Source organism: Elephas maximus, chromosome 11 (genome assembly GCF_024166365.1).
Source record: "Elephas maximus indicus isolate mEleMax1 chromosome 11, mEleMax1 primary haplotype, whole genome shotgun sequence".
NCBI lineage: Eukaryota > Metazoa > Chordata > Mammalia > Proboscidea > Elephantidae > Elephas > Elephas maximus.
This window is the reverse complement of record NC_064829.1, coordinates 116,057,200-116,166,316: the sequence shown is the minus strand read 5'-3', so window position 1 is coordinate 116,166,316 and position 109,117 is coordinate 116,057,200. Positions and strand designations below refer to the sequence as shown.

General features: G+C 40.3%; 1 protein-coding gene across 1 annotated transcript; it reads left to right on the top strand.

Annotated features, from left to right (window-relative positions):
• The first annotated feature begins 12,452 nt into the window (after nt 1–12,452).
• ZNF569 (zinc finger protein 569) lies at nt 12,453–90,380 on the top strand. Its single transcript, XM_049902173.1, has 6 exons — nt 12,453–12,810; nt 13,951–14,112; nt 40,972–41,029; nt 78,133–78,259; nt 78,562–78,657; nt 81,845–90,380. Exons 3-6 carry the CDS (start codon nt 41,015–41,017, stop codon nt 83,668–83,670), a joined length of 2,064 nt encoding a protein of 687 aa, XP_049758130.1. The 5' UTR covers nt 12,453–12,810; nt 13,951–14,112; nt 40,972–41,014; the 3' UTR covers nt 83,671–90,380.
• Nucleotides 90,381–109,117: the final 18,737 nt, after the last annotated feature.

The window sequence follows — 109,117 nt, the reverse complement described above, 5'->3', positions numbered from 1 at the left end:
ATTATACTGTCACAGTAGTTTAAGCAGCCTGGTACTGGTACAACAACAGATACATAAACCAATGGAACAGAATTGAGAATCTAGAGATAAATCCATCCACATATGAACAGCTGACATTTGACAAAGGCCCAAAGTCTGTTAAATGGGACGGTCTCTTTAACAAAAGGTCTGGCATAACTGGATATCCATCTGCAAAAAAAATGAAACAAGACCCGTTACCTCACACCATGCACAAAAACTAACTCAAAATGGATCAAAGAACTAAATATAAAATCTAAAACAATACAGGTCATAGAAAAAAAAATGATACTGGTGAGGAGCGAGCTTCTTGGAACAAGTAGACACATGAGACTATGTGGGCAGCTCCTGTCTGGAGGGGAGATGAGAAGGCAGAGGGGGTCAGAAGCTGGCTGAATGGACATTGGGAATATGGGGTGGAGAGAGGGAGTGTGCTGTCTCATTGCGGGGAGAGCAACCAGGAGTACATAGGAAGGTGTATATAAATTTTTGTATGAGAGACTGACTCGATTTGTAAACTGTCACTTAAAGCACAATAAAAAAAGTTTTTAAAGATGCTAAGAGGAAATTATGAAGTTTACATCAATAAATTTGACAAATTGAATAAAATGTACAAATTCCTGGAAAAATACAACTTACAAAACCTATAGAAGAATATAATATCTGAAAAATCTGATATAGAATGGAGTAATTGAATCTGTTATTAAAAAAAAAAAACTCTTGACAAAGAAATGCTGACGATCAGCAGGGTTTAAACGTAAACTACAACAAACCAGTGAGGAAGCAATAAGGCAATGTGCATAAATTCTTTCAAAGAATAGAAAACACTGTTAAAATAAAACACAAAGATATTGAAACATAAGGTTTACTCGGGGCAGTTATTATATATGCATATAGGGAGACCATTTTGATTCCAGGAAAACCAAATGATTTAAAGATTGTTAGTTACAATGAAGCTTAGAAAGGGAGGAGGAGGGAGAGGAATAGAAGATCAACCATAAAAAGGTCATCAATCATAACACAATTGATTGAACACTGCCCTCCCCCTTTTTTGAGATCAACTGATAACAAGGTAGTCTCTGGCCCTCCACTGCCTCAGCCACACTTTTTGAAATTCAAATTTAGTAAGTCTGGCTTTGAACAGTAAATAAAAGATTAGCCACTTTGGGTAAAAAAAAAGTCACTGGCAGAATTAATTTTGGTCAGGAATTTCTTTACAGTGAATATTTGTTTTCGTGGGTAAAAAAATCTTAAAATCAAAGTAAGATGTCTGTTATTAATTTTTCTCTTTGACATTATGAACCCATTTTATAAGACCACCATAATCTTGAATTCAAAACCTGGGAAGGATGGTACAAACAGATATATATGGGACCATTCTGACTCGTGAACACAAAGATCCTTAAAAAAAATATTAGCAAGATGAACCCAGTGATAGATACAAAGGGTAACGTTACTGAGCACAATGAGTCCGTTGCTTGTACTCTCGTTAAGAATAACTAAGATTCAAGTGGATTTAAAGCAGGCATAGTTTAATACTTGCAGGGAATAGGACACAGGGAGATTACTCTCAAAGCACTGTCTCCCTGAACAAAGGGACTGCTGTAGGTTTTATTATGTGGAAAAGGGGAGGTCATACATATTCTTTGGATTTCTGGGAAATAGCATGCATATTCATAAAAGGGGGTGGATCCAGCTTTTGGCAGGAACTGGCTAGTGGACCTCTCACTCCTGAAATAGGTCAGAGTACTATAGAGGACATAAATCTTGTGATTTTTAGTTCCCTGACACTAGTTTCTTGGTTCCTAGGCAGGACTCATTTGGGTTTAGGCAGGACTCATTATGGGATGGGGACATCCAGTGGCCAACCAAATCGTTTCTGAGCCTGTGCAGGATTCTGCTTTTAGTTGGTTTGCCTAAAAAACAGTCTTAAGAGAAAGCATTAAGGGAAATCTTGTTGCTTATCTTTTAAAATTAAGCCTCAGGTTGAGATACTGGTTTCCTCATGTCTGGCCTATGCTTTATCTTGTTTCCTTTGGAATTTTTTTAGAGCCTCTGTTCACAAAAGGGTTAATTTTACCTCAGGACCACAGACTTGTATCAGTAATACATCATGATCAAGTATGATTGGTTCGAGGTATGGAAGTGTGATATAATATTTGAAAATCAATCAACTTAACTCATTTCACAAACAGAAAAAAAAATATGGAAATATGACAATCATTTTGACAGATGAAGAAAAAGCACTTGACAAAATCCAACATTCTTTTATGATTATTAGAAAAAAATTCACATAAAACTTGTAAATTATACTACTAAAAAATAGAAAAAATGTCAAATATCTAGGGTATATCTGATAAAACATATGCAATACCTACACATTAAAAACCACAGAGTAGTATTAAGAGAAATCAGTAATAATAAGTGGAGGACTATATTGTGTTCATGAATTGGAAGACTCATTATTGTAAAAAGATCAAGTATTCTCAAATAAACTATAGATTCAATGTAACGACAGAATTGTATAGGGCCAGGAATGATCAAGGTAATTCTGAAGAATAAATAACAAAGCCAGAGGACTTACACTACCAGATAAGACTGATTATAAACAAATAATAATTAAGATTGTGCAGTACTGGTGAAAATACAGATTAACTAGCCACTGAAACAGGACAGACAGTCCAGAAGCAAATGGTACTTATATGGTATATTAATTTTCTGTTGCTTATCACAAACTTCCCCCACACATCTCAGTTTGTTGTACTGTCAGTTTGTTGCTTTGATGCTGGACGCTATGCCACCAGTATTGAAATATCAGCAGGGTTACTCATGGCGGACAGATTTCAGCTGAGCTTTCAGACTAAGACAGACTATGAAGAAGGACCTGGCAGTCTACATCTGAAAAAAACTAGCAAGTGAAAACCTTATGAATAGCAGTGGAACACTGTCTGATATAGTGCCAGGAGATGAGCCCCTCAGGTTGGAAGGCACTCAAAATATGACTGGGGAAGAGATACCTCCTCAAAGTAGAGTAAACCTTGATGACGTGGATGGAGTCAAGCTTTTGGGACCTTCACTTCCTAATGTGGCACGACTCAAAATGAGAAGAAACAGTTACAAACAGCCATTAATAAACAGAACACGGAATGTATGAAGTATGAACCTAGGAAAACTGGAAATCGTCAGAACTGAAATGGAACACATAAACATCAATATCCTAAGCATTCGTGAGCTGAAATGGACTGGTATTAGCCATTTTGAATCAGAAAACATGGTATACTATGCCTGGAATGAAAACTTGAAGAGGAATGGTGTTGCATTCATCCTCAAAAAGAACATTTCAAGATCTATCCTGAAGTACAATGCTGTCGGTGATAGGATAATATCCACACACCTACAAGGAAAGCCAGTTAATACGACTATTATTCAAATTTACACACCAACCACGAAGGCCAAAGATGAAGAAATTGAAGATTTTTACCAGCTTCTGCAGTCTGAAATTGATCAAACATGCAATCAGAATTCATTGATAAATACTGGTGTTTGGAATGTGAAAGCTGGAAACAAAGAAGGATCAGTAGTTGGAAAATATAGCCCTGGTGATAGAAATGATGCCAGAGACCGCATGATAGAATTTTGCAAGACCAATGACTTCTTCATCGTAAGTACCTTTTTCAACAACATAAATGGCAACCAGACACATGTACCTCGCCAGATGGAATACACAAGAATCAAATTGACTGCATCTGTGGAAAGAGACGATGGAAAAGTTCAATATCCTCAGTCAGAACAAGGCCAGGGGCTGACTGTGGAACCAAAAGGGAAGAACACTCTAGGCATTTCTCAAGCTGAAAAAAACTGAAGAAAACATTCAAGCTCAAGTTGCAATATTGAAGGATTCTATGGAAAAATCCCCCACGTGTCTGTCAGTTTGTCGTACTGTGGGGGCTTGCACATAGCTGTGATGCTGGAAGCTATACCACCGGTATTCAGATACCCACAGGGTCACCCATGGAGGACAGGTTTCAGCTGAGCTTCCAGACTAAGACAGATTAGGAAGAAGGAACCAGCAGTCTACTTCTGAAAAGCATTAACCAGTGAAAACCTTATGAATAGCAGCGGAACATTGTCTGATATAGTGCAGGAAAATGACTCTCCCCCAGGTTGGAAGGCACTCAAAAGTTGACTAGGGAAGAGCTGCCTCCTCAAAGTAGAGTTGGCCTTGATGACATGCATGGAGTAAAGCTTTCCAGACCTTCATTTGCTGATATGGCAAGACTCAAAATAGGAATAAACAGCTGCAAACATCCATTAATCATCAGAACCTGGAATGTATGAAGTATGAATCTAGGAAAATTGGAAATTATCAAAAATGAAATGGAACGCAAAAACATCTATATCCTAGGCATTAGTGAGCTGAAATGAAATGGACTGGTATTGGCCATTTTGAATCAGACAATCATATAGTCTACTATGCTGGGAATGACAACTTGAAGAGGAATGGTGTTGCATTCATCGTCAAAAAGAACATTTCAAGATCTATCCTAAAATACAATGCTGTCAGTGATAGGATAATATCCACATGCCTACAAGGAAGACCAGTTAACACGACTATTATTCAAATTTACACACCAACCACGAAGGCCAAAGATGAAGAAATTGAAGATTTTTGTCAGCTTCTGCAGCCTGAAGCTGATCAAACACGCAATCAGAATGCACTGATAATTATTGGTGATTGAAATGCGAAAGTTGGAAACAAAGAAAAGGGGCTGGTAGTGGGAAAATATGTCCTTGGTTATAAAAACAATGCCAGAGATCGAATGATAGAATTTTTCAAGATCAACAAGTTCTTCATTGCAAATACCCTTTTTTACCAACATAAACGGTAACTATACACATGGACCTTGCCAGACAGAACACACAAGAATCACATCGACTACATCCGTGGACAGAGATGATGGAAAAACTCAATATCATCAGTCAGAACAAGGCCAGGGGCTGACTGTGGAACAGACCATCGATTGCTCATATGCAAGTTCAAGCTAAAACTGAAGAAAATCAAAGTAAGTCCACGAGAGCCAAAATACGACCTTGAGTATATCCCACCTGAATTTAGAGACCCTCTCAAGAATAGATTTGACACATTGAACACTAGTGACCGAAGACCAGATGAGTTGTGGTATGACATCAAGGACATCGTACATGAAGAAGGCAAGAGGTCATCGAAAAGACAGGAAAGAAAGAAAAGACCAAGATGATGTCAGAACAGAATCTGAAACTTGCTCTTGAACGTTGAGCAGCTAAAACAAAATGAAGAAATGATGAAGTAAAAGAGTTGAACAGAAGATTTCAAAGGGCGTCTCGAGAAGACAAAGTAAAGTATTATAACTACATGTGCAAAGACCTGCAGATAGAAACCAAAAGAGAAGAACACGCTTGCTTTTTCTCAAGGTGAAAGAACTGAAGAAAAAATTCAAGCCTCGACTTGCAATAGGGAAGGGTTCTATGGGGAAAACACTAAATGACACAGGAAGCACAAAAGAAGATGGAAGGAATACACAGAGTCATTATACCAAAAAGAATTAGTCGAAGTTCAACTGTTTCAAGAGGTAGCATATGATCAGGAACCGATGGTACTAAGGAAGAAGTCCAAGCTGCACTGAAGGCATTGGCGAAAAACAAGCCTCCAGAAATTGATGGACTATCAACTGAGATGTTTCAACAAATGGCTGCAGCGCTAGAAGTGCTCACTCATCTATGCCAAGAAATATTGAAGACGGTTTCCTAGCCAACTGACTGGAAGAGACCCATATTTATGCCTATTTCCAAGAAAGGTGATCCAACCAAATGCAGAAGTAATTGAACAATATCATTAGTATCACACACAAGCAAAATTTTGCTGTAGACCATCCAAAAGTGGCTACAGCAGTATATCGACAGGGAACTGCCAGAAATTCAGGCTGGATTCCATCTGCTGATGTCAGATGGATCCTGGATGAAAGCAGAGAATACCAGAAAGATGTTTACCTGTATTTCATTGACTATGCAAAGGCATTTGACTATGTGGATCATAACAAATTATGGATAACATTGCGAAGAATGGGATTCCAGAACATTTATTTGTGCTCCTGTGGAACCTGTACATAGACCAAGAAGTGATCATTCAAACAGTACAAGTGGATATTGTGTGGTTTAAAATCAGTAAAGGTGTGTCAGGGTTGTATCCTTTCACCATACTTATTGAATCTGTATGCTGAACAAATAATCCAAGAAGCTGGAGTATATGAAGAAGAACAGGGCATCAGGATTGGAGGAAAACTCATCAACAACCTGAGATATACAGATGACATAACCTTGCTTGCTGAGAGTGAAGAAGACTTGAAGCACTTGCTGATGAAGATAAAATACTACAGCCTTCAATATTGATTACACTTCAACATAAAGAATACAAAATTCCTCACAACTGGACCAATAAGCAACATCATGATCAATGGAGAAAAGATTGAAGTTGTCAAGGATTTCATTTTACTTGATCCACAATCAACACCCATGGAAGCAGCAGTCAAGGAATCAAAAAACACATTGCATTCGACAAATCTGCTGCAAAAGACCTCTTTAAAGTACTGAAAAGCAAAATGTGGTACATACATACAGTAGACTACTACGCAACCGTAAAGAACAATGATGAGTCCACAGGACATATTATAATATGGATGGACTTGGAGGATGTAATGCTAAGTGGAATAAGTCAATCACATAAGGACAAATATTGTATAATTCACTTTTATAAGAAGACAAAAATGGATATATAGAGACCAATGTTCATTGATGGTTACCAGGGAGGGTTGGGAGGAGAGAGAAATCACTATATCACAGATACTTGTCACTTTTGGTGAAGGGAAAAGTAGCACCAAATGTGGGTGTAGTGAACACAGCTTAACAAAAGTTAAGGATGTCATTTGTGTTATGCAGATGACACAACCTTGCTTGCTGAAAATGAAAAGGACTTCAAGCACTTACTAATGAAGATCAAAGACCACAGCCTTCAATAAGGATTGCGCCTCAGCATAAAGAAAACAAAAATCCTCACAACTGGACCAATGAGCAACATCATGATAAATGGAGAAAAGACTGAAGTTGTCCAGGATTTCATTTTACTTGGATCCATAATCAGCACCCATGGAAGCAGCAGCAGTCAAGAAATCAAATGATGCATTGCATTGGGTAAATCTGCTGCAAAGGACCTCTTTAAAGTGTTGAAAAGCAAAGATGTCACCTTGAGGACTAGAGTGCACCTGACCCAAGCCAAGCTATTTTCAATCGCATCATATACATGTGAAAGCTGGACAATGAATAAGGAAGACTGAATAAGAATTGATGCCTTTGAATTATGGTGTTGGCGAGAAACACTGAATATACCATGGACTGTCGAAAGAACACACAAATCTGTCTTGGAAGAAGTACAACCAGAATGCTCCTTAGAAGCAAGGACGGCAGGTGAGACTATGTCTCACATACTTTGGTCATGTTGTCAGGAGGGATCAGTCCCTGGAGAAGGACATCATGCTTGGCAAAGTACAGGGTCAGCGGAAAAGAGGAAGACTCTCAACGAGGTGGACTGAAACAGTGGCTGCAACAGTGAGCTCAAGCATAACAATGAATCGTAAGGATGACACAGGACCAGGCAGTGTTTTGTTCTGTTTTGCACAGGGTCACTATGAGTCAGAACCGACTCGACGGCACCTAACATTAACAACACAACACTAAAGAATTTGACATATTTAATTTAGCAACACCAACAATGACCAAAAAACAAGTGTATGGTCATATATGCATATGTGTAGACATATACCTATGTGGGCAGGTATAGGTTTATACATACGTGTGCACAGAGAGAAGTATCTATAAGTATAGTTATGCGTATGCAGGCACATGTATTCATTGTTCTTGTTTTTGTTAGGTGCTGTCAAGTTAGTTCCTACTTACTTTAGATATAATATTATACTAAAATCTGTGAGGAAAAGAGTTCTGTTGTTGGTTCTTCACAAAATTCACTCGCCTTCACTGAGTTGCTGTTGCTTTGAAAAAAAAAAAAATGTGACTTGACATGTCAGTGGTTCCTGCAATAAAAATGATGCCTTCGTTTTCTGAATTCCGACGTATGTCACTTGTATTTCCCAGGATACCATTATCACACTCTACTTTGGTAATATCTACCTACCTACCTACATCTATCATATCTATATCTATATGTACATATGCTTTTACTTATTAGGTTACAAAAAACTTCAGAATAGGAAATGTTTCTACTTTATCATTGGGAACCATCAAAAATAGCTACACAAAGCCCTGAGAATCTTATTAAATTTCTCATGTTTGCCTTAGCAGGTCCAATTCTAGAAGCTAGGCTAGGGAAATAATGAAGCATACGCTGAAACATTAGTGTACAGGGAAGTTCCTCAAAGCGTGACTTATAATAGAAAAAAATTTAAAGGAAACCTAAACCATCAATCCTATTGAGGTACATAAATTATGGTATACCATAAGAAGGAACACTACTAACCTTAAAAAAGAATGATGTTGGATTCTGAAAAGATGGCAGCACAAATAGGCCATTGTTCTGAACCTCCCCCACATATACAACAAGAAATAAAACAAGGGAACAGTGCTCGGCTTTGAGGGACTCTGAATCAGGGAGCAGAGAAAAGCAGTGGGGAACTGCAGACAGGCAAGAATCAGTGAGTTGCATATGGTAGATAAATCGCTTCTCCACTGCCCTTGCCAAGTGGGCCACTGGCTGCTGTAAACTGGGGTAGTGGCCCCAGAAAAAGCCTGCTTCCCTAACCACCCCAGCCCATGCATGCACAAAGACACAGGACCCCAAGCTTTGCCCTAAAATGAAGGCAGGCAGGCCTCCCTGAGGATCCATTTGGAGTGTGTGAGCACCTCTCCCACCTGGACATTGTCAGTTGTGAGCCTACTATTGTTACAGAAGGCCCATGCAGTTGAGTCTGCTCTCACAGTCAATACTCTACCTGCCTCCCAGTACACATCATAGCTTAGGCCTCTGAAATCAACAGGACAGACTTTTCAGGGAGTCAGTTCAGGTTTGTCTGCTCCCACTTTCTGTCAGTGCTGAAGACTGCTGACTTAGGCTGCTGTGTGCTAAGAGGTAGATATCTTTAGCGGAGGGTACACCCACAGCCAACATACTACAATGAGGGCTGTGGTAGCAACAAGGCAGGCATTCCTGGAGGTCTGTTTGAAGCATGACAGCATCCCCCCCAACCAGGACACTGTCACCTACAAGCCTGCTGAGAATTGCTACAGGAGGCCTGTGCAGTGGAGTTTGCTCCCTTAGTCAGCACTCTATCTGCCTCCCTGCACACCCCATAGCTCTGACCTCTGAAACCAACAGGACAAACCTCCGCAGGGGTCAGTTAGGGTTTGTCTGCTCCCACTTCCAGTTGGTGCTGAGGACTGCTGACTGAGGCTGCTGTGTGTTAGGAAGCAGGAGTTTTGAGTGGAGCCTGCACTCACAGCCAACAACCTACCAGGCAGACCTCCATGGGGATCTTAACAGAGCGTAATACCCCCTACCCCACCTGTAATTGTTGGTTGCCAGATTGTTCCAAATTGCTTCAGGTGGCCCCTGCAGCACACCCCATAGCCCAGCCCTCTGAATACAATAGGACAGACCTTTCTGAGGATCGGTTTGCATCTACTCCCCTTACAGTCAGGGGACTGTTGACTGAGTCTGCTGTGCGCTAGGAAGCAGGCATCTTGAGTGGAGGCTACGTCCACAGTCAACATAGTATGAGGTGGGCTCTGATATCAAAAAGGCAGACCTCCCTGGTGGTCTGTTTGGAGTGTGACCCCCCCTTCCCCAACTGGTAACTGCTGGCTGCTGGGCTGATACAAACTCCTAAAGAAGGTTCCCTACAGTGAAGTCAGAAGTTGGGTCACCTAGGTGAAGACTACTCCCCCAACCACCACAGGGGCACTGAGGCTATGAAACCAAAAAGGCAAATCTGTTAGAGGTCTTTCGGGGAAACGTGAGCCCCTCCTCCTCCTGAAATGGAGAAAAGTCTTCCTGTGCTTCCTCTGAATGTCAGCTCAGATATAAGCAGTCACCACAAAGCAAGGAAGGAAGTCTCAGGCAAAACTGGAAAGCAACACCCAGTCCCAAAGGGGGCTAGCTGGGTGAGGGTTTTCCAACTAAAAACACGATTCCAGAAACAGAAAAGGGAAGGGAGTAATAACCAGAAAGAGAGAACTGCACCCCCTGCTGCGAGGATCCATTAGTAGATGATATCTTGCCTGAGTGGAGGTGCCCATTGGTGGATAGACTGACTACAGAACGTTCTCTGGTGTGTTTGGGAGTGATTGAAAGTTGAAAACCAAGATCTGGAACTTTTGAATCCTAATTAAACTAGGAAGGGAGAAGGCGCTATCACAGAGAGGGAGAGGAAACAGTATGCAAAGGTCGAAGGCTGTGCCTGCCTAAGTTTCTTGGAGAAACTAGTGTGGTCAAAAACATCAAATACTGGCGAAAACTGAGAAACAACCTCAAAACTTCCAATGCCCCAACAAAAATTCACAAGTCACGCAAAGAACAGAGAAACAATGTCCCACTCAAATGAACATGTCAAAGGGAGAGAAAGTGTGTCTAGGGATAACCAAACAGTGAAAAAAAAAAAAAAGAATAGAATACAACAACATGAAACATAGTTAAAGAACTAAGGAAAATAAAGACCTAAAAGAAGTAAGGAAATTAATGCAAGAACAAAATGAGGATCTAAAAAAGGGATATTACAACCGAAAGGAACAATAACTGAGATGAGAAACATCATAGAAGACTTTCCAGCATATTTAATCAGGCAGAAGAAAGAAACAGCAAATTAAAGGATAAGATAGTTAAAATTACAGACACTTAAGTAATACCCAGAGAGAGGCAACTGTGCCCCCTGCTAGACAGATTAACTAGTACATGATACCTCGCCTAAGGGGTGGTGCCGCTGGTGGACAGACTGACCACTTTGTGTTCTCCCGTGTGTTTGGGAGAGATTGAAAGTTAAAAACCAAGACCTGGAACTTTCAAATCCTAATTAAGCCAGGAAAGGAAAGGGAGCTATCATAGAGAGAGAGAGGAAACAGTAAGCAAAGGCCAAAGGTTATTATCTCTGTGAATATTAGTAACAAGAACAGAGGCTCAAGAAGGCTGAGCACAGTTCAGGGGAATTAAGGAACATCAGCAGGAGACCTAATATAAACATCATGGGAATTCCAGAAGAAGATGAGGGAGAGAAAGGAACAGAAAGACTATTTAAGGCATAATGACAGAAAATTTTCCCCATCTCACAAATGACATGAATCTATGAATGCAAGAAACTCAAAGAACCCCAAGCAGGATAAACTCAAAGACATCTACACCAAGACAGATCATAGTTAGAGTCTCAAAAATTAAAGATAAGGAGAGAATCATGAAATCAGTTAGAGGAAAGCCAAGAGTCACATACAAACGATCCCCAATAGGATTAAATGTTGATTTGACAGTTATATGCATGCGAAAGCTGGCCAATGAATAAGAAGACCAAAGAACTGACACCTTTGAATTGCGTTGGCGTAGAATACTGAATATATCAACCAAAACCCAAACCCAGTGCCGTCGCGTCGATTCCGACTCAGAGGGACCCTATAGGACAGAGTAGAACTGCCCCATAGAGTTTCCAAGGAGTGCCTGGCGGATTTGAACTGCCGACCCTTCAGTTAGCAGCTGTAGCACTTAACCACTACACCACCAGGGTTTCTCTGAATATACCAAGGACTGCCAAAACAACGAACAAATCTGTCTTGGTAGAAGCGCGACCAGAGTGCTCCTTAGAAGCAAGCATGGCGAGACTAAGCATCACATATTTTGGACAGGAGGAATCAGTCCCTGGAGGACATCATGTTTGGTAGAGGGTCAATGGAAAAGATGAAGACCTTCAAGGGGATTGATTGACACAGTGCCTACCACAATGGTCTCAAGCACAACAAGGATTGTGAAGATGGCCCAGGACCGGACAGTGTTTCGTTCTGTTGTGAATAGTGTCGCTATGAGTCGGAACCAACTCCATGGCACCTAAGAACAACAACAGTAACAACACCCTGCTGGAGTAGTGGTGAAGAGCTCGTCTGCTAACCAAAAGGTCTGCAATTCGAATCCACCAGCCGCTCTTTGGAAACCCTATGGGGCAGTTCTACTCCGTTCTATAGGGTCGCTATGAATCGGAATCAACTCGTGGGCAACGGGTTTGGTTTGGTTTGGCTTGGCTTGGTCACCGGCTTTATGCCGTCCTGGGCGGGGCCGGGCCCAGACGAAGTAAACCGACTAGGCGGTGCTTTCTCCACAGACCAGGCATCCCAGCCCCGGCGGCCACGAGGAGGACGCGCCCGTTTGCTGGCGACAGCCTGGGACCGGGAAGGCCTCTGGGAAATGTAGTCCGGGCAGGAGAGCAGCGGCCTGTTCAGGCTCCCCTCAGCACGCAGCTGTACTCCCGGGCAGTGAGCGCGCGGCTCGAGCGAGGCTGCCCCGCGGACCCGCGTCCCGCAGCGCCTCAGCGCGGCCCCCGCGCGCACCCTCAGGCCCCCCGCCGACCGCGGGGCCCTCTGGGAAGCCGTCCCGCGTCTAACGGACCGAGGCGCCGCTCTCCTCGAGCGCCGGCGGCCGTGGCGCCCCCACCTCAGCCGGCGGCCGCGCTCTCGGGCGGCGTTGGGGTGCGAGTCGGCCCGGTGGCCGCGGGCTCGGTGGTGAGTTCTCGGGCGCCGGGGCTCCGTGGGCGGCGGGCGGGGGCCTGCGGCTGCGGCGCGTCGTAGGCGGCGGGAGCCGGGAGGGCGGCGAGCGGGGCTCTAGCCGCCGACGTGTGTGTGTGACGGAGCCGGCCGGGGACGCGGCGCCCGGGGGACGGTGGACGCGCCTTTGCCGTCACGTTTGCCCGTGGACGCGGGCGCGTGCGGACGTGACGGCGGGGTCGTGCGTGCACTGGAAGCTCCGCGGCCGGCGGGCAGAGTGCGCGTGTGGGAGGCTTTGTACCGGTGCTGCGGCTGCGGGTACGATCGCTGCTACGTGTTTGTGTGAGGCGTCGGCAGCGCCAAGACTTCATTTGTTTAAAACTTTATCTGGTTTTGGGGGGGATTAGCTCCGTTGCTTTGTGTACGTTGCTAAAGCAGTGGATGCTCCCTTGCCCCTCACTCTGCTCAAGATCGCAGAATGCAGAAGAGCTCCGAGAAAACAAAGGTCGTTCACGATGCCACAGCCACGCGACCACTGTCAATTCTTGTCTTCCCGTCTCGCCTCCCCTCTCCTGTGAATACACACATACTGGCTTTAAAAATTGCAGCTCTCAGCCTGCCTTTCTCACTTAACAATTCAGGATTAGTGTCTTTCCGCTTAAGCAGTCACAGTCCTGGGCATCGTTTTAAAGTTGTTCATGTAATTCGTTTTAAAGAGTTTACTCCGTTGTTGGTTAATTTGGTTCTTTTCAACTACTTGCCATTACTGTGAACAATGTATTTGTCAACAGACAATTTGACACGTTATAATATACTTCGTGATTTCGGAGGGGTGCAGGCTCCTAGAAATAGAACTGATAGGTCACAATGTGTGCTCTTTAAGATAAACAGCTCCCTGAATCTGCCCAACTATTTTGTAAGCTTTCGTTGCTCTATAGCTTTATTGGCATAGTATAAGACTGCCTGTATCCATATACTCTTGATAAGATTGGATATCAAATATTAGTCTTTGTTAACCTCATAGCTGTAAAATAATAGTTTCTTTATTTTAATTTGGACTTGTTGGTAACTGCCAAAGTCAACATTTTTATGTGTCTTTTATGAATTATTTGTTGGTATAATTTTCCCACTTTTCTAAAGTACTGTTCTATTTTCCAGAGTTATTCATGTATTAAGGACATATTCATCCGTTTACGATTTATTGAATGCTGTCTGTGTGATGGACACAATTCGAGGTGCTTGGGACATACCAGTGAACAAACGAGACATACCCCCTGTTACCATGGTACCTACAGTGTTGTGGGCCATGTAATAAACAAGGTAAGTAAGTAAAATATACATTAAATAGTGGAAAATACTAGGGAGAAAAAGGAAATCAGAAGCATGTGTAGAACTGGGGATGGGAGCTGGAATTTTAGATGAGGGAGCCAGGGAAGGCATCCTGAAATGGTAATCGTAGAGATATGAAGGAAGTAAAGGTGCTAGATACACTAATAAGGGGAGAGTCAGGAGATAAGACAGGTAAGGTATGGGGGGAGCCCAGATCAGGTTGGGCCTTACGGGCTACAATCATGGTTTTGGCATTTACTCTGATTTTTTTTTTTTCTGAATGAGATGGGAAGCTCTTGGGGAGTTCTGAGCATGGGAGTGATATTACTAGCTGCTTAAAATTTAAGAGGATCACCTTGGCTGCCCTAATGAGAATGAACTAGGGGAAAGGGAGTAGGGGTTGGGGAGGGGCAGGCAAGGGCCAGAACAGAGAAATCAATTAGGAAGCTATTGCAGTAACATAGGGAAAAGATGTGTGTGTGTGCGCGGCCATGTGTATTCACACCACCCCTCTTGAAAAAATGGTACAATAATATCTATGTTCTTTTTCCATCTCACTTTTTTCAGCTCTTTCATCTTAAATGAATATGAGGATCAGCTTGACAAGTTGAATTAAAAGCTTTTTGTCAGTTTTGATTGTAATTAAGGATAACATTGGGGAAATTGCCGTCTTTACCATTATCGACTTTTTCTGTCTGTGCATGGTATCTATTTAGGGCCGCTTCTATGAACTTTGGTAAATTGGATAAATTTTCTTGATTTAGCTGTTACACAGCTTCTGATTGGATTATTCCTAGTATCTCAGTTTTTGTGAACAGTATGTTTTAAAGGTTATATTTTCTATTTGGTTATATTAAGTGAATAATAGTGCATTTGGCTTTTCCACATTAATCTTGTATTTACCAACCTTGTTCAGCTCATACTGGCTTCATTCTTTAGACTTTGTCTTGGATTTTTTTAAAAAGACAATCACAGTGTCCATGAATAATGTTAATTGTATATCCATATATATATAAATATATATAGTTTTTTTTTTCCTTCTTATTATCTCATTACATCAGCCACAAGTGCCAGTAGAAGGGGTCATAGCTGATACCTTTGTCCTATGGCTGACATTAAAGGAATGTTTTTAATAGCTGAACACTTAGTGTGATGTTTGCTATGGGATTTCTGGTAAGTGTGTTAAGTTGAAAGGGCAGATTTTCTTTCCTGAAGATAAATGTGGCATACGTATTATACTAGTCTCCTTTTTCCCAGGTATGATCAAAGTGAAAGCAGAGAGGACGCTGTTGCCTTGGATCTGGCTTGATTTTTGTGCTGTGAAAAGCCTTACTTTAAGCTAAAAAGGAAAGGAAATCCAACCAAAAAGCTTTGTTTTTCTGGGTTCTAACATAAGGAATTATCTGAATTCCCAAGGGACGATTAGAACCAGGACCAGAAAAAGCTAGTTCTTAGGAGGGAGAGGTCTGATACACCTTTGCTCTCCAGTTTTTCAGTATCCTAACACAGCCGTTCCATCCCTTCCCCCGGCCCCCCACAGCACTCTGCTTCTCTGCTGGGTTTGATAATACATTGCAGTGGCCACACAGAACTTGCAGACACACTCATGGTTATGTGACTTATTAAGGAGGTTAATATGTTACAACTCAGGATCTGGATCAACTTGCAGGTAACAGGCTACAACTTGGGATCAGGCTCAGGGAGCACACAGGCAAGGTCCGCAAGGCTTCTTTGAGGTGGAGAGCTCATCCCTTCCTTCAGTGCAGGACAGCTTCCACCCAGACAGCTCTCTCAGGCCCTTCTAGGCTGTGCTGGCAGGCAAGCCCTCCTCTGTTGGGCATGCTTCCTCGCAGCGGTGCAAGCCTCTCTGCTTTCGGCGTCTCCACTGCTAACTGGCCCAGCTGATAGCCAGTGAAGCAGCTTGCTCAGCTCTCTTACCTGCTTTCCCAGCAACAGCTTTGTGCTGTCACTTCAGACCCTGCTGCAGAGCCTCTTCCAGGCCTGTCCCACCAACTCTGCCACAGGGCCCCTTCCACATGGGTCGCCACCTTCAGTGTTAGCCCTTGACCCATTTTACAGCTGTTCTAGGAGGTTCCTTGCCTTCTGTTTCTCAGCTTCTTCTCTTTTCTTGCTTCTCTAAAACCTCTGTGAGGTTGGCTGCTTATATAAGCAAACTCCTTGTCAATTTTAATGCATGGCCCTCCCAGCAGGACTGTGAAGTAACGAACTGCTCAGTGGACTGCAAATCCCTCAATTTTCATAATAAACTAATCAGTCCCCACAAGGTGTATAAAATAGACCAGTCACAGGGCAGACTGCAGCCCAGGGCTAGACAAAAAGTGTCAGTGTGTCTAGTTGTTTACAGCTTGCCCAGGAAATGTCAATCAACCTGGACTAAAGTAAGTAACAGACCCTCTGGAGTAGAAAATGGGGTGGGGTGGGGAGGGCAAAGATATCTCCTCAGAGTTTATGGGGAAAAAAAAGTCTCGAGCTGTTTTTCCAAAGAACCAAAACAAAAGGCCATATAAAGGCAACTCATTTCACCATATTTGCTAAATAATAAAGATGAAACTAGTTCCAGTAAATCTAAATTTTATTTGTCCTGCTTTATATCCCAAGACGTAGACTTCCTCCTCTGAGTTCCTCCGTATCAGAATAGAGAAATACAGGCTTTATTCTTGTTTTACTTAGGATATCTTTAAGGATTAGCAGTATAACTTTTCACCCCTATGCTTGATAGAATTCCGCAGTGGGAATTGTATTAACTTGGAAAATATATTCTATTTATTCTTCCCTTAAATCGTGAAATGTTTCTTCAGCTTTTTTTCTTTTCCTTGTTCTTCCAATATAGATTCTCCCTCTGTTTTCTCCCAGTAATTGTTGTTAGTTAAAACAAAAAGCGGTTTTGTTTTTATCCAGTTCACATGGCGTGTAACTTGCCTCTTAGGCTTAGATTACAGAAGTTCCCTTCTATTCCTGTTTTACTCTGGGTCTTTTCCCCCCGGAATGTATTGCGTCTTACAAATGACTTTTCTATGTCCATTGAGTTTATAGTATTTTATTAGTTTCTTCATGTCATGAATAATATTAATAGATTTTTGAAATAACCTTTTTATTTTAGAATAGTTTTTAAGTTGCAAGGATGGAGCGGAGTTTTCATGTACCTACATGTGGTTTCTTCTGTTGTTAACGTTTTACATTACATGGTACATTTGTCACAACTGATGAACCAATATCGATATGTAGTTATTAACTAAAATCCATAGTTTATTCAGATTTTCTCAGTTTTTACCTTATATCCTTTTTCTGTTTCAGACAAGGCTTCAAGCCACTTTGTTTCAGTTCAACCCCCGCTGAAAATTTCCATTTCTACCCCAGATACTTTTTTTACCCCAGATACATACAATCAGAATCTACATTTTAACAAGTTCCAAAATCACCTGGAATCTTGTTAAAATGTAGATTCTGATTCTGTATATCTTCGATGGAAATGCAAATTCTCAGCAGGGGGTCAAACTGAAACAAACCAGTTCGCAGCTGTTGTCTCAGGACCCCATCCAGGACAGCACTTTGCATTTAGTTGTCAGGCCTCCTTAGGCTCCTCTTGGCTGTGAGTTTCTCAGACCTTCCTTGTTTTTTGATGACCTGAACAGCTTGGAGGAGTACTGGTAAGATATTTTGTAGAATGTCCCTCGATTGGGGTTCGTCTGATGATTTTCTCATGATTGTACTGAGATGATATGTTTTTGGGAGGAAGACCCAGAGGTAAAGTGCCATTCTCATCAGTCATATCAAAGGCACATGGTGTCAACGTGACTTATCACTGCCGATGTCAACCGTGTTCATTTGACTGAGAGAGCATTTGTCAGATTTCTCTTCTGTGAAATTACTCTTTTACCCCTCTCTTTCCATTACTGTGCTCTTTGGAAGGAAGTCAGTGTGAACAGTCCAAGCTTAAGGGGTAGGGAGTTATGCATACCTCCTTGAGGGCAGAGTGTCTACTAAATTATTAGGAATTCTGCTGCACAGGAGACTTGTCTCTTCTCCTTTACTTATTTAATTATGCATTTATATCAGTATATATATTTAAAAAAAAAGCCAAACCCGTTGCCATCAACTTAATTCTGACTCATAGCGACCCCGTAGGACAGAGTAGACTGCCCTATAGGGTTTCCAAGGAGTTCATGGTGGATTCGAAATGCCAGCCTTTTGGTTAGCAGCTGTAGCTCTTAACTACTGTGCCACTAGGGCTCCTGTATCAGTATGGAGTCAAGAATGTTTGTTTTATACCTTTGGTTATAATTAAATACTGCATTATTTTGCTCCTTAAATTGTTCCGGCTTTGGTCATTGGGAGCTCTTTCAGTTAGCTCCTGTGTCCCTTTGACATACGCCCATCATTGTAGTTTTTTTGTTTTGTTTTGTTTTTGAGCACTTCTTTACTTTCTGGCACTACCAGATGCTCCAGTCTCATCTTGTATATTCCTGTCCCAGTCCTAGAATTACCCATTTCTCTAAAGAACCATGGTTAGTTTCTTTGGAGAATGATATTAGAAACCAGATCTGGGCTCTGGGTGTGGTCACTGCTACGGGGGTGTCATTATTTTTAGGCCTTCTCGGCTGACAGAGCAAGGAAATACATGTGTATACACTAACCAGTGTATATTCACATACCTGTAGATACTTCTGTGTGTATCCGCCTTGAAGTGAGGATGGCGAGGCTTTGTCTCACTTACTTTGGACATTGTGAGGATGCCACAGGACCAGGCAGTGTTTTGTCTGTTGTACAGAGGGTCGCTATGAGTTGGAACTGACTTGACAGCACCTAACACCACCACCACATTGGACGTGTTATCAGGAGGGACCTATGCCTGGAGAAGGACATCATGCGTGGTAGAGGGTTAGCGAAAAAAAAAGGAACGCTCTCAATGAGATGGATTGACACAGTGGCTGCAGAAGTGGGCTCAAACATACCGACTATCGTAAGGACTGGGCAACATTTTGTTTCGTTATCCATAGGGTTGCTGTGAGTTGGAGCTGACTCGACAGCACCTAACAACATTTCTGTGTTAAACCAAACATGAGTTTATGCTAATGTCTCTAACTCTAATCCAGTCCCACATGGTTAATTCTAGCCTCCCCGCTTTGTTATCTCTACCGTCCTACTCCAATGATGAGAAACCTGGCTCCGACCACCCTTCATCCACCTACCTCATTGTTTAGTTCTGCCATACCTGTGCAGTGGTTCCGAATTGTTAACCCGTACCCGTGTGAGAAACAGTTTCACTGACTAGAGTATGGTGTTTACATACGTACAGCTCCTTTTACTTGTAGGCTGAGTCTCCACTCATTTCCAAAGTTACTTAGGTTAGCGCCTTCCGCCACCCACACCTGTGCGGTTCAGAGAGATTATTTCATACATTTGTAATACAGTTAGATTTTTGTGTGTGTGACAGTCTGCATTTCATTCTGGGATCTCCTGATCTAAATGGTTTTTTAAAAAAGTTTGCAGGCATTAAGGCCCATTCTTTGAACAGTAAAATTCCATGGTTTTTGAGAAATGCATACTATGTAGCCAGCTTTGCACTATGATACAGAATGGCTTCAGTGTCCTTAAAAATTGTGCTTCACTTATTCAACCTTCCCCTGTCCCCAGCCTCCTGGCATCTACTGATCTGTTTACCATCTCTACGGTTTTGCCTTTTGTAAGATGTCGTGTAAATGGAGTCATAAAGTATGCAGCCTTTTCAGACTGGCTTCTCAGCAACGTGCGTTTAGGATTCGTCCGTGCTTTTGCACGGCCTGGTAGCTCGTTCTGTTTTGTCACTGGATAGTATTCCATCTTAGGAACACACTGCCGTTGGTTTAACCCGTCACTGCTGCTTTGACTTTTTGGCCAACATGAATAAAGCTGCTAGAAGCACACATGTGCAGGGTTTTCTGTGGACATTAGTTTTCCAATTAGTTGGGTAAATCCCTAGGAATGAGGTTGCTAGATTGTATCCTAAGCTTTGTAAGAAGCTGCCAGATTGTCGTCTAGAGTGGCTGTTCCATTTAGCATTCACACCAGCAGTGATTTACCCCAGCAGTGATTTACACGAACAGTGACTTACCCCGGCAGTGATTTACACGAACAGTGATTTACCCCGGCAGTGATTTACACGAACAGTGATTTACCCCGGCAGTGATTTACACGAACAGTGATTTACCCCGGCAGTGATTTACACTGACAATGATGTACACAAAAAATGATTTACCCCAGCAGTGATTTACCGCGACAATGACGTACACAAAAAATGATTTACCCCAGCAGTGATTTACCCCGACAATGACGTACACAAAAAATGATTTACCGCAGCAGTGATTTACCCCGGCACCGATTTACACTAGCAATGAATGAGACTTCCAGTTGCTCTGTATGCTTGCCAGGAGTTGGTTCGTCAGTTTTTTGGATCTAATTTGGATTCTAATTGGCATGTAGTAGTATTTTGTTGCAAACCCTGGTTGCACAGTGGTTAAGAGCTTCGGCTGCTAACCAAAAGGGCAGCAGTTTGACTCCCCCAGTCGCATCTTGGAAACTTAATGGGGCAGCTCTACTCTGTCCAATAGGGTCGCAATGAGTCAGAATTGACTCAACAGAGATGGGATTGGTTTTGGTTTGGTAGTATCTCATTGTTGTTTCAATTAATTAAGTAAAATGATGCTGAGCATCTTTTCATATGCTTAATAATGGATTTGTCTATGTAACTTTAGTTCTATCAGTTTTTGCCTCATGTGTTTTGATGATTGGTTGTTAGATACACATACCTGTAGCGTTGTTGTACCCCTTGGAAAATTGGTGCCTTTATCGTTATGTAATGCCTTCCTTTATCCATGATAATCTTCTTCCTCCTGAAGTCAGCTTTGTCTGAAGTCACTATAGCTTCTCCACTTCCTTTTGATGAGTGTTAGCATGGTATATCTTTTTTCATCCCTTTGCTTTTGTATTTGAATGTATTTGGTCATTTGCCTTCTTCATAATTTATTTACTTGGGCTAAAATTCACATAACATGAAAGTAATCATTAACCATGTTAAACCATACAGTTCAGTGGCTTTTCGTGCACTCAGTGTTGTGCAACAATGTCCTCTGTCTAGTCCCAAGACATTTTCATCACACCCAAAGCTAACTTTATATCTCTGGGGAGTAACTCCTACAGCCTCTAGCAAATGATCATCTCCTTTCTGTCTGTGGGCTTACTTATTCTGGATGTTTCATATAAATGGTTTTATACAGTAGGCTACCATTTGTGTCTAGCTTCATTAACTTAGTATAGTGTTTTCAAGGCTTATCCACGTTGTAGCTTGTATTGGTACGTCATTCCTTTGATGGCTGAGTAAGGTTCCATTTTATGGATGTACCACATTTTGTTTATCCGTTCATCTGCTGACAGACATTGGGGTTGTTTCCACTTCCTGGCTGCTATGAAATATACTGTTCTGAACATTTGTGTAGAAGTTTTTGTTTGCATACTTGTTTTCATTTTTTTTGAGTATATACCTAGGAATGGAATTGTTGGGTCATATGTTAATTCTGTGTTTAATTTTTGAGGATCTGCCAAACTTTCTCACAAGGTTACATCATTTTACATTCTTACCACCAAAGCATGAAGATTCTGGTATTTCTATAGCCTCACCAATACTTGTTATTTTCTGTGTTTTGTTTTGTATTATGGCCAACCTACTGGATATGAATTAGATTTACATTTCCCTAATGTCTAATCACGTGGAACATCTTTTCATGTGCTTATCGGCCATTTTTACATCTTCTTAGAGAAGTGTTTATTCAAGCTCTTTGCTCATTTTAAAAATTGTGTTTTTGTCTTTTTGCTGTTCAGTTGGAGTTTTTTTTTTTTTTTTTAAATATATTCTGGATGCTAGACCCTTATCAGACATATGATTTGCAGACATTCTTTCCCATTCTGTAGGTTCTCTTTTCACTTTCTTGATGATGTCCTTTGAAGGTAAAAAGTTCTTGATTTCGATGGAGTCAAATTTATTTTTTCTTTTGTTGCTTATTATTTTGGTGTCATCACTTGCTAAAATATAAGAAATCATTGCCAAATTCAGATTTACCCTGTGTTTTCTTTTAAGAGTTTTATAATTTTAGCTCTTAAATTTAGGTATTTGATGCATTTTGAATTAATTCTTATATGTGGTATGAGGTAAGGATCCAACTTCATTCTTTTGCATGTATATGTACAGTTATCCCAGCACAATTTGTTAAAGAGACTGTTCTTTCCCTGTTGTATGATCTTGGCACCCTTGTTGAAAATCAGTCGACATAGAGGTATGGGTTTGTTTCTGGACTCACAGTTCTATTCCACTGGTCTGTATGTACCACACTGTTTTGATAAATGTGGCTTTGTAGCAAGTTTTGAAGTCAAGAAGTGTGAGTCCTCCAACTTTATTGTCTTTTAATATTGTCTTGCCTATTTGGGTCCCTTGAAATTCCCTATAAATTTTAGGATCAGCTCTTTCATTTCTCTGAAAAAGGCCACTGGGATTTTGATAAGAAAAAAAAAAAAAAGATTGCACTAAATCTGTAAATTGCCTTGGAGAATATTGCCGTCTTTATAACGTTAAGTCTTCCAGTCTGTGAACGTGAAATGTCTTTCCTCTTACTTAGATCTTTAATTTCTCTCAGCAGTGTTTAGTAGTTTTCAGTGCAGAAGTCTTACACTTCCTTGGTAAATTTATTCTTAAGGATTTTTTTCTTTTTGATGCTATTATAAGTGGAATTATTTTCTTAATTTCCTTTTTGGATTGTTTGCAGCTAGTATATAGAAATCATCCCAGTTGCTGTTGAGTTATCTCCAACTTAAGGTGACCCCATGTGTTTCAAAGTAGAGCTGAGCTCCGCAAGGTTTTCAGTGGCTGATTTTTCAGAAGTAGATCATCAGGCCTTTCTTTCCATGTGCCCCTGGGTAGACTTGAACCTTCAGTTTTTCAGTTAGTAGCTGAGTGCGTTAGCTGTTTGCACCCCAGGGACTCCAGTGTCTAGAAATACAACTGATTTTTGGGCACTGATCTTGTATCCTGCAACTTTGATGAGTTTGTTCATTAGCGCTAAGATTTTTTGTGAGTTCTTTAGGATTTTCCATATATAAGATCACATCGTCAGCAAATATATGGATAGTTTTACTTCTTCCTTTCCTATTTAGGTGTCTTTTTTTTTTTTTTTTTTTTCCTTGCCTGTTCGTTCTGGCTATAACCTTTATTACAGTGTTGAATAGAAGTGGGCATTCTTGCCCAGGTCCTGATCCAAAGCGGAAAAGTTTCAGACTTTCATTACTGAGTATGATGTTAGCTGTGGGCTTTTCATTTATGCCTGTTATGTTGAGGAACTGTTTTATCGTGAAAGGCTGTTGAATTTCATCAGGTACTTTTTTCTTCATCTGTTGAGAGGATCATGTGGCTTTTTCCCCCTTTGTCCTATTGATGTGATGTAATACATTGATTTTCATATATTGAACTGTTCTTTGTGGCACAGTGAGTTCCTTTATATGGCCTTTTGCCTTGGTTCTTTGGAAAATAGCTCGGTAGATTTTTTTCCCCTAAGCCCTGAATTGTAACCTTTGCCCTAGTTCTTTGGAGACTCAACTTGGTGTACTTTTTTTTTCCCCCTCAGGGGATTCCCTGAGTTGATTGACATTTCTTGGAGTAAGCTGTAAACAACTCGATGGTTTGATACTTTCGTCTGGTAATTAGCAAGACTTGGGTTGATTGATGCCTCATGGGTAATTGAAGATTGGTTGAACTCTGGTCTGTAACTGATGAGGATTGAGATATATAAATGGCTGAAATGCAGAGATTTTGGAGGCCACCTGGTTGAGAGAGAGATGCTGGGTGAAAGCAGGCTGGCGGAGGAGTAGAGCCATATGAGAGGCTAGTGGTCCCAAAGCTGCTACACTGGCAATGAGCTGGACCAGTTAATGGTGGAGAGGCCAACCACAGAGAAGCCTGATGGCAGAGAGGCCTGAGAGCAGGGAGCAGCTAAGAGAGCTGAGCAAGCTGCTACATGGGCTGTGAGCTGGCCCAGTTAGTTGTAGAGAGGCCGACCCTGGATAGCCTGATGGCAGAACACCCAACAGCAGAGAGGCCAACACTGGAGAGCAGCAGCTGAGAGAGCAGACTAAACTGCTACGCTGATACGAGCTGGGCCCGTTAGCTGCAGAGAGGTGGATGGTGGATAGCCTGACAGCAGAATGCCCAGTGGCTGAGTGCCCAGTGGTAGAGAGGCCTGATGGCAGAGCAGCAGCTGAGAGCACAGAGTAAGCTGCTGCACTGGCTATGGGCTGGGTCAGTTAGTAGGAAACAGGCTGATGGCAGGGAGGCTGACAGTGGGTAGCTTAATGGCAGAATACCTGACAGGATAGAGGCCTGACGGCATAGCAGCCTGATAGTGGAGAGCTGTCGCTAGGAGAGCAGCAGCTGAAAGAACTGAGCAGCTGCTACACTGGCTACGAGTTAGGCCAGTTAGCAGCAAAGAGGCCAATAGCAAGCATCAAGTGAAAATAATAGTGGATTACAGCTGGGAGACCTGCACAGGAAAGATTCTCTCTGGGGAGCGGTCAAATAGAATATCCGAAAGTCAAGGGAGAAACATAAGTTGAGAAAATAGCTTTGGCAAACCAACCCATAGTTTAAACACAGGTATTATTAGAGGAATTTGAAGCCTGGGGTGCACTAACGCTAACCATATCAATACCAAACCTCAAACTTTAACCAACTTCTGACTAGATAGCACAAAACCCCACACTAAAGATCTAGCAGAAGGAAAGGCATGCCCATTTCTAGCATACAAAATACCTGAGCATCTGTTATATCTCAGATACCCAGTTTTCAACAAAAATTGTGAGATATATGAAAAAAGCAAGAAAAAAACAAAACACATTTCAAAGAAATAAGGCAATCATCAGAACCAGACTTAGATATGACCTAGATGTTGGAATAATCCAACAGGAATTTAAAATAATGGATTGAATGGGTAAATTCAGCAGAGAGATGGAAACTATAAGAAAGAAATAGAAATGCTAGGAATAAACAGAGTAACAGAGATGAAGAATGCCTGTGACAAGCTCATCAGTAGATTGGGCACAGCTGGGGAAAGAATCAGTGAACTAGAACACAGGTCAATTAGAAATTACCCGAACTGAAACACAATTAGAAAAAGAGTGAAAGAAACAGATACATACACACAGAATAGAGCATCAAGAGCTATGGGACAATATCAAACAGTCTAACCTACATGTAATTGGAATCCCAAAAGAAGAGAGAGAATGAGGAAGGAAACATATTTCAGAAATAATGGCTGAGAATTTTCAAAATTAATGACGTCAAACCACATGTCCAAGAAGCTCAGAAAACACCAAGCAGGATAAATACAAACAAGTAAAATTACCATAAAACCCCACATCTACACATATATTTAAAATGCTGAAAACCAAAGATAAGGAGAAAATTTTTTAAAGCAACAAAAGAAAAAAAGAAACATTACCTACTGAGGAAAAAGGGTAAGAATGACAGCAGACTTCCTACACACATCATGCAGAAAGGAAGACAGTGGGGAAGCATTTTTAAAGTTCTGAAAGAAAAAGCTGTCAATACAGGCTTCTATACCAAGTGAAAATGTCCTTCAAAAATGGAGAAATAAAGACGTTCTCAGACAGACCTGCACTAAGAGAACTCACTCCCAATAGATGTTCCCTGCAAGAAACGGCAAAGGAAGCTCTTCAGGCAGAAGGAATATGATATCAGCCAGAAACTTAGATCTGCACGGAGCAGAGGAGAGTGCTGGAAGTGGACTAGATGAGTGTAAGATAAAATTATTCTCTTATTCCTAATTGCTTTAAAAGATAAGTGACTATCTAAAGCCAAGATTGTATGGTTTGTGTATAGTATAGGTGAAAGTCAACCGTAGCACACAGTATGGGAGGGAGGGATTTGGAATGTACTGTTGCAAGATTCTTAAACTACAAGTGAAGCAGTGCAGTATTATTTGAAAGTAGACTCGGATTGGTAAAAATTGTATGTTTTAGACCCTAGGGCAACCACTAATTTTTTTTTTTCAAAAGAGGTATAACTAGTAAGTCAATGTTGTCGTTATTTTTCGCTGCTGTCGAATGGGCCCCTGACTCATGGCGACCTCATGCACAACAGAATGAAGTGCTGCTTCGTCCTGTGCCATCCCGTGATCTGTGTCAGACTGGATCGTTGTGATCCATAGGGTTTTCTTTGAATGATTTTTGGAATTAAATTGCCAGGCCTTTCCTCCTACTCCGTTTTAGTCTGGAGGCGCCACTCAAACCTGCTCAGCATCGTAGCAACACACAAGCCTCTGCGGACAGACAGCTGGTGGCTGTGCGTGAGATGCGTCGACCAGGGATTGAACCTGGGTCTCCTGCGTGGAAGGCGAGGCTTCTACCACTGAACCACCACTGTCCCCAGTACGCCAATAAACCAAACTAAACCTGTTGCCCTTGAGTTGATTCCAACTCATAGTGAGCCTGTAGGACAGAGCAGAACTGCCCCACAGGGTTTCAAGGAAAGGCTGGTGGATTTGAACTGCTGACCTTTTGGTTAGGAGCCAGATGCTTAACTAATGTATCACCAAAGCTCCGGTAAAGCCAATAGAGGAGATAAAATGAAATGATAATAAATTCACTGTTAAGACAAGGCAGAAGGAAAGGGAGAGGGGAGAAATGGGACAAACAGAAAACAGCAAAATGGTAGATCTTAATCCAGCTGTATCAGTGATCACCTGAAATATCATTGGTCTGAGTATACAAGTTGAAAGATAGAGCTTATCACAATGGGTCAAAGAGTACAATTCAACTAAACGCTGTCTACAAGGAACCCATTTTAAATAATAGATGAAACATTAAAAATAAAGGATAAAAAAAATACACCAAGGAAACATTAGCCAAAAGAAAGATGGAATAGCAGTTTTAGTACTAGATAGAGTTCAGAACAAGGGGTATTATACAGGAATAGAGACATTTCATAATGATAAAGGGGTCAATTCTCTAAGAAGACATAACAATCCTAGATATGTATGGAGCTAACAGTAGAGGTTCAAAATACTTGAGGCAAAAGCTGATAAAACTGAAAGGAGAAACAGACAAATGCACAATTAGTAATTAAAAGAACAATAAACCAGAAAATCAGGAAGGTTATAGAAGACCTGGAAAACATTATCAATCAACTTGAACCAATTGTCACTTACAGACCACTCCACCCAACAGCAGCAGAATCATGTCTTCCTCAAGCATCTTCAGCAAGATAGCTCATATTCTGAGCCATAAATAAAACCGCAGCAATTTTGAAGCAGTTGATGTTGTACAAAGTATGTTCTCAGACCATAGCAGACTAAAACTAGAAATCAGAACAGCAAGATACCTGGAAAGTCTCCAAATATTTGGAAATTGAACAACACACTTCTCAATAACCCATGAGTCAAGGAAGAAATCTCATGAGAAATTAAAAAAGGGTGAAAATGAAAATACAACATATCAAAATGAGTGGGGTACAACTAAATCAGTGCTTAGAACAAAATCTGTATCATTCAGTACCATGAATAATTAGAGCTCAAATCAGTTCTATATCTTTGTCTTGAGACGCTGGAGGAAATGGAGCAGATTAAACCCAAAGCCAGTAGAAGAAAAAAAAAAAATGAGACGCTGGAGGAAATGGAGCAGATTAAACCCAAAGCCAGTAGAAGAGTAGAGCAGAATTCAATAAAACAGGAAACAATAGAGAAAACCAGTGAAACCAAAAGCTGGTTCTTTGTAAAAGATCAATAAAATTACTAAAGCTCTAGATAGATTGAACGTGGAAAAAAAGAGAAGACAAAAATCGCTAGTATCAGGAATGAAAGATGGGGCATCTCACTCACCCTACAAATCTTAAAAGAATAATAAGAGAACACTGCAAACAGTTCTATTACCATAAATTTCACAATCTAGACAAAATGGTCGAATTTTTTTGAAAGACACAATCTATTAAAATCCAGTAACAAATAATTAACCTGAATAGTTATATGTTTATTAATAAAATTGAATTTTTGGTTAAGGACATTCTAAAAAAGGAAACTCCAGTCCCAGGATAATTTCACAAGCCAAAATTTCAAAAGGCTCGAGGAAGAAATTATGTCAATTTTACACAGACGCTTCCAGAAAGTAGAAGAGCAGGAACACTTCCCAACTCGTTTCCTGAGGCCTGCCTTACCCTGATACCCAAACCGAAGACATTACAAGAAAAGAAAACACAGGCCAATATTTCCTAGGAACCTAGAAACAAACATCCTCAACAGTATATGGGCGTATTGAATCTAGCAATATATAAAAAGGATAACATATCATAGCCAAGTTTGAAAATCAGTCACTGTAATTGACCATATCTTTAAAAGACTAAAGAATATATGGTCGTCATCTGAATAGATGCAGAAAAAATATCTGGCAAAATTTAACATTCATTCATGAAAATACTGTCAGCAAATTAGGATAAAAGGAAACACTCTTTACTAAAGCGCATGTAGAAAAAACTAGAACTAACGTTGCATGTAATGATGAGCTAGTGAAGGCTTTACCCTTAAGGCTGGCAACAAGACAAGGATGTCCTTTCTTAACCCTAATAGTTGACATCGTACTGAAAGTCCTAGCCAGTGCAGTAAGGCAAGAGAAAGGCATAAAAATTGGAAAGGTCCCCCAAAAATCTGTCAAAAAGCTCCTGGAACTAGTAAGTCTAGCATGGTTTCAGGATAGAAGATTAATATAAGACCAAAAAAACCAAACCCGGTGCCTTTGAGTTCATTCCAACTCACAGCGACCTTATAGGACAGAGTAGAACTGCCCCATAGAGTTTCCAAGGAGTGCCTGGCGGATATGAACTGCTGACCCTTCGGTTAGCAACTGTAGCACTTAACCACTACACCACCAGGGTTTTTAAGTTTAATATACGAAGTCATTATATTTGTATTCCAGCAATGAACAATTAGAATTGGAATAAAAATTTAAATACCATTTTTAGCACCCCAAAATTAAAATACGTAGGTATAAGTCTAACACAGTATTTGCAGGCCCCACATGCTGAAAACTAAAAACTCCTGATGAAAGAAGTAAGTGGAGAAATATATATTTTCACGGATTGGAGGACTCATGTTGTTTCTCCCTGATTTCATCTGCATATTCGATGCAATCTCAATCAAATCCCTATCAGTCTTTTTTTGTACATCTCAAAATCTGACTCTAAAACTTATTATGGAAACGCAAAGAATTAGAACGGACAAAAGAGTTCTAAAATAGAAGAGCTAGAGAACTCATACTACCCAGCTTCAGGATTTACTCTAAAGCTCACTAGTCAAGACAGTGTAATATTTATTGGTCAAAGGATACACACACGGAACGATGGAACACAATAGAGAGCCCAGAAATAGGTCCACACAAATGTAGTCAGCTTTTTTTTTTTTTTGCAAAAGTGAAAACCAGTTCAATGAAGAAAGGATAGTCTTTTAAAATACAAATGGCGCTGAACAATTTGATGTTCATATGCAAAAAATATAAAGCTTAACACACACCTCATACCTTCATGAAAATTAACTCAAAATGGAGCATAGACATAAATATAAAACTTAAAGCTATAAAACTTCCAGAACAAAACGCAGAAGGAAATCTGCATGACCTTATATGAGAAAGAGCATAATCCATAAAAGAAAAAACTAATAAATTTGATTTTATCAAAGTAGGAACTTATGCTCCATAAAAGACACTGTTAAGAGAACGAGAAGACAAGCCCCACACTGGGAGAAAATATCTGTAATGTACATATCTGAGAAATGACTTCAATTAAGAATATATTAAGAAGGCTCAAAATTCAACAAAAAGTGTAATTTTTTAAATGATTTTTATTGTGCTTTAAGTGAAAGTTTACAAATCAAGTCAGTCTCTCACACAAAACTTATATATACCTTGCTACATACTCCCAATTACTCTGAATGAGACAGTCCGCTCTCTCCCTCGACTCTCTCTTTTCGTGTCCATTTTGCCAGCTTCTAACCCCCTCTACCCTCGCTGCCAAAATAGTCTCAAGTGTCCACCTGATCGAAGAAGCTCAGTCCTCACCAGCATCCCTCTCCAACCCATTGTCCAGTCCAATCCATGTCTGAAGAGTTGGCTTTGGGAATGCTTCCTGTCCTAGGCCAACAGAGGGACTAGGGGCCATAACCACTGGGGTCCTTCTAGTCTCAGTCAGACCATTAAGTCTGGTCTTTTTATGAGAATTTGGGGTCTGCATCCCACTGCTTTCCTGCTCCCTCAGGGGTTCTCTGTTGTGTTCCCTGTCAGGGCAGTCATTGGCTATAGCCAGGCACCATCTAGTTCTTCTGGTCTCAGGATGATGTAGTCGCTGGTTCGTGTGGACCTTTCTGTCTCTTGGGCTCCTAATCACCTCGTGTCCTTGGTGTTCTTCATTCTCCTTTGATCCAGGTGGGTTCAGACCAATTGATGCATCTTAGATGGCAGCTTGCTAGCGTTTAAGACCCCAGACGCCACTCTTCAAAGTGGGATGCAGAATGTTTTCTTAATAGATTTTATTATGCCAGTTGACTTAGATGTCCCCTAAAACCATGGTCCCCAAACCCCTGTCCCTGGTACACTGGCCTTCAAAGCATTCAGTTTATTCAGGAAACTTTTTTGCTTTTGGTTAAGTCCACTTGTGCTGCCCTCCCCTATATTATGTGTTGTTTTTCCCTTCACTTAAAGTAGTTCTTATCTATTATCTAATTAGCGAATACCCCTCTCCAACCCCACTCCCTCCCCCATCTCGTAACCCCAAAAGAATGTTTTCTTCTCAGTTTAAACTGTTTCTCAAGTTCTTGTAACAGTGGTCCTATACGATATTTGTCCTTTTCCAACTAATGTCACTCAGCATAATGCCTTCCAGGTTCCTCCATGTTATGAAATATTTCACAGATTCCTCACTGTTCTTTATCAATGCGTAGTATTCCATTGTGTGAATATACCATAATTTACCCATTCATCCGTTGATGGGCACCTTGGTTGCTTCCATCTTTTTGCTATTGTAAACAGTGCTGCAGTAAACGGGGGTGCATATATCTGTTCGTGTGAAGGCTCTTATTTCTCTAGGATATATTCTGAGGAGTGGGATTGCTGGATCATAAAAAAAATACAGTAGTTCTATTTCTAGCTTTTTAAGAAAGCACCAAATCGATTTCCAAAGTGGCTGTACCATTTTACATTCCCACCAGCAGTGTATAAGTGTTCCAGTCTCTCCACGATCTCTCCAGCATTTATTATTTTGTGTTTTTTGGATTAATGCCAGCCTTGTTGGAGTGAGCTGAAATCTCACTGCAGTTTTGATCTACATTTCTCTAATGGCTAATGATCGTGAACATTTCCTCTTGTATCTGTTAGCTACCTGAATGTCTTCTTTACTGAAGTGTCTATTCATATCTTCTGCCCGTTTTTTAATTGGGCTATTTGTCTTTTTGTAGTTGAGTTTTTGCAGTAGCATGTAGATTTTAGAGATCAGGCGCTGATCAGAAATGTCATAGCTAAAACTTTTTTCCCAGTCTGTAGGTAGTCTTTTTACTCTTTTCGTCAAGTCTTTGGAGGAGCGTAGGTGTTTGATTTTTAGGAGCTCCCAGTTATCTAGTTTTTCTTCTGCATTCTTCATAATGTTTTGTATACTGTTTATGCCATGTATTAGGGCTCCTAACGTTATCCCTATTTTTTCTTCCAAGATCTTTATCGTTTTAGATTTTGTATTTAGGTCTTTGATCCATTTTGAGTTAGTGTTTGTGCATGGAGTGAGGTATGGGTATTGTTTCATTTTTTTGCAAATGGATATCCAGTTATGCCAGGACCGTTTGTTAGAAACACTGTCTTTTCCCCATTTAACTGTTTTGGGGCCTTTGTCAAATATCAGCTGCTCATATGTGGATGGATGTATGTCTGGATTCTCAATTCTGTTCCATTGGTCCATGTATCTGTTGTTGTACCAGTACCAGGCTATTTTGACTACTGTGGTGGTATAATTGGTTCTAAAATCAGGTAAAGTAAGGCCTCCCACTTTGTTCTTCTTTTTCAGTAATGCCTTATTTATCCAGGGCCTCTTTCCCTTCCATATGACGTTGGTAATTTGTTTCTCCATCTCCTTAAAGAATGTTGGGATTTGGAGCAGAATTGCATTAAATGTATAGGTCGCTTTTGGTAGAATAGACATTTTTATAACGTTAAGTCTTCCTATCCATGAACAAGGTATGTTCTTCCACTTACGTAAGTCTCTTTTGGTTTCTTGCAGAAGTGTACTGTAGTTTTCTTTGTATAAGTCTTTTACGTCCCTGGTAAGATTTATTCCTAAGTATTCTATCTTCTTGGGGGCTACTGTAAATGGCATTGATGTGGTGATTTCCTCTTCAATGTTCTTTTTTTTGTATAGAGGAATCCAACTGATTTTTGTATGTTTATCTTGTATCCCAATATTCTGCTGAACTGTTCAATTGGTTTCAGTAGTTTTCTTGAGGATTCCTTAGGGTTTTCTGTGTATACGATCAAGTCCTCTGCAAATAGAGGTACTTTTACTTCCTCCTTGCCAATCTGGATGCCCTTTATTTCTTTATCTAGCCTAATTGCTCTGGCTAGGACCATCAACACGATGTTGAATAAGAGCAGTGATAAAGGGCATCCTTGTCTGGTTCCCGATCTCAGTGGGAATGTTTTCAGGCTCTCTCCATTTAGGGTGATGTTGGCTGTTGGCTATGTATAAATGCCCTTTATTATGTTGAGGAATTTTCCTTCTATTCCTATTTTGCTGAGAGTTTTTATCATGAATGGGTGTTGAACTTTGTCAAATGCGTTTTCTGCATCAATTGATAAAATCATGTGATTCTTGTCTTTTGTTTTATTTATGTGGTGGATTACATTAATTGTTTTTCTAATGTTGAACCATCCCTGCATACCTGGTATGAATCCCACTTGGTCGTGGTGAATTATTTTTTTGATATGTTGTTGAATTTTATCGGCTAGAATTTTGTTGAGGATTTTTGCATCTACATTGATGAGGGATATAGGTCTGTAATTTTCTTTTCTTGTGGTGTCTTTACCTGGTTTTGGTATCAGGGATATGGTGGCTTCATAGAATGTGTTTGGTAGTATTCCGTCCTTTTCTATGCTCTCAAATACCTTTAGTAGTAGTGGCGTTAACTCTATTCTGAAAATTTGGTAAGAACTCTGCAGTGAAGCCGTCTGGACCAGGGCTTTTTTTTGTTGGGAGTTTTTTGATTACCTTTTCAGTCTCTTCTTTTGTTATGGGTCTATTAAGTTGTTCTACCTGTGTTTGTGTTAGTTTAGGTAGGTAGTGTGTTTCTAGGAACACATCCATTTCTTCTAGGTTTTCAAATTCGTTGGAGTATAATTTTTCATAGTAATCTGATATAATTCTTTTAATTTCAGTTGTGTCTGTTGTAATATTGCCCATCTCATTTCCTATTCGGGTTATTTGCTTCCTCTCCTGTTTTTCTTTTGTCAGTTTGGCCAGTGGTTTATCAATTTTTTAACTTTTTCAAAAAACCAGGTTTGGTCTTAATTCTTTCAGTTTTTCTGTTTTCTATTCCATTTAGTTCAGCTCTAATTTTTATTATTTGTTTTCTTCTGGTGCCTGTGGGTTTCTTTTGTTGCTCTCTTTCTATTTGTTCAAGTTGTAGGGATAATTCTTTGATTTTGGCCCTTTCTTCTTTTTGGATGTGTGCATTTATTGATATAAATTGACTTCTGAGCACCACTTTTGCTGTGTCCCAAAGGTTCTCATAGAAAGTGTTTTCATTCTCATTGGATTCTATGGATTTCTTTATTCCATCCTTAATGTCTTCTATAATCCAGCCTTTTTTGAGTAGGGTATTGTTCAGTTTCCAAGTGTTTGATTTTTTTCCCCTGCTTTTTCTGTTATTGATTTCCACTTTTACGGACTTATGATCAGAGAAGATGCTTTGTAATATTTCAGTGTTTTGGATTCTGCTAAGGCTTGCTTTATGACCTAACCTGTGGTCTGTTCGAGAGAATGTTCCATGTGCACTAGAAAAGAAAGTATAGTTGGTTGCTGTTGGATGGAGTGTTCTGTATATGTCTACGAGGTGAAGTTGGTTGATTGTGGCATTTAGATCTTCCGTGTCTTTATTGAGCTTCTTTCTAGATGTCCTGTCCTTCACCTAAAGTGGTGTGTTGAAGTCTACTATTATTGTGGAGCTAAGACAACGTAATTTTTTTTTTATTAACTTTCATTGAGCTTCAAGTGAACGTTTACAAATCAAGTCAGTCTGTCACATATAAGTTTACGTACATCTTACTCCGTACTCCCACTTGCTCTCCCCCTAATGAGTCAGCCCTTCCAGTCTCTCCTTTCGTGACAATTTTGCCAGCTTCCAACTCTCTCTATCCTCCCATCCCCTCTCCAGACAGGAGATGCCAACACACTCTCAAGTGTCCACCTGATATAATTAGCTCACTCTTCATCAGCATCTCTCTTCCACCCACTGTCCAGTCCCTTTCATGTCTGATGAGTTGTCTTCGGGGATGGTTCCTGTCCTGTGCCAACAGAAGGTCTGGGGACCATGGCCGCCGGGATTCCTCTAGTCTCAGTCAGACCATTAAGTATGGTCTTTTTATGAGAATTTGGGGTCTGCATCCCACTGATCTCCTGCTCCCTCAGGGATTCTCTGTTGTGCTCCCTGTCAGGGCAGTCATCGATTGTGGCCGGGCACCAACTAGTTCTTCTGGTCTCAGGATGATGTAAGTCTCTGGTTCATGTGGCCCTTTCTGTCTCTTGGGCTCTTAGTTGTCGTGTGACCTTGGTGTTCTTCATTCTCCTTTGCTCCAGGTGGGTTGAGACCAATTGCTGCATCTTAGATGGCCGCTTGTTAGCATTTAAGACCCCAGACGCCACATTTCAAAGTGGGATGCAGAATGTTTTCATAATAGAATTATTTTGCCAATTGACTTAGAAGTCCCCTTAAACCATGGTCCCCAAACCCCTGCCCTTGCTCCGCTGACCTTTGAAGCGTTCAGTTTATCCCGGAAACTTCTTTGCTTTTGGTCCAGTCCAATTGAGCTGACCTTCCGTATATTGAGTGAAGACAACGTAATTTTAAAAATGATAAAAGATCTGGACACTTCATCAAATAAGTATATTGAAAAGATGCTTGCCATCATTAGTCATAAAGGAAATGCAAATTAAAACCAGAGTGAGATACTAGCAGACGCTTATTACAACGGCTAACCCCCTCAAAAAAAAAAAAAAACAGACATACAAAACTATTAGTTTAGTATTGCTGCCGTAAAAAGTTTTTTTCATAAACTTAGTCGCTTTAAACAACACGCATTTGTTATCTTTGTAAGTCAGAAGCTCAGGACACAGCGTGGTTTTGCTGGTCCTCTGCGTGGATTCTCACAGAGCTGAAATCAAGGTGTCTGGAAGTTCTAGGCTCTTTTAGGTTGTTGGCAGATTTCTTCTCCATTTGTCTGTAGGACCGAGGCCCCCTTTTCCTTGCTGGCTGTCAGGGGTCATTCTCAGCATCTGGAAATTGCCTGCGTTCCCTGGCTCGTGGCCCTCTTCATCTTCAAATCCAGCAATGGCGGGTTGAGTCCCTCTCACACTTTGAAACTCTTTGATTTCCCCTTCTGTCACACCTCTCCTGGCTCTCCTGACTTGAGCATGCTTTTAAGGGCTCATGTGATTAAATTGGTCCCGTCTGTGTAATCCAGGATGAGCTCCCTGTTTTAAGTTTCCGAACATTAATTACACCTGCAAAGTCCCTTCACAGCAGCACACACATTAGCGTTTGATTTGGTTGACTGGGAGACAAGATTCTTGGGGAGATGTCTTTAGAGCTCTGTTTAATACACTGACATTATCAAATGTTGGCGAGGATGCAGAGCGACCATACCGCTCATATATTCTTTTTCACATTCCTGGTGAGACTATGAAACGGTACAGCCACCTTGGAAAAGAGTTTGGTAGTTTCCTGTAAAGTCCAGTATACACTAACCGTATGACTCAGCAATACCAATTCAAAGTATTTACCCAAGTGAATTGAAGACTTATGTTTATGCACAGACCTGTCTGTGAATGTTATAGCTTTATTTTAGAAGGACAACCCAAATACCTTTCAACAGATTGGTGGATAAACTGTGGTGCATCCATATAGTGGATACCACTCAGCAGTAAAAACCTGTGAACTGCTGAGTCATTTCAACCACAAAGATAAATCCTAAATATATTTTCCTAAGTGAAAAAAGCCAGACCCAAAAGCCTACATATTATGTGATTCCATTTAATGACATCCTAGAAAAGGTGAGCTTGTAGGGACAGAAAACAGATGAGTGGTTGCCAGGGATTGGGTGTGAGGGACGCATTGACTACAAAGGAGCGGTACCCTGAAAAGTTTGGGGTGATGGAACTGTTCTGTATGGTGTTGTGGTGATTGATACATGACGTTACATTTGTCAGAACCCACAAACTACAGAAGAAAGAGTGAATTTTACCGTATGCAAACTCGAAAAAATATAACCAGGATGGAGGCGGAACCCAACATGAAATGAAGAATGTGAGAAATGATTCTAACCGTATTACAAGTTGTCGGGACAGCCCCAGCAAGGAAAGACCCTCACTGTGCGTCCTGGCAGATAATCTGAAGAACTGACACATAGCCCTTTCCAGATTCATGAGTTCGGGGAAACTTACTGACAGAGGCAAGCAGCTGCTCTCCAGTGGCAGTCGGCTGGAGTATTTTCCACAACCACCTAGCAAGGGACCCCAGCTTATATACCATTCCAGCTGGGACCAAGGCTCACCGTTTTTCTCCCACATCCTTGGGCAGTCAGTGTTCCCAGGGACTTCACGTCCAGGCCCAGATGTTTTCCTTCTTGTTGCTAAGGCATTCCTCGGCCTTGAGTGCTGGCCCAGCCATGCCACTCCCGGCCTCATACCTTAGCCTGAGTCCATCCCGAATTCATCCCCAGCGTGCTTCAGGGAAGAGCAAAGCTGATTGCATTAGGGAGGGGTTGCATATAGCTGAATGGCATTACCCTACACAAGTGTATGACATAACTTCCCTGACGGTGGTGGGGAAGAAAGGAGCTGACCTGAATAATTTTTTTTTTTTTTAACATTTATGGCATGTTTAATATGTAACATTGCATGCATTATCTAATTTTTTTTTTTTTTAATTTTTATTAAGCTTCAAGTGAACATTTACCATTCCAATCAGTCTGTCACATGTAGGTTTACATACATCTTACTCCCTTCTCCCACTTGCTCTCCCCCTATTGAGTCAGCCCTTACAGTCTCTCGTTTCGTGCCAATTTTACCTTCTTCCCTCTCTCTCTATCTTCCCATCCCCCCTCCAGTCAAGAGTTGCCAACACACTCTCCCGTGTCCACCTGATTTAATTAGCTCACTCTTCATCAGTATCTCTCTCCCCCCCACTGACCAGTCCTTTTCATGCCTGATGATTTGTCTTCGGGGATGGTTCCTGTCCTGTGCCATCAGAAGTTCTGGGGAGCATTGTCTCTGGGATTCCTCTAGTCGCAATCATACCATTAGGTGTGGTCTTTTAATGAGAATTTGGGGTCTGCATCCCATTGGTCTCCTGCTCCCTCAGGAGTTGTCTGTTGTGTTCCCTGACAGGGCAGACATCGATTGTGGCCGGGCACCAACTAGTTCTTCTGGTCTCAGGATATTGTAGGTCTCTGGTTCAAGTGGCCCTTTCTGTCTCTTGGGTTCTTAGTTGTCGTGTGACCTTGGTGTTCTTCCTTTGCCTTTGCTCCCGGTGGGTTGAGACCAATTAATGTATTTTAGATGGCTGCTTGTTGGCATTTAGGACCCCAGGTGCCACAATTCAAAGTGGGATGCAGAGTGTTTTCATAATAGAATTGTTTTGCCCATTGATTTAGAAGTCCTCTCAAACCAAGTTCCCCAGACCCCAGCCCCTGCTTCGCTATCCTTTGAAGCTTTCATTTTATCTCGGAAACCTCTTTACTTTTAATCCTGTCCAATTAGGCTGACCTTCCTTGTTTTGAGTGTTGTCTTTCCCTTCACCCAAAGCAGTTCCCATCTACAGATTGATCAATAAAAAGCCCTCTCCCTCCCTCCCCCCTTTGTAACCACAAAAGTATGTGTTTTTTTCCGTTTTTTCTGTTTCTCAAGATCTTATAATAGTGGTCTTATACAATATTTGTCCTTTTGCAACTGACTCATTTCGCTCAGCATAATGCCTTCCAGATTCGTCCATGTTATGAAATGTTTCAGAGATTCGTCACTGTTCTTTATCGATGCGTAGTATTCCATTGTGTGAATATACCACAATTTATTTACCCATTCGTCCGTTGATGGACATCTTGGTTGCTTCCAGCTTTTTGCTATTGTAAACAGAGCTGCAATAAACATGGGTGTGCATATATCTGTTTGTGTGAAGGGTCTTGTATTTTTAGGGTATATTCCGAGGAGTGGGATTTCTGGGTTGTATGGTAGTTCTATTTCTAACTGTTTAAGATAACGCCAGATGGATTTCCAAAGTGGTTGTACCATTTTACAATCCCACCAGCAGTGTATGACCTGAATAATTTTGCAGACAGTGTTAAGTAGATATTGTAAAGCTAAAGATAAAAAGAACCATACTAAACACTAGGTGGTAAATTTTTTTCTCACAGGTGGATGAGTTAGGAATTCTGGCACTACTTATTTGTATACCAGGATTGAAGTAATATGTTATAGATATATAATATCTATTGGAGAAAAAAATTACAGAAAAGCAAGGAAGAAATACTAGGATGAACCCTGTGGTTCTGGACTGGAGTTGGAGATAACAGTTTGAACTCACGTAGATTAAAAAATATAGCTCCATGCTTTCACTTGGGAGGATGTGCCTTCATTTCAGAGGAACACGAGCTTGCTTGGAGACACGGTGAGTGGAGGAAGGAACGGGATGAGGAGAAGGAAATAAAAAGGCATTGCAGTAAAGGGCTTAAGGGATCAACAACCACATCTGAGGAAACTCAGTTGTCTCCCCTCAGACATGCGAAGTTCACCCCACCTTCTTACTTCTTCCCCTAGGGTATTCTGAATTTTGAGTCCTGAACCATGTACCACCAAACTTGGTGTTTTACTTCGAATTATTAGTTTTTGGCTGAATCTAATAGTGGCTTAAAATACAGTCATGTATCACTTAATAAGAGGACTGGAGGAAGATTCCAGACTGTTTGAAGTGGCTCCTTTCTGTCATGAAACTGAGGTTCTTTCTCTCTTTTGGTGGCCGACTTTCACTGATCACTTTTTGTTTTAATGCTTGTCACCTCAGAGCTATAAAGCTGGTTGCCACATATCCAGCCATCAAATGCATGTCCATGTCAAGAAGAAGGGGTTGAGCTTTATTCTAATGCCTATCCTTTAAAAAAAAAAAAAAGGAAAACAAATGTTTTCATAACCTCTCCCCTCAGTAGATACCTTCTTAACTCCTATTGGCCAATACTGTGTCACATGGTAGCTCTTGGCTGCGAGGAATTCTGGGAAGTGAGTAACTGGCAAAGAGGAATAGAATCATCCTCATTGACCTAGGTTAATGATGGTTCCTCCCTTGGGAGAAGGCACATTGCCACTGCGATATAATTGGGGCTTAATTCTCAAGGAGTAAGGTGGGAGGATGGCTATATTTAGACAGTAACAATGTCTGTGGCTTCAGACCTCTAGGAATATGCTGGTTCTGCATCCTTATCAAGGTGTTCAGTTTCCTTACAGAATTTCACAGTCCTGGTGCAGGGGAGCTGCTTAGAGACTATCTTAGTCTGTGGTCATTTTAGCGGTGGGTTAGAATGGTTCTAAGAAAGTGGGATTCCCAGGGTCACAGTGTTTATCAGTGGCCGAGGGGGGCTAGAAGGCAATTCTTGTTCCCAGGTCACTGTGGGGTTTATAATAACAATAAAAACTGTGTTCTAATCCATTTCTCCCTATTCCTATTTCCTGTTCCCAGAGGGAACCACTTTGAACTCTTAACTGTGACTGCTTGTGCTTATTTTCATTTTTCTAATTCACGTGCTTATCCTGTTCTTATTTGATACTTCTCAGCTGTAGTTTTTTTTTTAATACAGAAAATAAGAATTTAAGTTTTTCTGCCACCAGTAATTCTGACACATACCACTCATGTACACAAACTTCTCATTCCTCCCTCGAAATACAGTGACATCACCATTTTTGTTAAATTCCCGTTTAATGGGTACTTAATTATTTTTTCTTTAAACGTCTCAATACACTAAAATGCTTCAGCTGTTTTGTCAGTTTCCTGATGGGATGTATCCTTTCTTGAAGCTGTAGGTCTTCCTGCTCCACTGTGAGCTGTTCATTTCTGATACAGAGCTGCGGACGCCTTGATAGGGCACTCAGTCACGGACTCCTATTTCTGTCCTCCTGACATCTAAGCTCTGCATGGTCATATCAGTCCTTCTTATATCTCTCAGCACCTCTGTGTTGTGAGTGCCGGAGAAAGGTGAGGCAGTCTGCTTCCGTGAAGGTTTATAGCCTTGGCAACCCTATGGCGCAGTTCTGCTCTGTCCTATAGGGTTGCTGTGAGTCGGAATCGACTCGATGGCAATGGGTTTGTTTGGTTTGGTTTTTGGTTGTGAATATTTCTGGCCTTTCTGATGAACCCAGGTGGCTTTCACTGCAGAACGGCATTTAATCTACCTTGGGGTGGAGACTTCAGAAACCACAGAGCAAGCCTGGCCTAACAGTTTTGATTGTTTTCCTAGGCCTGCCTTCTCAGATCCTGCCTCTGTCCAGAAAGAAGAGGAAATGACTGAGCCACAGGTAAATTTTAATTATGCTCCCTGTCTTACTCTACAGTACAGTTTAAGGGGATTGCAGTAATTCATGCAGTAAATTGGAAAATCTGTATAGATAAAACATATTTTCAGTGGAAATAACAGTTTCTGGAAAAGGGTTTCAGAGAAGAGTTAAAATATGGTTATGCAGAAATGCATTCATTCAGAGAGATTAAAGTTGAGCTTCAAATTTGAATTTTATTATTATAGATAAAGCAAAGCAAATCAGAAATTCATTATATTATGGAATTTGCAGTGTCCATAAAGATAAAAATAAATATTTCTTAGCAGAATAAACCTTTCATTGGCACTTATCACTGTTGCTAGGTGCTGTTAGGTCTGACTCATGGCGACCCTATGTATAACAGAATGAAATGTTGCTTGGCCCTGTGCCATCCCTACAAGTAGGTATGCTTGAGCCCATTGTTGCTGCCACTGGTTCAATCCATCTCATTGAGGGTCTCCCTCTTTTTTGCCTACGGTCTACTTTACCAAGCATGATGTCCTTCTCCAGGGACTGATCTCTCCTGATACCATGGCCAAAGTATGTGAGACGTAGCTGCCACCCTTGCTTCTGAGGAGCATTCTCGTTGTACTTCTTCTAAGACAGATTTGTTTGTTTTTGAATTTTGCTGGTGTTTGAAATATGGGTGGCACAGCTTCGAGCATCACAGCAACACACAAGCCACCGCAGTATGACAAACTGACAGGTGGTGGCCTTGGCACCTAGGTCAATGAAAATATTGGACTGTGACTTCCTGTAGTTGATAAATTCAGATTTTTGGATGGTCTGTTTTGATCAAGGATTTTATTCATTTCCTGTGGCTGCCATAACAAATTACCACAAACTGGGTAGCTTCAAATTAATGACAGAAATGTATTCTCTCACAGTTCTGGAGGCCATAAGTCCGAAATCAAGGTGCCATCACAGCCACGCTCTCTCTGAAGGCTCTAGAGGAGAGTCTGTTCATACCTCTCTCTGAGCACCTGGTGTTGCCAGCAGGCTTTGGTGGTCCTTGATATGTAGATGCATCGCTCCAGGCTCTGCTGTGTCGTCACATGCACACTCCCCACGTCTGTGTGTCTTCTCCTCCTACACGGACACCAGTCCCGTTGGATCAGGCTCATCCTAATGACCTCACCTTAACTTGATCATATCTTCAAAGACCCTGTTTCCAAACAAGGTCACTTTCACAGGTACCAGGGCTTAGGACTTCATATCTTTTGTGGGGGGACACAATTCAACTCATAACACGGCTGAAATGAAGGTTATACGTCAAATAGCCCAATGTTGGGAAGAATGCAAATGAACAGAAAAAGGGATAAACTTATATAGTGGAATGCTACACAGCAATAAACAAAATGATACAAATTAATGTGGTAAGCACCAACACAGATAAATTTTGTAGACATGGAGTGAGAGAAGCCAGACACAGAACAGCACATACCATTTGAGTTCATTTATATAAAATTGAAGAACTGGCAAAACTAATTTATTATCATAGAAGTGGGAGGAGTGGTTACCTGAGGGGAAATTTACTGGGAAAGGGGCATAATGGAATTTTCTGGAGTGCTGAAAATGTTCTGTTTTGACCTGAGTAGTGGGTACAGGGAGCCCTGGTGGCACAGTGATTAAGAGCTCAGATGCTAACCAAAAAGTCGGCAGTTTGAATCTACCAGCTGCAACCTGGAAACCCTATGGGGCAGTTCTACCCTGTCCTGTAGGGTCATTATGACTCGGAATTGACTTGACGGCAATGGGTTTGGTTTGGTTTTTTTTAAGGTTACAGAGATATATAAATGTATAAAAATTTTATCAGGTTGTACACTTAATATTAGTGCATTTTGCGCCATTGTTCTATACATGTCATACCTAAGCTTAAAAAAAAAAGGAAACTATAATATCTGAAGAAATAGATGGGATATGTGTCTTTCAAATGACCTTTTGAAATTATCTTTTTCAGTGGGCATTTGCTATAGACAGAGCCACAGTCTAAAAAATCAGTGGTCTGTTTTCTTTGTTGACTGTTCTATCTACAGTCTCTAGAACAGCTGCCATACGTGCCGTTCTGTGAATCTTTGTGCTTTTAATGAATTGAATTTATAGTTCCTAATTTCTTCTGCCTCCTCTTCCAGGATAATTCCTTTTCTTAGAACTTAATTCTTTTTCTTTGTAACTCCTTTGGTATCTTTGTCTTTCAGATTTACCCTGTTTATCCTATATCGAACATATCTCTCACTTCACTGCTTTTTTACTCTCAGCTCAAAGCTTCGTTTAGGTTTTTTTTTTCAGTTGTACTTTAGATGAAGGCTTACAGAGCAGACTAGTTTCACATTAAACAACGTACTTATTGTTTTGTGACATTGGTTGCCAACCCCATGACATGTCAACACTTTCCCTTCTCGACCTTGGATTCCCCATTACCAGCCTTCCTGTCCTCTCTTGCCTTCTCGTCCTTGCCCCTGGACTGGTGCGCCCATTTAGTCCCATTTTATTTTATGGGCCTGTCTGATCTTTGGCTGAAGGGTGAACCTCAGGAGTGACTTCATTACTGAGCTGTAGGGGTATCCGGGGGCCATACTCTCGGTGGTTTTCCAGTCTCTGTCAGACCAGTAAGTCTAGTCTGGTCTTTTTTTTCTGTGAGTTAGAATTTTGTTCTACATTTTCCTCCAGCTCTGTCCTTTGCTCAGCTTTGTTTGGCCATGATTCCTTATCTGGCAGCTTCTCTATATCTTTAGTTTTATCATCACCCAAACTGAGTTAATTCTCAAAGTGAACACACCTGTGTAAGCAGCAAAAGAACTAGATCAGGAAGTAGAACATTACCCCAGCACCCTAGAAGACTCAGTCTGCATCTTCCCGAGTTACAGCCCTACCCTGGGGGTTAGCACTGTTCAATTTCTGTCACCGTAGATCATTGAAACCTTGGTGACATAGTGGTTAAGAGTTTGGCCGCTAATCTAAAAGTTGACAGTTCCAGTCCACCAGGTGCTCCTTGGAAACTCTGTACAGCAGTTCTACTCTGTCCTGTAGGGACACTATGAGTCGGAATCAGCTCGACAGCAATGGTTTTTTTGGTTTTTTATCGAAGTTTTATATGGATTACTTTATATAATCCTCATAAGGAGTGTGGGAGTTAGGTATTTTTATTGTTTCCTTTTTTTTTTTAATGAATGGGGTAAAAAGCACAGAAAGATTAAGAAACTTGCTCAAAGAGGTAACAGAAGCAGGATTCAGCCAGGCAGTATGACTCTGAAGCCTGTGGTTTTAACTGCTGTCCTACATAGCCTCAACCTCACTTAAATGATAATTGAAATACAAATAAAATGAATTTTATATATATATATATATATATATTTACCATCAGGCTGTCCATTTTGGAAAAGAATCATATCTCAAGTCTGATCACTTGTCAGCATTTCCATGGATCTTGTAACCTAGGCCATATCATCTCAGCGGGAACTACTTCAGTAACTGCCTGTTAGTCTCCCTGCATCCATTCTTGGCCGTCTGTAGTCCGTTCTCCATAGAGCAACAACACGCATTAAATTCCCTGCTGATGCCAGCCGTCGCAGAGATGCCTCTGGACTGAGTGACATTTTGTTCAGCTGTACGTGGGCTCAGCATGAGTTGGAGCTGACTCGGTGGCAGCTAACAACAACGATCACAGGTAGATGTTATTACCCGTTTTACAGATGAGGAAAAAGAAGCAAGTGAAAGGTGCCGTCTAAGTCTCAAACCCCAGGAAGGAAGGAGTTTTTTGAATACTTAGAAGATCGCATGTATTTTATATCATTAAAATGCAAGCAAAACAAAAACAGCATCAAGGATGTAATAATGCAAAAATGTTAGACTCAAGCCCTGTATGTCACTTTTTTTGAAAGAGAAAGAATTAGCTTTCACGTATGTGTTATGGATAGGAAAGAAAAATGAAACATTAAGATATTTAAAAAAAATTCTAAGCTTAAAACCATCTAGTGGCTTCCTTTTACACTTGGCATGTCATTTCCAAAACCCTTCATGATATGCCTTCTGCCTGTGTCTTCACCATAATCTTGTACTACACTCTTTCATTCACTGTGTTTCAGCTACACTAGCTTTTTTTCTTGAATTGGAACAGACCAAGTTTATCTCTTTCTTGGAAATTTTGAATATGCTATTAAATGTTCTACCCTACATATTTATATGATGGCTTCTTCTCAACATTCAGGTCTCAGCTGAGGTCCATCCTCCTTGTCTTAGTCATCTAGTGCTGCGGAAACAGACGTACCGCAGGTGGATGGCTTTAACACAGTCTCCTAGGCTAGAAGTCCAAATTCAGGGCCTCAGCTCTGGGGGAAGGCTTATCTCTGTCGGCTCTGGAGGAAGGTCCTTGTCGTCAGTCTCCCCCTGGACTAGGAGCTTCTTCACTAGGAACGCTGTGTTCAGAGGATGCGCTGTGCTCCCGGCGCTGCCTTCTTGGTGGTATGAGGTCCCCCTTCTCTGCTGGCTTCCTTTTCCTTTTATCTCTTTTAAGATAAAAGGTGGTGCAGGCCACACCCCATGGGAACTCACTTTACATTAGATCAGGGACGTGAGCTGAGCACGGGTGTTACATCCCACCCTAATTCTCTATAACATAAAATTACAATCACAAAATGGAGGACAACTACACAATACTGGAATCATGGCCTAACCAAGTTAACACATATATTTGGGGGACACAGTTCAATCCATGACACTCCTCTGAGTCTTCTTTGATTCAAAGTAGAGCTTCTCAGTTTCTCTCTTACCCCTTACCTTATTGTGTTTTCTTAGTAGCATTTATCACTGTCTTATCTTGCTTATTCAGTTCTTTATGTTTTCATTTCTGTTTCCCCCCACCCAAGCAGAATGTGAGCTCCAAGAGGACCAGAACTTTGTCTTACTTACTGCTGCATTCATAGGGTCTAAACGAGTGCTGGGAACATTCTAGTTACTTAGTAACTTCTTGTTGAATAATTAAAAAAAAAAAAAAGCCCATAACTTAAGGTCTCAGATTAAGAATTATTTTCTCACAATTTTCAGTGGCAATTAATATTCATAATGAAAAACTTTAAGTACCACAAAACCCTAAAATAGCCTCTGAGCTATCAAAAAAAAAAAATTACTTAATTTAATCCTTAATGTTTCACTATTTTAACATGTAGTAGAAATAGAAGAGTTGAGATTTAGGAGGTGTTGCTAAGACAGAATAAAAAACTCTTACTTACTGTACCTCGGTGTTGCAGAAGAGGTAGGAATCAAAACTTGCTACAGTTCCATTTTTGGAAAAAAGACGGTTGGTTTTGCCTTTAACCCACACAGCAGAAATTGCTAGATATCATATTAATTGTCACAGACTAATATGGAACGGGTGATATTTCCTGGAAATAGTCGGTTACAACAGACAAACTACAAGCTGGATTTTAGTCAGTAAATAAATGTATGATAGTTGGAAAATCAAAAATTTCTGTTAGAGAAAACTATATTTAAATTTTTCACTTTATCCAAGAATCTCCTTTAAAAAATCTCCTCATTTTCCTGGCTGTTCCCTTTTCTGTTGAGAATGTTAAATGTTACCAGGCAATTGCGGAGACTATCTATTCCCACATACTCATTTAGGTGGGAAGCAAAAAATGACAAACCTGTGAAGTATGTCGTTCGTACTGGGTATTGGGTATGTACTGCTTATTATTCTTTTCCCTCTCTCACCCTAGTTTTAAAATAAGGAAGGAAGGAAACCCAGAGAGCTTTTAAAATACTGTCTAGGCAGGGCCATATGAAACATTTATAAAAAATAGAAAAAAAATGAAGGATCTATGTCTTAATACTGGATAAGGTAGAATTCAAGACAGTAAACTTTGAAAAGCAAGCAAACGAAAACAACAGTGCTTTAAAGTGGTGAAGGGCACTGTAGATAATAAAGATAAATGGTTAGGAATATTTGTACCAAATAAACTGCAATGACATTCACTATAAGTAACACTGAGAAAAATACGAAGAAACGTGTTAGTAAGAGAGTTTACCTGTTAGCCCGTGACAGATCAAGTGGGCAAAAATGGACAGACCGACCCGTAATAATGTTCTAGCGCTAACTGATTAGCAGGAGTCCCTGGGTGGTGCAGACAGTTGAAGTGCAGGTTGGAGGTTCAAGTCTACCCAGAGATGCCTCAAAAGAAGGGCCTGGTGATCTCCTTCCAAAAAATCCGCCACTGGAAACCCTGTGACAGTTCTGCCCTGACACTCACGGGGTCCTCAGAGTTGGAATTGATTTGATGGCCACTGTTAATTGGTGGACATAGCGTACACCCTTATTTAGGATGGAATAAGCTAAAAAAGCTGACCGTGACAAAGTTCAATAAATTTCAAAAGCTGGAGACTATACATGTGATGTTTTCACAACACAGTTAAAAAAGAAGTTAATACTAAATGATTAAAAAAGACAATCTCTTCCACATGGAAATTTTTAAACTATTATAAGAATTTGGATTGAAAAGGAAATAAAAATTCATATTACAGAATATCTAAAAATATTATTAAGTGAATATTATATTATCAGAAACTAAGGGACGCAAAGCAGTGCACAGAACAAAGCCCGTAGACAAATATTAAACGTTAAAAGACAAAGTAAAAGAACAAACATCCAGCTCCAGAAATTAGAAAGAAAATGAGAGAATAAACCTGGGGAGAGCAGAAGGAAGGAATTGGTGAGAACCAAATTGTGAGTGAGTGAGTTAGAATACAGGACGTGGTAAAGGTGATAAAGAGCTGCTGCTTCCTCTTCTCTCTCTGTGACTCTCTCGCTCCCCCTTCCCTCAGGTCCTTCCGTCCTTACCTTAAAAGCTAAGGTGAGAAAGGGAGCTACATACCGGATACCCGGGACTCACATATTTTAATGTTGTGTAATTTTTTGCTTCAGAATTTTTTCAATAAAATAATTAGAATATTATCCCCTATTCTCAGAGGCAGTCACTGTCATGACTGTATCAGTAGAGTATGTTTTTAATAATTTTATCACAAATTTGTATACTTAAGCGTTACATAGTGTTACTCTGTCATAGATTTTTATATAACTGGAAACATAATACACTTAGAGTTCCCTGCAGCTCACTTTTTCACTCCACATTGTGCTTCCCAGACCTATTCATGTTAATATATAAATCTAGGGATTTTTCTCATTTTTCTCTTCATGTGTCAGTATCACTCTACCTTAACTACTGTATCTTTATGATAAATCTTGTTATCTTGATAGTGCAGATCCCCCATCTTTGTTCTTCAGCATTGCCTTAGATCTTTGGGGCTCTTTGTATTTTCTTAAAAATTTTAGAGTTAGTCCATTTCCACAGTTAAAACTGCTGAGGTTTTGATTTGGATTGCATCGAACCTGTAATTTTTTTGTTTACAATGTCAAGTCTTAGTCACACATGTTTTGTTAGATTTACTCCTAGATATTTGATACTTTTCTCACGCCGTTGTAAATGGTATGTTTTCATCGGAACAAGTGGAACTCTTAATCTTTTTCATATTGACTTCGAATTCAAAGGCCTTGCTAAACTCAATTTATGAATTCTAGTAGTTTGCGTATAGATTCTTTTGGGATTTCCATATATGTAAACATGTCATCTGCAATAAAGACAGTTTTCTTTCTCCACTGTGAATCCTTTATGCCCCTCTGTTTTATTGTTGCATTTCAGTCGTCAAGCGTGCGGTATAAAGTTGAGTAGATGTGGTGCTGGAAGTCACCTTTGTCTCATTCTCGGCCTTAGGGATTACACTTTCAGTGATTTACCATTAAACTCGACGGCAGTGGGGTTTTTTTTTTTTTTTTTTTTGGTGATGTGGGCTGTAACTTTTTTTGTGAATACTCTTCCAGATGAAGGGAATTCCCTTTTATTCCCTGCCTGCTGAGAGTGTTTGACATGAGTTGGTGTTAAATTTTAGAAAAAAATGAGAAAATCATTTGATCAGATATCTATGATCTGATCAAATGATTTTCTCATTTTTTTCTATTAATATGGTGAATTAACAGTGATCAGTTTGTTTTGTTTTTAGTTTTACTTTTGGTGAAAATATACCAAGCAAAATCTGCTCCCATTCTACAGTTGCCAGACATAATGATTGGTGACGTTGGTTAATTTCTTCACATTGTGTCAACATTCTTGTTATTTCTGCTCTAGTTATTTCACTTCCATTTACTTAATCCCCCTGCCCCCCCCCCCCCCACCCCCAGCCTTTCCATCTGTGCTTTAAAATAGCTGTTGACCCTTTGGTCTTACACAGATAGTCTTTTTTAAAATAATGCAATACTCAAGGGTGATGATCTTTATGCTTTGGGTTGAACTGTTACTTGGTTTAAAGGTGACTTGAGGGGATCGTTTCAGTTCAGGTTTTGAAGAGCAACTCAGGGCCATAGTCTTGGGAACTTCTCCACACTTAGTAGTTTAGTAAATGGATTCTTAAAGAATTTGAAGTTCTGGTCCACATTTTTCTTCCTTTTTATCAGGATTCAGCTATTCTGTTCCTGGTCAGAACATTCAGTAGAGGTAGCTGGGCACCATCTAGTTATTCTGGTCTCAAGGTGGAGGAAGCAGTGGTTCATGTAGCCAGTTCTATATTCCAATTCCTTCTCTGGTTCTTGGATTTCCTTATTTCTCTTTTGTGCCAAATGAATAAATACCAATATTTGTATTTTAGATGGCCATTCGCAAGCTCTTTAGACCCAAGAAGCTACTCACCATACTGGGAGGTTGAACATAAATTTTAAGAACATTATACCAACCGACTGGATTATCCCAGGAAACAATAGCCCTGAGCGCCCTGTCCTAGGCTGGGTTCTCTAGAGAGAGAGAGAGAGATTTATCTCAAGGAAATGGCTCACACAGTTGTAGAGGCTGGCAAGTCCCAAATCCATAGGTCAGATGTCAGGTGTCTCCAGACTCAAGTGGCTGCAGGAGCTGGCCAACCCAAAATTGGGAGGTCAAGCAGAAGGCTGCTGGCTCACAGGGTTGTGGGAGCTGGCGAATCCCAAGATCTGCAGGTCAGGCGGCAGGCTGCTGGCTCATATCCCAAGAACTAGAGGTCAGAGGATGATGCATTCAATGCAGGATCCAGAGAGAACTTTGCCACAACACCCATATATATTGGACGCAGACTATAATCCCAAGGAAACTGATTGGCCTTTCAACTGATTGGCTGCTTACATCAGATCACAAAATGGAGGATTATTACATAATATCTGCCAATCCACTGAGAATCACAGCCTAGCCAGTTTGAAACATAACCTTAACCATCATACCGCAAAACCAGAGAACTAATCTTAGGAGGTGACTGGTATGTCTAATTAGTATCAGCATCTGTAACCTCCCACTTTTTGGTTGTTATCAATTCACAACCGTACACAACCTAGCATTTGCCCATTCATCCCTTTTTCCTATGTATAGCTTATTAACATCAGCTACACTGGTCATGCTATGCAAACTTCACCCATACTCAGTGCCACCTTTCCCATTTTTATAAACAAAGGGTGACTACTACCTAAGGAGTACTTCTTCGCCCCTGCCCAGTAACTGCTCATGAACAGTGGTTTCTGTATATTTACCTATTCGTGTCATTTCATAAAAGTGAGAAAATACAATATTTATTTTTTGTGATTGATTTATTTTGCTCAACCTGATGTCCCCCAGGTTATTCCAGGTTGTGAGATGTTTTAGGAAGTCATTTACTTACCCCTTCATCCATTGATGGGCATTTAGGTTGTTTCCATCTTTTTGCTGTTGTGGATAGTGCTGCGATGAACGTAGGTGTGCATATGTCTGTTCATTTCACTTCTGTTAGATCCCTAGGGTACACACCTAGGAGTGGAGTCACTGGGTCATATGGCAGCTCTACTCTAGTTTTCTGAGGGACCACCAGACTGTTTTCCACAATGACTGTACCATTTTGCATTCCTTTCAGCAATAGATAAGGGTTCTGATTTCTCTGCATCACCCCCAACACTTGTCATGTATTTTTTTTTATCTTAGCCATCCTAGTGGGAGTGAAATGATGTCTTATTGTGGCTTTGATTTGCATTTCTCTGGCGCTAATGATGCTGAGCACCTTTTCATGTGTCTGTTGGCCATTTGAATATCCTCCTCTTTGGTGAAGTGTCTGTACATGTCCTTTGCCCAGTTTTTGATTGGGCTATTTGTCTTTTTGTTGTTAAGTTGTAGAATTTTTCTCTGTATTTTTGATATTAGACCCTTATCAGTTACATCATTCCCGAAGATATTTCCCAGTTTGTAGGTTGTCTCTTTACTCTTTTGATAAAAGTCTTTTGATGAACATAAGTATTTAACTTTTATGAGGTTCCAATTGTCTATTTTGTTTTCTGTTGCTTGTATATTCATTTTTGTGTTTGATAATCTATCATTGAAAAAAATGAAGTCCCAAAGCTTTGCTTCTGTATTTTCTTCCTAGAACTTTATGGTTTTAGATTTAACATTTAGGCCCTTAATCCGCTTTGGATTAGTCTTTGTGTATGCGTGAGGTGTGGATCTTGTTTCATTTTTATGCATGTGGAAATCCAGTTTTTCCAGCCCCATTTGTTGAATAGACTGTTCCTTCCCCATTGAATGGATTTGGCTCGCTTGTCGAAAATCAATTGACCATAGACATTTGGATTTATTATAGGGTTTTCAGTTCTATTCCATTGGTCTATGTGTCTGTCATTAAACCAGTAGGATCATAACAGAATGCTATGAACAACTGTACTCAACTAAATTGCTGGCTTTGATGAAATGGGCAAATTTCTAGAAGCACATAACCTACCTAAACTGAAAAGGAAGTGGAAAACCTCAACAGACCCATAACAAGCAAAGAGATTGAATCAGTAATAAAAAGCCTCCCAACAAAGAAGATTCAGAGGACAGCTTCACCGGGGTATTCTATCAAACATTTAGAGAACTGAAGCCAATCCTGTTCAAACTCTTTCAAAATGTAGAAGAAGAAGGAATACTCCCTAATTCTTTCCATGAAACCAGCATTACCCTGGTTACAAAGCCAGACTAAGACACCATAAGAAAATTACAGATCAGTATCCCTTATGAATATAGATACAAAAATTCTCAACAGAATACTAGCAAAGAGAATCCAACAGCAGTATTAAAAGAGTCATACATCATGATCAAGGGGAATTTGTTCCAGGAACGCAGAGTTGGTTCAACATTAGAAAATCAGTCAGTGTAACACACTACATCGATAGAACAAAAGAAAAGAACAACATGATCATTTCAATCAGCGCAGAAAGGGCATTTGATAAAATCTAGTACTGTTTCTTGATTAAAAAACTCTTAAGATAGGAATAAAAGGTAGGTTCCTCGACATTATTAATGGCATTTATGAAAACCAACAGCCAGCATTATACTCAATGGAGAAAGATTGAGAACTTCCCCCTTGAAAACAGGAACAAGACAAGGATGCCCACTCTTCACTAAGCCTATTCAATACTGTACTAGAAGTCCTAGACAGAGCAATAAGGCAAAAGAAAGAAAGAAAAAGTCAGAAAAAATTGGAAAGGAAGAGGTAAAACTATCTTTATGTGCTGATGACATGATGATACATATAGAAAATCCCAAAGAATCTACTAAAAAAGCTTCTAGAACTAATTGAGGAATTTAGCACAGTTGCAGGATACAAAGTCAATACGTAAAAGTCAGTTGGGTTTCTATATACCAGCAATGAGAAATCTGAAAAGGAAACTAAGAAAACAACTCCATTTACAACCTAAGAGATGATATTGTTTACTCCCTGAAAATACCATGTAATTGGTCTTTATATTTGCACATGTTATTGCCTTTACTGAAGATCTGTTTTGTTTTTTTTTTCCTTCCTCATGTGCAGATTTGAGTATTTGTCTAGTGTTTTTTCCTTTCCATATGAGGAACTCCCTTAGGTAATACTTGCAGTGCGGGTCTGGTAGTAACAAATTGCAAGAGCTTCTGTTTATTTGGGAATGTGTTGATCTCCCCTTCCCCATTTTTGAATGATAACTTTGCTGGTAAAGAATTCTTGGTTAACAATTGTTTTCCTTCAGTACTTAACATATATTGTCCCATTGTTTTCTGGCCTCCAGGGTTTCTGAGGAGAAATTTGCACTAATTCTTTTGAAGGACCTTTGATATGTTATATTACGGTTTTCTCTTGCTGCCTTCAGAAGTCTCTCCTTGTCTTTGATCTTCAAGAATTTTGTTACAGTGTGTCATGATATAGACCTCTTCATGTTCCTTCTGCTTGGAATTTCTCTTGCTTCTTGGATTTACAGGCTCGATTCCTTATTCAGGTCTTGGAAATCCTCTATGATTATCTCTTGGAAAAAAATTTCTATGTCTTTTTGTACTATCTTGTGTTCTGGAATTCCAAAAATCTTAGTGTTGAGTTTCTTAATTGAATCCCCCATTTTCCATTAGGCTTTGTTCACTTTTCTCTCTCTCTTTTTTTTGTTTTTAGTTACTCTGTCCTCTAGTTCACTTATTCTGTCTTCTGTCGGGTTGAATCTATTGTTGTTTCTCTTGCATTTTCTAATTGAATTAATTTATTCTTCAATTCCACCGTTTCTTTTTTTTTTCCTTTTTTATTATTTTTAATCTCCTTATTGAGTTTCTCATTTGGTTTTCATTTTGTTCCCTGATCTCCATTAGTTTGTTTTCTTTGTGTTCTCTGCTTTCCTTGAGCATATTTAACATTGTTGTAGGGGGGTCTTTTATGTTTTCCATTAACCTAGTCTCCGTCAGAGACATTTCCACTTCTTCATAGTTTTCTTTTAATTGGGCCATCTTTTCCTGTGATCTTGTATGTTTTACAGTTATTTTGTTGAATGTGTGGCATTTTAGTATCTTATTGTGACAATCTGAAATTCAGAATTTTCTATATTTCCAGAAATTATTTTTTGTACTTTAATTCCACCTTCTTCCCCTAACTTCCTCTAGGGAGCACTCAAGCCTTTGGTTCTTCCAGCGCTGGCTCAGCCATTCTGTGGTGGGGTCTGAGTGAGGTGTTTTTGTTGTTGTTTTTAATATAGGGTTCTACTCTGGCTCCAAAGATTTTAGGCGTTCTGTAAAGTTTTAAGTTCTGGGTGTCGTCTTTGGGTGGTTTTCCCTAAGGTCGCTGATGTTACTGGATTGTGCAGTTCTGTCTCATACAGTGCTGCTACAACAGAAATACCACATGTGGATGGCTTTAACAAACAAATTAATTTTCTCACAGTTTAAAAAAAGATTGCTGCCAAGTGGATTCCAACTCATAGTGACCCCATAGGACAGAGTAGAACTGCCCCACAAGGTTTATGAGGAGCAGCTGGCGGATTCAAACTCTCACAGTTTAGGAGACTAGAAGTCTGAATTCAGGGTGCTGGCTCTAGGGAAAGGCTTTCTTTCTCTCTTGGCTCCAAGGGAAGGTTCTTGTCTCTTCTCAGCATCTATTCCTTACTGATCATGTGAACTTCATGTGTCATGGCATCTGTCTTCCTCTAACTTTGCTTGCTTCCTTAGTTTCTTGCTTTATCTGCTCTTTTTATATCTCAACAGATTGAGGTAAGGCTCACCCTACACTAATAGTGCCTCATTAACATAACAAAACCCATTCCCAATTGGGATTATAACCACAGGTATAGGGGTTAGGATTTACAACACATGTTTTTTGGGGACACAATTCAATTCATAACATTCCACACTTTGGCTCCCCAAAATTCATGTCCTTCCCACATGCAAAACATGCAAAACCATTCACCCCATTACACCATCCCAAAAATCGTAAATCAAGTCTTAAATCAGCCCCAAAGTTTAAAATGTCATCTTCTGAATTATCTAATTCAAATATGGTGAGACTTTAGGCATATTCCATCCTGGGACAAAATTCCCTTTCCATGAACCTGTGAAATCTAGAATATGGTTATTTGCTTCCAAAGTACAGTGGTGGAACAGGCAGAAGATATACATTTTCATTACAAATGGGAGAAATTGGAGGGAAAGAAGGGATAAGAGGCACCAAGCAAGTCTAAAACCCAGTAGAACAAATTTCATTAGCTCTCGAGGCATGAAAATAATCCTCAGAACTCAGAGTATCTGGGCAACAGCCCTGTCCTCCAGACTCTGGTTGTTGGCCATGCTCTCTGAATTCTAGTGGAAGCCCCTTGGCCCTGGACTTTAGCCCCACCTTCTGGACCCACTGGGACGGCAGCTCTGCTCCCTCAGCTTTAGGCAGCCCCATTCATTTAGTCAATCTGAATGGTGACCCCACCACCTTGGCCTCAGCAGGCTGTATTCTCCTGCCCTTTGGGCATGGCAGCCCCACCTACTCAGCGTTGCGCAGTGGCCTCCTTCTCTTGGCCCACCTGAATAGCAGCCTCATGCTCTAGAATCAAGTTGATGACGACCCGACTCTTTGAACCTAGGAGGCCTGGTTCCACCCTTTGAAACCATGGAGGCTTTGGCTCCACCCTTTGAAATGGAGGAAGTCCTGCTTCCCCATGCTTCTTTTAGCAGTTTTATGTTCTCCAAGCTGTTCCAAGAATAGTCCTTTTTTTTTTCTTGGAGAACAACTTTCTTTTTGGCTCTCCTCACTTCCTTCTGACCCCTCACCAGAATTGCCTTTGATGTCCATAATTCTACCAACAGTCTCTTCAAGGCTATCTACATGTTTAATTTTGTTAGGTGCCATCTAGTCAGTTCTGATTCATAGAGACCTTATGTACAATAGAATGAAACACTGCCTGGTCCTGCACCATCCTTACAATAGTTGCTGTGTTTGAGCCCATCATCGCAGGCACTGTGTCAGTCCATCACGATGAGGGTCTTCCTCTTTTTCATACAGACCATCTACCTTACCACGCATGATGTCCTTCTCCAGGGACTGGTACCTCCTGATGACATCGCCAAAGTAGGTAAGAGAAAGGTCCCACCATCCTTGCTTCCAAGAAACACTCCGACTGTATTTCTTCCAAGACAGATTCGTTTGTTCTTCTGGAAGTCCATGGTATATTCAGGATTCTTCGCCGAGACACAATTCAAAAGCATTCATTCTCCTCCAGTCTTCCTTATTCATTGTCCAGCTTTCACATTGCATATGAGGTGATCGAAAATACCGTGGCTTAGGTCAGGCACACCTCAGTCCTTAAAGTGACATCTTTGCTTTTCAACACTTTGAAGAGGTCTTTGCAACAGATTTGCCAAATACAATACATAGTGTGATTTCTTGCCTGCTGCTTCCATGGGTGTTGTTTGTGGATCCAAGTAAAATGAAATCCTTGACAACTTCAATCTTTTCCCCATTCATCATGATGTTGCTTATTTGTCCAGTTGTGAGGATTTTTGTTTTCTTTATGTTAAGGTGCAAACTGTACTGAAGGCTTTAGTCTCTGATCTTCATCAGTAAGTGCTTCAAGTCCTCTTCACTTTCAGCAAGCAAGGTTGTGTCATCTGCATAACGCAGGTTGTTAATAAACGCAGGTTGTTAATAAGTCTTCCTTCAGTCCTGATGGCATTCTTCTTATAGTCTAGCTTCTTGGATTATTTGCTCAGCCTCCAGGTTGAACAGGTATGGTGAAAGAATACAACCCTGACGCACATCTTTCCTGATTTTAAGCCATGCAGTATTTCCTTGTTTTGTTTGAATGACTGTCTCTTGGTCTATATATGTTCCTGATGAGCACGGTTAAGTGTCCTGGAAATCCCATTCTTTGCAGTATTATCCATAATTGTTATGATCCACACAGTCGAATGGCTTTGCATAGTCAGTAAAACACAAGTAAACATCTTTCTGGTATTTGCTGCTTTCAGCCAAGATCCATCTGGCATCATCAGTGATATCCATTGTTCCACATCCTCTTCCGAATCTGCCTTGAATTTCTGGCAGTCCCCTGTTGATATACTGCTGCAGCCACTTTTGAATGGTCTTCAGCAAAATTTTACTTGTGTGTGATGTTAATGATATTGTTCGATATTTTCCGTGTTCGGTTGGATCACCTTTCTTTGGAATGGGCACAAATATGGGTCTGTTGCAGTCAGGTGGCCAAGTAGCTGTCTTCCAAATTTCTTGGCATAGACAACTGAGTACCCCCAGTGCTGCATGCATTTTTTGAAATATCTCAACTGGTATTCTGTCAATTCCTGGAGCCTTGTCTTTTGCTGGTGCCTTCGGTGCCGCTTAGACTTCTTCCTTCAGTACCTTTGATTCACGATCATATGCTATCTCCTGAAATGGTTGAACATCAACCAGTTCTTTTTGGTACAGTGAGTATGTATTCCTTCCATCTTCTTTTCATGCTTCCTGCAACATTCAGTATTTTTCCTGTAGAAACCTTCAGTATTGCAACTTGCCCAGAACCCAGTGCGCTGGAGTCGATTACGACTCATAACGACCCTATAGGACGGAGTAGAATTGCCCCATTGCAACTTGAGGCTTGAATTTTTTCTTCAGTTCTTTCAGTTTGAGAAATGCTGAGCATGTTTTTCTATCTCCAGGTATTTGCACATTTCATTATAGTACTTTACTTTGTCTTCTTGAGTTGCCCTTTGAAATCTTCTGTTCAGCTCTTTTACTTCATTATTTCTTCCATTCTCTTTAGCTACTCTGCATTCAAGAGGAAATTTCAGTTTCTTCTGAAATCCATTTTGGTACTTTCTTTTTTGCTGTCTTTTTAATGACCTTTTGCTTTCTTCAAGTATGATGTCCTTGATGTCATCCCACAACTCATCTGGTCTTCGGTGATTAGTGTTCAGTGTATCAACTCGATTCTTGAGATGCTTTCCAAATTCAGGTGGGATATACTCAAGGTCATACTTTGGCTCTCGTGGACTTGTTTTAATTTTCTTCAGCTTCAACTTGAACTTGCGTATGAGCAATTGATGGTCTGTTCTGCAGTTGGCCCCTGGCCTTGTTCTAACTAATGATATTGAACTTTTTCATCATCTCTTTCCACAGATGTAGTCGATTGATTCCTGTGTATTCCATCTGGCGAAGTCCACGTGTATATTCACCGCTTATGTTGTTGAAAAAAGGTATTTGCAGTGAATTAGTCATTATTCTTGCAAAATTCTATCATGCGATCTCTGGTGTTATTTGTTTCACCAAGGCCATATTTTCCAACTTCCAAACCTTTATTTCTAACTTGCGCGTTCCAATCACCAGTATTTATCAATGCGTCTTGATTGCATGTTTGGTCATTTTCAAACTGCAGAAGTTGGTAAAAATGTTCAGTTTCTTCATCTTTGGCATTAATGGTTGCTGTTTTTAATATTTAAAAAAACATGTTACTTTTACTATTAAAAAAAAAAATTAGGCACCTTGAATTTCTTCTAGTCTCCGCCCATTACCCAATTCTAAAGCCATTTCCACATGGTAGGTATTTGTTAGAGCAGGTCTCCACTCTTGGTACCAAATGTCTTCGTCTGGGTTCTTTAGAGCAAAACCAGTGAAGTGCATATAGATATATAGAGAGAGAAATTTACTTCAAGGCAATGGTTTCCACCGTTTTGGGTTCTGACAAGTCCCAAATCTGTGGATCAGATGACAGGCTGAAGACCTCTGCTGGCTCACGAGTTTGCAGGGGCTGACAAATCCAAAATCTACAGGCCAGTTGACAGGCTAGAGGCCTCTAATGCCTTATGCCCCAAGAATCAGAGATCAGATACGGAGAAGAATGCAGGGTCGAGAGATTGAGAGCTTTGCCCAAAGTTCCCTTTATATAGTGGATGTAAGCCACCTTCCCAAGGAAACTCCTCTTCCACCTCATTGGCTGCTCACATCAGATCGCAAAATGGGAGGTGATTACATAGTATCTGGCAAACCAGTGGGAATCATAGCCTAGCCAAGTTGACACATAACATTAATCATGACAGGTTTCCTCTGAGGTCTATAGGTGGGGTGTGTCTTTCCCAAAATGACTGCAAACTCGGGCAGGATTCCCTCCTGTCTGTCTGTTGGGGTGGTGTGTGGCTTTCCCTCTTTGGCTGATTATGCAGGTGCCAGGTGTGGGACTTCTGCTGACTGTGGGTGGAAAGGGTGGGGTGTGACCTTCCTGAGGGGGCAGGGTAGTGCTTTGTGTTCTTTCTGCAGGAGCAGTCCTGAGCAGGCTCTCCTGTGTGCCTCCTTGTTTGGTAGGGAGATAGCTGGTTTCCTGCTAGGTTGTCTGTATACTTTTCTCGTTCTGGCCGATGGATGGGTGCTGTGGCTCTTCTGTGGTCCATGTCCTAGTGCCCTCCAGCTTCTGGTCCCAGCTAGACTCAGTACCACTCACCTGCAGTATTTCAGCTTCCCTGTGCGCTTCCCCAGATGTTCGCTTGGACTTCCCTGCTCCCTGCTTGTGACTTCCCACAGCCAATCTGACCACTTTAATCAGACTGCAATTTCCTTAATTTTCCAAATTTCAAATTCATGTTGTACTGATACGCCACCGTCTCTCAGTTCTACCTGAGGGAGAAGGCACCCTAGCCCTTTTGTTAAACGTTTCCAAGGCTGTTTACCTCGTATCTCTGAGCTGGTCCGTGTCCTCAGTGTATATGCAGTCCTGGTTTCTTTGTTCAGGGGTGTTGCCTGTCCATGTCCCAAAGTGGCCAGAGTGAGCTGAGCTGGCAGGTAGGATGGCAATAGTCAGCAAATCTTAGCCTTCCCACCATTGCCAGTCTTTCTCTCCTGATTTGGGACTCACCTTGGTTCTCCAACACTTCACTTGTTTAGAGCTCCAGGATCTCTGTGCTGATTTTTATTTGTCATTCACTGGCTTAGTTGTAGGGGGTGTAGAGGAGTGCCTGCTTACCCCACCATCTTACCTCTCCCTCTTCTGCAGTGATCCATTTTTCAACGTTAAATTGAGCTTGTAAACCTGGTGTGGAAGAACCCATTTGATACTTTTTTTTAATTCCTGGATAGTTAATACATTAATTCATATTAAGATACACATGTCCCCACCTGTCTGTCAGTTTGTTGTACTGTGAGGGCTTACATGTTGCTGTGATGCTGGAAGCTGTACCACCGGTATTCAAATACCAGCAGGGTCACCCATGGCGGACAGGTTTCAGCTGAGCTTATAGACTAAGACAGACTAAAACAAAAATCCTCACAACTGGACCAATAGGCAACAGCATGATAAACAGAGAAAAGATTGCAGTTGTCAAGGATTTCATTTTACTTGGATCCACAATCAACATCCATGGAAGCAGCAGTCAGGAAATCCAGTGATGTATTGCATTGAGCAAATCTGCTGCAAAAGACCTCTTTAAAGTACTGAAAAGCAAAGATGTCACTTTGAAGACTAAGGTGCACCTGACCCAAGCCGTGGTGTTTTCAGTCGCCTCGTATTCATGCGAAAGCTGGACAATGAATAAGGAAGACCAAAGAAGAATCGATGCCTTTGAATTATGGTGTTGGCAAAGAATATCGAATATACCATAGGCTGCTAGAAGAATGAACAAATCTGTCTTAGAAGAAGTACAGCTCCTTAGAAGGGAGGATGGCTTCCATACTTTGGACATGTTATACATACTTTGGACATATTATCAAAAAGGGACCAGTCCCTGGAGAAGGCCATCATGCTTGGTAGAGTAGAAGATCAGCAAAAAAGAGGAATACCCTCAACAAGATGGATTGACACAGTGGCTGCAATAGTGGGCTCAAATATTGTAACTATTGTGAGGATGGCACAGGACCGGGCAGTGTTTCATTCTGTTGTACCTAGGGTCGTTATGAGTCGGAACCAACTTGGCAGCACCTAACAACAACGACTAGTATAATAATAGACATATAGACCAATGGACAGAATTGAGAGCCCATGAATAAATCCATATCAGTATGATCAGCTGAATTTAGGCAAGGGTGCTCAGTTCATCCAATGGGGAAAGAAGAGTCTCTTCAATAAATGGTACTTGGAAAATTGGCTAGCCACATGCCGAAGAATAAACAAGGACCCAACCCTTACACCATACACAAAAACCAATTCCAAATGGATCAAGGACCTTAATTTGAAAAGTAAAATCATAAAGCCCATAGAAGAAATGTAGGGATGAAGCTGTGGGACCTGGGATTTTGTGTTGGGCTATCAGATACAACAAAAAAATCAAGAACAGCAAAAGACAAAATAGACAAATAGGATATCATAAAAATTAAATATTTTTGTTCATCAAATGACTATGTTAGAAAAGTACAAAGATGGTGGGAGACAATTTTTGAGAACCAAGTATCAGATAAAGGTCTAATATCCAAAATTTATAAAGTATTTCTACAACTTAAGAACAACAAAAAAGACCACCCATTCAAAAAATGGGCAAAGGACATGAACAGACATTTCACCAAAGAAGATATTCCAGTGTCCAATAAGCACATGAAAAAATGCTCAAAGTCACTAGCCATTACAGAAATGCACATCAAAACCACAATGAGAGATCATCTGACCCCACATAAAGATGTCAGTGATCATAAAAATGAAAAACACTAGGTGTTGGCAAGGCTCTGGAGAAACAGAGCCCTCATCGATTTCTGGTGTGAATGTAAAATGGTCTAGCCAGTGTGGAAAACAGTTTGGTGGTTTCTTTAAAAGTTGAACATAGGAACTACCATATAATCCAGCAATTCCACTCCGAGGTATATACCCAAAAGACCCGACAGCAGTGACATGAACAGGTACATGTACACTAGTGTTCATTGCAGCACTATTCACAATAGCCACAATGTGGAAACAACAAAATGTCCCTCGGCTGATGAATGGATAAGCAAAATTTGATACATACTTGCAGTGGGATATTATGCAGCCGTGAAGAGGAATAAAGTCCTGATGCATACCACAACGTTGGTGAACCTTGATGACATTGTGCTGAGCAAAATCAGTCAAACACAAAAGGACAAATACTGTATGATATCACTTCTATGAAATTAGAAAATATATAGATACCAAAAGTAATTAGGATTTGCCAGGGGCAGGAGGGAGGAGGAAAGAGGGGGTTTTTGCTTGGAGTGCATTGTAGGTGTGAGTGGTGGAATAGTTTGAAAAAAAGAGAGCAAAAATGGTTACACAACTTGAAAACGTAATCAGTATCACTGAAGTGTACATGTTGAAACTGATGAAATGTTTTTTGTGTGGTGTGTGTTACAATAAAAAATGCAAAAAATACATAGTTCCTTTATTTTCTAAATTTGTTCTGATATCCCTCGTGGGTTTCATCTGATTGATAGAAAAATAATTAAAAAAACAGAACTCATGAGCCTGTTTTAATGCATTCTGGTTCAGAACTTAATCCAGTCAGTGAGTTGTTCCTTTGGTAAGTATTCATTCGTTCGGATTCTTCCCTATACCCCTGTCCTCTCTTGAGGCGATGTCTGATGCATGGAGGAAATCATAGTTTCAGGAGGAAGTGGCTCCACTGTAGTTCTCCTTGGGTGCATGCTGACTGTTGTCCACTGCGTCTGGTTTAGCTGACTCCTTTTTCTGGGCATTCTGTGGCTGATGAATTTGTGGCATATTTTATAGCTCAGTCATGGTCCAAAGGCATCTCCCTGTCTACTGGCCTCTTTTTGGCTCATGCTGCCTCTGGGAACTCTCTGAGTCTCTCTCATGTCCCTGAAAGGGCTCTCGGGTTCCATACTTTCCACAGCCAGTTGGACTACCTTGTATCCTGCTCCCTACTCAGGGTCTGTGCTGTATGGGAACTGATGGCTACTTAAGAGTACTTCTTCCAACTTGACCACGACAGTTACCCTCTTAACTCACTGCCTGTCCCTACTCCACACTGATGCCCTGGAGCCTGGGGAGTTCTAAGCCAGCGTTTAACTGCCAACCTCCCTAACTCCGTGGCTTTTTCTCTCTCCCAGGCTTCTACGGGAAAGGAGATTTTCTCCCACCATCTTCCCTGTCTTTCCTTATTTTAATAAAGCAAAAATGGGTAAAAGTTATGAGGCATAAGGAAACATACCTTGGAAAGTATTTCGAAAGTAATTTACTGATTACACATGTTTGGAATCTGTTAGTACCAATGAGAGGCCCAGGGTAGTGTGAAACAAGGCCACGGAAACTCTTGAGATACACAAAGTACATCCATCCAGAAGTAAGAAAATTAGTCCCTGGAAGAAGAATATGACATCTCTTTGTCCTTTTGTTGCCATATTAAGGTATCATCTGCCAATAAAAGCCTCACTTCTCCAGAAACACGGGGCAGAGCGCCTGAGAAAATCAAATTAACCCAACTGACAAGTACTGAGGGAGCCTACTGTGGGCTTTGAATTCTGCCCAGGGTTTTACGGAGCTCTTCATTTGTTCATGTGGATTTGAATTAACGTGTCACTTCTTTTCAACCTAAAGAGCTACTTTTAATATTTCTTGAGGCCAGTCTGATAGAAATGAATTCTCTGTGTTTGTTCATCTGGAAATATATTTTGTTTATCTGGAAATATATTTCATCTTTTTTTTTTTTTTTTTTGAGGTGAAGCATGTAATATAAAACTAACAATTTTAAAGTAAACAATTCCGGGGCATTCAGTACATTCACAGTGCTGTGCAACCACCACTCCTGTCTAGTTGCAAAACATTCCCATCACCCCAAAATAAGCCCCATACTTACTAAACAGCCATCCAGCTCCTCTCTTCTCTGACCCTGGCAACCACCCATCTCTGTTCTGTCTCTTTGGCTTTACCTGTTCTGCATATTGCACATAAATGGAATCACATATTATGTGACCTTTTACTTCTGGTGTCTTTCACTTAGCGTGATCGCCTTTGTTTTTGAAAGATAAGTTTGCTAGATATGAGATCCTTGCTTGGTAGTTTTCTCTTTGAATATGTTAAGCTCAGAGCTTATCCATTGCACCACCAGGGCTCCTTTATAAAATAGTCAACAAGTGTTTATATTTGGTGAGAGTCATGACTGTACGTTTTTTTCCCTGAAAATCTTCTTTTATAAGTTTTCCGTGAAGTCTCTGAGCCTCTGTTCATGATGTTCTCTCTGTCTAGAGCATTGTTCTGCATTTTTCTCCTGAGATGTCTGCCCCAGCATTCTTGGGGACAGCAGTAGGTAACCTCTTCCTTCTCTGAACTTGAGCGTCTAAACTCTCCCTACTGTTCTCCCAGCACTCATCTCACTGACCAGTAGTTCTTTCTGGGCCCACAGCTAGCCTATAAAACCCTCCGGGCCGCAGGCACACGCGCACACACACACCTAGTTCTGAACACTGCGCATGGAAATCATACAATAAATAAACACATGCATGAATGAACAAATGATATCTAGTATGCTCACCAAAAGTAGCTGATGTCAGATGAATTTTGGCTGAAAATAGAATACTAGAAAGATGTTTACCTTTGTTTTACTGCAAAGACATTCAGCTGTGTGGATCATAACAAATCATTGATAACGTTGCAAAGAATGGGAATTCCAGAACACCTGATCGTGCTCATGAGGAAACTGTACATAGACCAAAGAGGCAGTCATTCAGACAGAACAAAATGATACTGCGTGGTTTAAAGTCAAGAAAGGTGTGCGTCAGGGTTGTATCCTTTTAGCATATTTATTCAATCTGTATGCTGAACAAATAATCTGAGAAGCTGGACTATATGAAGAAGAACGTGGCATCAGGATTAAAGGAAGACTCATTAACAGCCTGTGTTATGCAGATGACACAGCCTTGCTTGCTGAAAGTGAGGAGGACTTGAAGCACTTACTGATGAAGATCAAAGACCACAGCCTTCAGTATGGATTACACCTCAACATAAAGAAAACAAAAATCCTCACAACTAGACCAATAAGCAAAATCATAATAAACGGAGCAAAGCTTAAAGTTGTCAGGGATTTAATTTTACTTGGATCCACGGTCAATGCCCATGGAAGCAGCAGTCAAGAAATCAGATGACACATTGCATTGGGCAAATCTGCTGCAAAAGACCTCTGTAGTGTTGAAAAGCAAAGATGTCACTTTGAGGACTAAGGTGTGCCTGACCCAAGCCATGGTGTTTTCAGTCATCTCATATGCATGTGAAAGCTGGACAATGAATAAGGAAGACCGGAGAATTGACCCCTTTGAATTATGGTATTGGCAAAGAATATTGAATATACCATGGACTGCCAGAAGAACAAACAAATCTGTCTTAGAAGAAGTACAGCCAGAATGCTGCTTAGAAGCAAGGATGATGAAACTTTGTCTCGTGTACTTTGGACATGTTGTCAGGAGGGATCAGTCCCTGGAGAAGGACATCATTCTTGTTAAAGTAGAAGGTCAGCAAAAAAGAGGAAGACCCTCAATGAGATGGACTGACAAAGTGGCTGCAACAATGGCTTAAGCATAATAATGATTGCGGGGATGGCGCAGGACTGGGCAGTGTTTCCGTGCGTTGTACGTAGGGTCGTTATGAGTCAGAACCCACTCGACGGCACCAAACACCACCACCACTACCACCAAAAGTAAGCCACTGAGAGCTCTTCCTTGTTTTCTTTGTTCACCGCCATGTTGGTTGTTGTTGTTAGCTGCCTTCAAGTTGGCCTCAACTCACGGTGACCCCATGCACAACAAAACCAAACACTGCCCGATCCTGCACCATTCCCATGGTTGGTTGCACATTGGACTGTTGTGATCCATAGGGTTTTCACTGGCTGATGTTCGTAAGTGGATCGCCAGGCCTTTCTTCATAGTCTGTCTTAGTCTGGAAGATCTGCTGAAATCTGTTCAACATCCTGGCAGCACACAAGCCTTTACTGATGGGTGGGTGGTGGCTGCACACAAGGTGCATTGGCTGGGACTTGAAGCCAGGTCTCCTGCACGGAAGGATAAGTGCACCACTGAATCTCAGCGCCCCCACCCCCACGTACTAGATGGCACTGCCTGAAGTCTAGTAAGCATCCAATAAATACTTGTTGAATGGATGAAAGAATACAACTCAGGTTCCTGTTCCTGGCCAAGTTTTCAGACTGTCTCGCAAATCTCCAGTTTGGAGGAGCAAACCTAGAAGCAGATGGAGCCGACCTCTGTCCCAGTCTCTTCCCATCCGCATCCCTGTCAAGTCACTCAGCAGCTCTAGCCACTGTGGGGTTCCAACCCTTCTGTATCCTACTCCCCTTTAGGGAGTGGAGGCAGTCTCCACACTGCTCCTTGGTCATCATGTTACCTGAGCAAGGCACTGCCCCTTGGGCCTCTCTTTTCCCACGTGTAAAGCAAGGTCAGCTCAGACATTCCAAGACATAGAGCACACAGCCTTAAAGATGCTCCAGCCAGACTCCATTTACATTGTAACAGATGCCCTCAGTGTATTCAATCAGCACAGCCACCCAGGACCGAGCTCTCGGATTTCCTAGGACAGCACTACTCGAAATTTTTTTTCTTTCTTTTATTGTGCTTTAGGTGTAAGTTTATAGCTCAAGTTAACTTCTCATATAAAAATTTATACACATACTGTCATGTGACACTAGTTGCAATCCCTACAATATGACAGCACACTCCCCCTTTCCACTCCAGGTTCCCCGTGTCCATCCAGCCAGTTCCTGTCCCTTCCTGCCTCCTCATCCTGCCTCCAGACTGCCCATTTGGTGTTGTGTATCTGCTTGAACTAGGAAGCACACTCTTCACGAGTATTATTTCGTGTTTTATAGTCCAGTCTAGTCTTTGTCCTGAAACATTAATGTGCACATGAATCACCCCCAGATATTACTAAAATGCAGTTATGTTTTAACATAGGTTAGGTTTGGGAGGAGATTCTGTATGTCTAACCAGCTCCTAGATAATACAGCACTTCTGTGCCTTGGACCATACTTTGAGTAGCAAGGTGCTAGGACACAGTGGGTCCCAACTTTGAAGGAAATCACAATGCAGCAGGATTCCAGCATGTGGCCAAGGCAGTAAACGTTAGCAAAAAGATTGACAATTTGAACCCACCAGCCACTTACAGGAGAAAGATGTGGCAGTCTGCTGCCGTAAAGATTAAAATCTTGGAGACCCCATGGGGCAATTCTGCTATGTCCTCTGTGGTCACTGTGAGTCAGAATTGACTCAACAGCAGTGGGTTTAAGTGGGAGATATTGACAGTTCTGTCTGTAGGACCTCTGAGAATGGACACTGTCAGGGTTCAGGGTTCCCAAAGGACAGGGCAAGTGGCAACGTTTTGCCAGGCCAGTATTCCAGTGAATCATACACTCTGATGGGGTGTGGCAATCTGTGTTTTAAGAAGCCCTCCATGAGATTCTGATGCTAAAGTTTGAGAACCACTGTGCTAGGCAGAGAGAAAGGGGTAGAATGTTGCAGTTGGAAGAATAGTGTTTTGCTTTCCCATAGTAGAGTTTCAGGCTCATGTCCGCACCCTGTAGATTGCATTCATGTATCCATCCACCCATCCACTTGTCTGTCCATCCATGCACCCATCCATCCATCCATCTACCCACCCACTCACCTACTCACCCGTCTGTCCTTCCACCCACCCACTTACCCATCTATCCATCCAATGTCCAACACATATCTCCTGAATGCCTATTATGTACTGTATTGGACATAAGAGATCTGACTGAAATTGTGGGTATACACCCCTGCCTTAGCCTCTGGACCAGTGATTCTCAACTAGGGGCAATTTTGCCCCCCAGAGGGCATTTGGCAAGAGACATTTTTGTTGTCACTATGGAGGGAGACAGATGTGTGCTAATCTAGTGGTTAGAGGCCAGGGATTCTGCTAAACATCTTACAATGCCCAGGACAACCCTCAGCACCCCCCCACACAACAACAACAAATTACCCTGCCCAAATTGTCTATGGTGCTCTAGACCTGTGGGTATGAACGGTATTGAAATGACCCTGATATCCCAAGGTCACAGACAGGGCCTGACCCACAGGAGCTGAACAAAGGTTTAAATGAATAAGTACATGGCCACATAAAAGTGTGTTTACATGTATAAAGAGTTCCTACAACTCAACAACAAAAAGACAAACAACCCAATTAAAAATGGGCAAAGGACTTAAATAGACAGTCCTCTTAAGAAATACAAATTTGGCCAGTAAGCACATGAAAAAATGCTCAAATCATTAATCATTAGGGAAATGCATATTAACGCCAAATGAGATACTTCACAGTCACTGCTGTTGTTTGCCCTCAAGCCTATTCTAACTCCTATTGATCCTATATGACAAAGTAGAACTGCCCTGTAGGATTTCCTAGGCTGTAATCTTTATGGGAGCAGATCACCAGATCTTTTCTCCTGAGGAGCTGCTGCTGGGTTCAAACTGATGACCTCTGGGTTAGTAGCTGACTGCTTAGCCATGGCCACCGGGACTTCTCTCACACTCACCAAAAAAACCCACTGCCGTGGAGTCGATCCCAACTCATAGCGACCCTATAGGACAGAGCAGAACTGCCCCGTAGAGTTTCCAAGGAGCGCCTGGCAAATTCGAACTACAAACCTGTTGGTTAGCAGCCGTAGCACTTAACCACTATGCCACCTGGGTTTTCACACTCACTAGAATGGGCATATTTATAAAATGTAACAAATATTGGAAAAGATGTGAAGGAATTGAAACCCTTGTACGTTGCCGTGTGAAGGAATATAAAATGGTGCAACCATTGTGGCAAACAGCAGTTCCTCAGTAAGTTAAACATAGAATCACCATATGACCCAGCAGTTCCACTCCTCAGTGTGTACCCTAAAAAAATGAAAACAGGTATTCAAACAAAAACTTGTACATGACCGATCATAGCAGCACTATTCACAATAGCCCCCAAATAGAAACAACCCAAATGTTCATCAGAGGATGAATGGATAAACAAAATGTGGTCTGTCCAGACGACAGAATGAAATACTAGCCCGTGCTGCAGCATCCAACAACCTTGGAAATACGCTAAGGGAAAGAAGCCAGACACAAAATGTCACGTATTGCATGATTCCATTTATGAAGTATCCAGAATTGTTAGATACATAGAAAAGAAGGCAGCTTGATGGTTCCGGGGTGGGGGGCACACGGAAATGGTGACTGACGGCCAGTGGGTGTAAGATTTCCTTTGTGGTGAGGACCAAGTTTTGGAACTGGGTAGAGGTGATGGTTGCACAACACTGTGAACGTACCGAATGCCACTGAACTGCACACTTTAACATGGTCAAAACGGTACGTTTTAGGTCACGTGTATTTTACCACAAGTAATACTCTTATACACTCAGTAAATGCTGCTTGTGTATCTGCTGTGTGTTAGGATTTGCGCAGAGCATTCAGGATACAGGAATAAAGGGCCCAGGTGCAGTCTCTACTCTGTAGAAGATTACAGAAAGGGAGAAAACCCAGCAGACAGTCACAGAGGGGAAGAAGAGTTGATGGGCATAATGGAAGGCGGATACAGGATGGCAGGATTCAGAGGGGAGAAGTGGTTCTCCTGGCCAGCGGTGGAGGCAGGCATGTGGTCAGGGAAGACTTCCTATGAAAGATGGAATGCGAGGTGGCTTTTGAAGGAGGAGGAAAATTTGCCCTCAGAGAGCCCATCCTTTTATTGAAGGAGTATGTAATTAGAGGCCATATCAGGCCACCCAGTCCCTGTGATGGGTGAGACAGTTTAATGCATGGTGCGTGCACAGAAAGCAAGGACAGTTAGACACAAGGAGGGGCTGGTGATTCCTGCAGGGGGAACTGTGGACCGTTGGTTCAGCCAGGTTTGCGTTCTTGAAGCTTCAGTCTCGCCAACTATCACTCTCTTGCTCCCAAGGTTTTTGTCCTCGGCCTGCTGGCAGAGGGGCAGACAAGCAGGGAAAAGAGCTGAGCAAAGCCAGGGCTTACATTAGTTAAGCACCAACTGTATACCAGGCACTTGACACTCATGGCTTCAATTCACTCTCATAATAAGCCAATTAAGTAGGATTCCCTGTTTCCTTCCTCCTGGTTTTACCATTGGAGTCCTCGGGTGGTGCAAATGGTTAACACACTTAGCTGCTAACTGAAGGGTTGGTGGTTCCAGTCCACCCAGAGGTACCTCGGAAGAAAGGCCTGGTGATCTACTTCTGAAAAATCAGTCCCTGAAAACTGTGAAACTGCCTCCATGAACAGCTGCATCCTTTGCCGTGAGGCCAGGAGAACCAGATGGTGCCTGGCTACTGTTACAAAACGTTTTGATCAAAGATCGAAATGTTACCAAGTGGAAACCGCAAGTTCTTGCTCGGCATGACTCGTATCGGCCAATGAACGAGAGACCGAGGTGGGAAAACAGGAAAGGCACCTTTGTTTCATTGTACAAGGAAGAGGAGCCAGTAGGAGCTGCTGCCGCCAAGACTACTCCCCAGGGGTGGTCAGGCAAGCTACTTTTAAGGGATTTACACATAGGGAGTCATACAAGTTATATCAGCAACTTTCTTAGCCATACTACGTAGGTGCAATGGGGTTTACATATAACCTCCAAGTAAAAGCAGGATTCAAATGCAAAGCTGGGGGGAGGAAGCCCAGCAAAGGAAATAGGATTTTTAATGCAGCACTGTGGGGGCTCTGTCTCACCATAGAAGAACCCTGATCAAAAGGGGGGAATTGTAGAACAGAATTTCAAGTTCTTATGGACTTCAGACTTTCTGGAGCTGAGAACACTGGATGAACCCCCAAAACTACTGCCCTGAGATTATCTTTCAACTTTAAACCAAAAGCATTCCCTGAAGTCTTCTTAAAACCAAATAATAGTTTAGTTCGACTAGTAAAGAATGTCAGCCTTGAGTATTATAATTTTTTAAGATATATCTACATGAGATCAATTTGACAACAGCAGCTTGAAAAATTAGATAGGAACCTTAGGGGGCAGTGAGTTTATGTTAATGAGGGAGGAACAACTCAGAAAAGATGGGGGAGAATGGTGGCACAACTTAAAGAATGTAATCAGTGTCACTGAGTTGTAGAAGCTGTTGAGTTGTACGTTCTGCTGTGTATATTCTCAATAACAACAGCAACAAAACGAATTATATAAAACCTCTGATTAAAAAAAACCATGTAGCACAGTTCTATTCTGACACACACGGGGGTCACTGTAAGTTGGAATTGACTTGGTGAGAGCTGGTTAAAGTCTTAACGGTTTTCACTATTACTCCTTTTTAAAAGAAGGGGCAGCAGAGACACTGAGGGTAAAGTGACTGGCAGAATAATGCTTGCACAAGCCCAGTTTGACTCAGGTCTACCTGAGGCCAAGGCCCACACCAAGGTGCTGTCTGAAGGAGGAGGCATTTCAGCCCAGCCTAGGGAATCCGGCGTCAGACTCCTGTCTCCTGGCCCCAGAACTCTCTGGAAGCTCAAAGGCCTGAGCTTCTGCTACTTGCCACTTGGATGTGACCAATTCCCCAAGAGAGGCCCAGCCAGAAAATGGGTTCAGGAAATAGGGTTGGAGTCCCAGTTCCGGCACTTCCTGGCTGAGGCACAGTGAACAAGTCTCTTCGCCTCTGTGGAGTGTGCTGTGCTCACTCTTCATGCAGTGGAGTTGGCTGGGAGCTTCGTTTCCTCTTTCCCCATGAATATGCTCATATATGTAGGTCTCTCTTATGCCCCCACTCCTCTTAATACCCATTTTTGTATGTATTTTTATACACCCCTGTGTTGTTGGGATTCATTGAGTTGCAGAACTGCCCCCGAGGATTTTCTAGGCTGTAATCTTTATGGAAGCAGATCGCCAAGTGTTTCTCCCTCATAGCTGCTGGGTGGATTTGAACCACAAACTTTTTGTTGGCAGCTAAGTGCTTAAGCATGGCACCGGGGCTCCTTATATATACACCTATATCTTCTTTTCTCCCAAAATGGGATAACACTGTATATACTGAGCAATGACTTATATTTTTCACTTAATATGTATCTTGGTTAGGAATATAGATCCGTCTCATCCTTCTTAAAAGACTGCCCATGGGAACGTACTATAATTTAACCTGCCCCCCACCCGCACCCTGCAGTGACCTGGACGCACATGTGAGCATTTCTTAGATTTCTAGAAGTAAGATTGCTGGGCCACAGGGCGGCATGCAAGTGTAAATTTTGAAAGACTGCCAAATCACCTTTTGGAAAAGGCTCCAGAACTGGATTATTTCTAAAACTCTTTCCGGGGTGGCCATTTCTTTGACCTCTAGCAGGGAAGGAGTGATAGCTTTAGATGAATCTTAATCTCGCTGAGCCTTGGTTTCCTTTATCTGTAAAATGGGACACCTAAAGTAATAAGTGCTTTGGAGATGGTTGTCGTTAGTTGCTGTCGATTCTGACTCCTGGCGACCCACGTGTGCAGAGTAGAACTGCACCACAGGGTTTTCATAGCTGTGAACTTACAGGGGCAGATCACCAGGCCCTTATCGGATTAGGTCCTTACTGGATGTATGGTTCTCAAATTTTTTCTTCCAAACTGTAGGTTGCCTCTTGACTTTGTTGATAAAGTCCTTTGATAAAAGTATTTGATTTTTATGAGGTCCCATGTATCTATTCTGTCTTCTGCTGCTTATGGCTTTGTCCTGACTGACAATGCATCTTTAAAAAGTAGGTGCCACAGCCACAACTCTGCATTTTCTTCTAAGAATTTTATCCTTTTAGGTTTCAAATTTAGGTCCTTGATCCATTTTTCATTGGTTTTTGCATATAGTACAAGGTATAGATACTGATGCATTTTTCTGCGTGTAGATATTCAGTCTTTCCAGCACTGTTATTGAAGAGATTCTTTCTCCCCCATTGAATGGACTTAGCACCCTTGTTCAAAATCAGTTCACCAAACAGAGATGTATAAATTTATTTCTGGACTTGTGGTTCTATTCCGTTAGTCTGTATGTCTGTTATTAAACCTGTACGAGGCTGTTTTCATTACTGTGGCTTTACGGTATGTTTTGAAATCAGGAAGTGTGAGTTTTCCCACGTTATTCTTCATCAAGATTTCTTTAGCTACTTAAGGTCCCTCACCCTTCCACATAAGTTTGAGGATTGGCTTTTCTATTTCTGTAAAGAGGGCTGTTGGAAATTTGCTAGAGATTGTGTTGAATTTATAGATTGCTTTGGGTAGCACTGACATCTTAACTGTATTAAGCCTTCCAGTCCATGAACACAGAACGTTCTTCCATTTATTTAGGCCTTGTTTAATTTCTTAGAGTAATGTTTTATTTAAAAAGATTACTAAAAAAAAGTTTTATCCCCCACATGTCTGTCAGTTTGTCATACTGTGCGGGCTTACATGATGCTGTGATGCTGGAAGCTATGCCACCAGTATTCAGATACCAGCAGGGTCACCCATGGAGGACAGGTTTCAGCTGAGCTTCCAGACTAAGACCAGGAAGAAGGACCTGGCAATCTACTTCTGAAAAGCATTAGCCAGTGAAAACCTTATGAATAGCAGTGGAACATTGTCTCATAGTGGTGGAAGATAAGCCCCCCCCCCAGGTTGGAAAGCACTCAAAAGATGACTAGGGAAGACCTGCTTCCTCAAAGTAGAGTCGACCTTAATGATGTGGATGGAGTAAAGCTTTCGGGACCTTCATTCGCTGATGTGGCGGGACTCAAAATGAAAAGAAACAGCTGCAAACATCCATTAATAATCGGAACCTAGAATGTATGACGTATGAATCTAGGAAAATTGGAAATCATCAAAAATGAAATGGAACACATAAACATCGATATCCTAGGCATTAGTGAGCCAAAATGGACTGGCATTGGCGATTTTGAATCGGACAATCATATAGTCTACTGTGCTGGGAATAACATCTTGAAGAGGAATGGTGTTGCGTTCATCGTCAAAAAAAAGTTTCAAGATCTGAAGTACAGCGCTTTCAGTGATAGGATAATATCCATATGCCTACAAGGAAGACCAGTTAATACGACTATTATTCAAATTTATGCACCAACCACTAGGGCCAAAGATGAAGAAATAGAAGATTTTTATCAGCTGCTGCAGTCTGAAATTGATCGAACATGCAATCAAGATGCATTGATAATTACTGGCGATTGGAATACAAAAGTTGGAAACAAAGAAGAAGGATCAGTAGTTGGAAAATATGGCCTTGGTGATAGAAACAATGCCGGAGATCGAATGATAGAATTTTGCAAGACGAACAACTTCTTCATTGCAAATACCTTCTTTCACCAGCATAAACGGTGACTATACTCATGGACCTCACCAGATGGAACACACAGAAGTCAAATTGACTACATCTGTGGAGATGATGGAAAAGCTCAATATCATCAGTCCAGAACAAGGCCAAGGGCCAACTGTGGAACAGATCATCGATTGCTCATATGCACGTTCAAGCTGAAACTGAAGAATATCAGAGCAAGTCCACAAGAGCCAAAATATGACCTTGGGTACATCCCACCTGAATTTAGAGACCATCTGAAGAATAGATTTGACACATTGAACACTAGTGACCGAAGACCAGATGAGCTGTGGAATGACATCAAGGACATCATCCATGAAGAAAGCAAAAGGTCATTGAAAAGACAGGAAAGAAAGAAAAGAGCAAGATGGATGTCAGAGGAGACTCTGAAACATGCTCTTGAACGTTGAGCAGCTAAAGCAAAAGGAAGAACTGATGAAGTAAAAGAATGGAAGATTTCAAAGGGCGTCTCGAGAAGACAAAGTAAAGTATTATAATGACGTATGCAAAGAGCTGGAGATGTAAAACGAAAAGGGAAGAACATGCTCGGTGTTTCTGAGGCTGAAAGAACTGAAGAAAATATTCAAGCCTCGAGTTGCAATAGTGAAGGATTCTATGGGGAAAATATTAAATGACACAGGAAGCATCAAAAGAAGATGGAAGGAATACACAGAGTCACTATACCAAAGAGAATTAGTTGATATTCAGCCATTTCAAGAGGTGGCATATGATCAAGCTGCTCTGAAGGCATTGGCGAAAAACAAGGCTCCAGGAATTGATGGAATATCAATTGAGATGTTTCAACAAACAGATGCAGTGCTGGAGGTGCTTGCTCACTTGTCTATGCCAAGAAATATGGAAGACAGCTTCCTGGCCAGGTGACTGGAAGAGATCCATATTTATGCCTATTCCAAGAAAGGTGATCCAACCAAATGTGGAAATTATAGAACAATATCATTAATATCACATGCAAGCAAAATTTTGCTGAAGTTCATTCAAAAATGGCTGCAGCAGCATATTGACATGGAACGGCCAGGAATTCAGGCAGGTTTCAGAAGAGGACGTGGAACCAGGGATATCATTGCTGATGTCTGATGGATCCTGGCTGAAAGCAGAGAATACCAGAAGGATGTTTATCTGTGTTTTACTGACTATGCAAAGAATTCGACTGTGTGGATCATAACAAATTATGGGTAACATTGTAAAGAATGGGAATTCCAGAACACTTAATTGTGCTCATGAGGAACCTTTACATAGATCAAGAGGCAGTTGTTTGGACAGAACAAGGGGATACTGATTGGTTTAAAGTCAGGAAAGGCATGCATCAGGGTTGTATTCTTTCACTGTACGTATTTAATCTGTATGCTGAGTAAATAATCCAAGAAGCTGGACTATATAATGAAGAATGAGGCATCAGGATTGGAGGAACACTCATTAACAACCTGAGTTATGCAGATGACACAACCTTGCTTGCGGAAAGTGCAGAGGACTTGAAGCACTTACCAATGAAGATCAAAGACCACAGCCTTCAGTATGGATTGCACCTCAACATAAAGAAAACAAAAATCCTCACAACTGGACCAATGAGCAGACTGAAGTTGTGAAGGATTTCATTTTACTTCGATCCACAATCAACACCCATGGAAGCAGCAGTCAAGAAATCAAAAGATGCGTTGCATTGGGTAAATCTGCTGCAAAGGACCCTTTTAAAGTGTTGAAGAGCAAAGGTGGCACCTTGGAGACTAAGGTGCGCCTGACCCAAGCCATGGTATTTTCAATCACATCAGATGCATGTGAAAGCTGGACAGTGAATAAGGAAGACAGAAGAAGAATTGACGCCTTTGAATTGTGGTGTTGGTGAAGAGTATTGAATACACCATGGACTGCCAAAAGAACGAACAAATCTGTCTTGAAAGAAGTACAACCAGAATGCTCTTCAGAAGCAAGGATGGTGAGACTGCTTCTTACATACTTTGGACATGCTGTCAGGAGGGGTCAGTCCCTGGAGAAGGACATCATGCTTGGCAGAGTACAGGGTCAGCGGAAAAGGGGAGGACCCTCAACGAGGTGGAGTGACACAGTGGCTACAACAAGGAGCGCAAGCGTAATAACGATTGTAAGGATGGCTCAGGACCAGGCAGTGTTTCGTTCTGTTGTGCTTAGGGTCACTATGAGTTGGAACCGACTCAGTGGCACCTAACAACAACAACAGCAACAATGTTTTATAGTTTTGTGTTTACAACTCTTTCACCTTCCTAGTTAGATTTATATATAGGTACTTTATTCTTTTAGATGCTCTTATAAATGGCAATGTTTCATGAATTTCCTTTTCTGCTTGCTCATTGCTGATATATAGAAACCTGAGTGATTTTTGTGTGTTGACCTTGTACCCTAGCACCTTGCTGAATTGTTCTAAAAACTTTCTTGTGGATTCTTTGGGTTTTTCTATGTATAGGATCATGGCATCTGTGAAAAGGGACTGTTTTACTTTCTCCTTCCTGATTCAGATTCCCTTTATATTTTAGACTAATTGCTCTAACTAGGCCTTTAGAATGATGTTGAATAGAGTGGCAAGAGTGGGTGAATTCCCTCACTCTGGAGCTGGGTGCAATTAAGATTTGCTTGCAAAATCTGTGCCATTGGTGTTTGAAGTTATTTACTAGTTTAGGGATCCAATTTCCTGAGAAAAATACAATTTTATGAGAAGTCCTGGGCTGAGGCAGTACCAACAAGATGTGCACCATCTTATGTGCTCATGTCGTTCTCTGTGGTTAGTGAAACGGTTACACTAAGGCCATCTTTCCACTCATGTTTTATCTTCAGCCCTACTTCCTTACCAAGTGCTTTGTCCAAGTTTATTTTGGTCTTTCATTTAAGGGGAAGTTCCAACAATCCCCTCGATTTCAGCAGTTCCTTGCCCTGACAATTTCCCTTTGGTTATTTGAGCCTGTTTATTTCAAAGGCCTTCATCTTCAGCAGGAAAAGGTTCTAAGTGAGGATTTCTTATCAGTCCCACGGTCTACTCTCAACCCTTAGTGTTAGAAGATGTTCATATCAATAATGTCCTTTTAAGGCCTAGAAATAAATTCTTAGAAACACTGTGAATTGGCTCCTGGTGATTTCCATCTATCGCACTCCATCTCTCATAGAAATTCCTCAAAGGGTAGGGAATATGGACAGTCCATTTATTTTTAGTGCTGTTGAAGATTTTTTTCTTATGTTCATATTTTTAGGGGCATTTCAGTTCTTAACTGGGAAGGGTGAATTAGATTTCTATATTCACATCACATTGCTTTCAAGAAATCTTTCACCAGCATTTTATTTCTGAAACTTACTCGTAGCTTTCTTGATACTGCTTTCTCATAGTTCTGGTTCTAATTCTAGTTTTGTTCATAAAAAAAAAATTATCAGAAAGTCTTTTTTCTTTGTTTGTTGGTGTCTAAGATTTTGTCAGTGGCCCTCTTTTGAGTATATGTGAGCTCTTTGAACAATCAGATCCTGTTTTCCTGGCTGCAGATACTGTATGAGGCCGATGACCAATAAATCCCCATTTCCATTCTAGAGCTCTCCTGATCTCGTGAACGTGTGTCCAGTTTCCAGATCAATGCATAGCTCCATTCGGATGCTCTGCCATACCTCAAATTTTCTATATCATTCTTTCTCTGTTTCTGTTTCCATCCAAATCCCACTTTCATTTTTTTCCAGCCTCAGTGAATTACAGGCATCTAGTGAGGTCCCAAACCACTTAACTTGACTAAAGTTTTCCTTTTCCATTTCTTTCACACTCAGTATAAACTGGTGCCCAAGACCACCTTTAACCCATGGTGCGAAATCAATATGCTTATTAATCAGCGAATGAACATAAACTGACAGGATGTTGCTAACGTGATGTTTTTTCTCTTACAAAATAACATAACTAGTTAAAGTTTTTGTTTTTAATAACTTCTTATCTCTTAGTACTGTCAGAACAAGGTTCAGTATGTTTTGTCTGTATCACCTAAGCTGAATGACTTCAGATTGAGTGGGAGTGTGTTGTTACAGGGAACAGTGACCTTCAGAGATGTGGCTATTGACTTCACCCAGGAGGAGTGGCAGCAACTGGATCCTGCTCAGAGGAACCTGTACCGAAACGTGATGCTAGAAAACTATAACAACTTAATCACAGTGGGTAAGGGTAGTTTCCTGCAGAACTCAAATTCTGGAAATAAAGTACCTTTTCTTTCCCAATATTTCTGAAATGTGTGGGACACATACATGTTAACTTGGGTTTGGCCTTGGAATGTCTGCTCTCATGAATGTGCATGCTACGGCCTTCAAAGAGAAAGGTCATCCTTGGTTATGTTTTAGGGGACAGCATCCTCAGCAGCCACACTTTTCTCATCCTTCAGAAAGCCTGATTTCCCTTGGGCCAGCCTCAATTCTTTGTTTCCAGTATTTATGCCCAAATCTTATGTCGCTTCCCTTTGACAGGGTGTCCATTCACCAAACCCGATGTGATTTTCAAGTTGGAGCAGGAAGAAGAACCGTGGGTAGTGGAGAAAGAAGTGTTAAGGAGACACTGTCCAGGTCAGTGAGAGAGAACCAGACAGGTGAGGAGGGGCCAGGGCCCTTTAATGGTTAATCAGTGAGTGACTGATCCTCTAAAATGTCCTTCAAAGATATTTTTCTAAAGACCATATGTTTTTGTAGTGACAGTTGTGCATTTTTTAGAAACCTAAGATGTCATTTCTAGATAACCATTCTTAACTTCTTTCCTCAGAACTTAGAGGACTGGTTGGCCATCTTACCTGTATGCTAGGTACAAGCTTTTCCTTATTCATTTCTAGACCTACTTTGATAGTCATTCTTACAATTATTAGCATCTTTAGTCTCTGTCCACCATTTTACGTAGGATCCTTTGATTGTGCCGTCATACATTCACGAATTTGTAGTTGTTCAGATAAACCCATTGATGTTTGTAGTCCTTTGCTTTGTACTTCCTCTTCTCCCATTTCAAATGTCTTAGCATTGTACTTTATACCCACAGCCACGTGTCTCACTGCATTTTTAGTGTTTGCTCTCATACTTCAGTAATGGCCGCCCTCCTTTTACTTCAAGGAAAGTTTGAAAGTCAGCACATGTGTATATATACATATGTGTGTGTACATATGTGTGTGTGATGTGAATATAATGTATGTGTAGACACACATATATTTATGCATACATACACACATATACATACATGTATTTAGTAGATTTAGAATTGGAATTGCTAGGCCAAAGGATATGTGTATTTTCAGCTTGATAGATATTGTGAAGTCTTTTTTGCCCTCCAAGGAGATTTCAACAATTTATATTTCTAACAAAAATTTCTACCAATATATTCTATTAGCATTTTAAAAAAATCTTTGCTAATCTGGTAGGGGAAAAATGCTGACTTACTGCAGTTTGAGCTTTTATTTCCTTTATTATGAGTAAAAGTGAGCATCTTTTCATGTGTTTAAAATCTATATTTTTTATAAACAGTTTGTATCCTTTTTATGTTGAATTCTTTATTTATTCACAGTCTTAATATACTAAGGTGCCAGATAAAGCGCTTACCCATCACATGTTTTTCCAGTTTTTTTTTTTTTTTTCAATTGATTATTCCTCTTGGAAGTATTTTTTGTCACCTTGCCTTTTTTTAATGTTCATGTAGTTAAAGTAGCAATCTCTTCTTACCTATGATTGTCATATGATTTTTTCTGTTTTATGTGTATGGGCGAATTATGTTTACATATTTCTTAATAATGACACAGTTTCATGTTTCTCCTCTTGCATGGCAACCCCTGTTAGAATTTTTCTTTGGGACATTTTAAACAGTTTTATTGAAGCCACTTTAATAGGTTAACTTGTGGATAATTGTCACCTTTATGTTGTTAAATCTTCTTTTCTAAGAATGTGATACACTTTTCCATTTGTTCAGATCTGTGTGTGTCTGAGCATTTTAAAGTTTTCTTATAGCTTTTGGACTTTTTTAATTAAATTTATTCCTAGATTCATATTTTTGTTACCATTGTAAATGCAGTCTTCCATTATAGTTCCTAAATTGTTTTTGTTTGTATATATATGAACACTATCAAAGCTGTATATTAACTTGTATGTAATGAATTTACTGAATTTATTGCCCTTTACAATAATTTTTCAGGTGACAATTTTACAGGTAAATAATTTTATTGTTAACAATGTTAATTTTACCTTTACTTGACAAATTTTTATACCTCTGATTTCTTCCTCTTATTTAATTGCACTATTCAGTACAGCAATATTGTTGACATGCTTCATCTTTTTTCATATTCCTGACTTTTATGTGAATGATTTTGTGTTTTCCCCATTAAGCACGATGCAGATAATTGAGTTGTACTATACTTTTTCTCCAGTTAAATCAATGTCTGTCTATTCCTATTTTATGAATGGTTTTATGTAAAATAGATACTGAGTTTTATCAAATACCTTTTCAAGACCTATGGAAATGATCACTTGAGTTTTCACTATTTTTTTTTATATTTATTGTAGTATTTTTGAAATTTTCTTGATATTTTATTGGAAAAATTCATGTGATATTTATTTGCAGTCTGTTTTAGGAGAAGTATGGTAATTGATGAGCGTCAGAAACCTTACAGATTTTCTAATACTGAGCCATATTTATAGTCTTGAAAAAAATCTAAGTTATATTTTATATTTGATGTGCTTCTAGATCATTTTTATATTTTATACAAAAAATTTTGCAGTGGTATTTATAAATGAAATTTGTTTACTTTTTTGGTGTGTCTTTGTCAGGTTTCGGTATTAATATTGTGCATGTTTTACATGAAGAAAATCAAGGATAATCCTCCTTTTTTCTTTTGGAGCATTTTCCACGGCATTGTAGTTGTCCCTTAAAGCGTTTTTAGAATCCCCATGTGAATCTCTGTGGGCCTGGTGATATTCTTTTTATTTTGTTTAGGGCTTCTTTTTTTTTTTCAGATTTATTTCTTTCATGGAAATTGATCTACATAGTTTTTTTTTAATATCTTCTAGAGTCAATTTTGGTAATTTACATTTTCCAGAAAATTATTCATGTTAAGCAGTTTATAAAAATGTATTTCAGTACAGTCTTGCAAAATGGTCTCTTATGATTCTTTTAATTTCCTGTTTTTTTTTCCTCTATCATTATTTCTTCTTATTTTATTTGTGCATTTTGTATTCTCCTTGTTACTTACCTACCAGTTTATGTCTTCTTTTGGATTCTGTTTAAAAACAAAACATTCATAAACATCTGCTTCTGCTCATATCTCATTTGTTTAATAATGAGAGAGTAGGCCTCAGATGTAAAGAGCCCTGGTAGTGCAAAGCTTAAGCACTCGGCTGATAACTGAAGTTTGTGGTTAGACCCCACCAGTGGCTCTGTGGTTGAAAAGACCTGGTGATCTGCTCCAATAAAGATTAAAGCCTAGGAAACTCTACGGGGCAGTTCTACTATAGGGTCGTTATGATGTGGAATCGACGCGATGGCACACAGCAACAACTGAAACCCAAAACTCATTGCCACATCTTCTGCGGAGGGGCTGGTGGGCTCGAGACACTGACCTTTTGGTTAGGAGCCAAGCGCTTAACCACTGCGCCACCAGGGTGCCTTATAACAACAGCAAGCCTAAAACCAAATATAAATCCCAGTAGCAGTGTTATTTTTGAAATTTTCTTGATATTATATTGGAACAATTCACAAGTGATATTTATTTGCAATCTATTTTAGGAGAAGTATGGGGAATTGATGAGCATCAGAAAAACCAGGACATAATTTTGAGGCAAGTTGAAGATAACAGTGACAAGAAAGCAGTGACAGAGAAAAAAGTCCATGAATGCCATAAGAAATTTTCAATTACATTTCCTCTGAATTCAGACTTTGTTCCCTCCAGACACAGCCTCTATGAATATGACTTATTTGGAAAGTGTCCAGAACATAATTTAAACTGTCATAATAATGAGAGAAACTATATAACAAAAGCACATTCTGAATATAATGATCCTGTAAAATCATTTTGCAATAGCTCATCCCACCTCGTAGTAACCCCTTTTAAGTGTAATCATTGTGGAAAAGGCTTCAGTCAGACGCTGGACCTCATCAGACACCTGAGAATTCATACTGGAGATAAACCCTATGAATGTAATAAATGTAGAAAAGCCTTCAGCAACAAGGAAAAACTCATTAAACATGATAAAATTCACAGTAGGGAGCAGTGTTATGAATGTAGTGAGTGCAGGAAAGCTTTTATTAAAATGTCAAACCTCATTAGACATCAGAGAATTCATACTGGAGAAAAACCTTATGTATGTAAGCAATGTGGGAAATCCTTCAGCCAGAAATCAAATCTCATTGATCATGAAAAAATTCATACCGGAGAGAAACCTTATGAATGTAATGAGTGTGGAAAATCATTCAGCCAGAAGCAAAGCCTCTTTGCACACCAGAAAGTTCATACAGGAGAGAAACCTTATGCTTGTAATGAATGTGGTAAAGCTTTCCCTCGAATTGCATCCCTTGCTCTTCATATGAGAAGTCATACAGGAGAAAAACCTTATAAATGTGATAAATGTGGAAAAGCCTTCTCTCAGTTTTCTATGCTTATTATACATGTGAGAATTCACACAGGTGAGAAGCCCTATGAATGTAATGAGTGTGGAAAAGCCTTCTCTCAAAGCTCCGCCCTTACTGTACATATGAGAAGTCATACTGGTGAGAAACCCTACGAATGTAAGGAATGTAGAAAAGCCTTCAGCCACAAGAAAAACTTTATTACACACCAGAAAATTCATACTAGAGAGAAACCTTATGAATGTAATGAATGTGGGAAAGCTTTCATTCAAATGTCAAATCTTGTTAGACACCACAGAATTCATACTGGAGAAAAACCCTATATATGTAAGGAATGTGGCAAAGCCTTTAGCCAGAAATCAAATCTCATTGCTCATGAGAAAATCCATTCTGGAGAAAAACCCTATGGATGTAATGAATGTGGCAAAGCTTTCAGCCAAAAGCAAAACTTTATTACACATCAGAAAGTTCACACCGGAGAGAAACCTTATGATTGTAATAAATGTGGGAAAGCCTTCTCTCAGATTGCATCCCTTACTCTTCATCTGAGAAGTCACACAGGGGAAAAGCCTTATGAATGTGATAAATGTGGGAAAGCCTTCTCCCAGTGCTCACTGCTTAACTTACATATGAGAAGTCATACAGGTGAGAAGCCCTATGTATGTAATGAATGTGGAAAAGCCTTCTCTCAAAGAACTTCTCTTATTGTGCACATGAGAGGTCATACAGGTGAGAAACCCTATGAATGTAACAAATGTGGAAAAGCCTTCTCCCAAAGCTCATCCCTTACTATACATATACGAGGTCATACAGGTGAGAAACCCTTTGACTGTAGTAAATGTGGAAAAGCCTTCTCTCAAATCTCATCTCTGACTCTACATATGAGAAAACATACAGGTGAGAAGCCTTATCATTGTAATGAATGTGGCAAGGCTTTCAGCCAAAAGTCACACCTTGTTAGACACCAGAGAATTCATATTCATTAGCAACCCTATGGAGCCCTGGTGGAGCAGTGGTTAAGAGCTCAGCTCCTAGCCAAAAGGTTGGCAGTTCGAATCCAGGAGCCATGCCTTGGAAGCCCTGTGGGGCAATTCTGACCTATCCTGTAGGGTTGCTATGAATTGGAATCAACTCAGTGGCAATGGGTTTGAGTTTGTTTGTTTAGCAACCCTATGAATATTGTAAATGTGGAAAAGCTTTCAGAATGAATTAACACCTCATTGTACATTGCATAATTGGTTCTACAATATAAAACTATGAATGTAGGAAAGCCTTATGAAAAAGTCACAAATTTATAAAACAATTCATACCATGCAGACAAATTGTTACTATAATGAAAAAGCTGGTCATCAAAAACCTGCAGTAGACATGTTACATATTGATAATATTTAATCAGCATTCTCATTTAAATGTCAGACAAAATATCTGCTGTTGGGACTACTTCTCAACATAATACTTGAGCTCCTAGTCAGTGTATTAAGCAAGAAAAGGAAGATTGGAAAAAAGAACTGTGAAAGTAGCCTTTATATGAGGAAGAGTTAGAGAATGTGTTGATATGAAAGATGTAAGAGTAAATACAACAATGAATTACAATTATATATAAAGTTATAAAACATGTTGAAGGGCACACACACACACACACACACACAAAAACACCCCACTGGAAAAGAGAAAAATTACTTTATGTCTGAAAAGACATTGTAAAAAAAAAATTTATTTTAAGGAACCTCACAAGCTGATTAGGGGGAGATGGGGGATCAAAAACAGCTGCAACCAATTGGAAAAAGCAAACAGAGAAGAGATGCCCTAGCAGGTATTATCACAGACCTTAAAGCTGGATCATTTCATCAGTGTGTTTCTGATGAATTAAATACTGATCAGTGGAAGCAAATTAGGGATTCATACACAAATCCAAGGAGATACAGGAATTTTGTGTATAACATCAAAACCATTAGGGGAGAGGATGGTCTATCCAATAAATGGAAAATTCATATGAGCTCTCTACCTTATATATAAAAATAAAACACAAACAGATGGAAGACCAGAATATAAAAAGCAAAATTCTAATACTATGGTGAAAATAGAATGCACCTGTTACCGTAAAGTAAGAGGATTTCTTTAAAAACACATAAACATGGAAAAATTCTATTTTTGTGTGTGGGCCATGGAGGCATATGCACAAAGAGCTACATATCACTGTGTTTACTGGAGTGTGGTTTGTATTTGCCCTGAATTGGATATAATGTAAATTTCTCTTAATAGAGGAATAGATCAATATTATGTGATTATTCCTATGATAGAATACTAGACAGTATTTAGATATAAGGTTCAAAATTCACATTCATGAATGGATGGATCACAGTATATAATACTCAGATTAAAAAAAGCAAAATTCACAATAAAACATGGTATAAGTGCACAGAACAGGACTGTGTATGGGTCATGACTGTGTGTATGACATTGGTTGCCTTTTGGGAAGTGGGAAAGATTTGGAGGGAGTTGATATATTTACCTGTAATATTTCTTTATAAAAGAAAGAAAGCAAATAGTACAGTAATCACACCTATGATTGCCAAAATTATGGGGGGTTTTGGGGTATTCTTTCTTGCCTTTCTGTATTTTCCTAATTTCCCTAAAATTTTGGTGGAGGTAACCTGGGCCAATGAGAATAACTTTATAATGGATTCTTATTCTTGATCAGATATTAACGTTTATAGAAAATTCTCTTTAATACACAAACCAAGCCTGATTTAAGGGAATAGTTTGGTTACCCTCTCCTCATCGTTAGTTGGGATAATGAAATCAACAATATGTAGCATTTGTTTAAGGCCAATTTTTGTATATTTAAATAATTTTGTCTTAAACACAAGTTCTTTTCCACTGAAAGCAGTGAAGAAACAACAAAATTATTAAATTGTTGAAATAATCGACTGTCCATTTGGAAAGAACAATCTACCTCCAGCATTTTGTGTTTGTTTCAGATTGAGGGGAAAAAAGGCTCTTACATACTATAAAATTTGATTAACATTTTCATTTATCAAGCCAAGAATAGTTCCCAGCATCAGAGCAAGAGCACTTTCAATAACTCTCAGTACAGCTTTCTTTGATTCTTTTGCTCCTTAAATGGGGATTTAGATGCTGGTGATTTTATTTGTGCCAGATACGTGTGAAACGCTCACTTCTTGTACGACAGATCTTACATTCAGGGCTTCCAAATGTTTATGGTGACTCAGATTTTCTTTTCTATGAATAGCCCATTCATATATTTTGTCTTTTTTTTTTTTTTTTTCCTATTGGGACTTAAAAAATATTTATTTAGAAATACAGACTCATTGGAAGCTTCAGAAATAGTATGGAAATACACCCAATTTCCTCCAGTGGTACATAACTATAGTACAGTATCAAATGTGACATTTGCACAATCCCCAGACTTTAGATTTCACCAATTTTACATGCACTTGTGTGTGTGTACAGTTCTGTACAATTTTATCTTGTGTAGATTTGTGTAACTATCACCACAATCAAGATACAGAACTGTTTGATCACCACAAAGTTCCCTTGTGCTATCCCTTTATAGTGGCTCCCATCCTCCTTTCCTCCCCTCACAGCCACTGATCTGGTCTTCATCTCTATAATTTTGTCATATCAAAAATGCCATATAAATGGAATTAATACAGCATGTAACCTTTTGAAACTGGCTTTTTTCATTCACTGTAATCCCCTTGGGACCCATCATACTTATTGCATGTATCAGTAATTTATTATTTTTATTTATGAGCAGTTTTACGTGTTACAGATGTACCACAGTTGCTTTAACCATTCACCCACTGAAGGACATTTGGGTTGTTTCTGATTTTTGCATGTTCCAAATAAAGCTTCTGTGAGCATTCCTCTGCCATTTTGTCATTTGTTTTCTATGTTGCCTCTGTTTTTTTGTTCCCGTTTTTTTCACTTCTCATGCCTTCCTGTGGGTTACATGAGCATTTTTTAGAATTTTGATTTTTCTATGTTTTCGTTGTTAGGTGGTGTTGGGTCGCTTCTGACTCATAGCAACCGTATGTGCAGCAGAACAAAACACTGCCCAGTCCTGCACCATTCTCACAATCACTGTTAGGCTGGAGCCCAAAGTTGCAGCCACTTTGTCAATCCATCTGGTTGAGGGTCTTGCTCTTTTTCACTGACCATCTACCAAGCATGATGTCTTTCTCCAGGGACTGATCCCTCCTGATAACATGTCCAAAGAATGTGAGTTAAAGTCTTGCCATGCTTGCTTCTAACGAGCATTCTGGCTGTACTTGTTCGATCTTCTGGCAGCCCATAGTACATTCAATATTCTTTGCCAACGCTATAATTCAAAGGCATTGATTCTTCTTTGGTTTTCCTTATTCATTGTCCAGCTTTCAAATCCACATGAGGCGATTGAAAACACCATGGCTTGGGTCAGGCATACCATAGTCCTTAAAGTGGCATATTTGCATTTTAACACTTTTGCAGCAGATTTGCCCAATGCAGTGCGTCATTTGATTTCTTGAGTGGTGCTTCCATGGGTATTGACTGTGGGTCCAAATAAAATGAAATCCTTGACAACTTCAGTTTTTTTCTCCATTTTATCATGACATTGCTTATTTGTCCAGTTGTGAGGATTTTTGCTTTATGTTGAGGTGTAATCCATATTGAAGGCTATAGTCTGTTCATCATCAGTAAGTACTTCAAGTCTTCTTCACTTTCAGCAAGCAAGGCTGTGTCATCTGCGTAATGCAGGTTGTTAACGAGTCTTCCTCCAATCCTGATGCCCCATTCCTCATATATTCCAGCTTCTCAGATTATTAGCTCAGCATAAAGATTGAATAAGTACAGTGAAAGGATTAAAACCCTGACGGGCACCTTTCTTAACTTTAACCACACAGTATCCCCTTCGTCTGTTAGAACGACTGCCTCTTGGTCTAGCTACAGGTTCCTCATGAGCACAATTAAGTGTTCGGGAATTCCCATTCTTCACAATGTTATCCATAATTTGTTAGGATCCACACAGTCAAATGCCTTTGCATAATCAATAAAACACAGTAAACATCTTTCTGGTACTCTGATTGCAGCCAAGATCCAACTGACATCAGCAATGATATCCCTTGTTCCACATCCTCTTCTGAATCTGGCTTGAATTTCTGGCAGTTCCCTGTTCATGTACTGCTGTAACCACTTTTGAATGATCTTCAGCAACATTTTACTTGTGTAATATTAATGATATTGTTTGATAATTTCTGCATTCTGTTGAATCACCTTTCTTCGGAATGGGTACAGATATGGATCTCTTCCAGTCAGTTGGCCAGGTAGCTGTCTTCCAAATTTCTTAGCATCATAGCACTTGCAGTGCTGTATCCATTTGCTGAAGCATCTCAATTGGCATTGTGTCAACTCCTGGAGCCTTATTTTTCACCAAAGCTTTGGTGCAGCTTGGACCTCCTTCTTCAGTACCATCGGTTCTTGATCATATACTGTCTCTTGAAACGGCTGGCAACTAGTTCTTTTTGGTACAGTGACTGTGTGTGTTGCTTCCATCTTCTTTTGATGCTTCGTGTCGTTTAGTATTTTCCCCCTGTTGTTGGTCGGTGCCGTCGAGTTGGTTCTGACTCATAGCGACCTTATGCACAACAGAACGAAACAATGCCTGGTCCTTCGCCATCCTCACAGTGTTGCTGTGCTTGAGCCCATTGTTGCAGCCACCATGTATTTTGAGTGTCTTCCAACCTCAGGGGCTAGAATCCCACTAGAACCCTTCAATATTGCAACTAGAGGCTTGAATTTTTCTTCAGTTCTTTCAGCTTGAGAAATTCCGAGCGTGTACTTCCCTTTTTGTTTTCTAACCCCAGGTCTTTGCACATTTCATTATACTTTATTTTGTCTTCTTGAGCAGCCTTTGAAATCTTCAGTTCCTTTACTTCAATTCTTCTTTTCACTTCAGCTACTATTTGTTCAAGAGCAACTTTCAGAGTGTCTTCTGACATCCATTTTGGTCTTTTCTTTCCTATTTTTAAGGACCTCTTGCTTTCTTCAAGTATGATGTCCTTGATGTCATTCCACAACTCGTCTGGTCTTCTGTCATTAAGTTCAATGTGTCAAATCTGTTCTTGAGATTGTCCCTAAATTCAGGTGAGATATACTCAAGGTCTTACTTTGGCACTCACGGACTTGATCTAATTTTCTTCAGTTACAGCTTGAACTTGCATATGAGTAACTGATGGTCTGTTCTGCAGTCAGCCCTTGGGCTTCTTCTGACTGCTGATAGAGCTTTTCCATCATCTCTTCCCACAGATCTAGTCTATCTGATTCATGTGTATTCCATCTGGCAAAGTGCACATGTATAGTCTCCATGTATGTTGTTGAAAAAAGGTATTTGTAATGAAGAAGTGGTTGGTCTTGCGAAATTCTTTCATTTGATCTCTGGCATCGTTTCACCAAGGCCATATTTTCCAACTACCGATCCTTCTTTTTTGTTTCCGACTTTCACATTTCAATCACCAGTAATTATTAATGCATCCTGATTGCATGTTTAATCAATTTCAGACTGCAGAAGTTGGTAAAAGTCTTCAATTTCTTCATCTCTGGCCTTAGTGCTTGGTGCATAAATTTGAATAACTGTCATATTACCTGGTCTTCCTTGTAGACGTATGGATATTATCCTATCACTGACAGTGTTGTACTTCAGAATAGATCTTGAAATGTTCTTTTGAACAATGAATGCAACGTCATTCTGCTTCAATCTGTCATTCCCAGCATAACAGATCATATGATTGTCTGATTCAAAATGACCACTAACAGTCCGTTTCAGCTCACCAATGCCTAGGCTATCGATGTTAGTGTGTTCCATTTCATGTTTGATGATTTGCAATTTTTCTAGACTCATACTTCATACATTCCACGTTCTGATTATTAATGGATGTTTGCAGCTGTTTCATCTCATTTCGAGTCGTGCTACATCAGCAGATTGAGGTCCCAAAAGTCTTCATCCATGTCATTATGGTCGACTCTACTTTGAGGAGGCAGCTCTTCCCCAGTCTTCTGTGTGTCTTCCAACCTGAGATGCTAATCATCCAGCAGATGGTATTCTGCTATTCGTAAGGTTTTCACTGGCTAATTTTTTTTCAGAAGTAGACCTCCGGCTCCTTCTTCCTGGCCTGTCTCAGTCTAGAAGCTCAGCTGAAACCTGTCCTCCATGGGTGACCCTCTGGTATCTGAATACCGGTGGCACAGCTTCCAGCATTACAGCGACACGCAAGCCCCACAGTATGACAAACTGACAGACACGTGGGGGTGATTTATCTATAAAGTTTTTAAATATATCTCTTTGTATAGATTTTTCAGTAGTTGCTCTTGGTATTATAAATACTTATGCAGTTTACTTTTTTCAACGTTTAAGTTGAAACTTTACCTCTGTTTAGGTCCATTTACAGTGTGATTGTCTTAATGCATTAAGAACCACAAGATAGTGCTGAATTTTTTGCTTCAGCTGTCTAACATAATTTAAGAAACTGAACAAGAGAATGATAGTCTAAAATGTACCCATATTTTTACTCTTTGTGTTGTTCTCTCCTTATTCCTAATGTTCCAAGTTTCATTTACTGTTTCTTTTCTGTTGGAAGGACTTCCTTTAGGCATTCTTTGAGGATAGATGTCATTGCAACAAGTTACACACACACACACACACACACACACTGCTTGGTGTAGAATTCTGGGTTGGCAGTTCTTTCCGTACTTGAGAAATGTATCCCTTCCTTCTGCCCTCCGTGGTTTCTGGTGAGAAGCTTTTGAATTCAAAATTACCTGAGTTGTTGTTCTATTGGTAACACATTGTTTCTCTCTAGCTTAAGATTTTTTCTTTTGTTTTCTGAAGTTCAAATATGATGTGTCTTGGCGTGAATTTGGGTTTATCTTTTTGGGGATTTGTTCATCTTCTTGAATCTGTAGATTTATGTCTTGCCAAGTTTGAGCAGTTTTCAGCCATTATTTCTCTGAATACTTTTTCAGATACTCCTTTCCTTTCCTTGTGGGACTTCAGTGATATCAGTGTTAGATTTCTGAGGATCTATTTTGGTCCATTTTCTCTCTGTTGTTCATATTGGGCAATTTCTCTTGTTCTGTCTTCAGTTCCCTAATTTTTCCCTCTGTCCATTTTGCCCTTGAGCACATCCATTGTCTTGTATTTTGGTTATTTTTCAGTTTTAAAAATTCCATTTTCTTTATATCTTCTGTTTCCTTGCCGAGACTTTTTTCATTTTTTTTCAAGTGTGTTAATGATTGTTCACTGAAACATATTTATGATGGTTGTTTTAAAATTCTTGTCAGATAATTCCAGCATCTGTGTCATCTTTGGGTTTGTGTCTCTTCATTGTCTTTTCTCATCCAGTTTGAGATTTTCCTGGTTCTTGATAATGATGAGTGATTTTTTTTTATTCTATCCTGGATACTTTGGGTGTTATTTTGTGAGGCTCTAGATCCTATTTTGGAAACCCTGGTGATGTAGTGGTTAAGTGCTAAGGCAGATAACCAAAAGGTCAGCAGTTTGAATCCACCAGCACTCCTTGGAAACTCTATGGGCCAATTCTGCCCTGTCCTATATGGTTGCTATGAGTTGGAATCAACTCGATGGCAGCGGGTTTGGTTTTTCTTAAGTTTAGATCCTATTTTACTTTTCTTTTTGCAAGCATTCACCCTGTTTAGATGTAACACAAAGATCCACGTGGAGTGGATTTTCAACTTCCTGCTGGGCCTCACTCACTTCACTCACACAGGAGCAGAGCACTGACACCCCCCCCCCCTTGTTTCCAGTTGGTGGGAGAGGAAGTTCAACTCTATTCAGCCCTGTTGACATGGGAATGGGTGATGAGGAGAAAAAGCAGATGGCTAATGCCACTTTGTTTCTGCTGGGTTGGGGTGGAAGTTCAGTTCCCCACTGGTCCCTGCTAAGACAGGAGAGGACAGGGAGCTGATTGGGAGGAAGCACTGCCTCAAACTACCTAGTTCCACCTCATTGCTGCTAAGTAGGGGTGGAAGTTCAACCCAACTGACACCACCCTGGAGGAGGAAACAGAAAGCTGACTCACTTTGCCTCACTGACACTGAGTGTGGCCCTATTGGATAAATTTTTTCTTACTGATGGTTTATAATACATTTTGGACACAAATCCTGTATCAGTTATGTGCATTCCAAAATATTGCTCTTTATGCCGAGTTTAAATTTTTTGCTTTATTTTTGTGTTTGGATGCACACAGTTTTTAAGTTTAATGTGAAAGTTACGTAGTCTATGGTAATTTTGAATTATTTTTTCTTACATAAGGATTAGTTTGAAGTTTTTGTTTTTTTGCCTGTGGATGTCTAATTGTTTTAGCACTATTTGTTGAAAAAATTTCTCCATTAACTTTGCACCTTTTTAAAAAATCACTTGGCCTTCTTGTGTGGGTGTATTTCTGAGCTTTCTATTGTGTTCCATTGATGTGTGTGTCTGTCCCTGCACCATTGCTACACAGTTTTCATTACTATAGCTATGTGGTGAATCCTCCCACTTTATTCTTCTTTTTCAAAATTGTTTTAACTACTCTAGTTCCTTCACTTTTCCATATAAATTTTGGATCAGATTGTCTATATTTTTCCAAAGTCCTGCTTAGATTTTGAGAGGAATTATATTAAACCTTTGTATCATTTGGAGGCCACCAGCCATCAATTTGTCACTCTGTGGTGACTTCTGTGTTGCTGTGATGCTGGAAGCTATGGCACCAGTACTTCAAAAATCAGCAGAGTCACCAATGCTGGACAGGTTTCAGTGGAGCTTCCAGAGTAAGCAGCCTACAAAGAAAGGCCTGACAACCTACTTCTGAAAATTAACCAAGGAAAACTTTATGGATCACAACAGAACCTTGTCCACCTCAGATCATCCAGATGGATGAATTGCTGAAGGAGAACATCATGTATGGTGAAATGGAGGGCCAGTGAGAGTGTGGGAGACTTTCAGTGAGCTAGACTGACACAACAGCCAAAATGATGGATTTGAATATGCCTGCCTTTGTGAAGATGACACAGGACCAGGTGGTGTTTTGTTCTGTTGTATATAAGGTCATCACGAGTCAGAGTCAACTCAGTGGCAGTTATTTATATCACTTTGAAGAGAATTAAAATGTTTATGATGTTGAGTGTTCCAATCCATGAACATGGTATATCTATCCATTTATTTAGGTCTTCATGCTTTATTTCAACAGTGTTCTTTTCAGCATACAGATTCTGTACATGTATTGTTTGATTTTAAACCTATTTCATTTGGGAGTGGAAGAAGTGGTATTCTTTGTAGAGACCTTGGGATTTTCTATGTAGAAAATCATGTTGTTTTTAGGTGTTGTGTCAGTTCTGACTCATAGGAACCCTGTGTACAACAGAATGAAACAATGCCCAGTCGTGCACCACCTTCACAGTCATTGCTATGTTTGAGCCCATTGTTGCAGCCACTGTGTCAATCCATTTCATCGACAGTCTTCTTCTTTCTCACTGACTCTCTACCTTAACAAGCATGACGCCATTCTCTAGGAATTGGTCCCTCCTGATAACATGTCCAAAGTATGTCAGACAAAAGTCTCACCACCCTCGCTTCCAAGGACCACTCTGTCTGTACTTCTTCCAAGACAGACTTGTTCATTCTTCTGGCAGTCCACGGTATATTCAATATTCTCCACCAACACCATAATTTTAAAGGCATCAATTCTTTTTCGGTCTCCCTTATTGTCCAGTTTTCACATGCATATGAGGCAATTGAAAACACCATGGCTTGGTTCAAGCACACCTTAGTCCTTAAAGTGACAGCTTTGCTTTTTATCCCTTTAAAAAGGCCTTTTGTAGTAGATTTGCCCAATGCAATCCATCCTTTGATTTCTTGACTGCTGCTTTCATGGGTGTTGATTATGGATCCAAGTAAAATGAAATCCTCGACAACTTCAATATTTTACTCTGTTTATCATGATGTTGCTTATTGGTCTAGTTGTGAGGATTTTTGTTTATGTTGAAGTGTAATCCATACTGAAGGCTGTGGTCTTTCATCTTCATTAGTAAGTGCTTCAAGTCCTCTTCTCTTTCAGCAAGCAAGGTTGTGTCATCTGCATATCACAGGATGTTAGTGAGTCAATCCTCCAATCCTAGTGCAGTGTTCTTCATATAGTCCAGCTTCTTGGATTACTGTCGCCATAGGCTACACTTAGCAAATCAATAAAGGAACTGTATAGCTCAAAGGAGTCATTAGAATTGTGGGGACCCAAAGGAACTAGTTTTTTTCTACATGTAACTCTTCCCAGTTTGGAGAATTCTTTCTGACAGGGAAGCACAGCATAGAACACATCAATTCCTACTACAAATTCAGGTGTAGAAGCAACAATAGTACACCGAACTGGCCCACAGGGCCCCCCTTACAAGGTCTTGTTTGCTTCTCTTCCCTTTCCAAAACCTACTAGCTGAATCCAGGAGTTCACTATTCCCCTGGCACCAGGTAAGGTGGTTACTTCAGTGACTGTATCCATCAGAGCCATGATATTTTGGGTCTCTTCCTGACACTTTGCAGTGTTAGCAGACCTGTAGATTGAGAGACATTCAGGCTGAACTCATAGTAACAAGTTAATCTGATCTGTCTCTGAAGGAAGGAGGAGAGGGGGCAAAACTGGCTGTTCTAAAAATGAATGCTTTTGTGCAAGCTACCCTTGAAAGATAAGTGGAAACATTTTCACAAGATGCTTGTGCAGGCTGGTTACAGGATACCTGTAGACTAAACGATATGATACTGTGGGGGCTTGTGTGTTGCTGTGATGCTGGAAGCTATGTCACGGTATTAAAATACCAGCAGGGTCACCCATGGAGGACAGGTTTCAGCTGAGCTTCCAGACTAAGACAGACTAGGAAGAAGGACCCGGTGGTCTACTTCTGAAAAGAATTAGCCAGTGAAAACCTTATGAATAGCAGCAGAACACTGATACAGAAGATGAGCCCCTCAGGTTGGAAGGCACGCAAAAGACAACTGAGGAAGAGCTGCCTCCTCAAAATAGAGTCAACCTTAATGACGTGGATGGAGTCAAGCTTCCGGGGCCTTCATTTCCTGATGTGGCACAACTCAAAATGAGAAGAAACAGCTGTAAAACATCTATTAATAATCAGAACATGGAATGTACAAAGTATGTATCTAGGAAAATTGGAAATTGTCAAAAATGAAATGGAATGCATGAACATCTATATCCTAGGCATTAGTGAGCTGAAATGGACTGGTATTGGCCATTTTGAATCGGACAATCGTGGTCTACTATGCTGGGAATGACCACTTGAAGAGGCATGCATTGCATTCATCATCCAAAAGAACATTGCAAGATCTATCCTGAAGTACAACATGGTCAGTGATAGGATAATATCCATATGCATATAAGGAAGACCAGTCGATACAACTGTTATTCAAAGTTACCCACCAAACACTAAGTCCAAAGATGAAGAAATTGAAGATTTTTACCAACATCTGCAGTCTGAAATTGATCAAACCTGCAATCAGGATGCACTAATAAATTACTGGTGATTGGAATGCGAAAGTTGGAAACAAAGACAGAGGACTTGTAGTTGGAAAATATGGCCTTGGTGATAGAAATGATCCCAGAGATCACATGACAGAATTTTGCAAGACCAATGACGTCTTCCTTCCAAATACCTTTTTTCAACAACATAAAACAGTGACTATAAACATGGAACTTGCCAGATGGAATAGACAGGAATCAAATAGACTACATCTGTGGAGACAATGGAAAAGCTCAATATCATCAGTCAGAAAAAGGCCAAGGGCTTACTACAGAACAGATTATCAGTTACTCATATCCAAGTTGAATTTGAAGAAAATTAGAACAAGTCCATGAGAGTCAAAGTACAAACTTGAGTATATCCCACCTAATTTAGAGACCATCTCAAGAATAGATTTAATGTATTGAATGCTAATGACAGAAGACCAGACGAGTTGTGGAATGACATCAAGGACATCATACATGAAGAAAGCATGAGGCCCTTAAAAAGGCAGGGAGAAAGAAAAGACCTAAGTGGATGTCAGAAGAGACTCTGAAACTTGCTCTTGAACATCAAGTAGCTAAAGCAAAAGGAAAAAATGAAGTAAAAGAGCTGAACAGAAGACTTCAAAGGGCCATTCAAGAAGATAAAGTATTATGATGACATGCTCAAAGAGCTGGAGATAGAAAACCAAAAGGGAAGAATGCACTTAGCATTTTTCAAGCTGAAAGAGCCGAAGAAAAAATTCAAGTTTCGAGTCGCAATACTGAAGGGTTCTATGGGGAAAATATTTAACGACACAGAAAGCATCAAATGGTGATGGAAGGAATACACAAAGTCACTAAACCAAAAAGAATTGGCTGACGTTCTGCCATTTCAGGAGGTACTATATGATCAGAAACCGATGGTACTGAAGGAAGTAGTCCAAGCTGCACTGAAGGCACTGGTGAAAAAGAAGGAGCCGGGAATTGACAGAATACCAATGAGATGTTTCAACAAACGGATGCAGCACCGGAAGTGCTCACCTGTCTACGCCAAGAAGTTTGGAAAACAGCTACCTGGCCAGCCGACTGAAAGAGATCCAATATTTATGCATATTCCCAAGAAAGGTGATCAACCGAATGTGGAAATTATCAAACAATATCATTAATATCAGATGCAAGCAAAATTTTGCTGAAGGTCATCCAAAAGCGGCAGCAGCAGTATATTGACAGGGAACTGCCAGAAAGTCAAGCCACCTTTAGAAGAGGACGTGGAACGAGGGATATCATTGCTGATGTCAGATGGATCCTGGCTGAAGACAAAGAATACCAGAAAGATGTTTACCTGTGTTTTATTTAGACTATGCTAAGGCATTCAACTGTGTGGATCATAACAAATTATAGATAACATTGTGAAGAATGGAAATTCCAGAACAATTAATTGTGCTCATGAGGAATCTGTACATGGATCAAGAGGCAGTCGTGCAAACAGAACAAGGGGATACTGCATGGTTTAAAGTCAGGAAAGGTGTGTGTCAGGGTTGTATCCTTTCACCATACCTATTACTCTGTATGCTGAGCAAATAATCCGAGAAGCTGGACTATATGAAGAAGAACGGGGCATCAGGATTGGAGGAAGACTCCGTAACAACCTGCGTTATGCAGATGACACAACCTTGCTTGCTGAAAGTGAGCAGGACTTGAAGCACTTACTGATGAAGATCAAAGACCACAGCCTTCAGTATGGGTTACACCTCAACATAAAGAAAACAAAAATCTTCACAACTGGACCAATAAGCAACATCATGATGAACGGAGAAAAAAGAGGTTGTCAAGGATTTCATTTTACTTGGATCCACAATCAACACCCAGGGTAGCAGCAGTCAAGAAATCAAAAGATGCATTGCATTGGGCAAATCGGCTGCAAAAGACGTCTTTAAAGTGTTGAAAAGCAGAGATGTCACTTTGAGGACTGCAGTGCGCCTGACTCAAGCCGTGGTGTTTTGAATCACCTCATATGCATGCGAAAGTTCGACAGTGAATAAAGAAGACAGAAGAATTGACGCCTTTGAACTGTGGTATTGGAGAAGAATATTAAATGTACCATGGACTGCCAAAAGAACGAACAAATATGTCTTGGAAGTACAACCAGAATGCTCCTTACAAGCAAGGATGGCAAAACTACGTCTCACATACTTTGGATATGTTATAAAGAGGGATCAGTAACTGGAGAAGGACATCACGCTTGGTAGAGGATTAGCAAAAAAGAAGACCCTTAACGAGATGGATTTACACAGTGTCTGCAACGATGGGCTCAAGCATAGCAACAATTGTCAGGATGTCACAGGACCGAACAAAGTTTCATTCTGTTGTGCATAGGGTCGTTATGAGTTGGAATCTACTCGTCGGCACCTAACAACAACAATGGTTACTGTTTCCCTAAATTACGCCTATATAAAAGCCCTTCTCATTTTCTGTAGTTTGGAGAATTTTGTACTTTTGCTTCATGCTCCCCAACTGCAATTGCTCTGTTCCTCAATAAAACTCATTTCCGTTTTATCCTAACAGAGGAAGAATTTTGTTCTTCAACAGCACCCTACTTGGGTGAGTGTGAGTGGCCATCAATCTACTTTGGGGACAGGGAAATTGTCTTTCTCAAAGTAGCTGAGGTGGGGTAGGGTGAAAGAGAAGTATCAGGTAATTTGGAGGGCGAGAGTGGGTCCATGCCAATAAACAAGTCATGTATTTACTTTTGATTCTGAGTGGCATAGAAACATCTCATGACTCAACCAAACAAATTCTCAGGATTTCTGATCCACCCAAAGCCCTGTGTTGGGAGACAAGGTCGTCATCACTGACACCATCTATTTCAGTTTTAGGAACTCAGACTCAGCAGGTACAACCACGTTTCTGCATGGGGCTGCAAGCCTTGCACCTTTTACCCTACTTGGGCTTGAGTTGCACAGTAGTGATTTTTATAAGGAGTCCAACTTAATCCTGGGCATTTGCTGCCCACTGTCACGACAACATCTCTAGTGCTTGCATACTACAGGCTTAGTTTTAACATAAGGGCTAGGGCTAAGGTGGCAAGACTGACCACAAGAATTTATCTATTGAGTTAGTTTTTCATTCTCTACTGAGTTCTTTCATCACCATTGTAATAGCTCAAATACTAGTCAAAGTCTCATCTTTAGTTTCCCTTAGGAGTTTGTCTATGTCAGGGAAATTTTCCTGAGAGGAGCAAAATTTCCTTAGAGCAGCCAGAAACCAATGCAAAAAGCTCTGGGACTTTTTACTGTTGTCTTCATAATGTTGGCGTGACAGACTGCAAGAGGGGTTGAGCTGTAAGATGGCCCAGCAGGAGATATTCTTCCTTAACAAAAGCTATGTTCTGCACCTCCTCATCTCCCAATCGAACCAGCCAAATTTCCAGTGATTTACCTGGTTTCTGCCCACCAATTGCCACTGAGTTGACTCCAACTCATGATGACCCCGTGTGTGTCAGAATAGAACCATGCACTGTAGGGCTTAAATGGCTGATTTTTCAGAAGTAGAACACCAGAGTCAGAATTGACTCGACAGCAGTGGGTTTTTGGAGTGGGTAGAACACCGGGTCTTTCTTCTGAGGCACGTCTGGGTAGATTAGAACCTCCAACCTTTCAGTTAGGAGCAGACCAGATTAACCATTTGCACCACCCAGAGATTCCCACAGTGGTCATGAATTTTCCTCCTTTTGGGCCCAGTGTATGTATGCAACTCTGTAACTGTCTGAAAAGGGGCAGAACTCTGTGCTCACGAAGGGTGAATCTTAGTTCTTACAATGTGGCAGGCCTGAAAATGATCACCAGATTGATCAGGATGTCCCCCACCTGGAGGACAGTTAACAATAACCAGGGCACTGTCTGGACAGATGTCTCCAAACCTACTTCCTGGATCTTAGCCTACAACAACCTAAGTTATCCTCATTAACAGAACCATGTATTGCCTAGTTGATAAAATGTGATCATGTTTATGACTAATTTCATGGTCTTCTCTCAGATACGCCCATGAGGCCCCATCCTTCTTCTTCCAGAAAGCCATGTCTCTTTCAGCATCCCATCATCCTTAACAAAAACTCAAGAACTATGAAGGATCTGAGATTTTACTCTAAATGTAAGCTAAAAAGTTAGCCTGCTACAGTTTTATGGATATGCATAAAAAATACAAAACTTCTGAGTCAGAGACAAACTATTGTTTGTTACTCAAAGCAATTACACTTCTAGACTATCAGCAGTTTTTGTTCCAGTTTCCCAAATCTTAATTCCCACAAGGCCACATTAACAGGGACAGGTGATACTTGAACATAAAATGGGTTGTGTTATAGGAGAGGAGCCCTGAGCTTAGAGAACTGGAATCTTTTATGATGGGCTGTGAGCATGCTTGCCCTTTTCTCCAAAGAGACACTATATTTATTATAGTGGGCAGTAAGCATGCGGCCCTTTGCTCTAGAAAGCAACACTACGTCTCTCTTCCAAGGGTATAAGCAAAACTGCCTATATGTTTCGTATTCCTGCTGTAGCAAGTTACCACAAACTTCATGGCTTAAAACAACATGAATTTATTATGTTACAATTCTGGAGGTCAGAAGTGCAAAATCGGTTTCACTGGGCTAAAATCAAGGTGTCAGTAGGCACACGTACCTTCTGGAGGCTCTAGGGAAGAATTCATTTCCTTGTATTTTCTAGCTTCTAGAGGCTGCTCACAGCCCTTTGCTCACGGCCCCTTCCTCCACCTTCAAAGCCAGCAGCATAGCATCTTCTCTCTGATATCTACTTCTGACCTTACATACTCTCTCTCTGAATCTGATCCTTCTGCTTTCTTCCTGTAAGGACCTTTGTGATTATATTGGACCCATATATGGATAATCCAGAATAATCTCATTTCAAAATCCATGGTTGGTGGGACGGGGAGTATACAGCTTACTATGCTGCCCTATGCTGCAGATGCAGACACCAACTCTATCTTAGAATGCTGTTCACTACATAAACGTCTTCGAAGAGATGGTCTGGAAAAAAGGCAGTCGGTGTCTCTGCTTGCAAGATGTGCAAATTCTTTCAGAACACAGAGGAGGAGGGAACGCTTCCCAAATAATTTATCACTCCCACATTACTCTGACACCAAAACCTGTTAAAGGCTTTACAAGAAAAACTACAACCACAAAAATATTTTTAACAAAAAATCAAGAAATTAAACCCAACAGTATCTAAAAATTGTATATCCTAGAAAGCAAGGTTGGTTTAACATTATAAAGACAATCAACTAATTCACCGTATCAAAAAAAAAAACTGCAACAGAAAAATTATATGGTCATCTCAATGGATGCAGGAAAAGCATATGACAAAATTCAACACCCGTTCATGAAAATAATTCGTAAGCTTGAAATAGAAACTAGGAATAGAAGACAACATGCTCAACCCTATGAAAGGTATTCATAGAAAATCTTCGGCCACCATACTTAATGGTTAGAGACTGAATACAATGATATTAGTTCTTACCACTCTCAATCATCATTGTACTGAGAATCTTAGCCGGAACAATACAGCATAAAAAAGAGAAAAAATGCACCCAGATTGGGGAACAACAGAAGAAGTCATCTTTATTTGCTGGTGGCATTAGCATGTAAGCTAATCATCCTAAAGAACATACAAAGCAACCAGAAATAAAAAGATTGCAGGATACAAGGTAAATATACAAAAATCAACTGTATTTCAATCTAGAAGAAACTAACAAGTTGCATTTAAAAGCAATAAAATTTAAAAGTGAAATACTTATGGATAGATTTAACGAAATTTACACAAGACCTGTATAATGAAAACTACAAAATGATACCAAGAAAAATTAAAGAAGACCGAAATAAATGAAGAAATTATTCCATATTCATGGATTATAAAACTCAATATCTCAATATTGTTATGATAGTTCTACCAAGTTGATATCTATAGATTCCAGGCAATCACTATAAAAATTCCAGAGAATTCTTTTTTCTTTTTTTTAGAAATCAACAGGCTGTTTCTAAAACTTATGTGGAAATGCAAAGGAGCCAGATTAGCCAAAACAATTTTGAAAAAGAAGAACCAGAGAACTCATATTACTTGCTTTCAAGGCTGTCTATAATATTAATTATAGACATTAATCAAGATAGTATGTTATTGCATACAGACAGCCATGTACATCAGTGGACCTAATTGTGAGTCCAAGGGTGGATCCACTCACATATAGCCAACTGACTTTAATTCAGCAACAATGGTGCTGAACAACAGGATAGGCACGTGGACAAAAATGAACCATGACCTTTACCTCACACTCACACACACACACACCACACACACACGCTAAGCCTACATGGATCGTGGACCTCAATATAAAACCCCAAATCATGAAACTTCTGGGGAAAAAACCTTTGGAATTTAGAGTAGGCAAAGATTTCTTTGATAGGAAACAGCACAATAAAATGATAAAAGTGGATTTCATCTCAAAATTTAGAAACTTTTCCTCTTCAAAAAACACAACTAAGAAAATGAAAGTAGAAGCCATAAACTAGGAGATAATATGTGCAGCATCTATATATGATAAAGGACATGTCTCTAATCTATATAAAGAGCTATTACAACTCAAAAACAAGACAAAAAATGAGCAAAAGATTTGGACAATGACTTCACAAAAGAAGATATATGGATGGCCAATAAGCACATGAAAGGATGCTCAACATCATTAGTCATCAAGGAAATACAAATTTAAAAACTACCGTGATGGTTAATATTAAACCCAATACCAAGTTTGTCAAGGATGTGGAGAAATGGAACACTCATACGTTGGTGAAACTAAAAAAATGGTTTATCACATTGGAAAATAGCTCAGCAAATGATGTAGCAATCCCACTTGTAGAATTTTTTAATTGTGATATAATTCACGTACTACAAAGTTCACCCTTTCAAAGGGTGATTCGATTTTTAGTGTGTTTGTAAAGTTGTGCGACCATCACCATTATCTAATCCCAGAAATTTTTCTTCACCCTGAACATCCTGCTTCCTGTTCTGCTTCCTCCCCGCCCCTAGTCCTGGCAACCATTTATCTACTTTCTATCTCTATATGGATGGATCTATTCTAGACGTTTTGTATAAATGGGGTGGAACAATACGTGACTTTTGTGTCTGGCTTCTCTCACTTAGCATGTTTTCAAGATTCACCATGTTGTAGCATGTATCACACTCCTAGATATTTACCTAAGAGAAATGAAAACACTTTTCCACAAAAAGACTTGTACACAAATGTTCACGGCAGCTTTATTCATAATAGTCCAAAATTAGAAACTATCCAAATGTCCATCAACAAGTGAATGGATAAACAAATTCTAGTACCTATGTACTTTAAGAAGGGAATCAGCTTTTAATTATAAAGAAGTTATAAAACGAGTTATCTGGACCTAGAAGTATTTTATCCAAAAACTAGGTTATAAATACCTTCTCTGCTTATAAGAGAACTTAGAGGATACAGATTACAACTCAAGGAACCAAACAAACAATGTATTTGTTAAGTAATGAGACAGGATCTCTCAAGAGTAAATTTAACAGGAATTTATCTTCTATTAAAAGTGAAAGGTTTCTCTTTAGGGTCTTCCTGCCATCCAGTGACAGGAGATAAGCACATGTCTGTTATCAAAAAATGTGTTTAATCTCACAGGTCCTGTTTTTATACATGTAAATTTTCAGAATCTTAAAACAGCTAGTATAAGACATGATAATTGTTTAGAACTCACTTGTTAATTTGTACATATCTGAACCTAAATTAAACTTACTGTTTATTTTCCTTTTTCCTACTTAAAGCTCAGCCCCTTCTTATGACATGACTGTACAAAACCAGGTATGATTTCCATATTTGAGAATCAGCTGTCAGAAATTAAAAGTGTTTTAACAGTCTAACCTATTGGGGGTAAGGGTAGCTTTGTTCACTTATACATTTATGGAAGGAAACTGTAAAGCTATACCAAAAAAAAAAAAAAAACATTGCCATTGAGTCAATTCCAACTCATAGAGACCCTATACGACAGAGTAGAACTGCCCCATACAGCTTCTAAGGAGTGCCTGGTGGATCTGAACTGCCAGCCTTTTGGTTAGCTGCCATAGCTCTTAACCACTATGCCACCAGGGTTTCCATAAAGCTATACAGAGGGACAGAAAAGAAGATTCAAATATGAAGAGAAATATAACAAATCTTGTTTTAGAGTTTACCATATTATTTTCTGTTTACTTACCTATTAGTGAGTTTCTTGACCGCCAGCCTTGTGTATTAATCTTTATTTTAATCCTTAGGGAACAGCATAATATCTGGCACATGAAGAGCTTAATACAGGTTTTGCTGAATGAACGAATCCTCTTTGGGCAGCTTTCATTTAGTCATTTCCTTATTCTTACTAGTCCATCTTATAGAAAAGCTAGATGCTGCTCAACTCACACATCACACCTATGGCTGCCCTCATTTGTGGAAGTCTCACTTTTTTTTTAAACCTCTCCCACCAGAGTGGGAGAAAATGAGACATTGGCCTAAATTCTTCTTCAATTGTGTTCCCTATTGGTCTTCATTCTAAAACTGTACCATCCTCTCTGTTATCAAGCCACCTATGCTTCCTTCTCCTAAAATGTACTTCTATCTTCCTAGATCAGGCTTGGTCACTCACTAATCAGTTGATCTGTTGCCTGAATATGTGAATGTTGGATAATGAGGGGTGAGGCACCAAGGTCAGGCACGGGGTTGTCTGGTACCCTCCCTCTGACCTCTATCACCCACAAGTAACTATGGAACATGACCCCAGAGGGAACTGTATCAGGCAGAAAGTTTCAGGGTAAAGAAAGTAATGTTTCAAATTTTTTTTTAAACTATAATATTTTAGGACAGAAAGAGAAAACAGCTTGGGGTATGATGATCAGAAAAATCAACGTGGCAAACCAGTGCAGACTGTTGTCTCACAACACAGTGCAACCCCATAGATCAGGGGTCGGCAACCTATGGCCCATGGGGCAAATCTTACCACGACATATTTTTATACATAAAGTTTTCCCGGAATACAGCTACACCCGTTCATTTGTGTATTGACAGCTTCTTTTGAGCTATAATGGCATGGCTGAGTAGTTGTGACAGAAACCATATGGCCTGCAAAGCCTAAAATATTTACTACCTGGCTCTATCCAGAAAAGGTCTGCCAACTCCTGTGAGATGACATGTGTTAGGGAAGCATATACACCTGAAGACCTACTGTAAAGACCACAAATACCTCTTGGAGACACAGTGCATGGTTGTATAGAAGAAGCAACAACCTGGAGGGCACCACAGGGGACTGAGTTGGGAGCAGCTTTTGAGTTGTCCCTTCCACTCTACCATTTTGCCCTGGATGTTTTATGGCTTAGTTCACTGCCACCATGTCTGGGCCTCAGGGAGAGGCTGGATCTCTGCTGGGTTGAGGATAACAGTAGGTAGCAACTGTCTGCCTTGCCCAGGTGCGCCTTCTTCCTCCTTCATATCCCAATAAAGAGGCAATTTAAATTAATGGAGAAAAGTTCTCAGAAGAGAGCTGTGCCCAGAGAGGATACGAAGAGAGGATCCCTCAGGTGTAAGTCACCTACTGAGAGGACAGAAGTGAATGGGTCCAGACTGTGGTGCTGTGGTCTCTCTGCTATATTATTTAACTGTTTTCTTGTTGTGCCAGCTAATGCAATTAGTCAAAAAAAAAAAAAAAAAACCATTGTCATCGAGTCCATTCCGACTCATAGTGACCCTATAGAATAGAGTAGAACTGCCCCATGGGATTTCCAAGGGGTGGCTGGTGGACTCGAACTGCCAACGTTTTGGTTAGCTGCTGAGCTCTTAACCACTGTGCCACCAGGGCTCTGCAAAAATTAGAGGCATACAAATCTGATATGAGGAGATAAAATATTCATTATTTGCAGGAAATGATTATATACTTAGAAACCTTAAGAAATAAGTTGAGAAACTGTTTTAAAAAGAAAGAAAAAAGATAACCCAGTTCTGCATGGATTAAAAACGGTGAATTTCAGAAATAAGTAGTCTTCATACATACAAATTAATGTCAAGAAATGTGAAGGGTCTGAGATTTTGCACCAGATGCAAGCTAGAAGGTTAACCCGCCCTGGTTTCACAGATGTTGGCAGAAGACACGAGGCTCCTAGGTCAGAGAGAAGCACAGCAGTAGCAGTAGCCAGGGTATCATCATTTTTCTTGCACTGGTTCCCGGAGCCCTTATTCTCACAGTGTGACACGAAGAGGACCTGGTGAACCTACACATGTAGCAGGTTACATTGCAGGAGAGGAACCCTGAGCTTAGGAGACCTGAGTCTCTTATAACAGAATGTAAGCCTACACGCCCTTTGATCCAGAGGGAAATACTATCTCTTGTCTTCCAACAGTATTTCCTATACAAACATCCTTAAAAAGAGTGTGGAACAAAGGCGGTCAGTGCCTCTGCTCACAAGATGTGGAAGAATGTAGGAAAATGATGGAGAACTGTCTACCAACAGAAGGTATAACCAAAAAACAAAACAAAAAACCAACAACGCAGATTTACAATACCAACATAAAAGGCAAAATACCCAGGAATGAACGTAACAAGAAATGTTCAATATCTAGATGAATAACATTTTAATATACTCCTAGGGGATTTAAAAAAGACTCAAATGAAAGTACATATTACACCTGTTGTTAGGAAAACTCAACATCCTAAAAATTTTAATTTTCTTTGTGATAACCTATAAATTTAACACAATTCCAACAAAAATGCAAACAGGAAAAATTTTGGAAATAAACATATGGATCTAATTTCATATAAAAGCCAGAAAAAATTCTGAGGGGGGGGCAAAAACCAGTAATGAGGGATTACTGGCTCTATCGGATCTTAAAATATATTACGGCGCTTCAACAACTTTCACTGCATGCTACTGGCACATAGACAAAAAAAATTAATGCAACAGAACAGAAAATCCATAAATGTACCAAATGCATTTGGTAATTTGGTATATGTTAAAGGTGATGTTTCCAATAAGAGGGAAAAGATGGAATAGTTGATAAATAGTGCTTAGAGTCAGGGTGGTCATACGGAGGTAAAATTAGATTTTTATGCAAAAAAAAAATTTTAATGTAAAAAATGAAACCAATGAAGTAGCAGAAGAAACTGTGGGAAATTTTAAAAATTATCTCAGGGTGGAGAGAGCCTTTTAACTATGAATCAAAACTCAGAAACCCTAAAGAAGATACTGGTAAATTGGTTAACATAAAAATCAGTTCTGCATGGCAAAAAAAGGACCACGATAAAATCAAAAGACATACAGTAAAACAGGAGAAAATATTTGCAAATCACACCATAAAGTGGTAACTGACCTACTATATAATAAAAATGCTACATGCCAATTGAAAATTGAGTAAGATATAGAGAGAGTTCACAGAAAAGATGCTCTAACTCATTCATAATAAGAAAAAAGCAAATTAAACTATGCCGGGATATTTTCCACCTATAAGATAGAAAAAGATTCAAAACATTCAGTAGTTTGATGACTTGACCTAATAAATGAGAAATTTATACCTACAGGGCTCAGAATACATATACTTTTTGAAAATCTATGTATCACTCATAAAAATTGATCACATGTAAGGCTATGAAAGAAGCTTTATTTAATTCCAGAGAATCAATATAAGCGTCTGACTGTAATACATAGCATTAGAAACATAACAAAAGGTTAGCTAAGCCTTCTGGGTTGCAGAACTCCTCTTGCTTTCTTCATGTATGATGTCCTTGATGTCATTCCACAACTCGTCTGGTCTTTGGTCATTAGTGTTCAACGCATCAAATCTATTCTTCAGATGGTCTCTGAATTCAGGTGGGACATACTCAAGGTCGTACTTTGGCTCTCATGGACTTGTTCTAATTTTCTTCAGCTTCAACTTGAACTTGCATATGAGTAATTGATGGTCTGATCCACAGTTGGCCCCTGGCCTTGTTCTGACCGATGATATTGAGCTTTTCCATCGTCTTTTTCCACAGATGTAGTCAATTTGATTCCTGTGTATTCCATCTGGCGAGTTCCATGTGTAGAGTTGCCATTTATATTGGTTAAAAAAGGTATCTGCAATGAAGAAGCTGTTGGTCTTCCAAAATTCTATCATGTGATCTCCGGCATTGTTTGTATCACCAAGGTCATATTTTCCAACTACCAATCCTTCTTTGTCTCCAATTTTCACATTCAGATCACCAGTAATTATCAATGCATCCTGACTGGATGTTTGATCAATTTCTGACTGCAGAAGTTTGTAAAAATCTTCAATTTCTTTATCTTTGTCCTCAGTGGTTGGTGCATAAATTTGAATAACAGTCGTATTAACTGGTCTTCCTTGTAGGCGTAAGGATATTATCCTATCACTGACAGTGTTGTACTTCAGGATAGATCTTGAAATGTTCTTTTGATGATGAATGCAACAGCATTCCTCTTCAAGGTGTCACTCCCAGCATAGTAGACCATATGATTGTCTGATTCAAAATGACCGATACCAGTCCATTTCAGCTCACTAATGCCTAGGATATCAATGTTTGTGCATTCCATTTCATTTTTGACGATTTCCAATTTTCTAGATTCATACTTCGTACATTCCAAGTTCCGATTATTAATGGATGTTTGTAGCTATTTCTTCTCATTTTGAGTTGTGCCACATCAGCAAATGAAGGTCCCGAAAGCTTGACTCCATCCATGTCATTAAGGTCATTAAGGTCAACTCTATTTTGAGGAGGCAGCTCTTCCTCTTCTGAGTGCCTTCTGACCTGAGGGGCTCGTCTTCCAGCACCATATCAGACAGTGTTCCACTGCTATTCGTAAGGTTTTCAGCGGCTAATTCTTCTCAGAAGTAGACCACCAGGTCCTTCCTCCTAGTTTGTCTTAGTCTGGAAGCTCAGCTGAAACCTGTTCACTATGGTTGACCCTGCTGGTATTTGAATACCAGTGGCATGTCTTCCAGGATCACAGCAACACACAAGCCCCCACAGTACGACAAACTGGCAGAGGCGTGGGGGGTCTTCATACAAAACCAAAAAACTTAGTGCCATCGAGTCAATTCCGACTCATAGCAACCCTATAGGACAGAGTAGAACTGCTCCACAGAGTTTCCAAGGAGTGCCTGGTGGATTCAAACTGCCGACCCTTGGGTTAGCAGCCATAGCACTTAACCACTATGCCACCAGGGTTTCTGGGGGGTCTTCATAAGAGAATCCAAATGCTCCAACTCACCAGTAGTCAATCAAAGAAATGCAAATTAAAACATGGATAACGTAAGAACTGGTAAAGTACAGGGTCAGTGGAAAAGAGGAAGACCCTCAATGAGATGGACTGACACAGTGGCTGCAACAATGGGCTGAAGCATAACCATGGTTGTGAGCATGGTGCAGGACAGGGCAGTGTTTCATTCTATGGTACATAGGGTCGCTATGAGTCAGAATTGACTTGACGGCACCTAACAATAACAACGTAAGAATAAAGGTGTTTTCCGGGATGTAGAAAGAGGCCCTGCTGGTGAGAATGTAAACAGACAGCCATTCTAGAAAGCAATCTGGTTATACGTAGTAAAATCAAGTGCATAAACCCTTGTCCCTATAGCCCCATTCCAGGGTGCATCATATTACAGAGATAATCTAGCTGAGATTAATAAGGGTGCCTTTTTTTTAATATATATACTAGGACGTGGTTTGTGGCAGCCAGGAGTTGTATCCATCACTGTAGGAAAAACGTTGAATGAATAAGTAAAAAGTAGCAAATATATACTATGAATCACTATGCAAAAGTTAGAAGCAAAGAATAGTATTACA

Excerpts from the sequence above, each read along its gene's own strand:
- ZNF569 (XM_049902173.1), top strand. Across the intron at positions 78,260-78,561 it reads TAACAACTTAATCACAGTGG|GGTGTCCATTCACCAAACCC; the intron begins GTAAGGGTAGTT and ends TCCCTTTGACAG. Across the intron at positions 78,658-81,844 it reads GTTAAGGAGACACTGTCCAG|GAGAAGTATGGGGAATTGAT; the intron begins GTCAGTGAGAGA and ends AATCTATTTTAG.